The sequence below is a fragment of the Saccopteryx bilineata genome, chromosome X (genome assembly GCF_036850765.1).
Source record: "Saccopteryx bilineata isolate mSacBil1 chromosome X, mSacBil1_pri_phased_curated, whole genome shotgun sequence".
Lineage (NCBI taxonomy): Eukaryota > Metazoa > Chordata > Mammalia > Chiroptera > Emballonuridae > Saccopteryx > Saccopteryx bilineata.
The window spans coordinates 29,231,836-29,353,731 of NC_089502.1; the positions used below are offsets into that span (position 1 = coordinate 29,231,836).

Sequence of the window (121,896 nt, forward strand, 5' to 3'; positions counted from 1 at the left end):
TTTATCAAAATCACAGTCCTCCTCTCTGTGAAATGGGGAAACAATAGTTCCCCAACATAGAAATATTATGAGTAAGGGGGCACAATAATGCCAGATATTGTTATCGTCATGGCAGCATATAATTTTTCCCAAAGCCTCAAAAACTGTGTGTATCTCATTCAAAATTTGTTTTTGTTTGTTATATAGGTTTAAAGTGGTTTTGTTGTACTTGCAATTTCTTGTTCCATAATGAGTTTTACATTTTTTCCAGTGTTTTCTTCTGTGCACTTCTTTTTGTGTGTGTGACAGAGGCAGAGAGAGACAGAGAGAGGGACAGACAGACAGCAAGGGAGAGAGATGATAAATATCAATTCTTTGTTGCAGGTCTGTAGTTGTTCATTGATTGCTCTCTCATATGCGCCTTGACCAAGGGGCTACGGGGCTACAGCAGAGTGAGTGACCCCGTGTTCAAGCCAGTGACCTTGAGCTCAAGCTGTTGGCCTTGTTCCAACCAGATGAGCCTAAGCTGAAGCTGGTGAGCATGAGGTTTCAAACCTGGTTCGCCACATCTCTGTCTGATACTCTATCCACTGCGCCATCACCTGGTCAGACATCTGTGTGCTTCTTGTCCTGTGATGTATATTCTCTTCCCCTTTGGACACTGGCACCTTTGGTGATATTCCTGAGTTCAATAATTTCTAAAATATTTTTAAGTAACTAGTGCTTAGCTATCAATCACTGCAAATATCTCCCCCATTCTGTTGATTCCTTTTTCTTAGGGTTCTGGTCCATATTTTGCTTCCTGATTTGGTCACAGCTTCAGAAACTCAAAAGTGTCCCTCTCCACAAGCAGCATTACACTTTATTGAATGTTTGTGTTGTAAAGATCTGTTGATTATGTAACTGGATTTGATTTTTCCCTGATTTTGCTCCTTAGCCAGGGGAAACACAGCTCAGTAGTCACGAAGGAACATTCTGTGGGACAGGGCCACCATAGCTGAGATATTCTCCAGCTGTTGGCTAGTAGTAAAATGTCAACATCTGTCTAAGTTATGTAGGTTATCTATCTCTCTATGTATCTATATATCTATGTATCTATGTATCTATCTATCCATCCATTTATCTATCATCTATCTATCAATCTATCTATATTTCCCTCTTCCCATAATTGATTTTTTCTTTTTTAAATTTATTAAGGTAATATTGGTTAGTAACATATATCTGTATACTGTATTACATGTTCTACCAAATTCTAGTTTCTTTCCTTTACCATATACTTGACAAGCTTACCTTTCCTGTTTCTATTTCTTACTTCTTTAGATCTGAGTCGTATTGTGGTGTCATTTCCCTTTAGCCTGAGAGATTGTTGAAAATGAATTATCTCACCTCTCCTACGTGGAGTGTGTGTGTGTGTGTGTGTGTGTGTGTGTGTGTGTGTCTTACAGAGAGAGAGAGAGACAGAGAGAATGAATGAATATCTTTAGTTTCCCATGTTTGTGATGAATTCTTTCAGCAGATATAAGACTCTGAGTTGATAACTGTTTTCTTTAAGCTTTTAAAGATGCAGATATGTTGTCTTCTGCATTCACTTGTTTCTCATGAGGAGTCACTCATCATTCTGAATATTGTTTTCCTCATTGTCATGCATGCTCTCCATTCTGATTTTGTTTATTATTTATTTATTTACTTAATAACTTACTTATTTGTTTACTTTATTGTCCTCTGGCTTCTTATTAATTTTTTAATTGATTTTAGTGAAAGAGGAACAGAGAGAGAGAAAAAGAGAGAGAGAGAGAGACAAGAACATACATCTGTTCCAGCGTGTGCACTAACCTGGGATCGAACTGGCAACCCTTGTGCTTCGAGATGATGCACTAACCAACTGAACTATCCAGTCAGTACCTCTGGCTTCTTTTAAGATTAAGTTTCAAACAGTTTAACTATGACAGGCCTAAGTACATTTCTTTCATTTAATTTCAGTTTTATATTTATCATGTTGGTTCTCTGAACTTTTGGGGGGTTCTTTTTGTAGTTTTTTTATTAATTTTACTAGGGTGACATCAATAAATCAGGGTACATATGTTCAAAGAAAACATGTCCAAGTTATCTTGTCAATCAATTATGTTACATACCCATCACCCAATATCAGTTTGTACTCCGTCTCCTTCTATTCAGTTTTCTTTGTGCCCCTCCACCTCCCCCTCTACCCCTGCCTCCCCCCCCCCCGTAACCACCACACTCTTGTCAATATCTCTTAGTCTCATTTTTATGTCCCACCTACGTATGGAATAATGTAGTTCTTAGTTTTCTCTGATTTACTTATTTCACTCCGTATAATGTTATCAAGATCCCACCATTTTGTTTGTTGTAAATGATCCAATGTCATCATTTCTTATGGCTGAGTAGTATTCCATAGTGTATATGTGCCACATCTTCTTTATCCAGTCTTCTATTGACGGGATTTTTGGTTGTTTCCATGTCCTGGCCACTGTGAACAATGCTGCAATGAACATGAGGCTGCATGTGTCTTTACGTATCAATGTTTCTGAGTTTTTGGGGTATATACCCAGTAGAGGGATTGCTGGGTTATAAGGTAGTTTTATTTTCAGTTTTTTGAGGAACCACCGTACTTTCTTCCATAATGGTTGTACTACTTTACATTCCCACCAACAGTGGATGAGGGTTCCTTTTTCTCCACAACCTCTCCAACATTTGCTATTACCTGTCTTGCTCATAATAGCTAATCTAACAGGTGTGAGGTGGTATCTCATTGCAGTTTTGATTTGCATTTCTCTAATAACTAAAGAAGATGAGCATCTTTTCATATATCTGTTGGCCATTTGTATTTCTTCCTGGGAGAAGTGTCTGTTCATATTCTCTTCCCATTTTTTTATTGGATTGTTTGTTTGTTTGTTGTTGAGTTTTATGAGTTCTTTGTATATTTTGGATATTAGGCCCTTATCTTAGCAAGTGTTTAAAAATATCATTTCCCAATTAGTTGGCTGTCTGTTTATCTTGTTATCAGTTTCTCTTGCTGAGCAAAAACTTCTTAGTCTGATGTAGTCCCATTCATTAATTTTTGCTTTCACTTCTCTTGCCTGTGGAGTCAAATTCATACAATGCTCTTTAAAGCCCAGGTCCATGAGTTTGGTACCTATGTCTTCTTCTATGTACTTTATTGTTTCAGATCTTATGTTTAGATCTTTGATCCATTTTGAGTTAATTTTAGTACAGAGGGACAAACTGTAGTCCAGTTTCATTCTTTTGCATGTGGCTTTCCAGTTTTCCCAGCACCATTTGTTGAAGAGGCTTTCTTTTCTCTATTGTGTGTTGTTGGTCCCTTTATCAAAAATTATTTGACTATATATATGTGGTTTTATTTCTGGGCTTTCTATTCTGTTCCATTGGTCTGAGTGTCTATTTTTCTGCCAATACCATGCTGTTTTGATTGTCGTGGCCCTATAATAGAGTTTGAAGTCAGGTATTGTAATGCCCCCAGCTTCATTCCTTTTCTTTCAGATTGCTTTGGCTATTCGGGGCTTTTTATAATTCCATATAAATCTGATTATTTTTTGCTCCATTTCTTTAAAAAATGTCATTGGAATTTTGATGGGAATTGCATTAAATTTGTATATTGCTTTGGATTATATGGCCATCTTGAATATATTTATTCTACCTAACCAAGAACAAGGAATATTCTTCCATCTCATAATATCTTTTTCGATTTCCCTTAACAATGGTTTATAGTTTTCATTGTATAAGTCCTTTACGTCCTTTGTTATGTTTATTCCTAGGTATTTTATTTTTTTTGTTGCAATCATGAAGGAGATTATTCTTTTGAGTTCATTCTCAAATGTTTCATTGTTGGTATATAGAAAGGCTATTGACTTCTGTATGTTAATTTTGTATCCTGCGACTTACTGTATTGGCTTATTGTTTCTAGTAGTCTTTTTGTAGATTCTTTGGGGTTTTCGATGTATAGGATCATATCATCTGCAAAAAGTGATACCTTTACTTCTTCTTTTCCAATATGGATGCCTTTTATTTCTTTGTCTTTTCTGATTGCTGTGGCTAGAACCTCTAGTACCACATTAAATAAGAGTGGAGAGAGTGGACAACCCTGTCTTGTTCCTTATTTAAGGGGAAAAGCCTTCAGTTTTGTGCCATTTAGTATGATGTTAGCTGATGGTTTATCATATATGGCCTTTATCATGTTGAGATATTTTCCTTCTATAACCATTTTGTTGAGAGTCTTAAACATAAAATTGTGTTGTATTTTATCAAAACCTTTTCTGCATCTATTGATAATATCATGTGGTTTTTGTTCTTTTTTTTTTAATTGTATTTATTTTTAATGGGGTGACATCAGTAAATCAAGATACATATATTCAAAGATAATATGTCCAGGTTATCTTAAAGTTCAATTATGTTGCATACCCATCACCCAAAGTCAGATTGTCCTGTCACCCTCTATCTAGTTCTCTTTGTGCCCCTCCCCCCCCTTCCCTCTCCCTCTCCCCCCTCCCCCCGTAACCACCACACTCTTATCAATGTCTCTTGGTCTCACTTTTATGTCCCATCTACGTATGGAAAAATGCAGTTCCTGGTTTTTTCTGATTTACTTATTTCACTCCGTATAATGTTGTCAAGATTCCACCATTTTGCTATAAATGATCCGATGTCATCATTTCTTATGGCTGAGTAGTATTCCATAGTGTATATTTGCCACATCTTCTTTATCCAGTCATCTATTGATGGGCTTTTTGGTTGTTTCCATGTCCTGGCCACTGTGAACAATGCTGCAATGAACATGGGGCTGCATGTGTCTTTACAAGTCAATGTTTCTGAGTTTTGGGGATATATACCCAGTAGAGGGATTGCTGGGTCATAAGGTAGTTCTATTTTCAGTTTTTTGAGGAACCACCATACTTTCTTCCATAATGGTTGTACTACTTTACATTCCCACCAACAGTGGATGAGGGTTCCTTTTTCTCCACAGCCTCTCCAACATTTGCTATTACCTGTCTTGTTAATAATAGCTAGTCTAACAGGTGTGAGGTGGTATCTCATTGCAGTTTTGATTTGCATTTCTCTAATAACTAAAGAAGATGAGCATCTTTTCATATATCTGTTGGCCATTTGTATTTCTTCCTGGGAGAAGTGTCTGTTCATATCCTCTTCCCATTTTTTTATTGGATTGTTTGTTTGTTTGTTGTTGAGTTTTATGAGTTCTTTGTATATTTTGGATATTAGGCACTTATCTGAGCAGGTGTTTAAAAATATCATTTCCCAATTAGTTGGCTGTCTGTTTATCTTGTTATCAGTTTCTCTTGCTGAGCAAAAACTTCTTAGTCTGATGTAGTCCCATTCATTAATTTTTGCTTTCACTTCTCTTGCCTGTGGAGTCAAATTCATAAAATGCTCTTTAAAGCCCAGGTCCATGAGTTTGGTACCTATGTCTTCTTCTATGTACTTTATTGTTTCAGATCTTATGTTTAGATCTTTGATCCATTTTGAGTTAATTTTAGTACAGGGGGACAAACTGTAGTCCAGCTTCATTCTTTTGCATGTGGCTTTCCAGTTTTCCCAGCACCATTTGTTGAAGAGGCTTTCTTTTCTCCATTGAGTGTTGTTGGCCCCTTTATCAAAAATTATTTGACTATATATATGTGGTTTTATTTCTGGGCTTTCTATTCTGTTCCATTGGTCTGAGTGTCTATTTTTCTGCCAATACCATGTTGTTTTGATTGTCGTGGCCCTATAATAGAGTTTGAAGTCAGGTTTTGTAATGCCCCCAGCTTCATTCCTTTTCTTTAGGATTGCTTTGGCTATTCGGGGCTTTTTATAGTTCCATATAAATCTGATTATTTTTTGCTCCATTTCTTTAAAAAATGTCATTGGAATTTTGATGGGAATTGCATTAAATTTGTATATAGCTTTGGGTAATATGGTCATCTTGATTATATTTATTCTACCTAACCAAGAACAAAATATATTCTTCCATCTCATAATGTCTTTTTCGATTTCCCTTAACAATGGTTTATAGTTTTCATTGTATAAGTCCTTTACATTCTTTGTTATGTTTATTCCTAGGTATTTTATTTTTTTTGTTGCAATCGTGAAGGGGATTATTCTTTTGAGTTCATTCTCAAATGTTTCATTGTTGTCATATAGAAAGACTATTGACTTCTGTATGTTAATTTTGTATCCTGCGACCTTACTGTATTGGCTTATTTTTTCTAGAAGTCTTTTTGTGGATTCTTTGGGGTTTTCGATGTATAGGATCATATCATCTGCAAAAAGTGATACCTTTACTTCTTCTTTTCCGATATGGATGCCTTTTATTTCTTTGTCTTTTCTGATTGCTGTGGCTAGAACCTCTAGTACCACATTAAATAAGAGTGGAGAGAGTGGACAACCCTGTCTTGTTCCTTATTTAAGGGGGAAAGCCTTCACTTTAGTGCCATTTAGTATGATGTTAGCTTATGGTTTATCATATATGGCCTTTATCATGTTGAGATATTTTCCTTCTATACCCATTTTGTTGAGAGTCTTAAACATAAAATTGTGTTGTATTTTATCAAAAGCCTTTTCTGCATCTATTGATAATATCATGTGGTTCTTGTTCTTTGTTTTGTTGATATGGTGTATTACGTTAACCGTTTTACGTATGTTGAACCATCCTTGAGATTCTGGGATGAATCCGACTTGATCATGATGTATTATTTTTTTAATATGTTGTTGTATTCGATTTGCTAGTATTTTGTTTAGTATTTTTGCATCTGTATTCATTAGAGATATTGGTGTGTTGTTTTCTTTTTTTGTGCCATCCTTGCCTGGTTTTGGTATGAGGGTTATGTTGGCCTCATAAAATGTGTTTGGAAGTATTGCTTCTTCTTCAATGTTTTGGAAAATTTTGAGTAGAATAGGAACCAAGTGTTCTTTGAATGTTTGATAGAATTCACGAGTATTACCGTCTAGACCTAGACTTTTATTTTGGGGGAGGTTTTTAATAGTTTTTTCTATTTCTTCCCTACTAATTGGTCTGTTAAGGCTTTCTGCTTCTTCTTGACTCAGTCTAAGAAGGTTGTATTGTTCCAGGAATTTATCCATTTCTTCTAGATTGTTGAATTTAGTGGCATAAAGTTTTTCATAGTATTCTACAATAATTTTTGTATATCTATGATATCCGTGGTGATTTCTCCTCTTTCATTTTGGATTTTGTTTATATGAGTCTTTTCTCTTTTTTCCTTGGAAAGTCTTGCCAAGGGTTTGTCAATTTTGTTGATCTTTTCAAAGAACCAGCTCCTTGTTCTATTAATTTTTTCTATACTTTTTCTGTTCTCTATTTCATTTATTTTTGCTCTGATTTTTATTATCTCCTTTCTTTGGCTGGTTTTGGGTTGTCTTTGTTCTTCTTTCTCCAGTTCCTTAAGGTGTGAAGTTAAGTGGTTCACTTGGGCTCTCTCCTGTTTGTTCATATAGGCCTGAAGCAATATGAACTTCCCTCTTATCACTGCTTTTGCTGAATCCAGTAGATTCTGATATGTCATATTGTCATTTTCATTAGTCTGTATATATCTTTTGATCTCTGCACTTATTTCTTCTTTGACCCATTCATTTTTTAAAAGTATGTTGTTTAGTTTCCACATTTTTGTGGGTTTTTTTCCTCTTTTTTGCGGTTGAATTCTAGTTTCAAGGCTTTATGATCAGAAAATTTGTTTGGTACAACTTCGATTTTTCTGAATTTGCTGATGTTATCTTTGTGGCCCAACATATGGTCAATTCTTGAGAATGATCCGTGTACACTGGAGAAAAATGTATACTCTATCACTTTGGGATGAAATGTCCTGTAGATGTCTATCATATCCAGTTGCTCTAGTGTTTTGTTTAAGGCCAATATATCTTTATTGATTCTCTGTTTTGATGACCTATCTAGAGCCGTCAGCGGTGTATTGAGGTCTCCAAGAATGATTGTATTTTTGTCAGTTTTTGTTTTAAGGTCAATAAGTAGCTCTTATATATTTTGGTGCTCCTTGGTTTGATGCATATATATTAAGAATTGTTATGTCTTCTTGATTCAGTGTCCCCCTAGCCATTATGAAATGACCATTTTTGTCTCTGAGTACTTTTGCTGTCTTGTATTCAGCGTTATCAGATATGAGTATTGCTATGTCTGTTTTTTTTTGGGGGGGGGTGATGTTATTTGCTTGGAGTATTGTTTTCCAGCCTTTCACTTTGAATTTTTTTTATCCTTGTTGCTTAGATGAGTTTCTTGTAGGCAGTATACAGTTGGATTTTCTTTTTTAATCCATTCTGCTACTCTGTGCCTTTTAATTGGTGAGTTTAATCCGTTTACATTTAGTGAAATTATTGACACTTGTGGGTTCCCTATTGCCCTTTTATACATTGCTTTCTGTTAGTTTTGTGTCTTGTTTGATTCTTTCATTTTTCTATCCTTTTTTTTGTTTGTTTGGTTGTATTCCATACATCTTTCCTCTGTTGCTATCTTTTTTAAATTATGAGCTTCTGTGGTGGTTTTTTCAAGGGTGGTTACCATTAAGTAATGAAAACGGTTCCTACCCTGTTCATTGTAGTGCACTATCTTGTGAGTACTTTTGCACTCCATCGTCATTTGCTGCTGTTAATCTCCATCCTCTCCCCCTTTTTTTGTTGTTGCTGTCACAGTTTAAATTTGGTTTTATTGTGTTCTTGGTCGAGCTTTTATTTGTGGTTTGGTTTTGTTTTGTTCTTTGTATCCGGTTGGAAATCCCCCTTTAGTAATTCCTGGAGTGGAGGTTTTCTGATGATAAATTTCCTCATCTTTTCTGTATCTGTGAATGTTTTTATTTCTCCTTCGTATTTGAAAGATAGCTTTTATGGATATAGTATTCTTGGCTGCAAGTTCTTCTCTTTCAGGACTTTAAATATTGGGGTCCACTCTCTTCTAGCTTGTAGAGTTTCTGCTGAGAAATCTGATGATAATCTAATGGGCCTTCCTTTATATGTTGTATTCTTTTTTTCCCTGGCTGCCTTGAGAATTTTTTCTTTGTTGTTGGTTTGTGCCAATTTCATTATGGTGTGCCTTGGAGTAGGTTTGTTGGGGTTAAGAAAACTCAGAGTTCTGTTTGCTTCTTGAATTTGAGGCTTTAGTTCTTTCCACAGGCTTGGAAAGTTGTCATCTATTATTTGTTTGAATATGTTCTCCATTCCATTTTCTCTCTTTTCTCCCTCTGATATACCTATTATTCTTATGGTATTCTTTTTGATGGAATCAGATAATTCCTGTAGGGCTATCTCATTTTTCTTAATTTTTGAGTCTCTTTCTTCTTCTCTCTGTTGTGCTTCAAGTTGCCTGTCTTCTATTTCACTAATCCTACCTTCTATCTGGCCTGTTCTGTTAGCTAAGCTTGTTACCTCGTTTTTCAGCTCGTGAATTGAGTTTTTCATCTCTGTTTGATTTGTTTTTATAGTTTCAGCTTCCTTGGTAATATATTCTTTGTGTTCATTGAGTTGTTTTCTGAGCTCCCTAAATTGCCCTTCTGTGCTTTCTTGTATATCTCTGAGTATTTTTAGGATTTTTATTTTAAATTCTCTGTCATTTAGCTCCAAGGTTTCCAATATATTAAATTTTTTTCTCCATAGATTTTTCCTCATCTATCTATGCTCCCTCTCTATCTTTTGTATCCATGATATTCTATTTCCTTTTCATTAATGGCATCTGAAGGTGGTTTTGTTGATAGTACTAATGAGAATTAATAAAGAATAAAAAGTTAAAAAAATAAAAAGTAAATAAATAAGTTTTTATCCTCCCCTTTTTTCCCTCACCTCTCCTCTCCCCTCCTTCTTGAGAAAATCTTGTGGTGAACTGTGAATTATATTGGCTAAGTAGAACAATAACTACCTATAATGTAGGGCCTGAGTTGGGGATAAATGATAAAGGGGCAAAAAAGGGGGGTATGGACCCACAAAATGCAAAAAAGAAAAAAATTTGGGTCAAGTGTAAAGTGATTTGCTTTTAGGTGATGGTTGACTAAGAGATATAATAAGAGGAATAAGAGGGAAACAGGAAAAATGGAAAAAAAATAAAACTTACTATTGTATTTAGTGGAGCTAGAACTAGATAAAATGGAGAGCCAGGGTTGGGAGCACTGCTAGTGAGTTAAAAAGCAAAGTAAAAAAAAAACCCAAAGCGCCTCAAAGAAAAATTTGAGTTCCAAATAAAATAATTTGTTCGTGATTGAGGATTGAATGAGAGGAAAAGTAAAGGAGAAAAGAAGAAACTAATATAGAGGGAGAAAAAAAGAAAGAGGAAAACACAAAAAGAAGAAAAAAAAACAAAAGGAGAGAGATAAAGAGTTAAGGGTTTTGGAGTGCAACCCTCATAGAGAGAAAGGAAGAAGAAAGGAAAGATAATGGGAGATGTAACACTTATGGGTAGTGTAGTTCAAGGAGTGGAGAGAGTAAGACCGGCAGAGAATTAAACAACCAAATTGGAAGAGGAAGAAAATAATCAAGACAAGAAGATAAGAGAAACCAACGAACAAATATAATAAAATGGGATAGGTTATAAAGTCTGTGGATTATTCTTGATTTTGAGAGATTATCTTCTTACTTTTTCTTTTCTCTCCCTCTTTCTGGTCAGTGACTCTCTACCCCAGGTTTTGCCCCCGTGGCATTCTTAGGTAGAGGTTTGCAGTTGATAAGTCTCTATGGTGATGTCATATATTGAGCTTCAGTCTCGTTGGCAGTCGAGGCTCATTAACATTTGAAGGCTCTGACAATGAGAGAGTCCGTATTCCCAGAGCCTCTCTCCTAGTCTTTCCTTCCTGAATTAGCAGCCTGATGATCCAGCTATGGGGTTGCTGCTGCCTCTGCCTGGAGAGTAAGTGGCTCAAAGAGCTGGCAAATCCCCACTCTATTCCCACTCAGTGCAGGGCTCTGAGTAAGGCTCAATCAGTCAGAGATGCTAGCATAATCAGGCGGGGCTGGGAGCCAATTGTTTTCAAGGTGCCTTTCTATATGCCTCTAGGCATGTCCCTAATGCCTCAGCACTCTGTGGGACCCCTTCCCCAGGCTTTTGGCACTTTGTAACCTGTTTTGGCTGGGTAGAAGATGCCCTAGTCGCTGTGCACAAAGCAGGAAGACTTACAAGCTGCCAAATTCCTCTTTTTAACATATAGCCCTGAGTATGCAAGCTCTGTCAATCATAGGTTGCCCCCACCCCTATGTGCATAGCATAACAAGAGGTACCAAAAAATATCTCCCCTCTTGTCTTAGATCGCTGACCTGAGAGAGATCTTGTCACTTAGGGTCGCATAGGTCAGTTGGGAGGCAAGCAGACTGTGGGCTAAGCTAATCCTTCACGGGTCTGTTAGCTTGTATGGCTGGGTGAGGCGCCCCATCCGCCTGGAGAAGTCTGAGCATAGGGAATCTCACTTTTGTGTGCCACTCTTCAGGGCACAGGGGTGACCCCAAGACTCCGGTCACAGCCCACGCAAAGGCCTCTGACTCTGCCCCTCTGTCCGGGAACATGGGCACCCACTGCCGGGGGAATCTCTTGCCTACTATCTGCGCTTGCGGACTAGGATATCAGGCCAGCTGCCTCTCACTCCAGGTGAGGTGCCCTGCCCACACGGAAAAGTAAGAGCGTAGGGAATTTCACTCCCACTCACTCACCACGTGCCGCTTTTCAGGGCACAGGGGCGACCCTGAGACTCTGGTTTTGGCCCACACAAAGGCCTCTGACTCTGCCCTTCCATCCAGTAACACGGGCGCCCACTCCCGGGACTCTAGGAGGAATCTCTCGCCCACTATCTGCATGTGCCGACCAAGAGATCGGGGCGGATGTCTGTCCCAAGTGCCTTTCTTTGTCTGGATTTGGCACAAACATTAGCTTGTGTTGACTGGGTTGCCACAAGCACAGTTTTTCCTCGGCTTGGATGTCTATGCCACAGCCTGGTTCGGATGTTTGTGCCACAGCCTGGTTCTATTCACACCCTATGCCTGCCTTAGTTCCTATACTCTCAGTTCCCAGTGAAAGCAGCCCTTATTTAGGTTAGTGAGGTAGGCAGAGTGTTTCTTCCTCCATCTTATTTCCTTTGGGGTTGATAATATATTTAGTCAATTTTTCGCTCGATCATAACTTCGAGTTTAGTGTGGAACTTCTGGAGGCTCCAAGGATAGATTTTTCTGTCTCTGGTTGAAGATCTTGTTGAATTTTTAGGGAGATTTATCAGTATTGCTATTATGGCACCATTTCTCGGACGTCACTCCTATCTGAACTTTTTGCATCTTTGGCTTGATGCCTTCTCAGTTTCCAAAATCACAGCCATTATTTATTTCCTATTAATGAATTAATACGCTTAATTTTTAGAACAGCTTAGAGTTACAGAGAAATGCAGTAGACAGCCTAACCAGGCGGTGGCGCAGTGGATAGAGCGTCAGACTGGGATGCAGAGGACCCAGGTTTGAGACCCTGAGGTCACTAGCTTGAGTGTGGGCTCCTCTGGTTTGAGCAAAATCCCACCAGCTTGAACCTAAGGTCACTGGCTCCAGCAAGGGGTTATTCAGTCTGCTGAAGACCCACAGTCAAGGCACATATGAGAAAGCAATCAATGAAAAAATAAGGTGTTGCAATGTGCAGTGAAAAACTAATGATTGATGCTTTTCATCTGTCTCTGTTCCTGTCTGTCTGTACCTGTCTATCCCTCCCTGACTCACTCTCTGTCTCTGTAAAAAAAATAAATAAATAAATAATTTTAAAAATGCAGCGGACAATACAGAGAATTCTCATATGCCCTCTTCCCATACAGGAAGGCCATTAGCCCTGTTATTAATAGCTAACAATCATGAGTGTATTTGTTACAGTTAATGAAGCTGTATCAATACAGTAGTAACTGAAGCCCACAATGTGCTGTAAATGTCAGTCTTTGCATTGTACATTTCTATGAGCTTTGGCAATTGCACAATATCGGGAATCTACGGTTAGATCTCATATAAAACAGTTCCATTCCCTTAATAACTCCAGTGCTTTACATTTGATCCTTCCTTTCCTCATTACCAGCCCCTGGAACCACTGGTCTTTTAACTTTTTAGTGACTATGAATAGTGCTGCTATAAACATTCACATACAAGTGTTAGTGTAGACTTTATAACTTTTTTGGGTAAATATAGAAGAGCATGGTTATCTTTGTAAGAAACTTCCAAACTGTCTTTCAAAGGGTCAATACAGTTTAGCATCCCACCAACAATGCATGAGACTGGCCGCTGCTCCACGGCATTGGAAGAAGCAGCCCCTCTAGAAGGATTCTATGCACTTGTCCCCTCCACAAAAGGGAGTGAAAGGAACGTGCAGAGTACCACATGGGTGCCCAGCCCCACTTCTCCATAAAGGTCCCCGAGTAGCCTCTTTGGAAGTTGCCCGTAGAGTCCTCGGCTGTCGGCTTGAGTGGGATCGAGGTGCATTGAACTCACTGTTCTCTCCTTAGGACTCGCCCCGCCGTGTTCAATGTATCCCTGTGGTCCCAGTGGGCGGGGGGGGGGGGCAGCAAGGGGCAGGGGAGGGCTGAAGTGTTGGGGACAGGCTGGGTCTCCTCCCTTTGAATGGCACTGTCCTAGCAATGTCGACCACATTCACCATCCCCATGTGATACAGGAAACAAATTCACGGAGAATTCTCAACTTTATTGAAACTAAAAAGAACAGGTCCTGAAACAGTGGGTTACTGACTTAACACTTCTATCTAATACAGAAAGCAGATCTCTGGTAAACTGTCACTGATGGTGAGGCATTCTCCATTTAATCTGGCTCAAACATATCACAGAAAAACATTCCTCAGAAAATGGGAAGTATAAACATGCCATACGGGGAAGCAAACAGGGTCCATCCACGTGGAGGCGGGCCACCGGGGCGGATCTGTGGAATGAAGAAGGGCAGAGGAGGAGGCCAGAATGGAGGGGGAAAGGGCACCAATGGTGGACAAGGCAGGGGTAGACAACAAAAGGAGCACAGAGAAAGGGCGGGTGGTATTGGTGGTGGCGGCAGCCCAGGCATCCGCACCCCGGGCAGTGGGAGCCCGGGCCATGCTTGCTGCACACTCCATGTCCAAGCATGCTGTGGACTAGGGGTGGCATTGTGGGGTACACCCATATGAACACGGAAAATGTGGTCCAGGGCCCTCTGATGTCTCCTCCTATTCGTAAACCAAACCTTCAATCAGAGAGAAAAAGGGATTTGTTAGTGCATTATCACTGAATATCATAACTGAAAAGATACAGTAAGCAATGCTCTATGCCCTCACAATTTTAAACTGTATCACAGAAAGCTACTTTCTTCTTGCTAAAACATGTTGGGAAAGTCCTCCTAACTACGTGTCCAGCTAAAGCGTGACTTAGTGCTTTCTCTCTCTTTCCACCTTTCATTTCATTGTCACCACTCTAAGATGCAGGTGGCACTGAGGAAGCGCCCTCTCTCTGCCTGCTGTCACTGCTATGCCTTGTGTGCCTGTGTCCTGTGGGAGGCATGGAGTAGTAAAACGTGAGTGCTGTTAAAAATCCTGCTGAGGGAAACAGCTCCCATGTCCAAAAGGCACCATCCTAAGGGCACAGCCCTGAGTCAATAGGGAGCATTGCATGCTGGGACAAAAGCCTTCCTTCAAGGATGCCCCAAGGGTCATTCATCATTTGAAACCTGTTAATAGTGAAAAGATGGTTTTGTGGGGGAGGCTTGGTCCTGGGGGCTCACGGAGTTGGTGTCTTGCCTTGCTGGGACTGGAGCAAAGCTGAAGCCCTAGATACTGCCTTAATATTTCAGAATTTTGAGGTAGCAAGTGTTTAGACAGACTCTACCCAAATGTCTTAAAATTCTGAAAATCTTTGTCAGCCAAGAGTTTAGGGAGAATGAGCCAAAACATCGTCACTGCTGTCGATTCTGTGCGCTCCACCTGCCCCACCTCCATTCCTTTCCGGGTCAGGACCAGGTCAGCTCACTCTGCTCTAGCTACAGTGCCAGGACCTGGACCAGAGCTACTGCCGCCCATCACACGGGGCCCCAAGCCCTGTCACTCCACCTGGAGGTCCCCATGCCATCCCTTATACTTCGGGAAAGAGGTTGCAACAGGCCTTTTAAAAAGATCAACAAAACATGTAGGCGACAGGTCACAAAATGACTCTTCCGTAAGATTCGTCCTATTTTTTTATGTCGCTAACAAGCAAAACTGTCTGAGTCCACTATATTCTTTGTGCCCTTGTTATTCAGGTTTGCATTTTATTTAAAACTTTTCAGGTGTTACCAAACTGCGAATATTAAGAATCACAAAGTGCCTTTTCTCCCTGTCTGAGGCCACATTATCCCTCTGAAATTTCAGATTTTGGGTCTTTGCACTGCAAGAATGTGTTGTCTAAGAAAGACACTGTAATCAAGGTCATTTAGGGGGGTCCACGTATGCCCAGACTCAAGTCAGCAGAGACAACCGAAACACAAATCAGTAACTAAAGGGTAGGCTCATACTACTTCCTTATGGGCAGCGCTGGTTAAAGCAAACAAGTCTTGCTCCATTTGCAACACAGATGGGGGAACCTCCATTAAAACTGTTCTGAACAAATACTGTGTGATTTCACCTATAGGTGAAATCTAAAACATCCTCATAAAACCAAGCTCATAGAAGAAGGTCTGATTCATCTTTATTAGAGTGGAGGGTCGTATGAGGGATTTTAGAGGAAAGTGGTCGAAAGTGCCTGACCAGTCGGTGGCACAGTGGATAGAGCGTCGGACTAGGACGTGGAGGAACCAAGTTCCAAATCCCGAGGTTGCCGCCTTGAGTGCAGGCTCACCCGGGTTGAGCATGGGGTGACAGGCTTGAGCCCAGAGGTCATTGGCTTGAAGCCCAAGGTTGCTGGCTTGAGCAGCGGATCACTCGGTCTGCTGTAGCCTCCCAATCAAGGAACATATGAGAAAGCAATCAGTGAACAACTAAGGTGCCGCAAAGAAGATTTGTGCTTGTCATCTCTCCCCATCCTGTCTGTCTGTCCCTATCTGTCCCTCTCTCTCACTCTCTCTGTGTCTCTGTCAAGAAAAAAAAGGTGAAATGGTAGAAAGTTCCCATTACAGGATAAATAAGTCATTGAGATTATGTACAACATGATGACTATAGCTGACACTGCTCCGTTGTTTAATGTGAAAGCTGTTAAGAGTGTAAACCCTAAGGGTTCTCATGACACTCAGAGAACAAAAATATTTTCTTCTTTTTTATTTTTAATCTATGTGACATGATGGATGTAAACCAAACCTATTGTGTCAGTCATTTCACAATATATGCAAGTCAAATTACCATGCTGTGTATATTAAATGTCTACAATGCTCTATGTCAACTATATTTCAACAATGCTGAAAATAAATTCTCGGTGGAATTCATGCGGTAGAGTTTGAAAATCGAGGACATTTTATTTGTTTCTATGGCTCCTTTTCCCTTTAGAACCCCATTGAGACAGTGCTATGCAAAACCATGGAGGGGGTAAGCAATTCACCAGAACTGAAGTGTTTCTTCTCCTCTGTGCTGGCTTGTCCAGCAGGCAGAAAGCAGAGACCTGGTCCTCACAAGCCCTGGCCGGCCCTGACTGTGCTCCCTGCCCTGAGCACTCAGTGGGCTGCCTGGTCGGGCTCGTTTTCGGTCGGCCCACACCACACCTGCAGCCAGATCCCATCACTGCACTCACACGCACGCTCTGTTGCAAAGCTAATGAGTCTATCTTGGGTTTCCTTTCTTTATTTTATTCTACATTTCTCCCCAATTATTCTTTGATACAATTTAGAAATATCTATGGTCTCAGAAAATCACCTCTTCAGCCATTCAACCCGTAAGATAGTCATCACTGACAGAGCAAATGGAAAAGTTCTTTAAATTACGACTCATGAGAATCAGGCCTGCACTGAGAGCCACCTCCCACTAGCAACAAGTTCCACACAACTCATCTCTTCACTAGAAACAAAAAGAATAGATCTTTTAGGTATTAGAAATCCTGCAAGGGAATGTTCACTAATGCAGTCGGCAGTTTCTAAAATTTGACTGAGTGCGGTACCCGCAATGCACATGTTCGACTCCATGCCAATCTTCCTAGCACTTCCACCTTTCTTAGGTTGGTAGAACTCTGCTTGAAATGGTTTTAGTTTATTTTGTTTTTTAGACGTATTTCAAATGTCGCAACTCTTTGTTTCATCTCCACCTTAATGCACAACCTAGTAACTTAACCAAGTTTGCAGGCTGATATATCAGAATTTTCAGAAAATTAAAATATTAGGGCTGCCACTACCTCCATTATTTTTACGAAACCCTTAAAATAACACAGGTGGCACAATAGCCAGGCTCTGGAAACAACCCAAGTATCCTTCAATGGACATATATGGAGTTATACAAGCACATAAAAAAGCGAAGGTCCATTTACAAAGTGGAATACTATGCAGCCATCAAAAAGAGAGAAATCTCATCTTTTTGACAGCATAGATAAATCTGGAGATTATTATTTTAAGTGAAATAAACCATCCGCACAGAGAAAAATACCATATACTCTCACTTATATGTGGAACATAATGAACACTGAGGAAGAAAGGAAAACAGACACTGGTTCACAGAAAACAGATGAACGGCTGGCAGAGGGAAGGGGAACAGTGTACAGGATCCAAGCCAGTGAAAGGATTAGACTAAAACATATACCCTAACACATATATACAGACAACAGGGTAGACGTAGCCAGAGGGAAAGAGGGATGGAGGGGAGGGGAGGGGGCAAGATGAGTAAATGAAGGAGGAAAGAGACTTAACATGGGGCATGGGTGGGCACTATGCAAACAAGAAAAAGGAACACAGTAAGAGAAAGAGGCACTCAGACTAGGGGACTAACCCTACAATTAGTCTCACTTTAACAAAACAGACATTAGTTGCTCACCTGCTTTGTTCTAATGTGTGAATTTTTCCATCCCCTAATCCCTAAATATATATAAATTTATCCATTATGCAATGAGCTTATAGTGGTTTTTAAATAATTTAGTATAATTAAACTCCTTGGTTCATTCATATGAGAAACTTTCACTTCACTGTTAGCCCCAATGTGACCTGACACAGAAACAGCAGTGTTATCTCAGTGATACCAGTCTTAGGAGTTAAACTGTGCGTGTGCGTGTATACAAGTATATATATATATACAGGTAAAGCTTATATAGAGTTATACACAGGGAGGGGACTAAGAATAAGTATGGTGTTTATTCTTGTATTATTATTTATTAATTATTGTATCCTTTTCTATACAAACCTACATCTGCCCCATCCCATATATATCTTTGTGTATGAAGAATAATATATTATAGCAATACTTTTTCGGTGGATATCATCGTGCCTCTGATAATGGGAAGTTTTCAAAGTTAGATCTGGTTTATCTTCCTAACCAGGATCCCAGACTTGTTTTCCCATGATGGGAAAGAAAATGAAAACACACGAAGTTGAGAATGCCCGGGACAGAGGTGTATAAAGGTGTCCTAAAGCAGGTTTGAGAGTGGCCACCCCGCCAGTGGCTTTAATCCAGTTACTGACCTCCACTCTGGCTTCAGGCACATTCATGTGTCTCGCAATGTTCTGTCTGAGAGGAGAAAAGCACAAATGTTCACAATGCAGAGATGTGGATGGAAATTAAACATAAGAGGTTATCTCATTCTTACTTAAAATACTTTTAGAGAAATGTTTTCCATGGACCAATTTCTGTAGTAGAAGAACTCACACCATTTCAGGATATACACTGAAATTCAATTGACAAAGCATTTAGAAAAAGCCGAGTCTCCTGGAAACACAGTCACCAAGAACACATGAAATTCTGACTCCCTGTTTCTTTCATTGCTACCAACTACGAAACGACTAAAAATATCTAACAGGAAATGTCTCTGCCAACTTTCAACTATTACTGTTACCCTTGCTATGGATTAAATTAGAGCCATAGCCCTGGCCGGTTGGCTCAGCGGTAGAGCGTCGGCCTAGCATGCGGAGGACCGGGGTTCGATTCCCGGCCAGGGCACATAGGAGAAGCGTCCATTTGCTTCTCCACCCCTCCGCTGCGCCTTCCTCTCTGTCTCTCTCTTCCCCTCCCGCAGCCAAGGCTCCATTGGAGCAAAGATGGCCCCGGCGCTGGGAATGGCTCTGTGGCCTCTGCCCCAGGTGCTAGAGTGGCTCTGGTCGCAACATGGCGACGCCCAGGATGGGCAGAGCATCGCCCCCTGGTGGGCAGAGTGTCGCCCCTGGTGGGCGTGCCAGGTGGATCCCGGTCAGGCGCATGCGAGAGTCTGTCTGACTGTCTCTCCCTATTTCCAGCTTCAGAAAAATGCAAAAAAAAAAAAAATTAGAGCCATAAATGGCTTGCCATATCCATCTATCTATCTAGCTAGCTAGCTAGCTAGCTAGCTAACCATCTATCTATCTATATATATATATCATTTAGCTAACTTGCTAGCTATCCATTGATGCACAGGTATAAGTATAGTGACTGCTAAAAGGTTGACACGAACTCCAGTGGGCATTTTTGATCTTCCTTATTGAAAATGTTTTAATCACCAAGCCCCCTCCCATTCTGTAACATCTAGCTTAAAGTTTGCTTTAGATACAGATCATCTCAAGAGCAAAGTTGAAGAGGATGAAGAAAAATCACTACTAAAGGTAAAGAATTTTCAAATGCAGCATTTAAAAATTTTAAATCATAGCCAAAATAATCTATGATGAAAAGACTTATCAACATTTTCATTAAGGTCCGATTCTAACAACGATATTTAAAATAATAGGCGCATGCCCTGACCCTGAAGCTCAGTTGGTTAGAGCGCCATCTGGAGGCCACACTTGCGGCTTTGATCTCTGGCCGGGGCACATGTGAGGATCAAACCAATGAATGCTTAAACATGTGGAACACCAAATCGATGTTTCTCTCTCTTGCCTTTCCCCTCATCTATCTCTAAAATTCACAAATAAAGTTTTAAAATGAAATAAATACCAGGCCCCAGCCCGTTTCTCAGTTTGGATCATTTCAAAACTACACAACACTACTTACCTTAAGTCCCGAAAGCCACAGCCCTCCCCCAACCCAAGGGCAGGACAGCGCCCCCTCCCCGACCAGTCCCCCAGGTGGCCTGTAGTTCAGGAGGGAACTGGAGGGCCCTGTGAGAGCGCTCCAAAGCCGCCCTGGTGCACCGCCACGTGCTCGCTGGAAAGGGCGACAGAGTCCGGCCATCAGCTTACCTCAACAAGGGGCAGGGACAGCCGGTGAGTTGGAAAATGTGCTCCAGCTCCTGCACCTGCTCCTCGGTGAAGCTGGCCTCGCGGGCCACCTGCATGCTGTCCGCCGCCGGTGGAGACTGGACGTCGGCCCAGCGGGGCTGTTCCTCCTGCTCCAGCTCTGCTGTTTCTCGGCCACTGTCGCCGCTGGTCTCGTAGCTTTCGTCGTCCATGAAGTCCCAGTCGTCTGGCTCACTTTCGCCGCTGGCTTCATACCCTCCTTCTTCAGCTCCACTCTCTGTTCCTTCTGCTGCTGCTGCTCGCTGCTCAGTTTCAGCCCTTTCTTCTCCTTCCTCTGCGGTTACCACGACCCCCGGAGGCACGTAATCTGTAAGAGAAACCCAAAGACAGATCAGGTCATCCTGTGGCCCAGCCCGTGGGAAGGAGGAGGTGAGCTGCTGCTTTCGAGGGGCGTGCGGTCTGCTCGCCTCTCCCAGAAAACCTTGGATTCTTGGAGGCGGCTGAAGCTCGCATCACGAAAAACACGAACCCTGCAGGTCTTTCCCATCCTCTTCCACTTCCAGCCTGAGGTTGGCGGCGCCATCCTGGTTGCACTGGTCCTGAGGCTCCATGTCCTGAGTGCTGTCCGTGAGACTGTGGCCTGGGTCCTTCAAGGCTCTTCGGGAGTCTAGCGCGGGAAGAGTATTTGAGCGGGTGTTGGGGGTGGGGTGGGTGTGCTGAGGTGCGCATGCGGCAGGGCTTGGACGGCAAAAAGGAGGGGGTACTTGCAAGAAGGGCTGTGGTAGGGCGCATGCGTGAGAACGCACGTTGGGCCTTCAAGTTGCAACTTCGTTGACTGCTCCTCTCTGGGAGAGCCTTCTGAGGGGAAGCGACCTTGCTGCATTGTGCAAACCTATTGGTGGGGGTAAGAGCAACACTCAGACTAGCTGTGGAGACCTCGGAGAAAAGTTTACAAAATATCCTTTGGCCCAACCCCCACTCACAGTAGTAAGTACTGAGCATGGAGTGCACCCTCATGTGCCTTTCCTTCTTGCCCCCGCCATCAACTCAGCTTCCTATTCCAGGACAGCCCTTTCCTCGGGGCAGACTCTCGCTAACATGGGGAGCAGCACGTGAGGCTGTAAATGAGACTCGATTCCACGCACCACGCTTACTACCAGCACCTTCCTTGGGGCCTATACTGCCCCTATTTTTGGCCACACCCAGCTGCTTTCCTGCCCAAGCTCCCACTCACCGCGATTGGCTGGAAAATGAAATACAGTAGCAATGGTCTAAGTGGAGCACGCTGGCAGTTCACTTACCCAGACCAATTATAACCCGTTTCTGGCGCCAAAAAGGGAACCAGCAGGGTTACCAACCACCACAGCTCCCGAGGCGCCCAGCGTGCGCTGCGGCAGAGCCATGGAGCCCCCGCCTGGGTTCCATGACTATGAGCCCGGCTTTTACAACCTAATGGACATTGGCGCTGAAGTGGAAATAAGGTCTGAATGTGTGCACGAAGCAGCAACAGAAGCTGAAGAAGAAGGTCACCGTGAGGAAGGAGATTGGAGCGTCACGGATGACATCAACCGCAAAGGTGACTTCAACCTCGACGGCAAGCAAGAAGCTGACAACGACCAGGGAGGCAACATCGGCCACGAGGGTGACATCCATCACGAAGCACACGGTTTCCAGGAGGCCGGCGGCGGCGACGACCAGCAGCCCAGGCAGCAGCTGGCTGAGCTGGCCCATGTGGCGGCTGTGGCGGCTGCCGTGGCCCCGCAGCACCAGAACCAGCAGCCAGGAGCCCGGCGCTGGAAGTTCACGCCAGAGCAAGTGCAGGAGCTGCAGAGCGCTTTCCAACGCACTCAGTACCCGGACTTGCCCACCAGGTAAGTGGCACCTCCAAGACCGGCCCAGTTCTCCAGGGGCTTTCAGTTTATTTCCAGTACTTTGGTCTGTCCCCTGAGACTTCCCTGTCCTTCCCTTCCCCTTCTGAGCCTGAAAAGCCTCCTCTCTCCAGGGAGGGGTAAGAGAATGCCTTCTGCGCATCAAGGGAAATATTTTCACACACTCCTCATGTGAATCAAGTCTGGGTACCGCTCAGGGGTCCTTTATTTTTAATTGTGGAAAATATCCCTTAAAGATAAAATTTGCAACCTTAACCATGCCTCGGCATACTGCTCAGTAGTGTTTCGAGCATTCAGATTGTACAGTCAGTGTCTCGACCCCTTTTCACCTTGGAACTCTCAAACTGTGCACAGTAAACGGCTCGCTCTTCCTCCGGCCCAGCAAGCACCTTCCTCTTTTCTGTGATGTGAGCTGCTCCTGTAAGTGGAGTCACACAGTGGTATTCCTTTCGTGACTGCATTATTTCACTCAGTATAATGCCCACAAGTCTTTTCCATGTTGTTGTACGTGCTAGGACTTCATCCTTTTTAAGGCTGACTAAGATTCCATTGTGTGTAACACCATATTTTGTGTATCCTTTCATTTATTAATGAGCACTTGGGTTGCTTCTATCTGTTGGCTATTGTGAATAATGCTCTATGGACAGGGATGTGCTAAATCACATGGGAGGCACTGATTTCACTTCTTTTGTGTGTGTGCATACCCAGAAGCGGAAGTTCCTGATCACGGCCATTCTGTTTTTACTCTTTGAGCAACTGCTCTACTGTTCTCCATAGTAGTTGCACCATTTTATGCTTCCTTCTGCTGGCACAAGGATTCCAGTTTCTGCACATTCTTCCCGACACTGGTTACTTTCTGCTTTCTGATGTTAGCATCTCAATGGATGTAAAGTAGTATCTCATGCTTTTGATTTGCATTTCCCTATTGGTACGTGATGTTGAACATCTTCTCGGTGCTTTTTCATGTCTTCTGCACATTTTTTTTTGTAAATCTTTTATATTTTCTAAGATTTTTATTGTAGTAAAACACAAAGTAAAATGTCCTATCTGAACCTCTTTAGAGTGTACAACTCAGATGTATTAAGAACATTTTTCTCACTGTGCAACCGTCCCCGCCATCAGCTCCAGAACTCTTCACCCTGCGACCCTGAACCTCTGCTGTGTGACCCCAGAGGGAGCCGCGCGTGTCGGGTCAGGCAGTACCGTTATCCGTTCCCGGGACCAATGCACACAGTTCCCATTTCTCAATGTCTTTGCCAACACTTGTTATTTTCTCACATTTTAAGGAAGTCTTTCTGATGGGATGAGCTGCTATCAGTGTGGTTTCCATGTGCATCTCTATAGTAATTCATTTGTACTGTTCAGCATACTTCCATGTGTTTCATTGTCATTTGTGTATCATCTGTGGAGTAATGGCTATTCAGTTTAAATTTCTTTCATCTGCTGTTTCCTTAGCGTTGAGTTAGACAGTTCTTAATATATTCTAGGTATAATTTTTTTATCAGATAGATAATTTGCAAATATTTTCTCCCATATCGTGGTTGCCTTTTCATTCTATTTGTTTTGTTCTTTGGACTCACTGAAGCTCTTCATTTCTTTTCTTTTTTTTTTTTTTTTGTATTTTTTCTGAAGCTGGAAACGGGGAGAGACAGTCAGACAGACTCCCGCATGCGCCCGACCGGGATCCACCCGGCACGCCCACCAGGGGCTATGCTCTGCCCCTCTGGGGCGTCGCTCTGCCAAGACCAGAGCCACTCTAGCGCCTGGGGCAGAGGCCAAGGAGCCATCCCCAGCACCTGGGCCATCTTTACTCCAATGGAGCCTTGGCTGCGGGAGGGGAAGAAAGAGACAGAGAAGAAGGGGGGGTGGAGAAGCAAATGGGCGCTTCTCCTATGTGCCCTGGCCGGGAATCGAACCCGGGTCCCCCGCACGCCAGGCCGACGCTCTACCGCTGAGCCAACCGGCCAGGGCCCCATAAGCTCTTCATTTCAATGTGGTCCAGTTAACCTCTTTTTTCTTTCATTGCCTGTGCTGGTGTCCTGTTTATGTAAATACAATTTTCGGAATCAGGACAAGGGGAATGAGACACTTCAAGCTTCTGCAATACTGGATCTTTTTATTCCTTATTTTCTTTGTAGTTGTACATTATGGATTTCTGTGTGAGTTTTTATATGTTAAATTAGTTCATTAACATTGTTTATTTGAGGTCCTGGCCAGTTGGCTCAGTGGTAGAGCGTTGGCTTGGCATGCGGAAATCCCGGATTCGATTCCCGGCCAGGGCACACAAGAGAGGCGTTCATCTGCTTCTCCACCCCTCCCCCTCTCCTTCCTCTCTGTCTCTCTCTTCCCCTCCCACAGCGAGGCTCCATTGGAGCAAAGATGTCCCGGGCGCTGGGGATGGCTCCTTGGCCTCTGCCCCAGGCGCTAGAGTGGCTCTGGTCGCGGCAGAGCATCGCCCCCTGGTGGGCAGAGCATCGCCCCTGGTGGGCGTGCCGGGTGGATCCCGGTCAGGCGCATGCGGGAGTCTGTCTGTCTCTCCCCGTTTCCAGCTTCAGAAAAATACAAAAAAAAACCAAAAACCCCACATTGTTTATTTGAGTACTTAGTGGTTCATGCCACTTTACAGTTTAAAGGAAAAAAATCCATATAGCAAGCTGGTGCTGGAAAAGAGGAAAATTTACATGGGGCGGATCTTGAGGGGAAAATCCAATTATAAAACCAAGCATAAACTGTGTATTTATGCATTAATTTTATTCATAACTCCAAATACTGAACACGTATGGGTTTTTTCCCTCAGGAAGGACATTGCGAGACGCATAGGTGTGACTGAAGCCAGAGTGCAGGTGAGTAAACCTGAGAAATGCCATGTGACAGGAGAGCCATCCTAAAGCCTCCCTCAGGATGTGGTCACCTCAGTCTTAGACACTCTCTAGTGGGTCTGTTTCCTTGTCTTTCCCATGTTGACAAACAAGCTTCTGCCCTAGCATCCTGTGGAAGGCAATGAGATGTGTAAACTGCAGCTTATGCTTATTCCTCATTGCCAGAGCGAACATCTTTTCTCAAAGAAAAGAAAAGAAAAGAAAAGAAAAGAAAAGAATGAACTCTTTCTTCTAAGCTGTGCATAAAACTAAAGATATATCGCTTACAAACGTACAGGCAATTATGTCTCTAACTACATACATATATACGTGTGTATGTGTATCATTGGAGAGAGGGACCTTTCCCTCCTTCGCTTCTGTTTTTCTGGTTGGTCTAACAAGTGAAGAGACACAAGACAGGGTAACAGACGGAAAACAAAATTTTCATTTGTACATATGGTGGTCTCTCAAATCGGGATATAAAGAAATGTAGAAAGCAGGCAGCTCTTCTACTTTTTAGAGAAAGAGGTAATCAACTTGTGAGGAAGTGACATACAAGGAAACTTAAGCTTGAGTGCTTAATTATTAAAAGTCTAAGCAGAGTTGGCACTTAGGGAATAATTAGTAAGAATTAGCAACTTTGCTTTATATAGGCCTCTCTGTCCTGAATTGCCTATCTCTGGCAATAAGGATGTCTGTCAAACTCCCGGTGTAGGGAGGGTATCCTTCATAGGAGAGTTTTATTACCTGCTGTTATGGGGACAGAGGGGAGAGTCAGAGTGTTCTTGCACCAGCTGTTTCTCAAGCAACTTCCATTAAAAATAATCAATATATCGTGTTGGCCTAGTATTAGGAGCCTGCCTAGAGCCCCATCAGTATATTCAGGAAACTTCTAGTCCTTCTAGCACTGCTGTCCTTTACAGAGGACTTGTACATGCAGTCATAGGGGGGCTTAGCCTGACTTTGGAAGTATGTAAACCAATGCACGGGAAGCAACTAAAAAGAGGTCCAATTCTATTAAATTATTTAAAGCAAATTATAAGTTCTTCGATAAATCAGTGAACACACACACACACACACACACACACACATATATATATATATATATTGGGTAATGGAGCAAGATACCTTCAGAACACTCTATATGAAACTTGTGAGTAAGTAATCTGAGACTAAAAGGGGAATATAGCTTAAATATTCCATCATCTGAGTCTTTTTCTTTATTTTAAGTATTCGGTAAGGTACTTTAAGAGGGAAAGCCCAGCATCACCGAGCAGTTGCACGGTGGATAGAGCATCAGACAGGGATACTGAGGACCCAGGTTGGATACCCCAAGGTCACCAGCTTGAGCACAGGTCAACAGCTTGAAGGCAGACTCACCAGCTTGAGGACAGTGTCACTGGCTTGAGCATGGGATCTTAAACATGACCTATGGTCACTGACGGTAGTCCACAGACTCCTGGCTTGAAGCCCAAGGTCATTGGCTTGAGCAAGTGGTCACTCTGTCTGCTGTAGCCCCCCAGTCAAGGCACATATGAGAAAGCAATCAATCAACAACTAAGGAATTGCAACAGAGAATTGATGTTTCTCATCTCTCTCCCTTCCTGTCTGTCTGTCTCTCTTTCCCTTTCTCTCTCTCTTTCTGTCTCTGTCACACACACAAAAGAAAAGTGGCAGCCTAAAATTTTACTTTCTAGAACTGCTTTTTTATTTTTTATTTTTTTTTATTTCTCTGATGTAGCAACCTTAAAACATGACTACTTTGTTGGTCATGGGAAGAGAAGGTGACCAAAGAAAACCATAAGTTGTATCAAAGTGATATTTGCCCAAAGGAAAGAAAAGAACATCGGGGTGGGTGTATTGGCTCTGCTACAGATGCATGTGTGAGGCAGTGATGGAAACAGGCTGCAGATCTGCGGGTGGACTGCGGAAAAGCAGCCCAGCAAAGTAGACCATTGAGTGCTGCATGCTAACACCACAGACTGGGCTCACAGGCCTGGCTCAGGTTGGAAGGGTTGGGAGGAGGATGAGAACACTTTCTCAGCCTGCAAGGCATATGCAGAAGAAATTCAGAACCTTAAGCTCTCGTGACCTCCCCTTCTCTGGGTTTCCATACTGCTGTCTCAGTGACATTGAGAAGAAACTCAGAACCAAACGAAATAAATCAGGGGAAAATCTTAGCATTCATATCTATTTCCAGGCTCTGGTACAGGGTCCCGGAAATGTCTCCAGAGCAGGGTGAGGGGATTTCATCCTTAGCCCAGGAAGGCTCGCAGGGTGGGGAAGGTGGAGTATGAAGAACAGCATGAATTCCTAGAAGAAGCTTAATACATGGTTTCCTCCTTTTTATTGCAAATGAACCTGTTTTGTGAAACAGGTACTGGGAATATAGACCCAACATCAGCCCGTGGCACAGCTAGCTCTGGGCTTTGGTTATGTTTGTGAGATTTGACCGCTGGTGTAGGTGGATGCTTCCAAAGCTTGTATAGACTATATATTCATGCATCACAGTGACTACAAATCATAAGAGAAGTGGGCAATAATGATGTCTCAGGCAGGAAGAGAAGCACCTTTATGTCATTTAAAATGTGCAGTGTGGAAAGGTAACGGATTTAAATGCAATGCTAACCCCATTAATTAGGACCCAGAGAAGATAATGAAGTCTGACAGTTTTGTTTGTTTGCAGAAATAGTTGGCAGATATTCAGGAAGGAAAATTTTACTTTATCTTTTATTTAGCGAGAGAGAGAGACAGTGATGGAGGTGGAACAGATGGGGACAGACAGACAGAAAGGGAGAGAGATGAGAAGCATTAATTCTTTGAAGCAGCTTCTCCGTTGTTCATTGATTGCTTTTTCATATGTGCCTTGTCCGGGGGGGAAGTGTCCCTTTTTTCAAGCCAGAGACCTTGGGCTCAAGACAGTGACCTTGCACATCAAGCCAATGACTTTTGGGCTCAAGCCATCAACCATGGGGCCATATCTATGATCCTACACTCAAAACGGCTACCACAAGTTCATGCTGGAGAGCCTGTGCTCAACCTTGCAACCTCAGGCTTTTGAACCTGGGTCCTCAGCATCCCTGGCAGATGCACTACCCATTGTTCCAATGCTTGGTCAGGCAGGGAGGAATAACTTTATGATGCTTTACCTCTGTAATTGATTATCTTCATCAAATGCATGCTCCACAGTTTAGCTTATTAATAATTAAACGAGTTGAGGGTTCTGGTTTAGTAGCGGTGTCAGCGGTTCTCAACCAGTGGGTAGCGACCACGGCGGGGTCGAACGACCAAAACACAGGGGTCACCTAAAGCCATCGGAAAATACGTCTCCAGAGCAGGGTGAGCAGACTTGGTCTTTAGCCCAGGAAGGCTTGCAGGGTGGCATAGGTAAAGCATGAAGATTAGACAATGTTTACAATGGTGTACCTCTTTTTTCTAATCATTTCTGTGGCTAAACAATTGGTGGTTGAGTTGGACTCAACATTACTTATCAACAGAAGCTAAAATATCAAGGCACAGTGTGGGGATTTCAGCAACTCTCATGCCCCAACAGACAAGCCACAAATTCCATGCGTCCCCATGACTAGGCCTTTGTTGCAAGAGCTCTTTTTACCTCTCAACAATTTTCAGAGGACTAATGAAATCTTAAGACTCCCTTGAAGGAAACTATTTCTCTAAAAAGCCAACACGTTTCTTCCTATTAATAATTTACTTCACATGGAGGATAAGATTTTCAAATAAGGAGCCTTCACCACCAGTATGAATTTAAATAAGGTCCCATTTTTACCAGGACCAAATTCCTCCACAAACAAGGTGAGACTGTCTCGAATGAGGACGGTCAGAAGCCAGCTGAACAGCTCATAGTCCGCTGTCAGGATACAGATCATTCTTCATCCTGATACCAAGCAATGGTGCAACAATAGCAAGACCTGCACCCTGCACACGGCAAAAACCAGAAGTATGTTAAATTGGGAGGGTTAAACCTATTCCAGAACTTGGCACATAAGTGGCGCTCCCTAAGGGTGAGATGTAGGAAGGGGTTGGTGATAACTTTCCTGACGTATTTCAGCAGAAACGAACAGCTTCTTCTGAGGCAGTTTTACCTCTCAATGGCATGTATGTTGCATCTGTTGATTTCTTTGTATGATGACACTAACTGTGCAAAATACTAAACCAATTTCAATTTCACTCTCTAGGTTTGGTTTAAAAATTATAGGGCCAAGTTTTGGAAACAGGACAGGTTACTGATGCTGAGAAGGGCACCACCTGCCGTCCGGGGACGCATGGGCTGTCCGTCCTTGAAAAAGCCCTAGACACCATCCTTGTTCAGGGCGCGGATTGCAGATCACTTATCCTGCTGCCGCTGACCCCATAGGCCACCCAGGCCACACCTACCTTCTCCGTCCGCACTTGTGTTATCAATAAAGAGGTAATTTCTCAACATCGTTGTCATTGTGTGCTAAATGGGAAGAATAGTGTATGTATGGAAAATGTCAAGGAAAGGCCATTGAAACAGAATGAGAAGGAGGCCTCTTTCCATGAGATGACCTCTCTGAATCACCATCAGTAATCACCGCACATCACAGAAATGTCCCAAGTGCCCATGTTGAGTTTGCACTGACTCATATGTTCTCCATCTCCCTCCCTGATCACCCCAACCTCGTCCCACCCTGCCCCTTTGGATCACAGAAGTGTTCAGGATTGGTGGGGTCAGTGCGTACTGAGGGAACAGTGTGTTCCTGCACAGGGGTGAGCTCCGTTCATTCTGAAAAGTTCCGGATCAACAGTGGACTCTCAGGGTATCTTCCTACAGGGTTACTCACAGGGCTTTATGGGCGGTGACCAAAAATATTCATCCAGTGCCCCCAAATTCTGTTCATCACCCTCCCTTTTGTGGAGGAGATCGGGAAATAGTCTGGCCCACAGGTTCTGCTGCTTTGCAATAAAAATGAGGACATATTTTTTCAAGGCCGAATTTTTCCATTTTCTCCTTCTTCCACCAACCCAGATAAAAATATTGTCACTCCTTCCACTGGTTAGAAGTTGCACATCACGTCTTCAAATGTATCTTGTCAACCTCACTTTCCTTGGGGGAGCTGTTAGGGGAATGTGAGGTTTACTGAAGCCCAGCTGCCTCCTGAGCAGTGTTCCCTTGGATTCACTCAAAGAAAAACATTGCCTGTATCTTTGCTTTGCCTTGTGGTCATCCTTTGTGAAACTGTCAAAGGAGGTAAACAAACCAAGGAAGCCAAAAATCAGGTGAGGAGAGTGAAGAGGCCAAGCTTATTTCTTAAAAAGCATTCAGTTCTCCTCGGTGGAACAAAATCTGTCGTTGCCTAATCGTTAACAACCGGAGGCTCCTTCAATGGAGATTTGGGTTGAAAGTGTTTAATGGTACACACGGCACTCATACTGTAAAACGATTGCAATGATCAAAGAGAAGGTGCCCTGGTGACGTCAGAATTTCCTCTCTGATGAGAGTTCATCAAGGATCCGTTTCCCAGGGCTTCTAGTTCCTAGTGTGAAGGGAGGCTCCGTTTTCTTGGGAAAACATACACTCTTTCCCATGGTGTCCGCCTAGTTCTGTTCCTTTCTCCTTCTGACCTCTCTCATGTGTGGGTGTCTGATGTCCCCAAAGTGGTGTGTGAGTGAATGTAGGTTTCTGAAGAGAGGAAGATGTTCTTAGTACCCAGAGACACCCACGTCTTCTGGGAGTAGACGACATTCAAGGAAGTTCCCACCTGTGCTCATTGCCATTTTCACCAGATGATTTTCAAACCAAACTTTATTTTTTAGTGTTGACCACTGTCCTTCTCTTTGAAACATTAGGATTCTCAATGCTTTTGTTACCCCCAGAACTACAGGGCCTGTCCAAATAAACCTGTCTGACCCAGGCCTGATCCTTTCTCTGACCTGGCCACGGCGGAAACGGCCACATTCAGCCTTCCCTACCTGCGGCCGAAAGGGAGGGAATACTCAGCACAGATACCCAGTTAACCCTCACAGCCAGTCTGACACACACTAACAGGGAACATCCTCTCTTCGTGCTCAGGCTGCCTGAGAGGAAGAAAAGGTGGTCATACTTCCGGTATGTGGATGGTTTCTTCCTCACGCACACCACTTTTTACAACATGACTCTACCCCTTCAGGTGCCAGATGTATTAAGGCCAGGGGTGGCATGGGACATAAGAAATACCCAAATCATCACTGTATATAATAACTTACTCTTAACCTATGGTTTGCAAGGAAAGACATTCTCTGACATTAATCCTCCAAATTGACTAATGCCCCAAAGAGCATTTCTCCCAATATATGCCTCAAATATTGTCAGAACATATATCAGAAATTAATTAAGCTACTATGAGGAAATAAATTTTATTTATAAAATAGCTTAAGAAATTGGTCACTGACAAATACATTGACTTTAGCTAGGTTGTCTTTGTAAATGTTTATATTGGCCGAGAATGTGTAAGGACAGTCTTGTGAGTAGTCAGGAGACTCAGTGCAGTATAAGAGTCTACTAGTTCTGGGCCCTGGCCGGTTGGCTCAGTGGTAGAGTGTCAGCCTGGCATGCGGGAGTCCTGGGTTCGATTCCTGGCCAGGGCACACAGGAGAAGCGCCCATCAGCTTCTCCACCCCTCCCTCTCTCCTTCCTCTCTGTCTCTCTCTTCCCCTCCCGCAGCGAGGCTCCATTGGAGCAAGGATGGCCCGGGCGCTGGGGATGGCTCCTTGGCCTCTGCCCCAGGTGCTAGAGTAGCTCTGGTCAGGACAGAGTGACGCCCCAAAGGGGCAGAGCATCGCCCCCTGGTGGGCAGAGCGTCGCCCCCTGGTGGGCGTGCCAGGTGGATCCCGGTCGGGCACATGCGGAAGTCTGTCTGACTGTCTCTCCCCGTTTCCAGCTTCAGAATAATACAAAAAGAAAATAAAAGAATCTAATAGTTCTGGATGCGCTCTTATTTTTCATTTAAGACTTGCCTTATGCTCCTTCCTCTGATCAGGCTCAGGCAGGAGGGAGTTCCAATGGGAAGGAAAGCTTGCCTCAGCCACCTCTTTGTAGCAGACACATACTTATTTTGGGGGGGAACTCCCGCATTATTTCCCCTTCATTGGGAAGGGAGACAAATGAGGAGGGCCCAGGTAGTAAAAGGGTGACAGTGACAGAGAACGAGTGTCATCATAAAATGCTGCATTCCCAAGAAAACTACCATGTTTTCTCCTGGGGGACACCTGAGGTAAAGAAGGCAACCACGAGGCAACACATGCCCAGGGAAGAGGGTTGTCCTGCAGGAGGGAGCACGCAGACTTTGTTCCAGAGAAGGCCAGCCTCCGGGTGGCCACACCCTCCACGGGCCCAGGATGCCTGGGCAAGGGCAGTGCACACCCAGGTTCACCTGTTCAACACCTGCCACCTCCCAGCTGTGCATAACTCTGTCTTCCCAAGGTCTGTTAACTCAGGTGTTGTCACTCAGACTCAGCACTAAACCAGGGCACCCCCGCCCCAGGCACTCAGTATCCCGGTGGTCCCCCTGGCACAGCAAACATCAGAGCGATGCAGCTTGTGTTCACCTCACCAAGGGCTGAGTGCGATTCCACCACAACAGGCATGCTTTCCTCCGTCTACTTGCAAAGCCAAGCCTGCCCCCTGGCCGCACAGCTCAGGAACTGCAGCCTGCTCTGCACCTGCGATGAGTTAACTTTTTAGGAAAGGGTGGTGATGGCTTGGACACCTTCCTATCCCAGGAAGAATACAAAAGACTTTCTGGAAGCACCTTCTTTTGTTTTTCACAGACAAGGGATTCACATGATTTAAAATGCGGTGTTCAGGCACCGGAGCATATTGGTACACCTGACTCCCTCCAAAGCTCTGCTCCCAGACTGAACTGGGTCCCTATGAGAACTGTGGACAAGGACCATGACGTTCTTGGTTTGGGAACGGGAGACAAGGTAGAGAACAAGGAAAAGTGTCAGGTCCTTTGAACATTGTAGAAAAAGAATTAAATCAAAGGATATTCTGACATCTGGGGTGGAAAGGAAGCTGTGCATACCCCCAGGAGAAAGGCGTGTCAGTGCTGTGCACACAGCATCTGTGGGGGAGTGATGTGAGGATCTGGGTGTAAAGCTGGATGGGGAGGTAGCCAGTGGGAGGTGGGCTTTATAGAACAAGATACAGGGAAAGGAAAGACAGAACGAGATTCATATAGAAATGCGTCCTTAACACCTACAGGTACCATCAAAGGTCAAGCAGCAGAGCTGTCTGTTTCTCTCTCCTGCCCTCCTTTTAACTCAGGTGTTCCCCTTAAGTGTTTTCGCTAGGATTGAAATACAAGAAAGAACATGGGGTTATATGTTCATAGTGGCCAAGACATGGAAACAACCAAAAAGCCCTTCAATTGAAGACTGGATAAAGAAGATGTGGCACATATACACTATGGAATACTACTCAGCCATAAAAAATGATGACATCAGATCATTTACAACAAAATGGATGGATGTTGATAACATTATACAGAGTGAAATAAGTAAATCAGAAAAAAATTAAGAACTGCATAATTCCATACATAGGTGGGACATAGAAACGAGACTAGGAGACATGGGCAAGAGTTTGGTGGTTACCGGGGGTGGAAGGCAGAAGGGGAGGTGAAGGGGGAGGGGCACTAGGAAAACCAAATAGAAGGTGACAGAGGACAATCTGACTTTAGGTGATGGGTATACAAAATAATTGAATGACAAGGTGACCTGGAGATGTTTTCTTTGAACATATGTACCCTGATTTATAGATGTCACCCCATTAAAATTTATCAAAATTTATAAAAAAAAAAAAAGAAATACAAGAAAGAAGGGAAAGTTAAGACAGGGAGTGCATTTCAAAATGTGAGTTTTTCTCGCCTGGTTCCCTATCCCTTTTTTTTTTCACTTTCTTAAAAATTTTTATTCATTTTAATTTATTGTGTTTACATGGATTCAAGTGTCTCACTGAATATAATTCCATCACCCCCACCCCTGTGTCCCTTTCTATACCCCCTTTCTAACCCTGACCTAACTCCCTCCCTTTTTTTTCTGTAGGATGTGCTGTCCTGTTATCTGTATTTCTGTGTTATGTATATATAATTTCACCAATCCCTTTACCTTCTCTGATCCCATCCCCTCATCCCCCTTTCCTCTGTTCCAACACCTCAAGAAATATCCAAGTTCTATTTCCTCATTATAACCAGCAGAAAATGTCTATCATGTTACACAAGTTGCATAGGCCCACTCAGTCACAACAAAACCTCAACTTCAACTGGAATCAGAGAGAAATATTACAGGGTGTTAAATTTGTTCCTGCATATTCTGTTTGATTAAGGATTCACTTTAGCCCCAAGCAAATTTTTTGGATAAAATTAAACAGATTATGTTATTGTATTCTGATGAGGAATTTTTTTTTAGTAATCTTCTAAGTACAGCATTAAATGGATTTTCTTCTCCTGCTTTGTGTCCTTTTGTATTAGATTCATTCATACATTAGTTTATTCTTAGAATTTATGGACATATATAACATGTAAGGTGTATACAGTGCTTTAAAAAAGAAATGTTACGTCTGGGTTAAGCTGTACTTTTTCAAAGAGAAGGTAATCTCTCTCCTAGGTGAATATGTAAGCCATCTGTAAACACAATATTATCAGAATCCAGACGTCCTGCACTTTAAAATGCATGAGAAAAGCACCGCCTAAATGTGTTGAGAATTTCTGCCGGTTTGAATGCGAAGTTTTTACTGCCCATCTTTGAGTTTCCGGTGTATTGGCACGGTTGCTTTGACTGTTGTGTTACATATATTGTATATGAAGGCACTGTGTGGGTGCTTCATGCACTTTCACAGACCTGCCTTCAGAGTCCAGTTGTTTCATATTGAAGGAAAAACTAAAAATAGAAATGGACCTGAGTGACTCAAGTGCCAGAGTTCCCCATGAAAACTGTCTACTTACCGCAAAGGCAGAGTAAATGTCTGACTCATTTGTCTGCATATCAGTTATACCCTAAAGATGCAAATAAAGAATGCCAGTCACTTGGAGTTGAGCAGTGCAAGGGCAGAGGGCTGTATCTTATTTAGTTCTACATCTACTACTCCTTTCCTGTTCAGGACCAAATAAATAAATAGGGTACTTTTGCAATTTGGACAGAGGTGCTGGGCCCAACCCCCACCTCACCTGCCTTGTTAACAAAGAGCTACATCTGATTTCCATTTGTCTCACCCATGTTCTACGGAAGAGACTGGAAGCTAGTTTCTTATTAGTGTAAAGTTATATTTCAATGGTATGGTGTGAGTTGTTTGAGTTGCCTTGGAAACTTAATTGAATTGCAAATGGACCACGTTTTTTCCATGATTAAAGGTGGATGCACTTTTGGGAGCAGTTACGTTATGGCTCAGGAACTGTAAAGACAGTTCGCCATGGTGTACTCCTGAACCCATCTGTATGTATATGTCTTTAGTCTCTGTCTGTCATTTATTCAATTCCATACCTTTTCCCGGACAAGACTGCTTAATAGACTCATCCCGGCTGGACCATGTCAATTGACATGGTGGGGCCATCAAAAAAGGGAAAGAGGAGAGGTAATGGAACTCCTCAGAAGTGTGCACACAAAGTAAGTATAAAGCTTTTAGAAAGTGAATCTTTTAAGTAGAGTTTGGGAGGAGAGTATAATAATAAAGTAATTTAGGAGTAAATAACCATGGGACAGATAGGTTCAAAAGTGAGGGACCTTTTTCTTTTTGTACAAATGTTTTTTTTTTTTATTTGAGAATAAGTTGTTTGATCAGAATGAGGTAGAAACAGAGGAATTTAAATATGAGAAGAACTCGGAATCAGAGAATAACTTGGGAGATATCACAGCTGTGGGCATTTTAAACTTTGCGCCTCCACTGCCCTCTGCTCCCAAAGTCTTTGTCTCAGACACTTGGAGATCCCCACTCCAACAAGCTTTGTATCAAGCTCAAGATGCAAGGGGGCGGGAAATGGAGGACTTCAGCAATATTAGCCAAGATCCTAATGAGCAGTATCAAGAATTCGTTTCAAGGCTGATTCCAGATGTTGAAAGAATAGTGGTAAAAAAAGTTTATATCAGAATATGCGCCAATGTTGGTACTTCATACATGCAAGGTCTTGCTTTTTCCACAGGCGTTAAAGCAAGAATTCCAGGGTGCTTTGATAAAAGGCAAAACAAACGAAAGAAGGAAATTCAGGGAAATATTTATGCCAGTGGATTTTGTTTCCAATGTGGTAATTTGGGGCATTTTGCCAGGAACTTCCTTGCTCCCCCTGAATATCATCCTTGGCCTCTTTTTCAAGCCTGGCTGGCTCCTAAGGATCCAGACCTTTGCCCATGATGTAAAAAAGGGAAACACTGGGTGAATGAGTATAAGTCTAAATATAATAGTGAGGGGCAAAGGATTTAGAGAAGCCACGGTGGCAGTAGGAGCAGCTGCAGACGCAGTGCGGTGCCTGAGTGCAGGCAAGTGGACAGATCAGCAGACGGTGCCCAGGCTGCCAGACTCATCAGGGCCTGCAGCCACCCGTGCCTTTCAATAGGCAGCTCGTACTTGCTCAACAAATGCATGCCACTCCGTGTCCGAATTCTGAGCATAGACTGGCCCCCACAGGTGGCAGCTGTAACTGAAGGGCAGGTAATTCAGGGAGGTGAATGGTGGAGCCTTCCCTGACCCCATAAACTAAGTCTGCCCCTCAGCTGGGGTTAAGATGGAAGAATTTAGGCTGCCAGGTGCAGCAGCTATTAGAAGTTAAGACTGTTCAGAAGACTGGGTTGCTTTTTAAAGTTGTATTATTATCTGGTTTTCTTTAGTAAATAAAAAGACTTAAGAATCTAGGAAAAATCACAGCTTTTTCCCATTATTCTTTAACTTTCTCTAAACTATCATTTTATTTCTTTTCTATTCTATGCCTGGAAAGAGGGTGAAGGGGGAGCCTGTTTGGATGTGCCTAAACAAAAATCTCATATGGCCAACTTGAGATTTTTCAAGAGAGATTTCTGTTTAGTATTTATCCTTATCACATTTTTATTAAAATAGCCCTACATAAGATCAGCAGGCCATATTCTAATATCTAAAATCCCGGATTTCACTCTTGATTCATGTAATTGTATGTGAAGTCTTTTTTTAATGTCTAAATGTGTCTGTTTTTAAGGCCTGAATTTAGTTCTTGCATGCAAAAATTAGAAATGCCAGCTGTAATATTGAAAACATAAAATGATTTCATCCCTACAAATATATAATTTTAATTAAAATAAGTAAAGCATGCTCATTTAAATTTAAATAGAATGGAATATGGATCCTAGAGACTTGCTAACTTGGCCAAGCTGCTGCAAGCTGCAAGCTGCAAAGCTTGAAGCAGGGTGGACTTACCTACTATAGGAAAATAATGAAAGCCACACTGGAATTTTCCAGTTTTAATATACTCTTTAAATTGCTGTTAATTATTGGAGTAGAAATGTATTAATAAGTATGGAAATATTACTTGAAAATGCATTTACTATATTTCGTTAGAAGTTAACATAAAGACAAGTATTCCTTACAATCTTTGAAATCAAAATATTATAAAGCGTGCTCAACAAATACTTAAAGGTCAATTGTAAATGATATTGAAAAAGGGGGAGTCATATCCTGGAACTCCTGCAAATTTACCTTATCATGCTTTTTACTTTAAAATTTTTCTTTTGAATACTTATATACAGGAGACACCAAACCTCTTTCTCCTGCAAACTTCTACCCTCTTTTATTTGATCCAGCTAATAACACTGTTTTGTCTTTTTCTAAATAGTTCCAGATATACAGAAAAAGTTTATATAGGCAAATGAAGACCCTCAAACCCCTCAGCGAGATTTTCTGAGCATGGCTTTTAAGGTCTATAATGACCAAGAGGAACAGAAAAGGCAGACAAAGCCCAAAAGAGATCAGGCAAAATACCAGCTCTTGACATATGCCTTTAAAGGCTCCAATGCCCTAAAGGGGCTTCATAGGACTTCATCAGGACCCTGCTTCAATAATGGAAAGAAAGGTCATTAAGCTAAAGCCTGCCAGGCTTCTCGGCCCCTACCAGGGCCATACCTTTGCTGTGGGAAGAAGGGACACTGGAAGGTAAGCTGCCCCCTTACTTCTCTAAGGGAGGGTTCAGTCTCTCCCAGCCCTGCTCCAGCTACCTGTGACCTAACCTTGCCCAGCCTGCTGGGATTTGCCACTGAAGGCTAAAGGTGCCCAGGGCCATTGGTCCCATCTCATGTCAGTGTGGACGAGCCTAGGGTATTTCTTCCAAGTAGCAGGTAAACTGATCTCGTTTCTTGTGGATATAAGGGCCACTTATTATGCCTTGCCTGAATATTCAGGGTTTTATTCATCCCTCGAAGATCTCTGTTGTGGGTGTTGACAGTCTTATTTTCTGCTGCTTTATTAACATAAACATGCTTATGTTAACTTTGTAAACATGCTTTGTTTTCTTTATTTCTCCTGCCTTAATGCCCCATGTCTATTTTAGGCTGGGAGCTGCTTCTAGTTTAGACAAATTTACCTCTGCTACCCATCCTAGTATACCCCAACATTTTCTCCACTATGCCATGGATTCAGAGCTCCAGGGAAAGGCCCTCTGGGTTCCTCTCTCCAGTTTAAAGAAAACAGAAGCTCCGTCTCCATATGTGCTGCAGATGGCTTTTACAGTCTACCTGAATCATTACCAGCTAGAAGCAGTGGTCATTGGGACTTGGACTCTAGCTTCAAAGTGTGGAAATGTGACCACAACTCCAGTGCCTTGTGGACTTTTCCTTGGGACAGTTCTCAGACTGAAGTGGGGTTGGGTTACATTTACAAATAATATGAAGTGGTGATGGTGTCAACATGGACTTGGTGAAATTACATTAACATGTTAAGGACATTTAAGACTATAAATTTTATTATAGATCCTGTTGTATTAGTTAAGACTTTGCTTGATAATCTAATAGGCTTTAATCACTTCATTGTATTAGGACACTTGTTATAGTATCTGTAAGCATTGGCTATTTCAATTTTGTTGTTTATTTTATATTTTTCCAGTCTGCCTCCAAATCAGAACATAAAAATTCAGATGAGTATGAATCACAGCACACGAACTGAAGTTTTAAAAAATACAAAAGGAGTTCTGTTGGGGACTGAATAAAGAAACAGGGTATTTTTGCAATCTGGACAGAGGTGCTGGGCCCAACCCCCACCTCATCTGCCTAGTTAACAAAGATCTACACCTGATGCTCGCTAGTCCCATCCATGTTCTCCGGAGGAGGCTGGAAGCTAGTTTCTTATTGGTATAAAGTTAGATTTGAATGGTATGGTGTGGTTTGTCCTTAAGTTGCCTTGGAAACTTAGTTGAATTGCTAATGGACCATGTTTTTTCCATGAATAAAGGTGGATGCACTTTTGGGAGCAGTTACATTATGGCTCAGGAACAATAGAGACTGTTCACCATGCCATCTTCCCAAACCCATCTGTATGTATATGTCTTTAAGTCTCTGTCTATCACTTATTCAATTTCATACATTTTCCTGTTTGAGACCCCATAATAGACTTGTCACAGCTGAACCGTGACACTTTCCCTTTTTACAGTTTTTGCACATAGATGTGAATTGAGAATTGTTTGATTTTATCTGAAATTTGTGACACCAGGAGCCGCAGGGTGTGCTTTGGGGTGTGGGTTGATGGCCACAGTCACCATTAGTCCCTAGCATAGTTGGCCAGCATCATAAGGGCCTGGTGGGCAACAGAGCATTCCAGTTCTTCATCCACGTCATGAGCTGGGCTCTGCTTTATTGCCTGTTCCCTGTCTCTTTCTTACACACACACACACTTTTTAGCTAAAATATATCCTAGAATGATCACATCTATTCATTTCATCTTGAGCATTTTTCTTTTTCCCTCACTTTTTTTTTCAGTGACAGAGTAAGTCTGACCCACAAGAACTAATAGAAACAGCAACTTGTACTGGCAGCACTTTAGTTGTTTATTGATTGCTTCTCATATGTGCCTTGACTGAGGTGCTCCAACCAAGCTACTTAGCCCTTGCTCAATCTAGCGACCTTGGGTTCAAGACAGTGATTATGAGGTCATGTCCACGATCCCATGCTCAAGCCAGCAACGCTGTGGTCAGGCTGGTGAGCCCACACTCAATTCAGATGAACCCACACTCAAGCTGGCAACTATGTGGTTTCAAACCTGGGTCCTCGGCATCCCAGGGGACACTCTATCCACTGCGCCACCACCTACTCATTTCTCATTTTCAAAATTCCCCAAGTTCTAGACACATTTCTACCTGTAGGCAGACACAGCTGTGGAATTACTTCTGATGAGGTAATCCAAGAAACAGTTGTCTATTTATGAGAGGATTTTTCCAATCTGAAATTCCAATTTGAGAAAACCTATATAGTTTTCCATACATTTACTGGCCTAATTTCAAACTCTATTTTTTTAATAAAATGGGGAGCAATATGTCATCAGGGAATAAAATCTGCCCAGCTTAAGTGGAACCAAGAAACACAAAGCCAGTGCTGAGCAGGGTAACAAGACTCACAAGTCTGTATGAACTAAAAGTATAAGGAGGTCAATCGTAACAAATATAAATAATAATTGATTTTTACAGTGCATACTCAGGCAGTTCTTTGAAAACAGGTCAATGATAACAAGCTTTTGTTCTTCTGTCTTTCTATCTCTGAACAATTATGGATATAATAGGAGAAAGGTTGCAAGTTTAAATGAACACAGGCTAGAGACATTGCCCTGCACCTGTTCTTCTCACAGAGTGTCAAGAACAGTGGCAAAGGGAGCCAAATGTTCTGGAATCCACTAACCCACAGAGGATTTCATTGCTGCAGAGAAAGGATCAATCTAGTGACTTGTGGAAGTGATCCCTCCGTCTGGGCTGCCCTGGAGTTCCACAGGCGCTGCCCAGGTTCCACTGGCCCCCGACACTGCTGGTGTGCTCTGCACTCTACTCACTTCCCCTTCAAGATACACAGGCTGCTCATTCATGATGCGTCCTGCGTTTATCATAAACACAAAGACAGAATACAAACATGAAAGAAACAGACTGCTCCTGGAACATGGCCCGAATAGAACACAGGGAGATGGACTCTGAGTCGGGTTGCTGTGGAAGCAGTGTGACGTGCTGGGGCTGTTCTCTCGGGAACTAAAGAGCATGCCCAAAGGATAAGGGCCAGCAATGAGCCAGGCCTGCAAAGTTGGCTTGTACAGGCAATTGATACAAAAGTGCACAGTCCGCACAGCCAGTACAACAGTTAGCTAGAATACTTTCCACTGGAAACATTCTCATTAGAATTCCGCCCCCACCTCCTGCCCCAGCCTTGTAGCTCTGTTGATTAGAGCATCATCCCAATAAACCAAAATCACAGTTCAATGCCAGGTCAGGGCACATACAAGACTCAACCAATGAATGTCTGAGTAAGTGAAACAACAAACTGATGTTTCTCTCTCTTATATTTCTCTCCTTTTCCTTGTTTAAATATTAATTAATCAATAAAAATGAAAATAAAACAAAAATGATATAATCACATAAGCTTTCTGACACAATCCAACTTTTGGACCTCATTCAGGGAATAAATGCTTTCAGTATCCGACAGTGTTCATTTCATCCAGTTCGTCCATTTAACATTATTTCACAAACGCTTTCAAATATTGGATCATATATTTTTCTCCTGCCACAAAATGAGGGTTCAACAGATACCATTTGAATAAATGAACTTTTTTCTACATACGTTTTTCCTGTAAATTATTTTTGTAGGATAACATCCCAGGCCTAGAATATATAAGTAAAAGCGTAAAACCTTTTTATTGTTCTTCTTGCATGTTGCCATGGGGGGCAGGGCCCAGTTCTGGTGAAGAACACAGAGTTTCTATCTTCAGCAAAGCCTTATTCAGCTGGTTCTTCCATATTAGCTATGTGCTACTGGACTACTTACCTCTCTTTATCAAAATCACAGTCCTTAGTTATATGAAATGGGGAAACAATAGTTCCCTAACATAGAAATGTTATGAGGGAATACTACTGAGTCATAAGAAATGATGACATAGTATCATTTACGACAACATAGATAGACCTTGATAACATTATACTGAGTGAAATAAGTAAATCAGAAAAAGCTAGGAAGTGTATGATTCCATACACAAGTGGGACACAAAATTAAGACTCATGGACATAGACAAAAGTGCAGTGGTTATGAAGGGGAGGAGAAGAGAGGAGAGGGACTGGGTGGGGCAGAGGGGACATAAAGAGAAACAAATATGGGGTAAAGAAGGATGATTTGACTTTGGGTAATGGGTATACAGCATAATTTTTTTAAGTTTTTTTTAATTTTTATTTATTTATTCATTTTAGAAAGGAGAGAGAGAGGGGAAGAGAGAGAGAGAGAAGAGAGAGAAAGGGAGAGGAGCAGGAAGCATCAACTCCCATATGTGCCTTGACCAGGCAAGCCCAGGGTTTCGAAACGGCAACCTCAGCATTTCCAGGTCAACGCTTTATCCACTGCGCCACCACAGGTCAGGCTATACAGCATAATTGACTGTACAGATGATGTGGAGATGTTTTCTCTAAATCTCTGTACTATGATTGACCAAGTCACCATGTTAAATTTGTCTAAATAAAAAAAGAAGAAATGTTATGAAGAAAGTGGGCACAATAAATGCCGGCTATTGTTATTTCCATGGGCAACATATGAATTTCCCCTAAGTTTCAAAAACATTATGCATCCTCATTCAAATTTTGTTTTTTGTTTCTTTCATTGGTTTTAAGTCGTATTTGTTGTACTTGTAATTTCTTGTAACATAATGAGTTTTACACTTTTTTCAGTATTTTGTTCTGTGTGCTTCTTGTCATGTGATGTATATTCTCTTCCTCTTTGAACAATGGAACATTTGGTGGTATTCTTCTGAGTGTAATAATTTCTAAAATATTTTTAAATAACTAGCACTTAACTATAATTCACTATAAATATTTCTCCCATTCTGATGTTTCCTATTTTTCTTGAAGTTGTGCTTCTGGGTGGGAAGAGGTAGAAAGGTGAGGCTGGGAACAACATGTACCGGATATGATTGCTGAGAGGAGTGAAGGCGGGGATGCAGGTAGTGTCTACCACCAGGCCTGGAGGTACAGAGCAGAGCACAGTACTGTGAGCAGAGCACAGCGCTCTGCAGTTGCTGCCTAGGAATTTTAACAGTAAGACAACCCTGCTCACACACAATCTTGTCATTTAATAAGAACCTGAGCTTAGGATTCCCACCACAAGTTCGTACCTTACTTTTCTCAGGGAGTCTTTAAAACTGAAGGCTTAGAGAGTTGAACCTGAGAAAAATGAATGACTTTCACCAAGCACTTTATGAGTAGTAGATGCTTGCTTCTTTGATCTCTATCTCCTGAGTTGGTGACATGGGACAGAGAACTGGCCTTGCTATGGCTTATTACAGCCCCCTTTCTGAGATCAAAGTAATAAGGTGCCAATAAATTGCAAATATTGTTCCTTTGTTTTTTTTATTATTCATTTCAATTTATTGTGTTTACAAAGATACTAGTGTTGCCCCGAATGCATTCCCCTCTGTATTCCCCTCAACATCTCCCTTGTCCCCCTCCCAAAAGTGCCCTCCCTCCTTCCCTTCAGGTTTATCCATCCTATCATCCCCTTTCCCTCTGTCCTCTTTTTCTCTGGTTCCTTTGATCCCTCCTCTGTCTCAATTCCGTTCCTCAGTTCACATTGTTCATTGGAGTCCTCAAATGAGTGAGGTCATATGGTATTTTTCTTTCTCTGCCTGGCTTATTTCACTTAACATAATAGTTTCCAGGTCCATCCATGTTGTCGCAAAAGGTAAGATTTTCTTCTTTTTCATGGCCCCACAGTATTCCATTGTAAATATGTACCACTGCTTTTTAATCCACTCGTCCTCTGACGGACACTTGGGCTGTTCCAGATCTTTGCTATTGTGAACAATGCTGCAATAAACATGGGGGTGCATTTCTCTTTTTGAATCAGTGATATGGTGTTCTTGGGATATATTCCTAAAAGTGGAATGGCTGTGTCAAAAAGCAGTTTGATTTTTAATTTTTTGAGGAATCTTCGTACTGTTTTTCCACAGTGGCTGCACTAGTCTGCATTCTCACCAGCAGTGCAGGAGGGTTCCCTTTTCTCCACATCCTCGCCAGCACTTATTCTGTGATGTTTTGTTGATGAGCGCCATTCTGACTGGTGTGAGGTGATATCTCATTGTAGTTTTAATTTGCATTTCTCTAATGATTAGTGATGTTGAGCAGTGGTCCCCAACCTTTTTGGGGCCACGCACCGGTTTAATGTCTGAAAATATTTTCATGGACCTGCCTTTAGGGTGAGATGGATAAATGCACAAAATAAAATTATGTGACTGGCATAAAAACTGTGGTATTTTTAAATATAATTGTCGAACTTACGGTATTTATTGGGCTAAGTTAAAGGAGGAACGAGCATGTCCTCATTATTCAGGCTGTATTTAAATTTGTTATTCTGACAACGTTTCATGTCTGACATCAATATGTAATATGATAGGTTCAGGCTCGCTACCAATCATGAACCTACGACAATAAAAATAACCATGAATCCACTGTGTACTCATATGCAACTTTATTAGAAGCATCCTCTTAACATCGCACCAACAACAAAACATGAGTAACATCCTCTCTGCCTCCAAACACTTCTAGTCGCTATGATAATGTTTAAACATGCCTTAAAAATAAGATACAACACAAAAACAAGTATGTAGTGCATGAAAAATACAACTTACCATTGTTATGAATATTGTAAGTTAAGGGTTATTTATTATAATGTTTATATAGAATGAGAGATAGTAGCCTATCTCTCAACACCATAACGCTAAATCAGTGGGAACCCTGAACTTGTTTCTCTGCAATGAGATGATCCCATCCAGGGGTAATAGGAGACGATGACACCTGAAGTGTGTTGCTTATGTCCAGTCTATTCTGTAATTTTGTTTTGGTTGCTGTCACTGCAGAAAATCCCGCTTCACACAAATAGGATGTCAGAAATGGCAACAGGGTTTTTAGTGCTTTTGTGGTGATCTCGGGGTATTCTGCTATGACTTTAATCCAGAACACCGGCAGAGTTGTGGTCTCGAATATATTTTTAAGGCCGCCGTCATTTGCGATCTCCAGTAGTTGATCCTCTTCTTGCACAGACACACTGGATTCACCTGGTTTGTTGACAAATGGATCGCGGATCCATTCCTTGGCAATTCATGGGTCTTTTGTGGTTGGGAAGTAGCGTTCAAACTCTTTTAAAAGCAAATACAGGTGATCGTGCACCAGCTGGGACATTGAAGGCTTGGGCTTAGTCTCTTCCAAAATTCCCACGAATGTTTGAAACATGTCAAATATACCCCTGTTCACGCGTCGTCCCCACAAATCCAGTTTGGCTTTAAATGTAGCTACTTTATCTGCTAACTTGAGGACAGTTGTCATTTTCCCCTCAAGTGACCGATTGAGTTCATTGAAGAGGTTAAATATGTTGCACAAGTAAGCGAGTTTTGTGATCCATTCCTCGTCACTGAAATGTGCTGCAATGTATCCCAATTATGCAAGGCTGATTCATACTCATAAGTCAATTTTTAAAAATATTTATTTATTTATTTATTTATTTATTTATTTATTTTGGAGAAGAGAGAGAGAGAGATTGAAGGGGGGAGGATCAGGAAGCATCAATTCCCATATGTGCCTTGACCAGGCAAGCTCAGGATTTCAAACTGGTGACCTCAGTGTTCCAGGTCGATGCTTTATCCACTGCGCCACCACTGGTCTGGCTCAGAAGTCAATTAATGTATCCCATCACATCACAGGCTATAGAAGTAAAATCACACAAGCATATCAACAGATGTGGGGAAGGAGTAGGAGACAGGGGAAGAGAGGGAGTATATGAAAACTCTCTGTACTTTCTGCTCAATTTTTCTGTAAATCTAAAATTGCTTTAAAAATAAAGTTTATTAATTTTTTTTAACACAAGACCAAAAAAAAAGTGCAACACAAGATAAAAGCATAAACATTGCTATCATCTTTACTCATTTGAATCTGATGTTTTCAAGATGTGCCTATTTTGGCCCTAGCTTGGTAGCTCAGTTGGTTGGAGCATCAACTTGCTACACCAAGGTTGTAAGTTTCATCTCCAGTCAGGAGACATATAAGAATCAATTAATGAATGCATAAATAAGTGGAGCAACAAATTGATATTTCTCTTTCCCTTTTTCTCTCTCTCTCTAAAAATCAATCAATAAATAAAATTTAAAGAAAAATAAGAAGAGCCTGACCAGTGGTGGTGCTCTGGATAGAGAATAGACATGGAAACTGAGATCCCAGGTTTGAAACCCCAAGGTTGCTAACTTGAGCACGAGCTCATCCATCTTGAGTGCAGACTGCCGGCTTGAGCGTGGGATCACCGAAATGATCCCATGGTCACTGGCTTGAGATCAAAGGTCACTGGTTTGAAGCACAAGGTCGCTGGCTTGTACCCAAGGTCACTAGCTTGAGCAAGAGGTCATTGGCTTGGCTGCAGCCTCCCAATCAAGGCACATATAAGAAGCAGTCAGTGAACAACTAAAGTGCCGCAACTACAAGTTGATGCTTCTTGTCTCTGTCCCTACATATCTTCCTGTCTGTCTCTCTTGCTTAAGAAAATAAAAAGAATTATCCATTTAAGTGAAAATGATTTTTTTTTGGTCTTGCCTGGTTGGGCTTCCACAGGACTTGCCCTCTGCCCTACCCCACTGACTGCCTGTCTTTGCCTGTGTGCTCTGACTTTCCCCTCACTTCCTATTCAAGAAAATAATTGATTCAGCTTGAGCGCAGGATCGCTGGCTTGAGTGAGGGATCATCGATATGATCCCAAGACTGCTGGCTTAGCCCAAAGGTCACTGGCTTGAGCAAAAATCACTGGCTGAGCCTGAGCCCCCAGTCAAGCACATGCAAGAGGCATTTACTGAACAACTAAAGTGAAGCAACTACAAGTTGATGCTTCTCACTCTCCTCTCAAAGAAGGAGGAGGAGAAGGGGAAGGGGAAGGGGGAGGGGAAAAAGGAGGAGGGGGAGGAGAAGGAGGAGGAGGAAGAGGAGAAAGAAAACACAAGCCACTACAAAGACACTGAGGAAGAAAAGTTATCATGCCAATCAGAGGTGCAGGGGCAGGGGTTTTCTCATTGAAACTAAAGTGCATGATAATGGAAAGGTAAACCAAGCACTGTTGAAAAGTTGATTTTTAGAGGCAATTGATATGAAAGTGTAGCCCTGGATGGTTGGCTCAGCATTAGGGCATCAGCCTGGCGTATGGATGTCCTGGGTTCGATTCCCAGTCAGGGCACACAGAAGAAGTGCCCATCCGCTTCTCCACCCTTCCCCCCCCCTCACTTCTCTCACTTCTCCCCCCCACACACACACACACACACAACTATGGCTCCACTGGAGCAAGTTGGCCCCAGGTGCTGAGGATGGCTCCATGGCTTCTGCCTCAGGTGCTAAGAAGAATTCAGTTGCTGAGAAACGAAGCAATGCCCCAGATGGACAGAGCATCGCCCCCTAGTGGGCTTGCGGGGTGGATACCAGGCTGGGTACATGTGGAGTCTACATTTGCCTTCCCTCCTCTCACTGAATTAAAAAAAAAAGTGTATAGCCTGTTTTCACAAAAGTTAGGTGTAAGTTTTCCATTCAAAATTTTCTTATTAGAAACTTCCCCAAATCTCCATCCCAAATTATTTAACTTCTTTTACTTCACTACTTGGTCCTCACCCATGACTAATTGTTTTTACATCGAAGATATGCAACATAATTATAAAACAAAAATAAATAAGTTAGTCTCTAAATATTGAAAGTAAAATTAAACAAATGATTGTGTGTATTAAATTAGTGGCATAACCACACAGAGAGAAACAATTTCATTTCATTTTAAGAAACAGTAATTTCATCATGCATCCTTAGTAGGTAGATGCCCTAAGGGTAAAAATAATTAAAGAATACAAGTCTTCGCGCCTGACCAGGCGATAGCGCAGTGGATAGAGCGTCAGACTGGGATGTGGAGGACCCAGGTTCAAGATCCCGAGGTCGCCAGCTTGAGTGCGGGCTCATCTGGTTTGAGCAAAGCTCACCAGCTTGGATCCAAGGTCGCTGGCTCGAGCAAGGGGTTACTCGGTCTGCTGAAGGCCCAGAAGGCCCACGGTCAAGGCACATATGAGAAAGCAATCAATGAACAACTAAGGTGTCACAACAAAAAACTGATGATTGATGCTTCTCATTTCTCTCCATTCCTGTCTGTCTTTCTCTATCTATCCCTCTCTCTGACTCTCTATCTGTCTCTGTAAAAAAAAAAAAAATACAAGTCTTCAACTCTTCTCAGTAATTATTTCATTGGTGGTATTGGTATTTTTACAATGACATTGCTATATGTGTATTGTAGGATAACATAAATGTGTAATTATACTGGGGGACATTGAGAGCTGGAATTTTTGTGTGGAAAAGAAAAGGAAATGCACATATAAGATTATTGAAGTTAAATAAAATCTCTGTAGTCTTGGTGGAAGTCAATGTGAATAATTCATGGTGTATTTTATCTTCAAATAAGATCATACCTCTATTCACCAATCAGGAAAAAAAAAGATATCCAATAGTGTGGTCCACTTTTTCATTTAATATTATGTCATACATCTTTCCTTTAAATTCCAAAAAATGGGAGGTTTCGAATAATTAATGGCATTCATTTTCAAGGTCTGATAAGTTACTTCTTAGGAGGAAAGGCCCAGGGGCTATCTAGCTACTAGTAGATAGAATGGATTCAGAATTTCCACAGCAACTTCTCTGTGACTTCAAAAATTAAAGTCCCTAATTAGTGTTCCAATGCTCGTACATTTACAAACAGTGTAAAATAAATAGAAATAATGGCCATTAACCATGTATTGCTGAGGTACAATATGACGGGACTACGTTAAGGGGCGAGACAAGGAGCGGGGACTACCAATTCCTTTTGCTGGAGTACATTGGTGGAGAGTGGAGAAAAATATGCAAATTTTCTCTAGGCAGCAAACGTAACTGGAGTGTATCAGACTCAAGTCATTAAAATAGAATTTGTGCCCTCTAAGCTAATTGGGCAATAATGGGGCTTAGATAGTATAGCTAACCACCAATTAAGATAAATCTTACTTATTTTGCTTGGGATTGGAAAGAAAAAGTTGAGCGCGCGCGCACGTGTATGTGCGTGTGCATGCGTACGCCTACACACATACATACACATATACACAAACATATATGTAAAATTACACTGGGTTTGTTGTTCATAAGGTCGCTCAGTGAAAAGTGTCCTGTGGCCTGTCGTCCCGTCCTTTCATCTAGGTATTTATTTCAACTCGAGAATAAAGAAAGGACATCTCCAGCCCAATTTACACTTGAGCAACTCCGCTCGGAACTAGAAGGATGCAGGGACCAGGTTTCCCCACCGGCTTCTTTATACCGATACACACATCACGTCGCGTCGGCAGGACAAGCTAGATCCTGGGAAGGTATTTGCGACATACCCGGAACTGTTTCCAAGGTTTCCTCGAGTTCGGGTTGTGGCCCGGTGACAGGTTCTGGGAGCCAAGGCAACCGATATCTTCCCAGGCTAGCGAGAACACCCCATTGTCCCCTAGCTAAGGGGGCCCCGCGGCAGTGATGGCTCCGGTGTCTGGTTCGCGCAGCCCGGAGAGGGAGGCCTCGGGCCCCAGAGTGAAGCGTCGCAGTTCTTCGAGGAGCCCTAAATCCAGCAAATCCGCTCGCTCCCCGCGACGCTGCCGCTCTCGTTCGCACTCTTGCTCTCGGTCTGTGGATCGGAATGGCCTCAATCACCAGCCGAGTGGCCTTAGCCAAGGCTCCCGAAACCAGCCCTACCGTTCCCGCTCGCGGTCACGCTCTCGGGAACGGCTGTCTGCGACGCGGGGCACCCCCTTCGCTTCTGCCTCGTCCGCTTATTATGGCGGCTACTCACGGCCCTATGGGAGCGACAAGCCTTGGCCTAGCCTCCTGGACAAGGAAAGGGAGGAAAGCCTGCGACAGAAGTGAGTGAAATGGACGCTTCCTCTCTTGCGCCCACCTGCCTTCCGAGACGGATTTATAGTTCATCCCTACTGCTTCCGCATGTTGCTCTCTGTTGTAGTGCACCCATTTTCATCCCTTCCTTCAGTCCACCCACGACAACACCTGTTCGCTCGTTTTTGTGATTTTGTTTTTGTTTTTCTTTTCCCATTCGCTCTTTCCTTCCCTTAGGTTTTTCATTCATCCTCGGGCCCCTTTATACAGTGCCTTCGTCAGCCGCTACCCTCTTCTGCCTCCTGGCTTGTAGCGGACGTGGCCAAGAGCCTCAGACCTACTGGATTTGTATAGCTTGTACTTGGTTGCGTGGTTATCATTCGTGAGCGTGTTTTTATTCCTCATTAAGCTGATTTCATGGGAAAGAGGAGCTCTGTTTTATTGATTACAAAATTCTCAGAACTTAGCACTCTGTAAGAATGTAAGCATTACTTGTTCAATGCTCAGACAGGTTTGAGATGATAACAGGATCTGTAAATGGAAATGTTTGGTGGCAAGTTGGGAATGGTTGAGATTCAAGTTTTAAATTGGAGAGGAGAAAAATCTGTAAGACAAGATAATTGAATGAATGTAGGCAAAGTGATCTGCTAAACTATAGATTAGGTTATGTTGCAAAAGGTCTTATTAAGTGTTCTCAATCTTGACCAGGAAAAGTAAGGTCAGGGTGAGAGCAGGTCTCTAATGAAAGTGAGTATTGGAGTGGAAAAATGAATAGTTTAAGTCTACAGGGGTCGGGAACCTATGGCTCGCAAGCCAGATGTGGCTTTTTTGATGGCTGCATTTGGCTTGCAGACAAATCTTTAATAAAAAAAATAATAACATTAAAAATATAAAACATTCTCATGTATTACAGTCCATTCATTTCCTACCACTCATGTTCATGGTTGCGGGTGGCTGGAGCCAATCACAGCTGTCCTCCAGGACAACACCAAATTTTTATTGGATAATACCTGACATACACGGGTCATTGTATGGCTCTCATGGAATTATATTTTAAAATATGTGGCATTCATGGCTCTCTCAGCAAAAAGGTTCCTGACCCCTTGGTTTAAGAAGTAGAAAGGAAAGGAGTTATCATTATTGCTTATTTAGTGTTAAATTATGTGTCAAGCACAGTACTAAGTGTTTCACATGCACAATGTCTTAAAAAAAAAACAAGAAATTTTAAAGTATCACAGACATTGAGGTTAAGGTTCCAACAGCTGGGAGGTGTCCCCATGAGTTGTTTTCTTCCAGGAGTGGGAAATCCATAAAGCACCCTGATGAAGAGGATGAGCTCTAGAATCAGACTGCCTGAATTTGAAGCCCTGCTTGCTACTTAATAATTGTGTTACCTTGGACAAGTTACTTAACCTCTCTGAGCTTCTTTTCTTCACTATTTAGTATATGTGCTGCCGAAGCAAGCACTCTTCACTATTTAAAAGGGGGATAAAATTAGCATGATTGCTTTTAGAGTTATAATGATTTAATGCAGTAGTCCCCAACTCCTGGGCCGCGGACCGGTACCAGTCCGTGGGCCATTTGGTACCGGTCCACAGAGAAAGAATAACTTACATTATTTTCGTTTTATTTATATTTAAGTCTGAATGATGTTTTATTTTTTAAAAATGACCAGATTCCCTCTGTTACATCCATCTAAGACTCATTCTTGACGCTTGTCTCGTAAGTTTGACAATTATATTTAAAAATACCACAATTTTTACACCAGTTGCATAATTTTATTTTGTGCATTTATCCATCCCATCCTAAAGGCCAGTCCATGAAAATATTTTCTGACATTAAACTGGTCCATGGCCCAAAAAAGGTTGGGGACCACTGGTTTAATGCTCAGAATATAATTAGTGGTCCTTAAGTGTTAGCTATTAGGTTTTCCTGCATGAGTACAGAAACAGTAAAAATGGTCCTGAGTTAAGTTGGACCTACCTCTCCAAATTAAGTTTTTCAGAAAGTTATCCACAGGCTGTGTAATCACAGAGCAACCAGATTCTTACTAGACAATCCTCACCAAAAGATGTTGGAACTTCTTGGATGAAATTTACTTTTGCACATTTAGAAGATAATTTGTCATAAGAGGACAGATGGCAGCAGGGGTGTGAATTTGACTGCTCACTGTTCACAGCCTATCAGGCATAATATTCCAAGTGCAGTTTTAGATCATCTGTTTCTCCAAATGGGAAACCTGACTGCATGATTATAATACCTCTTCCTCTGAATAAAGAAGTAAAAAATCAGTTGACTCAGTTGAACCAATTATATTTCTTTTGTAAAGTTTTTTTTAAACCAGGGGAGTCACAAGCAGCTAAACTTTGCAGAATTGAGCCTGCGTGTTTTGTGTGTGTGTGTGTGTTTTGTTTGTTTATGAGTCATAGCAAGAATTAAAAGAAGAAATCACAAACATAAAACAAGAAAAAAATTTTGTGTCCTCCAAGGGTAAATACATGTACTCCTTTTTGAAAAAGGAATTAGAAAAAAAGAACAAACCCTCTCACTGAGTACAATTTTTGTCAGATAAAACTTGTTTTCAGAGCTTTTTTCATTTTCTACTTTGAATGCTTTGTTTTTATTTTCTTCATGAATGCTTGAGTTTCCGCAAACGGAAGGTTTAACCCAGGGGTCCCCAAACTTTTTATACAGGGGACCAGTTCACTATCCCTCAGACCGTTGGAGGGCCGGACTATAAAAAATACCATGAACAAATCCCTATGCACACTGCACATATCTTATTTTAAAGTAAAAAAAGAAAACGGGAACAAATACAATATTTAAAATAAAGAACAAGTAAATTTAAATCAACAAACTGACCAGTATTTCAATGGGAACTATGCTCCTCTCACTGACCACCAATGAAAGAGGTGCCCCTTCCGGAAGCACGGTGGGGGGCCGGATAAATGGCCTCAGGGGGCCGCATGTAGTTTCGGGACCCCTGGTCTAACCAAACAAAAGTGATGACTTCTCTTTATTTTCATAAATGTATGTAAGCAAATGAAGTTTTTCCACATGTAAAACTGTTTCTGTCACATTGCAGAAGGTGACGAGAGCAGTTGGGAGCTACGGCATGTGTGCGGCAGAGGCGCACCTGACAGGCTTCCAGGCCGCCTTCCTGGCCCAGCCTCATCTGTAGTCTGTACCGCTTGATAATAATATCAAAATATCAGATCGTAAAAGTTGAATTTACAGTTAATACAAGCTTTTATTTACTTAAAATTTAAGAGGTAAAGGGAAAACGGGACTCGACTGGGCTCCATTGAATTCGATTATATATTTAGGAACCACAGTTGATCCATGGAGTTATAATTTACATGCCTGTATCTTCTAGGAGGTTAAGTGAGAGAGAGAGGATTGGAGAATTGGGAGCTCCTGAAGTATGGGGACTTTCTCCAAAGAATCCGGAACCAGAGTAAGTGATTAAAAAAATATTTATTTTTTTAAATAACATTTGTTTAAATTCAGAGTCTATTATTCAAAATTTTTGTTAAGGGAAGAACTTTAAGTGCAGGTCAGATTTTTCTCCTAGTGATTTATGCTATTCTGCCCCCTTAAGTTTTAAAAATCATTGAACATACTTAAAGATTAAAACATGTTGTTGCTAGTGGATTTTAACATGCTAATAGTTTTCCTAAGTTGTTATTCACAGGGTACTAATTTCCTAATCATAAAAGGGTTCAGTGTTAAAACAAATACATGTATATTATTTCTAATTATTTTTCTCAATCCAATAGCAGATTGTATGTCAGGTGTTAGCATTACAAAAGGATTTTTTGAGGTATAACTGAGATATAACATTATCTTAGTTTCAGGTGTACAATGTAATGATTTGATATTTGTGTACAGAGGTGAGCAAAAGTAGGTTTACAGTTGTTCATACAGAAAAATATAAAATAATTAATAAATAATAGTACCAAAATAACTGTGTTTTGCATACTCACAACTATAAACCTACTTATGCCTCATCCTGAATATTCTTGGCTCCCGTGTTGTAAATGAATTGACTATACATAAGGTCTACTGGAAAGTTCTGTCCGTTTTTGGAATAAAACAAAATACAAATTTTTCTTACCGTCAATAAACTTTATTAAATAATATATTTCCACACCAATCCTATCTTCCGAATATGGTCCAAAATGGTTTGCTGAGCTGAATTAAGCCTTTCTGTGATCTCCAATGTTGTCAGCAAAGGATCTTGCTCCAACATGGTCTTAACAACATCGTCATCGATCCAAGATGGTCGCCCAGAACGTGGCTTATCAGAAAGGTCGAAATCACCTGTTTCAAATTTTTCGAACCATCTTCTGCATGTCCTATCAGAAACTTTACCTTCACCAAACACTTTCAACAAATTTCTACATGCTTCTGTAGCATTTCTTCCTTGTTGAAATTCGTATACAATACAGTGGCGTAAATGAACTTTATCAGTAGCCATGGGTACACTATCGCTTTACACATAAGACTAACGTGAATCAACTTTGTTTTAGTTAATTTGCTACATCAGTATGTATACATTAAGTGATAAAAATAGAGAGGCACACATGCGCCAAATAAACATGTGCTTACGTGTCGAAACTTGTGATAGAAACAGACAGAACTTTCCGGTAGACCTTATATAAGTAGGCTTATTTCTGGGTTCCTATTCTGTTCCCAAAGGAATTATTTTTACAATAAATATGCTGACATGATTTTGTTTAGTTTTCCCATATCAAATAGTATCAGAAGGCTTAGTCCTGTTTTCTTTTCCGTATTTTTTTCTCTTTGGTTCTGTTTATAAGTTTCTTCTTCTCTCTCGTATGTTTCTCTGTCTACTTTAGGTTGAGTTGAAACAATGAGCTTTACAGGTAAACTTGTCATTTATGTCAGGGTGATAAAGCATTATTATCTGAAACTTGTTCTTAAGATACCTTTGGGAAAATGCTTAAAGAATCTGACCTCAAAGAATGAGAATTGGAAAGAACCCTAAAAATAATTTTCCAGCAATACCTAAATTATTTCAGATGTGATTTTCAGAGAAAAGATTATGTACTATAGAAATTCCTTTTCTAAACCATTATAGAATTTTTATGATTCTCATTTTCAGAATTCTCTACAACAGAACGAAATGTGTTTATACTGTAGTGTGGGAGGTTTTTCATGCTCTGGGGAGACAGAAGAGTTGCCGCCCTACCATGTGTCCTTTACACACATAGAAGGAAATTATGATGTCTTCCCTCAGCCTTCTTAGCTCCACTTTCTGTCATCTTTTCTTAGAGCTCCCCTTTCCTTACTTTTGCCCCGTGGTTTCTTCTGAAAATATAAATCTTACATGCTGCTTTTCATTTGTGTAACACTTTGTACACTCTAAAGCATTATGCAAGGTAAAGGATTAGTATACTATTATAAAGTTGGTGAACCCTTAAACTATACTCTTAGAAAAACAGTTCAGGGCTTACTTTTCATGTTTCTTGGAAATAATCTGTTACTGAAAATTTTTATACTTCATGGTCCATAATTTATCACTTTTCCAATTCTTTTAAACCTTTTTCTTTTTAAATTACAGTTGACGTACAATATTATATTAGTTTCAAGTATACAACCCTGTGATTAGAGGTTTATGTAAATCTAGTATCTATCTGGTCTGGCACCATGTAGAGTTATATTATATTATGCTATTATTGACTGTATACCCTTCGCTGTACTTTACATCCCTGTGACTACTCTGTAACAACCAGTTTGTACTTCTTAGTCCCTTCACCTTGTTCACCCAGTCCCCCAAACCCACCCCCATCTGGCAGCCATCAATATGTTCTCTGTATCTATGAGTCTGTTTGTGTTGTGCTTATTTGCTTTTTAGATTTCATGTATAAATGAAATCATCTGGCATTTGTTTTTCTCTGACTTATTTCACTTACCATAATATCCTCTAGGTCCATCCATATTGTTGCAGATGGCAAGATTTTGTTCTTTTTATTTATTTATTTTTGACAGAGACAGAGTCAGCGAGAGAGACAGAGGGACAGACAGACAGTAAGGGAGAGAGATGAGAACCATCAGTTCTTTGTTGCAGCTCCTCAGTTGTTCGCTGATTTCTTTCTCATATGTGCCTTGACTGGGGGGCTACAGCAGAGCTAGTGACCCCTTGCTGAAGCCAGTGACCTTGAGCTTTAAGCGAATGACTTTGGCTTCAAGCCAGCAACCTTTGGGCTCAAGCCAGCGACCATGAGGTCATGTCTATGATCCTACGCTCAAGCCAGCGACCCCGCACTCAAGCTGGTGATCCCATGCTCAAGCCAGATGAGCCCGCGCTCAAGCCAGTGACCTCAGGGTTTCGAACCTGGGTCCTCCGCATCCTAGTCTGATGCTCTATCTACTGCGCCACCACCTGGTCTGGCAAGATTTTGTCCTTTTCTATGGCTATTCCATTATATATATGCACCACTTCTTTTTTTTTCATTCACACCAGATTTATTGATTTGAGAGAGAGAGGAAGGGGACAGAGAGAGGACACAGAGAAGAGAGAGAGAGAAAGAGATAGAAAAAGGAACAGTGAGCTATTCCTGTATGTGCCCTGACCAGGAATTGAACCGGCAACTTGTATGCATGACCAACACTCTTCACAGAGTTAACCAGTCAGGGCGTATGCACCACTTCTTTATCCAGTCACTATTACTGGATGCTGAAGTTGCTTCCATATCTTGCCTAATGTAAGTAATACTGCAATAAACATATGGATGTGCACGTCTTTTTGATTTAGTATTTTAGGTTTCTTCAGATAAGTACTCAAAAGTAGAGTTGCTGTGTCCTTCTTCATCTCTTGTTATAACCTTTGTTGTAAAATCTGTATTGTTGCCCTTGTGGGGTGGCTCATTTGGTTAGAGCATTGTCCTAATACACTAAGGTGTGTGGTCTTGCTCCCCGGTCAGGGCACATGCAAGAATCAACCAATGAGTGCATAAATAAGTGGACCAACAGATTGATGCTTCTGTCTCTAAAATACAACAATATATTAAAGTCGATTTTGTTTCATATAAATATTGCTACCCCAGCTTTTTTTGTTTGTTTTGTTTCCATTTTCATAAAATATCTTTTTCCATTCCATTGTTTTCACTCTGTGTGTACCTTTGGATCTGAAAGGGATCTCTTGTAGACAGCATATGTAACAGTCTTGTTTTATTATCCATTTAGTCACTGTATATGTTTTGTTTTTTATATTTTAATTTTTATTTCTTGATTTTAGAGAAAGAGAAGAAAGGATGGAGATAAAAAACATCAATTTGTTGTTCCACTTATTTATGAACTCATTGGTTGATTCTTGTATGTGCCCTGACCAGGGATCAAACCCACAGCCTTGGCGTGTCAGTACGGTGCTCTAACTAACCGAGTACCCAGCCAGGGCTGTCACCATACAGCTCTTGATTGGAGCATATAATCCATTTGCATTTAAAGTAATCATTGATAAATATGTATTTATTGCCATTTTATTCTTTTTTAATCTTTTCTTCTTAAAGAAGACCCTTTAGCCTGACCTGCGGTGGCACAGTGGGTAAAAGCATCGACCTGGAACACTGAGGTCGCCAGTTTGAAACCCCGGGCTTCCCTGGTCAAGGCACATATGGGCGTTGATGCTTTCTGCTCCTCCCTTCCTTCTCTCTCTCTCTCTCTCTCTCTTTCTCTCTCTCTCTCTCTCTTTCTCTCTGTCTCCTCTGTCTAAAATGAATAAATAAAATCTAAAAAAAAAAAGAAAAAAAAGAAGACCCTTTAATATTTATTATAATATTGCTTTCCTGGTGATGAACTCCTTTAGCTTTTACTTATCTGGGGAACTCTTTATACTTCAATTCTAAGTGATAGCTTTGTTGGGTAGAGTAACCTTTTCTTTTTCCTGAAGTGAGAAGTGGGGAGGCAGAGAGACAGACTCCCACATGTGCCCAACCAGGATGCACCCAGCAAGTGCACTAAGGGGCGATGCTCTGCCCATCTGGGGCATTGCTCTGCCCATCTGCAGCATTGCTCCATTGTAACAGGAGCCATTCTAGTATCTGAGGTAGAGGTCATGGAGCCATCCTCAGCACCCGGACCAACTTTGCTCCAAGGGAGCCTTGGCTGTGGGAAGGGAAGAGAGAGATAGGGAGAAAGGAGAGGGGGAAGGATGGAGAAGCAGATGAACGCTTCTCCTGTGTGCCCTGACCAGGAATCAAGCTGGGACTTTCACACACCAGGCTGACGCTCTACTGCTGAGCCAACTGGCCAGTTTTTTAATTCTTTTTTTTTTTTTTTTGTATTTTTCTGAAGCCAGAAACGGGGAGAGACAGTCAGACAGACTCCCGCATGTGCCCGACCGGGATCCACCCGGCACGCCCACCAGGGGGCGACGCTCTGCCCACCAGGGGGCGACGCTCTGCCCCTCCAGGGCGTCGCTCCACCGCAACCAGAGCCACTCCAGCGCTTGGGGCAGAGGCCAAGGAGCCATCCCCAGTGCCCGGGCCATCCTTGCTCCAATGGAGCCCCTGCTGCAGGAGGGGCAGAGAGAGACAGAGAGGAAGGAGAGGGGGAGGGGTGGAAAAGCAGATGGGCGCCTCTCCTGTGTGCCCCGGCCGGGAATCGAACCCGGGACCTCTGCACGCCAGGCCGACGCTCCACCACTGAGCCAACCAGCCAGGGCCCAGTTTTTTAATTCTTAATGAAACATTTTATTTTGAGATACTTATATTTTTTTATTTATTCAGTTTTAGAGAGGAGAGAGAGAGAGAAGGAGAGAGGAGCAGGAAATATCAACTCCCATATGTGCCTTGACCAGGCAAGCCTAAGGTTTCAAACTGATGACCTCAGCATTCCAGGTCAAAGCTTTATCCACTGCACCACCACAGGTTAAGCCGAGATACTTGTAGATTTACATATATCTAAAGAAATAATACACAGAGCCTGACCAGGCAGTGGCGCAGTGGATAGAACATTGGCCTGGAACGCAGAATACCCAGGTTAAAAACCCTAAGGTCGCCGACTTGAGCATGGGGTTGCTAGTTTGAGCCTAAAAGTCACTGTCCTATAGCCCAAGGTCGCTGGCTTGAGCAAGGGGTCACTCACTCAGCTGGAGCCCCCCACCCTGTAAAATTGCATATGAGAAAGCAATCAATAAACAACTAAGGGTGCTACAACAAGAGTTATTGCTTCTCATCTGTCTCTCCCTTTCTGTCTGTATATTCCTATCTGTCCCTCTCTGTCTTTCTCACAAGATAATAATAATAATAATAATAATAAATATACAAAGATCCCCTACCCTTCACTCAACTCACCCCAATGGCACCATCTTGCAAAACTCCAGTGCATTATCACAGCCAGAATATTGTCATTGGTTCAGTCAGAATGCAGAATGTTTTCATCACCACAAAGAACCTGTCATGTCTTTCTTTTTTTTAATTTTATTTTTTATTTTTCTGAGAGAGAGAGAGACAGGAACATGGAGCTGCTCCTGAATTTGCCCTGACTGGGTAATCCAACCAGCAACCTCCGGCTCGGGGCCGATGCCCCAACCAACTGAGCTATCCGGCCAGGCCTTAATTTCTTTTTTATTTTCAGAAAAATTGAAAGAGAAAGGGAGAGAGAGGGGAGGGGGAAGGGAATCATTCATTTGTTGACCCACTCAGTCGCTGTCACATATTTTTAAAAAGAAACAGAAACCCTGGACCTTTTATAAAATAATCCACTCTGTAAATGTTCACAATGAATTCACAGGTTTTTTAAAAACCCTATGATTACTCATTATATGATTTCATTTATATTGAGTTCAACAAATGGCAAAACTAATCTATGGTGGGACAAGGACATGACCAGAAGTGTGCGTGAGGTTGGTTTCTGGGGTTCTTGAACTGTTTCTTGATCTTGGTGCTTGTTACACAGGCATGTTCACTTCATGAAAATTCATTGAGCAGCACATTTCTGATTTGTACGTGTTTCTGTTGGTATGTAAATAAAGACCTTAGTTTAAAAAGAAAAGATGGTGCCCTGGCCGGTTGGCTCAGTGGTAGAGTGTCAGCCTGGTGTGCGGGAGTCCTGGGTTCAATTCCTGGCCAGGGCACACAGGGGAAGCGCCCATCTGCTTCTCCACCCCTCCTTCCTCTCTGTCTCTCCCTCCCCTCCCACAGCCAAGGCTCCATTGGAGCAAAGTTTGCCCTGGCACTGAGGATGGCTCTGTGGCCTCTGCCCCAGGCGCTAGAATGGCTCTGATTGCTACAGAGCGACACCCCAGATGGGCAGAGCATCGCCCCCTGGTGGGCATGCCGGGTGGATCCCGGTCGGGCGCATGCGGGAGTCTGTCTACCTCCCTGTTTCCAGCTTCAGAAAAATACAAAAAAATAAAAATAAAATAAAATAAATAAAAAGAAAAGATGGCATCAGACCTGACTAGGTAGCTCAGTTGGTTAGAACATCCTATCGATAAACCAAGGTTGCAGGTTCAATTCACGGTCGCGGTACAATACAAGAATCAACCAATAAATGCATAAATAAGTGGAACAAGAAATTGATCTTTCTATTCCTCTTCCTCTCTCCATCTTTAAAAAAATCAATAGAGCCTGACCAGGCGGTGGCGCAGTGGATGGAGCATTGGACTGGGATGCAGAAGGATCCAGGTTCGAGACCCCAAGGTCGCCAGCTTGAGCGCGGGCTCATCTGGTTTGAGCAAGGAGCTCACTGGCTTGGACCCTAGCTTGCTGGCTCCAGCAAGGGGTTACTCGGTCTGCTGAAGGCCCACGGTCAAGGCACATGTGAGAAAGCAATCAATGAACAACTAGGAAGTCGCAACACACAAGAAACTAATGATTGATGCTTCTCATCTCTCTCCGTTCCAGTCTGTCTGTCCCTGTCTATCTCTGCCTCTGTAAAAAAAAAAAAAAAAAAAAAAAATCAATAGAGAAAAATTTTAAAACACTGCCAGATAGCTCTGTTGGTTAGAGTATCATCCTGGTGCTCAAAGGTTGCAGGTTCAATCCCTGGTCAGGGCACATAAAGGAACAAATTGATGTTTCACTCTCTCTCTTTCTTCCTCTCTCTCTAAAATCAATAAATATTTTTTTAATTTGAAACCTATTTTTTAATTAAAATAAAAGATATGGCATCTCTACAACAATGACCATACATTTTAATGAAGTTACACTGAAACAGAGAATTCCAAACCACAAGGCAGATGTGACAGTTTTATAAAATATTTGGAAGTGTTTATTGAAACAGATATGGTCATTAAAAGTTTATCAGCTCCTTGAAAGGAGTGCCTTGTCTCACTGATCAAACATAATACTTAAAACAGTAGGTGTCAGTAAACATATTTGAGTGAATAAACTGATCTTCAGTTAACAGAAGTATTTTTTTATTAACTTTATTAGGGTGACACTGGGTAACAAAATTATACAGGTTTCAGATGCACAATTCTACAATATATCACTCAAGTCTCCGTCCTCACCATTTATTTCCTCTGTACCCTCCTTTCCTCCTCCATTCCCCCTCTCCCAGCAGTCCCCACACTGTTGTCCCTGTCCATGAGTTTTCTCATTTTTCTTTTTTTTTCAATCCCTCCACTCTCTCACCCAGCCCTGACCCCTAACAGCTGTTAGCCTGCTGTCTACCTATGAGTCTGTCTCTTTTGCTTGTTAATTCCTTTTGTTCATTAGATTCCACATATGAGTGAAATATGGTACTTATCTTTCTCTCACTGGCTTTTTTCACTTAGCATAATGCTCTCCAGGTCCATCCGTGCTGTAGCAAAGGGTAAGATTTCCTTTTTATGGCCAAGTAGTATTCCATTGTGTAAATATACCACAGCTTTTTTATCTACTGGGTAAATTAATATTGGTCGTCAGTCCTTGCTTTTCATCATTTTGAATATTTCTTGCCACTCTCTTTGGCCTGAAAAGTTTTTCAAAAATCAGCTGACAGTCTTATGAGAACTTCCTTGTAGGTTACTACCTGCTTTTCTCTTGCTGCTTTTAAGATTCTCTCTTTGTCTTTAACTTTTGGCATTTTAATGATGATGTGTCTTGCTTGACCAGATGGTGGCTCAGCGGATAGAGCGTCAGACTGGGACACGGAGGACCCAGGTTCGAAACCCTGAGGTCGCCAGCTTGAGCATGGGCTCATCTGGTCTGAGCAAAGCTCACCAGCTTGAGCCCAAGGTCGCTGGCTTGAACAAGGGGGTCACTGGGTCTGCTGTAGTCCACCAGTCAAGGCACATAGGAGAAAACAATCAATGAACAACTAAGGTGCCACAGTGAAGAATTGATGCTTCTCATCTCTCCCTCTTTCTATCTGTCACTATCTGTCCCTCTCTCTGTCTCTGTGTCACAAAAATAAAAATGATGTGTCTTGGTGTGGGCCTCTTTGGTTCCATCTTGTTTGGGACTCTGCCACTCCTGAACTTGTATGACTATTTCCCTCACCAGGTTAGGGGAGTTTTCTATCACTATTTTTTCAAATAGGTTTTCAGTTTCCTGCTCTCTGTTCTCCTTCCAGCACTCCCATGAGGCGAATGTTGGTACACTTGAAGTTGTCCCAGAGACTCCTTACACTATCCTCATTTCTCTTTTTGCTGTTCTGATTGGGGACTTTCTGCTTCCTTATATTCCAAATCGCTAGATTCTCTGCTTAATCTACTCTGTTGTTGATTCTCTGCTTCATCTAGTCTACTGTTGATTCCCTGTGATTTGTTCTTCATTTTAGTTAGTGTATCCTTAATTTTTCAACTGGTTCTTTTTTATTGTTTCCATGCCCTTTTTCATGCTATTGAAGTTCTCATTAAGTTCCTTGATTATCCTTATAACCATCGGTTTAAACTCTGTGTCTGGTAGTTTGCTTACCTCCATTTCATTTAGTTCTTTTTCTGGAGATATCGCCTGTCCTTTCATTTGGGACCTATTTTTTTGTCTCCTCATTTTGGCCACCTGCCTGTGTTTGTTTCTTTGTATTAGGTAGAGCTGTGATGTCTCTTGGACTTGGTAGAGTGGCCTAGTGTAGTAGGTGTCCTTAGGGCCCAGTGGGACAGTTTCCCTGGTCACCTGAGCTGGGCACTCCAGGTGCGCCCCAGTGTGGGCTGTGTGCACTCTCCTGTTGCAGTCGAGCCTTGATTGCTGTTGGCGTGGCACTGAGAGGGCTTTACCCCCAGGCCCATTGGCTGCAGGCACCAGATATGACTACAGCAGAGGAGCTGTACAGAGTAGGACTCGCTTCAGTGGGGCTTTGGTGCCTGCTGAGTTTGCCCCTTAGGTGTATCACTCGTAGAGGTGGTTGAAGTATACTCCAGTGTGGCCTGAAGCTGTCCACTGGGTGTGCAGGCTCTGGGGCCTCCCAGGAGCTGCAAGGTCAGCTACCACCCATGCCCTGTCTAGGGCCACATGGCATGAGCTACTGCAGCTGGCTGCTACTTGTGCTGGGTTTGGAGGTGCCTGGTGAGGCCAGGCTGTGAACCAAGGTCAGCTGCAGCTACTGCCAGACCTGGGATACTTAGCAAGAGGTAGAGTACGCAGAGGCCAGCTGCTGCTTGTTTGAGAGATTGTACAAAAGTCTAAAGCAGGTGTCCCCAAACTATGGCCCAAGGGCCACATGCAGCCCCCTAAGGCCATTTATCCAGCCTCTGCCGCACTTCCGGAAGGGGCACCTCTTTCATTGGTGGTCAGTGAGAGGAGCACTGTATGTGGTGACCCTCCAATGGTCTGAGGGACAGTGAACTGACCCCCTGTGTAAAAAGTTTGGGGACCCCTGGAAGCATGGGGAAGAGAGGCCCTTTGTATTGGAAACGCCACTGGAAAAGGCTTTGGTGGTAGAAAAGCCCACAACTTGGGTGGGGTGCGGTGGGGTCTCAGGGAATCACCAGGGCAAGGCGAACAGTGTTAACCAACTTCATTGAGACTCAGCTGTGGGGCCCGCCTGCCGGCTGTGTAGAAATTGCTCAGCAATGGAACAGTGGCCTCTGCCAGCACTTCTGTTTGGAAGAAAGCTGTACCTTCAGCCTTTGCCATGATGCCAGACTTTTCAGTTTCTTTCTGTTTGTCCCTGATGCCTTTCAAGCTGCTGCTCCAGTGCTGGAGCTCAGAGGGACTGAGTCTGAGTAAGTCCATGTGCAGGCTGGGACTGCCTGGGACTCCAGAAGCCCCCATCCAATAATCCCCATTGGTTTTTACAACCAGAAGTTATGGTGTCTTCTTTTCCTGTCACTGGAACCCTGGGCTGAGGGTTCTGATGTGGGTCAGGGACCCCTCATTTCTCAAAGGGAACCTCTGCAGCCAAGACATCCGTCTCGGTTTCTGACCTCCACACGTGGGTGTGTGACCATTCCACATCTCTGCCCCTCCTACCGGTCTCAATGTGGCTTCTTCTGTAAAGTTTTAGTTACAGGACTTCTGTTCAGCGAGACTTCAGGCAGTTTTTAATGATGGCTGTAGGATGTTATAATTTTGGCGTGCTTGTGGGAGGTTCTGAGTACCACGTTTACCTCCTCCATTATCTTGACCGCCCCCCGCTTTTCTGATTCTTACAACCATGTTCTTTAAATTCAGCTCTGATGAACATACACCAGTAGAGGATGAAGAGCCAAAGAAAAGCACCACTTCAGCTTCTACCTCAGAAGGTATATTTTAAATATAGAGCTTTTTTTTTCAAATTTTCGATCACATATTCCTTTTCAGTATTTCAAATACAATAAAAGTGATACTAAGAAATACTTGTTTAGCCCTGGCCGGTTGGCTCAGCGGTAGAGCGTCGGCCTAGCGTGCGGAGGACCCGGGTTCGATTCCCGGCCAGGGGACACAGGAGAAGCCCATTTGCTTCTCCACCCCTCCGCCGTGCCTTCCTCTCTGTCTCTCTCTTCCCCTCCCGCAGCCAAGGCTCCATTGGAGCAAAGATGGCCCAGGCGCTGGGGATGGCTCTGTGGCCTCTGCCTCAGGCGCTAGAGTGGCTCTGGTCGCAACATGGTGACGCCCAGGATGGGCAGAGCATCGCCCCATGGTGGGTGTGCCGGGTGGATCCCGGTCGGGCGCATGTGGGAGTCTGTCTGACTGTCTCTCCCTGTTTCCAGCTTCAGAAAAATGCAAAAAAAAAAAAAAAAAAAAAAAAAGAAATACTTGTTTAGACCTTAGTTTTTATTTTATTTTATTTTATTTTATTTTATTTTATTTTATTTTATTTTATGTAGAGGAAAAAAAGAAGAAGAAGAAGTCCAGTCATTCAAAAGAAAGGTCCAAGAAAAGGAGAAAGAAGAAATCATCTAAAAGAAAACACAAGAAGTATTCTGACGACAGTGACAGTGACTCTGATTCCGAAACAGACTCCAGTGGTAAGAAAGTCAACGTCATTCCGCAAGCCTCTCTTTAAAACTACTTTTACTTCTGAAAGTGTGTTTCAGAAGTAGGTTCTTGGGCCCTGGCCAGTTGGCTCAGTGGTAGAGCGTCGGCCTAGCGTGCGGAGGACCCGGTTTCGATTCCCGGCCAGGGCACACAGGAGAAGCGCCCATTTGCTTCTCCACCCCTCCGCCACGCCTTCCTCTCTGTCTCTCTCTTCCCCTCCCGCAGCCAAGGCTCCATTGGAGCAAAGATGGCCCGGGCGCTGGGGATGGCTCTGTGGCCTCTGCCTCAGGCGCTAGAGTGGCTCTGGTCTTAACATGGCGACACCCAGGATGGGCAGAGCGTCGCCCCATGGTGGGCGTGCCGGGTGGATCCCGGTCGGGCGCATGCGGGAGTCTGTCTGACTGTCTCTCCCTGTTTCCAGCTTCAGAAAAATGGAAGAAAAAAAAAAAAGAAGAAGAAGAAGAAGTAGGTTCTTAGAAGCAGTAATAGTTGAGAGACTTTGTGCCGGGCACCCTTCAGAGTGCTTGCTATTTACTGCACTGCGTCCCTGCAGGACACTTCTTAGCGGTGGGGAAAGGGAGGCGCAGAGCAGCATACAGTGCCGGCCTCACGGTCGCACACTGGGGACTCACCCGAAGCAGTGTGACTCTGGATTGGTTGTGTGTAGTTAGCTGTACGGGGCGTGTGGGCCGAGTCCGGCTCGGGCTGTGAGGAGTGTGTTGCAGCGAAGCCTTACAGGGCCGCCTGGGCTCTTCGGTGCAGTTCTCACACCCACTGAGCACCTTTGTGCAGTTTTCAAAAAGGCCCAGCCAAGGACCCCCTCCGGCGGGCAGCTGATTGAAGGGACACACCCCGTGGGGGGCGCATCACAAGAAGCCACCTTGTGTGTGCCTGGTCCTGCCTGATGACTGGCAGAGGCTGCCTCCTCTGTCACGTCCACAAGGGTGCCCTTCCTCTCGTGTCACCTGGGTTTCCTGGCCCGTTGTCACTTTCCTTCCTCATTGCTGGAAGACGGAACTTTTTAAACACAAATCTGGGCATGTGAGTCCCCTACTACAAGCTCCTTCAACAGTTCCACAGCCTTCAGGGTCGAGTTGAGACCCTGACTGATCCGGTCTGATCACATCACCCTGTCACGCGCTCTCACTTTCTCTCGTAGCATCCTCTGTAGCCTGAGAGCTACTTTCTGTCTCCTCAACAGTCCCTGTTCATTCTCTCGATTTTGTTTCTCGATACAGAGTGTCCGTCTGTCTGTCTGCCTGCAATGCCAGTCTCTCCCTGCATCTGCCTGGCTTACTCATTTCAACAATGGGCATGCATAACTTCTGTCGTAAAACTGTTCTGAATGAGAACTAGCCTGAGTCACCCTGCCCGCTCGGCCAGGCCTCAGCAGCCTCTCCCGCTCAGCCTGGTTCTGAGACTGTAGGCCCAGCACGCCCGGCTTCTCCCTGTCACTCGGGTTCTGTTTCTCTCTGTACCTCTGTCTCCTCCGTTAGACGGGGCTCCTGGGCAGCACCCCTCAGACACGCACAGGGGTTCCCTCTTTTCTCCTGCAAATACCCAAACGTTCAGAAGAATAAGGAGAATAGTACCATGCCGTATACATATCGCCGAGATTTTAATGATTGCTAGTATTTTGACATATTTCCTTCAAATAGGATTTTTTTTTGCAGAGATAATTAATGTAAATTACAAGTATCACACTTCTACCCTAAAGATTTCTGTATACATCTCTTGTATGACTTTTTCCTACTTAATCACAATACTATTATTTCATGTAATAAAATTAATAATACCCTATAACACCAAATATTTAGTGTGGAATTAATTTCTATGTAACAACAAATAGAACAGCAGTGGGATATTTAGCTACTCAAAAGTATTGGGGTTTAGAGCTAATTGTTTAAGGTTTCTTCTGTGCTTTTTTTTTTAAATTTTATTTTTTTAATGGGGTGACATCAATAAATCAGGATACATGTATTCAAAGATAACAAGTCCAGGTTATCTTGTCGTTCAATTATGTTGCATACCCACCACCCAAAGTCAGATTGTCCTCTGTCACCTTCTATCTTGTTTTCTTTGTGCCCCTCCCCACCCCCCTTTCCCTCTCCCATTCCCCCCTCCCCCCCACAACCACCACACTCTTATCAATGTCTCTTAGTTTCACTATTATGTCCCACCTACGTATGGAATAATACAGTTCCTGTTTTTTTTTCTGATTTACTTATTTTGCTCTTCTGTGCTTTAATTTGCAGATGAAGATACAAAAAGGAGATCAAAGAAAGTCAAGAAAAAGGAAAAGAAGAAAAAACGCAGATCGTCAGTTTTTTTCCTTCAATTTTTATTATAGAAAATTTCAAATAGATATAAAATTACATAAAACAGTAATCCCCTGTGTGACCGTCACCCAGCTGGCACAGTGACCAGCTCCTGGACAGCCTCTCCTCCGTTATTTTGAAACCAATCCCAGATATCATTTCATCCAAAACCAATATGTTTCTCGCCCTGGCCGTTTGGCTCAGCGGTAGAGCGTCGGCCTAGCATGCGGAGGACTGGGGTTCAATTCCCGGCCAGGGCACACGGGAGGGGCGCCCATTTGCTTCTCCACCCCTCCGCCACGCTTTCCCTCTCTGTCTCTCTCTTCCCCTCCCGCAGCCAGGGCTCCATTGGAGCAAGGATGGCCTGGGCGCTGGGGATGGCTCTGTGGCCTCTGCCCCAGGCGCTGGAGTGGCTCTGGTCGCAACATGGCGACGCCCAGGATGGGCAGAGCATGGGCCCCTGGTGGGCAGAGCGTCGCCCTTAGTGGGCGTGCCGGGTGGATCCCGGTCGGGCGCATGCGGGAGTCTGTCTGACTGTCTCTCCCTGTTTCTAGCTTCAGAAAAATGGGGAAAAAAAATTAAAAAAAAAAAAAACAATATGTTTCTCTAAATGATAGGCATTCTTTTTTTAAAAAGAAATCATAATTAGAGCACTGTTATCACACCTAAAATACTTAATACTTTCTCAATTTTTGGCAGTTTTTTGTGCAGTCTACTCAAAAAAATCCAAGTAATGCCATTAGTTGCCATTGCTTGATATATCTCTTACATCTTTAAAGCCTCTTCTCTTTTTGTTCTTGCAATTTATGGAAGCAACCAAATAATTTGTCCTGTAGAGTTTCCAGCTGTATGAGTGTTGCTGATTGTATTCTTATGGTGTCCTTTTACCATGTTCTGTCCTCTGTATCTATAAGAGAAAACTATTCTCATCAGCTATATGGTTACCCTGAAGTACAGTTTATATAGGAAAGACAGGATAATTGCTTACTTTTTTGTTTTATGAGTTTTCAAAATAATGAGCTGGGTTATTTTAGTAACATTATGAACCCAAGTCTTCATATATGTGTGATGTTTTTTTAATTAGTTACTCTTAAAATTATTGATGCTCAAATTGGTAAGAGCTACTTTTAAAACTGGTTTATTTCTATTATCTTTCTACAACATGAGAACTGTATTTCATTGTTTTCTTTAGGGATATGTTTTTTACAGTGAAATATGATTTAGTTAAATAGTTTAGAAGATTTTTAAATTAAAATTCTGAAGAATTTGAATAAGCTAAGAATTCACATCATTTTAATCACTCTTCTTATTGCCTTGAAAAAAATAATACACCCATTTTAAAGGACAATTAAGTCAATTTGTATCAAATTATAATAATTACAGGAAGAAATACAAGAAAAAGAAGTCTAAGAAGAACAGAAAAGATTCCAGTGATTCAAGCTCTAAAGAGTCTCAAGAAGAGTTTCTGGAGAATCCCTGGAAGGATCGATCAAGTAGGTGCTTCTGATGGATTTTGACACAGAACACAGAAAACATTGAATTAACCAGTCAGTCAAAATGTGCATATGGCCTGACCAGGCAGTGGCGCAGTGGATAGAGTGTCGGACTGGGACACAGTGGACCCAGGATCGAGACCCCGAGGTCACCAGCTTGAGCGTGGTGTTGCTGGCTTGAGCGTGGGATTACAGACATGAGCCTATGGTCACAGGCTTGAGCCCAAGGTCACTGGCTTGAGCAAGGGGTCACTCGGTCTGCTGTAGCCCCCCAGTCAAGGCACATATGAGAAAACAATCAATGAACAACTAAGGTGTCGCAACGAAGAATTGATGCTTCTCATCTCTCTCCCTTTCTCTCTCTATCTGTCCCTCTCTCTGTCTCTGTCTCTGTCTCACTAAAAAAAATTCTTTTTAATATATTTCTGAATATCTTTCATGCAGAGCCTGAAGAACCCTCAGATTTAATTGGCCCGGAGGCTCCAAAAACACTTGCCTCTCAAGATGATAAACCCCTGAAGTGAGTAACAGTGCATTTATAATATCTAAAGGACCTTCCCAAAAGTGTGGCCCTGACTTAGCTTGTCCAAGCTTGTCCGCCTCTGCCCCCATTCCTGCCCCCGGTTCCGAGTGAGCTGAGCTGAATTTCCCTGTTCGCTGTGCACTTGCCCACACCGTGCCTTAGTTCCCTATTTCTCCCCCACATGCTTTCCCTGCTTCCCCCAGCCCTGCTTTCTGCAGAACCTCCAGTGTCTTCCTGTTAAAGTCCTTCCCATCCTTCAAAGCCCTTTTCGAAAGAAGGGGCACGTGCTGATTTCCAATTCCTTCCCTCCACGAGGAGGTGTGATTCCTCCCCTTTGATCCTTTAGTCCTCAGAGCACTTTATATTTCTTCTGTGCAATGTATTCTACATTCTACATTGTATTGTAGTTATAGCCTTATCAATGTGTCAGTTCCACAAGAACAGAGATGGGTTTTGTTAACTAGGTATTTAAGAAGCATTCAATGAATTGAATGAAGGGATGATAGTTTTAAAGTCCCCTTGAATGAAAGGTAATAAATAATTGTTAGTGTATGTGTTATTATTGGTTATTAGGCTAAACAGTATATTAAATTTGAGATATATATTATTGCTTTCTTTTTTAATGGAAAAGGAGAAAAATAACTTGCTGAAAGAAGCAGGAAAGGCAGTGCCTGTAGGGACAAATTAATCCATAATTGCAAAACATGAACGTGTATGTGCTGACAGCAGTTCTTTTATTCTTCTAGAGTATCTCTGCACTTCTGGCTTAGTGACAGAGGTCACAGTGCATTGTTTACTCTTCAATTAAAGTCATTCATATTGGGCTTCCCAGCATGCTGCCGCTCATCAGTGATATTCCTACTGTGCGCTGAGAGTAAATGAATTATTGTGCTCTCTTTAGATGATGAAGTTTTTCTAATGAACCTTTTCTGAATTTTGAATTACTTTGTAGCTATGGCCATGCTCTGTTACCTGGTGAAGGTGCAGCTATGGCTGAATATGTAAAAGCTGGAAAACGAATCCCACGAAGAGGTGAAATTGGTTTGACAAGTGAAGAAATTGCATCATTTGAATGCTCGGGTTACGTGATGAGTGGTAGCAGGTATGTTCTTGGCATTGATGTCCATTTCTGTGATTAGATCATTGCCTTCTTTCTCACTACCAGAATTATATTTGGTGATTGATTTTTATTGCATGACCATTCCTAATGAAGAGTAAAATATAACTATTGATTTTTTTTTTTGGTTATTTTTTATTTTTCCGAAGTTAGAAGTGGGAAAGCAGTCAGATTCCCGCATGCATCTGACCGGGATCCACCCAGCATGCCCACCAGGGGGCAATGCTCTGTCCATCTGGGGCGTCGCTCTGTTGCAACCAGAGCCATTCTAGCGCCTGAGGCAGAGGCCACAGAGCCATCCTCAATGCCCGGGCCAACTTTGCTCCAATGGAGCCTTGGCTGCGGGAGGGTAAGAGAGAGACAGAGAGAAAGGAGAGAGGGAAGAGTGGAGAAGCAGATGGGCACTTCTCCTATGTGCTCAGACCGAGAATCAAACCCGGGACTCCCACACACCGGGCCAACACTCTACCGCTGAGCCAACCGGCCAGGGCAGTATTGTTTTCATATTGGTTTTGTTGGTATAAATGTGGCTGTCTAAAATTTTAAGTATATATGTAACTCAGCCTCACACCCAGTTCCGTCAGAAAATCAGTCTTTCCAGTGTCCATTCTTATTTCATATTTTGGTACAGATAGTTTATCCTCTGGAGGATATAGTTAAATTCAGCTAGTTATTGCTGTCTCATGAGGAATGCAGCATTGTGGTAGTTAGGAAAGCATTTCAATAACACAATATTACCGGTTTCTAAGTTTGCTTCTAATTCTCTATGGACTCTGAGACTGAGGAGCAGAAAAGGGTCATGACAGACAGCAGGCTCAGCATGGGGAAGTGACTGTAAAATCAGGGAAGAGAAAGCAAAGCACCAGGCAGAACAGGGAGGGTGGACAGGGCATCTTTACCAGGATCACACTGTAGTTAGGAATTTAAAAACTTTCTCAACTTTTAAAAGTAGATAAATATTTTAAAATAAAATTGGAGGCAAATATTTGAAGTATCCCTGAAGCACTTCCAGAATCTTCGAACTCTGATGACCAGCATTTGAAAACACCATGCCTGGCCATGGCCTGATAGCTCAGTTGGTTAGAGCATAGGTTGGATGTATAGGTTGTGGGTTTGATTCCCAGTCAGGGCACATCCAGGCACAGATCAATGTTTCGGTCTCTCTCTCTTCTCTCTCTAAAGTCAATAATTTTTTTTAAATAAAGATTTAGCCTGACCAGGTGGTGGCACAGTGGATAGAGCATCAGCCTGGGATGCTGAGGACCCATATTCAAAACCCCAAGGTCACCAGCTTGAGTGCGGGCTTACCAGTTTGAGTGTGGGATCATAGACATGACCCCATGGTTGCTGGCTTGAGCCCAAAGTCACCGGCTTGAGCAAGGGGTCACTCGCTCTGCTCAAGGCAAATGTGAGAAAGCAGTCAATGAACAACTAAGGTGCCACAACGAAAAATTGATGCTTCTCATCTCTCTCCCTTCCTGTCTGTCTATCCCTGTCTGTTCTCTCTCTCTCTCTTACTAAATAAAATTTAAAAATAAAGATTTCAAGAAACCAAATAAACAAACAAACAAAAAAAAGAAAACACTATCTAAGGGTCAGCATAGTTGATTAAAAAAAGTTAGAGGCTTAAGGACTGGAAAGGAGGCTATAACACTGTAATTTTTATGAATGCTATGGATTGTTTATATAGAAAATCCTAAAGAATCGAGAGATAAATTATAAATAATAAGATGATTTAACAAATGATTGGATATAAAGTTAATACATAAAATCAATTGCATTTCTATGCACCAGCAACAACTAGAAAATGTAAATAAATAAAAAGAAAACAATATTCATAGTAGTATCAGAGAATATGAAGGATTTAGAAATAAATCTTAATAAAAGATATCCAGGATCTCTATAGGAAAATAAATGAGATACCGTGTTCATGGACAGAAAGACAATATTATACAGTTGTCATTTCTTCTCAACTTAATTTGTAGTTTCAGTTCAGTCCAAATCGAAACCACAACAGAGTTTCTCATGAAACTTGATAAGTTGGTTTTAAATTTTATATGTTAGACTGGACGGTCAAGAATAGCCAAATCGCCTGACCAGGAGGTGGCGCAGTGGATAGAGCGTCGGACTGGGATGTAGAGGACCCAGGTTCGAGACCCCGAGGTCGCCAGCTTGAGCACAGGCTCATCTGGTTTAAGCAAAAAGCTCACCAGCCTGACCTGTGGTGGTGCAGTGGGTAAAAGCGGCGACCTGGAACGCTGAGGTCGCCGGTTCGAAACTCCAGGCTTGCCTAGTCAAGGCACATAGGGGAGTTGATGCTTCCTGCTCCTCCCTCTGTTCTTTCTATCTCTTTCCTCTTTCTGTCTCTTTCTCTCTCTGTATTTCCTCTCTCTAAAAAAATGAATAAGGCCTGACCTATGGTGGCTCAGTGGATAAAGCATCGACCTGGAAACACTGACGTCGCCAGTTCAAATCCCTGGGCTTGCCTGGTCAAGGCACATATGGGATTTGATGCTTCCTGCTCCTCCCCCCTCCTCTTTCTCTCTCTCTCTCTCTCTCTCTCTCTCACTCCTCTCTAAAATGAATAAATAAAAAAATATTTTAAAAAAATGAATAAATAAAATGTAAAAAAAAAAAAAAGAATAGCCAAATCTCTTCTGAACAAGAAGAGAAAGAAAATGAAATTGCCTTACCAGATTTGAGGACTTATTACGAAGCTCAAAGCATTTAGAAAGTGTTGTATTCAACCTGGAAATGCTGAGGTTGCCAGTTCAAAACCCTGGGCTTACCTGGTCAAGGCACATATGGGAGTTGATGCTTCCTGCTCCTCACCCCTTCTCTCTCTCTCTCTCTTCCCTCTCTATAATGAATAAGTAAAATCTTAAAAAAAAAAACAAAAGAAAGAAAGTGTTGGGGAGACCTTGGCCAGTTTCTCAGTGGATAGAGTGTCAGCCTGGTGTGTAGACATCCCAGGTTCCATCCCCTGTCAGCCCCAGTCAGGACACACAGGAGAAGCGACCATCTGCTTCTCTTCCCCTCCCTCTCCCCCTTCTCTCCCTCTTCCTCTTCCACAGCCAATGGCTTGATTGGTTTGAGCATCAGCCCATGGCACTGAGGATAGGTCTGTTGATTTAAGCGTCAGCCCCAGACGGGTTGCTGGGTGGATCCGTTCAAGGCACATGCGGGAATCTGTCTATCGCCCCTCCTCTCACTTGAAAAAAAAAGAAAATGTTGGGGAACAAATGACTTGTTCAATGGAATAAAATACAGAGCCCAGGGACAGAGGCATACATGTATGGGGAAAGAAGAAACTATTCAATAAATGGTGGTTCAGGGGGAAAATGGTTATTTGTGTGGAGAAAGATGAGAGTAGAACCCTATATTACCATATTTAAAAATTGGTACAGCCAGACTAAGAACTTCATTGTCAAAAACAACTTTAGCATTCTTAGTATAATGAGCAGATATCTATTAGATCTTGGGGTGGAGGAAGTGGTTTTAAAAGAAGACCCAAAAAATGCAATAACCATAAAATAAAATACTGATAAATTTGCCTAGGTTAAAAGTAAGAACTTTTGTTTATCTAAAGACATCTTAAAGTAAGTAAAAACAGGTTCCAAGCTGGGATAAGATCCTACAATACACGCAACCATGAATGAGTTAGCGTTGAGAATATTTAAAGACTACCTATAAACAACTAGAAAGAAAAGCAGGAAAATGACACAAACAGGCACTTGTCAGAAGAAACATGCGTGGCCTATACATACATAAAGAGGAATTCGTTACCATTGGAAATGGAAATCAAGGACATACTGAAATATTTTATACGCATTTGATACTCAAAAGTTTGTAGTTCTAACAATAGCAAGCATCTGCGAGGGTGTGGAGCTGCAGGATCTCTTATATTAGTAGTGGTGGTGTGAATTGTTACAAGCACTTTGTAAAACAGTCTGACATTATCTTGGAAAGTTGAGAAGTAGTATAGTTTTATGGCCCAGCAACCCCATACCTAGATACTAAAGAGAAAATCTTGCCCGTGTACTAGGAGACAGTTTCATGGAGGCTTATTACAGCATTGTTCGATTCCTTTTCCGAATAAACGACTCACTGTACCCTGAACAACCTAAATACGTTGTCATCTCCTTGACCCTCCATCCTGCCACCCCCCACCTTCACACTAACCTGAAGTGATTCTCCCCTCTTCTCACCAGTTTTCTCCATTTTTCTAGACAGCTCAAGCTTCATCTTGAACTGATTGTATAGGATTGGGTACATATACATAAAAGAGGCAGGTTTTCATGAAGTCTCCCTTCTAAAATATGTGACCTTTTGAAGATGATGTAATAGTTTCCCTCTGCTCCTGACCCGATGCTTTCCTGATTTGGTTCTTGTGCTAAATCCTGTCTTGATTTTCTTTGAGCCACTATTAGATTCTAAAGAATTAAATTCAACTGTATATTTAGAGTTGATTGTATGATAAATTTGAACCATGAAGAAGTTCCATCTAATTGATGACAGTGTAAACCTTTCATGTATCCTGTTATCAATTCCACAAAGGCAAATTCCACATATCACCTAAGAAGTCTAGTATGTTGCCTGTTGTGGGTGGTTTTACTGGAAACAGCTGAACTCAACTTATGCCCTTAGTATTTGAAATGAGTAACATTCACAATATTGACAGAGCATCATAGATCATCATTTGAATACTAGCAATGAGTCAAAGGACATATTGACAGATAAAAATGAATGATCTTTTGAAAATATAACCCATTACAAAAACGGGGTTGTTTTATTTTTTGTCAGAGTTTGAGTAAACCACTCTGTGTTAAGAAAGGATTAGTGAGAAAGTACCATGAGAATAATTGCTGAGATATTAAGCCTAAAATAAAATTATCTCCAGGCATCGCCGAATGGAGGCCGTGCGACTACGAAAAGAGAACCAGATCTATAGTGCTGATGAGAAGAGAGCTCTCGCATCCTTTAACCAAGAAGAGAGAAGAAAGAGAGAAAACAAGATTCTGGCCAGTTTTCGAGAGATGGTATACAGGAAAACTAAAGGGAAAGATGACAAATAAGGATTTTCAGATTGTCTAAGTCAAAGTCTGGGTTTCCTATATGCATACAGAAAGATTGTTATGATCTGAAAAGCTTTACAGTGTTACTGTGCCTTCTATTTAATTCTTTTAGTCCTTCAATAAAAAGCCGTTTATTGATGTACTTTAGCAAGTTCTTTGGGTCATTTTGGATTGACCAGAAAACTTTCTGGTTTAAAAATCCAAATTCTGGATGAAATCTGACTGTATCAGGGGAGGTGCATTGAGAGAAAATGTCAGTGAGATGAGAAACTTCACTCACACTGGGGGGCAGCACTGGGCTGAGCTATGCGCGGCACCTGCCCCCCCCCCCAGCTAGACCTGTGTGAGTTCTCATTCCTCTGTGCTGAGTGTGTTATATAGAAATGGACATGATAGAAACATACAGGAGGCCAGTTTTGTTAACCAAATGAAGGCATTACTGAAAAGCAAATCTGGAATTTGAAGATTGACTTTTATCACACAATATATAATCTACCCTGGAAATAGTGCGTTTTGGTTTTAGTCCATACCCTAACCCCAAAACCAGCACAAAAAAGAAAAGAAAAGAATAGTAACCACAGACTTACTGAATTGCAAATGTGGACATTAGTTTTGAAAATTTTTAATACGTTACTTAACAATGGTTTTTTTTCAAATATAAAACATTGTGATGTCTACTATTGTGCCAATGTAAGTACATTATTTCCATCTAAGCTGTTCTGGGATCATAATTTGAGTACCAGAAATAAATGAGGTCAACTGTGGTCAGGAGTTTAATAGGGAAAATATAATGAATCATTGTTTTACCTTAGTTATTTTATAAGGATGAAGCTAAAATGGTATTAAACGTTTTTTTATGTCCTTTATATAATATACAGATTTCATTTTAAATGTTGTGAAGCATTTCAGTTTATTTTTTACATCAATCACTCAGTTTAATTTTTAATTTTGTATAGAACCCCCTTACTTTATCACTTTTTTTTCTGGCCACTATTGACTTTAAGGTTTGGGAGAAATGGAAAATTCTGGGACCATGGGATTACAATCTTTTTCCTTCCCTATTTTGTTTAGTCATCAGGTCATAAGAGTGAATGAGGAAGGGACAGTGGAAGTTTGAGTTTTTTTTAAGATTGTTTTGAGCTGCATTATTATTAAAATAAGGCAATCCAATTTCAAACCATGGATCAGAAACTTTACTCTTTAGCATATGTTCTGGAAATATGTCTACCTTCAACCCACAGCTAATGAACTAAACAGCCACTTGGCATGCAGCAACATTGATGACCCCTGAATATCAATCAAGTGATTTCTATTTATCATCATTGCTGCCTAGCTTAAGAAATCCATTTTTTCCAAAAGTCAAAAGGAAACGAACTAGGTCCCAAATTTGTGACTTGTAATCCATCTACTTCCCTGTGTAATAAAATGTAAATGTATAATCCTTATTTAAAATTTTTGTTCTCTAAGAACATTATTTTTTTGTTACAGGCTCCTACAGACAGTTTATTCTCTTATTTTCATTAGACAAGCTAGTTCAAATGCAACAATTCTGTGCTATAGGAATACTGTGGATTTTCATTGGATTCTCCTGTCTCCTCAACAGACTGGATCAGTGGTTCTCAAACTTTTTGATGTCGGGAGACATTTAAAATCCTACAAATAATTGTAGGCACACTATATACAAATTTCTGAGAAATATGTTATAATAATTAAGTCAAATATTAAAGAAAAAATATAAAGTCCAAGTGTGCTTTTATGATAAAATAAATATGACAAAATTAAATTCATTCTGATGTTAAAAAACATTTTTATGTTACTTTTTTTAGTTATGCTTTATAGAATTCATAAAAAAGAGGGGTTAAAAAATTTTAAAAACGACAAAATAGTTATCTTTTTATATATATAGATACATTCTTAGTAAGATTTAGTAAATTTGGCAGGTCCCGGTGCAAATGTGTTAAGTTTTTTCATTTTGTGTTTATGAGAAACATGAGCCTGATGTGTCCTAGCGATTTCTTCAGCGTTTGGGCATCTATTTGAAAGGCAAAGTCTCATTTCCTCATCAATACATTGAAGAATTCCTCTCTTTTTACTCTTAATTGTGTTGAGTACAGAAAGCCCCCACCATACACATCATCTCAACTTGACCCCAAAGGATAGAAGAAACTTGCCTCCAGTGTTTCCGGGGAACATGGGGGATAGTATAAACAATCCAGCACCACAGCTTAACAGCCTTTTGCAACCTAATCAGGCAAGTGAGGTGGGGGGTTGGGCAGACTGTCAGCTTACAGCCAATTCCCCACCCCTCTGTCCCCCCAAAATCTAAACTCCAAAATCCCTGTTGGTTTTTGGTCCCCAACAGGCACATATTTCTCTGGAATACCATAGGGCGCACCCGGAAATCTTCTAGGGCGCACCAGTGCGCCTGGTGCACACTTTTAGAACCACTGGTCTAGATACTGAACAAATGCTTGTTGAGTGAATTGATTAACATATTTCAGAACCTTACCATTTCTTTCATCAGGGTTTGTTCAGGAAAGATGTGCCAAGAACAGCGTCAGTAACATATTTTGGGGAAAAGGAGAGGGAAGTATAAAAGGCTAAAAGTATTTTATTTTCATCTCGTGAGAGTTACTGCTTTAAAGTGTGTTTAGTCACCGGAGCCATAAGTCTAATAGGAGGGCTATTGTATTTGGAATACTATATTTTTGCTCTCCAAGGGGACTTATTTAGCTTCTCATCTCCTGCCTGTTGGTATTTTTCCCTCCTTTTTTATTTATTGCACAAATGTAACAGTTAAAAAAAAACGAAGAAAGAAAAACTACCCATGGTCTTACCACATCAGTTGTCTTTGGAGTTGTGTGTTCACTTCCAGTGCTTGTCTATGTAAATATGTATTCTTATGTACCTGTAATCATTCCTAATGTAATTTGTCTTCGGTGTTTTAAAATGTTGCTGCCAGGGCAGCCTCACAGGGATGGTAGGAACAAGTGCTAATCTGGTGTGAGGATGGGAAGGAGACAAGAATAAGTAAGGGTGGAGACCAAGCCTCCTGTTTTCACTGCCCCCAGTCCTGAAGCCACTGTGCCACCATCCCACTCGTGATGCCATGTTGTGAGGCAGTACGCCTGGTCTCAGAGTTCAGAATGTGCTTAACAATGAGGCTTACCTCACAGTAAATGAAGGGGTCTGTGAGTAGCGAAACCCTTCAGATTGGTTATATTATGAGCCATGCAACTGTTGCCATTTTTCTGTTCCCAGTTGTGCCCATAGAGAAGTGTGTCTGAGCTGGACACTTCAGCTCAGATGGGGGAACGGGCAGTCAAATATCAGTCTCAGTTGGTCTGAAAGCTGAGTTTTAGTCACTCTTTAAACTCAGCTTCTGTACCTATAAGACTGAGTGATGCAGATAATGACGGGAAAAACCTGTTAGAAAATAGGAAACAACTGGTTATTCTGTTAGCATGATGGAAGTTGCCAAATGGAAAATGAATGAATGCAAAAAAATACAGCTGGAGCCTGACCAGGCGGTGGCGCAGTGGATAGAGTGTCAGACTGGGATGCAGAAGACCCAGGTTCGAGACCCTGAGGTTGCTAGCTTGAGCGCGGGCTCATCTGGTTTGAGCAAAAAGCCCACCAGCTTGAACCCAAGGTCACTGGCTCCAGCAAGGGGTTACTCGGTCTGCTGAAGGCCCATGGTCAAGGCACATATGAGAAAGCAATCAATGAACAACTAAAGTGTTGCAATGCACAACGAAAAACTAATGATTGATGCTTCTCATCTCTCCATTCTTGTTTGTCTGTCCCTGTCTATCCCTTTCTGACTCACTCTCTGTCTCTGTAAAAAAAAAAAAAATACAGCTGGATTGTGAGCCACGAGTTTATTGTTCAATAAATATTCTGTGGTTTGATGTGCAGTATCGTGTTTTTAATACGTTCTGGTTTGGAATCCAATCATAAAACATTCTGTAAGAATCAGCCACCATTGAATCAGAAGGGAAGTGACTCCATCAGCTCATCTTTGCCCTCAACCATGACCTTCGCCCATATTTCTCGAAAGCGACTCCTTCCTGGCCTGCAGAGGAAGGAAAACAAATACAACAAAAGCTTTTTAAAAAATAAAATAAGCCTGACCTGTGATGGCGCAGTGGATAAAGCGTCGACCTGGAAATGCTGAAGTTGCCGGTTCAAAACCCTGGGCTTGCCTGGTCAAGGCACATATGGGAGTTGATGCTTCCTGCTCCCCCCTTCTCTCTCTCTCTCTCCCCTCTCTATAATGAATAAATAAAATCTTTTAAAAAATAAATAAAAGAAAAGAAGACATTGAGCCAAAGATCAATTTCCTCTTTATTCTGTTACATTCCTAGTGAGCAAAAAGTCTTTCAGGGCTGCGGGGACAAAGACTGTCTCTATCCCTTAGGCCCAATCAATAAAACAATTAATGAGCTTATATGTAAAGATTCTTTAAGAGAGCTGCTATACAAATAAAAGATTGTCGTATATGAGTTAAGTCGATGTAATTGTGAAGTTTCCCATAGAAACAATAGACATAACTTTACCCCACCCTACTCCAGCAACTAATGCTCAAATTTCTAATCACTGACAAAGGAGACTCTGAAAAGCAAACAAACAAAACATTTTCTTGAGCAATGGCAGTATCCTACTTCCTGGCCCTCCTAATGAAATAGGTCATCCAAACATGAAAGGTGACCATTACGTGAATTTTCTGTGGCTATGGGCCTGCTGGATTCCTGGGCTGTGATGACCTTTATCTACCACCCATTTAAAATAAGTTCCCAAATGTTCATTACCTGTGAATTAGTAACTGGCGCTCAAAACAATAAGAGACGTCAACTGGTGCATCCTAAGAGAGAAAAGGACAATTGTCAGCCTAGTCCAATCATACCAACACATGATTCCTTCCATCTCTACAGTTGTCCATATATATGAATATAAGATTATATATATTCTTAAATTTCTATAATCATCTTCCATGTGAATTGGGAGTCTGTAGGTGTTGGTTCTTTGTCACTTCAAATCTCTGTTTTCCAAAAGATCTTTTTGGTGACAAATACCCTAAGCATCACCATAACATTGGAAACAAGTCAGGAAAGGTTTATGCTCATTAATAGGAGCTTGAGTAAGTCATTTACCTTCTTTACATGTTCTAGTATACTCAACTGACAGTACCTACTTTACCTCTTAGGAATGGCATAAGAGGGGTGCTGGCCAGTTGGCTCAGTGAATAGAGCTTTGGCCAGGCATGCAGATGTCCCGAGTTTGATCCCTAGTCAAGGCACACAGGAGAAGTGACCATCTGCTTCTCTTCCCCTCCCTCTCCCCCTTCTCTCTTCCCCTCTCGCAGCCAGAGGCTCAGTTGGTCCGAGCGTTGGCCCCAGACAGGGGTTGCTGGGTGGATCTCAGTCAGGGTCCATGCAGGAGTCTGTCTCTCTGTCTCCCCTCTCCTCTCACTTAAAAAAATAAAAAAGAATGACAAAAGAATAAAATAATAACAGATGAACAACGTTTGGAAACTTTTAAAGCAACATAAAAATGTAGGTTGTAATACTATCTCAGTGGTCCCCACCCATTCTCCCCTCCAAAACTACACTTGGGATTCTTCTTCCAAGCCCTGTCTCTGTGTGGTCACTGGTTTATAGTCTTGCTTACCTCCATCAGCCTTACTTTCTGATCTTTAAACTGGCCAGTTATCAAGAGAGCTAATGGTGAGATATGTATGTCCAGGAGAAGCAAGAGCTCCACATAGCCTGACCTGTGGTGGTGCAGTGGATAAAGCATCGACCTGGAAATGCTGAGGTGGCCGGTTCGAAACCCTGGGCTTGCCTGGTCAAGGCACATATGGGAGTTGATGCTTCCTGCTCCTCCCCTTTCTCTCTCTCTGTCTCTCTTCTCTGTCTCTCCCTCTCCTCTCTAAAAATGAATAATAATAAAAAAAAGAGCTCCACATATTTTACCTCTTTAGATTACTTCAGGTTACAAACTCTGAATAGGTAAGTTTGTACTAGGATAGGATGAACACAGAACATAATTTGCTCAGTGTGTGCTCACATATAAAGCCTCAGAGTCAGTCAAAGCTTCAGAACTTTTGTGAAAGGATGGGAAGCAAAGGGGATGTAACATGTTTATGTCTGCTATGTTCCAGGCATTTTGCTTGGTATCAACCCTGCTCCTCTGAGAACCCTGTGCCTGGATTTGTGTTATTTGGAATCTTTTCACACCAGCTATCAACATATATATTTCAGAATCATGGTCTACCTAACGGCTCGAAGCAGTCATTTCTTCAAGTATTTATTGAGTGCCTACTATTTGCCAGAACTTGTTTTTAAAGCAAGACAAAAATCCCTGGCATCACAGAACTTACATTCTGGTAGGGTGAGCAGACATCAACAGGAAAATTATATAGAATATCGGAAGGTGATAAAATGTTATGGAGAAAAGCAAAAGCATTGGAATGTGGGGGTGTGGGATTAGAAAATGCAATGCAGGAGGTGAAAGAGCAGGCCATGCACAGACCCCGGGGAGAATGCTCTAGTCAGAGGGAACAGCGAGTGCAAAAATCCTGAGGCAGGACTATATTATTAAAGAGTTGCAAGATCAGCCCTGGCCGGGTAGTTCAGCTGGCTAGAGCATTACCCCAGTACACCAAAGGTGCGGGTTCGATCCCCAGTCAGGGCACATACAAGAGTCAACCAATGAATGCATAAATAAGTGGAAAAACAAACCTGTCTCTCTCTATCTATCTATCTCTATCTCTCTCTCCCCTTCTTCTATGCAAAATCAATTTTTAAAATATTTTAGTCACTGGCCAGGTGGGCATGCACAAGAAGCAATCAATGAGTGCACAACTAAATGGAACAACTAGGTGGAATGATGAATTGTTTTCTCTCTCTCTCTCTCTCTCCCTCTCTCTCTCTCTCTCTCTCTTCCCCCGCTCTTTCTCCCTCCCTCCCTCTCTAAAAAGCAAACCAAAAAATATGTGTAGCTAGATCAGAGTGGCTGGAGAGAGTGAGGGAAAAGGAATAGGTGGAAAGCGGAAATAACAAGGGACCAGATCACGCAAGGCCTTGTAGGCCCTTACTACTTAAAGTATAGCATGTGGACGTACAGTATCAGCCTTGACAGGGAGCTTCTTAGTAACGCAGAATATCAAGCCCCACCTCAGACTTATTGAATTAGAATCTTCCTTTTAACAAGATCCTCAAATAATTTGCATACACTGTAAAGTTTGAGAAACACATTGCAACGTGTTTAAACAGAGAAGTGACATGGATTCATTTTATGAGTCACTTGGCTGACTGCTATGTTGAAAAGGGACATGATGCAGACAAGATTGGAAGCAGAGGGACTAGTTAGAAAGCTATTGAGATCATCTTGATGAAAGACGATGATGTCTTGGATCAGGGTGGTAGACATGAAGAAGTAAGAAATTGTTGGATTTAGGATCAATTTTTGAAGGTAAGGCTAACAGGGTTTCCTAGAGCAATGGTCTGCAAACTCATTAGTCAACAGAGCCAAATATCAACAGTACAACGATTGAAATTTCTTTTGAGAGCCAAATTTTTTAAACTTAAACTATATAGGGAGGTACATTCCTTATCGAGGAAGCGCTCGCACATGGTATTTTGTGGAAGAGCCACACTCAAGGGACCATAGAGCCGCATGTAGCTTGTGAGCCACAGTTTGCCAACCACTGTCCTAGAGGATTGGATGAGAGGTGTGAAAGTGTCAAGGATGATGCCAAGGGTTTTGCCCATCAACTGAAATGAGGAAAACTGCAGATCAGGTTTGGAAGGGAAAATCGGAAGTGAAATTCTGTTTATAATAAGTGAAACATTTCTGAGACATCCCAGTGGCAGAAGTCTGGGGAATCATACGCAATAGGTTAAAGCCAGGAGACTGGGCCCTGGCCGGTTGGCTCAGTGGTAGAGCATCGGCCTGGCGTGTGGAAGTCCCGGGTTCAATTTCCGGCCAGGGCACACAGGAGAAGCGCCTATCTGCTTCTCCACCCCTCCCCCTCTCCTTCCTCTCTGTCTCTCTCTTCCCCTCCCACAGCCAAGGCTCCATTGGAGCAAAGTTTGCCCGGGCGCTGAGGATGGCTCCATGGCCTCTGCCTCAGGCGCTAGAATGGCTCTGGTTGCAACAGAGCGATGCCCTGGATGGGCAGAGCATTGCCCCCTGGTGGGCGTGCCGGGTGGATCCCGGTCGGGCGCATGCGGGAGTCTGTCTGACTGCCTCCCCGTTTCCAGCTTCAGAAAAATACAAAAAAAAAAAAAAAAGCTAGGAGACTGGATATGCTCATCAAGGCAGTGAGGATAGAGAAAAGGTCCACAGCCTAAGTTTTGGGACATTCCAATATGAAAGGTTGGTGGGAAGAGGAGAAACCCATAGAGACTGAAAAGGAATGGTCAGTGAGGCAGGAGGAAAACTGGGAGAGTGTGTTGGTCTAGTTGCCTGATGGAATGTTTCCTGAAGGAAGGCATGGTCAGCAATGGCAAGTGCTGTAGATGGGCCAAGCAGGATGAGGACAGAAACACAGCTATGAAGTTTTACCAAGAAGCAGTCACCAATGACCATGGAAAGAGAAGTCTTTGTTCTCATTGAAGTCTCATCAAAGGGCACAGGGCAGAAAAGGAAGAGCTTACCGGAGGTTTGTTTTTGTTGAACTTGACGGTGAAGAAGGTATAGGTTGAAGCTAGTGCCAGGGGTGACTGAGCAGTTGGGGCACTCCAGCGTACAGCGTAGATGTAGTGGAAGCTGTGACCCAGATCTCTCGTCTCGTTCAACTTTGTGTAGTGCACCCAGCGGTCTTCATACTCCCAACTCTGTTTCATAGAAAAAAGAGTACACACAGAAAGACAAGCAACTTCTCCTCAAGGCCTCTAGATAAAGGCAGCATGCAATAGTAGGAGCCCTGTTCCTGGAGTCCATTTCTAACATTTTTGATTGGGATTCAAACTAGAGCCAACTCCCCATTATCCACAAAAATGGACAATGGGAAAGGTAGGGCTGAAGTGAAATGAGTGACTAGTGCAAAGGTCACTTGAAATTGGGCTTCAGAATGTAAATTCACATGCTAAGATGTGGGTGTGTATATACATACACACATGCATACACTCACTTCCTTCCAGACCCTTACTTGGGAGGCGTTTGGTCAATTGTAAAAGATTAGAAAGTGATTAGAACATGCAGTCTGTTCACTCTACTCAGAGAGACCCGAAGGTGTGACTAGAAAACAATAAGGCTGATTTCACAAACTGTTTTTGAAAATCAGACTCACTTGATTGCAGCCATAGGTAGTATATAAAATAAGGCCTGAAAAGGAATGGGTCAGGCAATAAAGATTTTCCAGATCCCTCAGATCCCTGTCTGCACCCTTAAAGAAGTTTCCCCTCCAAAGCACAAATCTTAAAATCTAAAGTGAAGCAACTACAAGTTGATGCTTCTTATCTCTCTCCTCCCCCTCTCTCCCTTTCTCTCTCTCTCTCTCTCTCACTCTCTCTCTCTCTCAAAAAAAAATCCTGAATTAAAATGAAGGTCCACAGAAGGAAGAAAGCAGAATGGTCTAACAATCCCAGTGATGTGATGTGTGGAGACAGTGTGGGAGTAAATGATAAATTCATTTCAGGCTCTCCTTTAAAAAAAAAAAAAGCAGTAGGCTGGCCTTCCATTTCAGCTTACTTTATTTCAAGTTTCTACCCACTTGGCGGTTACAGTCAGCCAGAGAGGAGCACCAGATTCTAGATAGATCCTTTGAGATTAGGGACTGTGTCTTCTTCCTACAGAGATCATCATTCCTTTTCATGAAAACTGACAGTCAACCCCTTGAAGCTGTAGAAGCATGCTTTTTTCCCCCAAATCATTCTATGGTGTTTGATATATTTTTTTCAGCCCTAATATTTTATCTGCCACATAATCAGAACTTTGCAGCATTGAAATGGTCCATAGAGATCATCTGATGAAGCTCCTTACTTTACAGATGAGGCTACTAGGGCCTAGAAATGGATAAGGATGGTCAGACACAATAGCTGAGATAGGGACCCAGGGCTCCCCACAAGCCAGCTCAGTTCTCTCTTGACCCCACCAGCTGCCTCGGTTCTAAGATTGTCTTCCTCTCAGCTTGGTGTCTTAGTGGGTTGGGGTTTTTTTGTTTGTTTGTTTCGTTTTGTGAACTAAGGCAGCCTTGGATACATTAAATTCAACTGTCTCCAAGGTAACCTCTTCTCATTTTTATCCCTAAGCAGGCAGCTGACCTTTATGTAGCTCCAATGAATGTGTGTTATCCTTGTGTTTTGTCATTTTTATATAACCTTGTTTCATATACTCGCTTCCAGGAAACAGTATCTCATTGTGCTACTCTACCATGGATGGCTTATCCCATTACATATTAATGGACACTCAAAATCCGCAGGTACTGGAAATATATGCACAAAATTGTTATCAGTGGTAAGTGACCTTTAAGCGAGTAGAACTGGGTATTCTGGGAGTAAAGGGGTAATTTTCATTCTCTACTTTATGCGTTTTTGCTCACTAGGGATTTTTATAATGATGCTTTATTTTTACCATAAAATTAATTTTAACTGTGTATTGAGGATTTTCAGTTTTTCTCCTAGAAAGAATTTACGTGTCTATTCTTGTTGCCAGATTACATTCCCAAAGAGAATAAGCCAGTTCATTGTGCCTACCGTCAATGTATAAGGGTACACGTTCCCGCCCCACAAACACACAAGCCTTCTGACACCAGGTTTAATCATTCTTATTCACATTGTAATACTTGAAAATCTTTTAAATTCATGCTTTTCATCAATAGTAAAACTCTGCATGTGGGGGTTGGTTTTCTTTTTGGTCATCAAAATGTGCTTTTCTTACTATGGTGGAAAAAAGTTTAGCAGACATACCTATGATCAAAACTTCATTTTGCTGCTTAAACAGAAAGACTTTGGACATATTTCCCAACTTCTCTGAGCCTCAAGTTTCCTCATCTGTAAAATGGGTCCACTGATGTACCTGCATTCAGGTTTGTTGTGAGGATTAAATGAGATAATGCACATGAAGCTTTCAACAATGCTTGGCGCACAGCTATGCTCAGTAAATGGTAACTCCTTATTTGCCACCCTGGTGTAAGGTGGACTCTGGGAAATCTGCACTAAGCTTGAGAAAGCTCTCCATCAGGAATGCCTGGCGCTTAGATAGTAGACTTCACTTCTAGGGCTCACTGCATTGAGTGGGCTGGAACAGGGTGATTTAATATCATGAATTATAGAGAGCGTTTAGTTTTTCAGTCACCTTCTACTTTCTAATTGTCTCTATCTTCACAGCAGCCCAACAGAGTAGGTCAGCTCTTCATCTGGGAAGAAATGACGGAATAGAGAGAGTAAAGCTGTTCATGTATTTACAGAGCACCTACAAGTACCCAACATTTCTAGGAGCTGCGGACAGAGACATGAACAAAAGTCCCTGCCCTTGAGGACCATATGGTCTGGTGGAGGAAGAAGAGCAATAGGGTAAAAAGTAAAATCTAATATTTTAGTAGAGCTAAGTTCTAAAGAAAAAATTAAATCAGAGAGGAAGAGAGTGGCAGTTTTAGATGAGGTGGCTAAGAAAGGCTTCAGTAAGCAAGTGAGGTAAGGCATGAACCATGAGAATAGATATCAGGGGAGAGTGTACCAGGCAGAGGGAACAGCAAATGCAAAGGCCCTGAGGTGAGGACAAAGGGAGAAAGTAATGGGTGATGGAGTCTGAGCAGTAAGTTGGGAGGGAGGAGGGGCTCAGGTCACATTGGGCCCTGTAGGCCATTGTCAGGACTTAGTTTTGCCTGTTATTCAGAATAACCAGTGAGATTTGCAGGGGAAATTGTTCTTGCTTATTTTGTGCCCCATTCCAGTCTGATTCACAAACCTTGGCTACAGCAGGCAGGGATTTTTGCCCAACCCCAAATGGAGACATGCTTCAGAGCAAGAAAGTCTAAGAGTAACTAGCATTTTGCACCATTCATCTTCACTATGCTCTAGATACCTCTTCTAATGGGAATGGTCAGTTGTGCCCACTGGAGTATAAACAAAAGGTGTGGAGCCAGAATTCCCCACTATTTCCTCATTCTCACCTGACCAGGGCTGCCTAGGGCTTAGAGCCCTTAAGACTGTGGGCTTTGATGGGCTGACCAGAGGAACAGAGGCAGCAGGAAACTTCTCCCAGGGCTAGGAGTTTGCCTTCACCAATTTCAACTGCTCTCTCTTCAGAGGAAATACAGAGTGGGGATTTCAAGTTATTCTTCTTCATCCACCCGCTGGTTATGCAAAGCGACCCAGGGCCTTTTCACCAGAGCTGCCAGGTTACACCACATGAACTGGCCAGAGCCAGGCACAGGAGAAAAAGAAAAAGAAATTCATGGGCCTGTGTATGTGAGTGTGTGGGTAACATGCTCCAAAGGGACTGCCAAAAGGCTTTTGATCCGTGTGCATCCCCTCTGTTCATATGTGCATTCTAAGGTTGGTGTTAGAGGCTTCCGTCAAGATGGTGATGTAGGTAAATATGGTACTTGAATCCTCTCAAAGCCACATCAAAATTACAACTAAATGACAGAACAGCCACCGTTCAGAACCACCTGAAATCTGGCTGAATGTAAATCCTACAATTAAGGATACAGTGGTCCCTCATCTACCACGGGGGTTAGTCAGGTTTCAGAACCCACTGCAATAGGCAAAAATCCACAAAGTAGCAACCTTATATTTATTTTATTATTTATATATATTTTAAGGCTTTATAAACCCTTCCCACACTCTTATAAACACTTCCTATGTTCTTAAACACTTTCTACACTCAAACCTACATAATTTCACAACATATAAAATTCTATTGATATATGGGTACTCACCAGTGAATGTACTACAACTTGAATGATAAAGATGATGATGAATTAGCTGTTCAATACTGATGACAATGAACGTGATAACAATGAGATGAGTACCACACAGCCAAGAAGAGCATTACAGCTCATCTGCTGTACACTACATATTTTATTTTGATTTAATGTTCCTTTAATATGTTTTAAAGGAATATGTTTAATATTTTTATATTGTTTTCAGTTTCTTAGGCTAGAAAATGCTTATTTTACTGAAAAAATAATTAAAATAATAAATATATAAAAATATCTATATACCGCAAAATCCTGCAATATAGCAAAAAATCCGCAATACAAAATTACATATATACAATTTTAAAATCCATGATACAGTGAGACTGTGAAAAGTGAACCATGATATGGCAAGGAACGACTGTATATAGAAGCCACATAGAAACTGGTAGGAGGGCCAGAGACGCAGAACAGGCTGGTCCCACACCCATGTGTGGCTGATAAATATTGAGACGTTTATCCTCAACTGCAAAGATCTTCCCTGAGGAGCCAGGGGTCCCAGCCCCATGCCAGGGCCCCCAGCCCAGGGTTCTAGTGCCAGGAAGAAGAGTCCCCATAACTTCTGGCTATAAAACCCAGCAGAGATTGTGACTGAGTGAGACAGAGGACTTCTGAAGTCCCAGGCCTTCTTTTTAAAAGGCTTGTGCATGGATTTATTCAGAATTAAGGAGGGAGCAAGCCTCCCTTCTGTTTTGAGAGGGGGGAAACCAGAAGAATACAAGGGAAAGAAGCCAGCAGGGATAACTGAGTCAGCCAGTTATAAATCAACTACATCCCATAGTTCTCTAAATGGTTGTTTAGAGCTGCTAGCAACACCAAGCAAGAAAAGCAGGATCTGTATGTAGCTATGACCAGTGATCCGGAATCCCCTTCCTCCTTACTGACCCCACTGAAACTCCCCGCCCCTCTCCTTGAGTCCTGGGAAACCATAAACAAAGTAGTCACGCGCCCATTGCTTAGATACTATAAAGGTATATAACTTGTAAGAAAATCTAATTCAGGAGCTCGTGCTTTGGTGCTACTAGGTTCACGTGTTCTGCCGGCTACTAATAAATTCTCCTTTCTCTATTACTTAAGTGGACTGAGTGTCTCCTCCATCGGGGTCATTTTCCTGCAACAGAATCACTGGCTCTGAGCTCCAGCACTGGGGCATTAGTTTGAAAGTCATCAGGGACATACAAGGAGGAACTGAATTGCTGGTGTCAAGAAGGGAGCTGGGGAGGCAGCTTTTTCCCAGATAGAAGTGCTGGCAGAGGCCATTGTTCCTTTTCTGAGCCCCCTCCCCACAGAGCCAGCAGGCAGGCCACATCTGACTCTCCATCAACCTGGCTAATAGTGTTGGCCCCGCCCTGGTGATCCCCTGCCCCACCCAACTTGCAGGCCCACTCAAGCTCTTTCTAGTGGCTTTTTCATAAAAATTACCTGTTTGGCCTCAGGTTTCAGATTTTCCTAAAATCTCTCAAACAAGCAACATCTCCACATGGTTAGAACATCATCCCTATACACCAAGGTTATGGGTTTGATTCCCAGTCATGGTGCATACAAGAATCAACCAATGAGTGCATAAATAAGTGGAACAACAAATTATGTTTCTCCTTTCTTCTCTCTCTCTCTCTCTAAAATCAATAAAAGATTTTTAAATAAATAAATAAAGTTGGTGTTGCAGAAGTCTTTTTTGGAGGGGAGAAGTAACACCCTCCTTCGGCCCCCATTTAGAGCACCATATGGGAAAATTGCTTAACTGGGAATATCAGATTTATTTAGGAAAATGTAAGGTTAGGATGATGCAAACACAAGGAAATATGATCGAGCTTTTCACCTTTAAAGACTATTGCATCTTGATTTTGGAATCCATATGAAGACATCTAATCGCCTTTGATATCTCCTAGGGATTATGGACTTAAAGCTTTTCATTAAAGAAGAGCCTTTGGTTTGTTCTTCGCCCTTCCACACCAAGTTGGAGTGGTCAACTAACTTACCGAAACGAACTGATCAATTTGTCTACGGCATTTTTCTGTTGTAAATGCACCATGTGTGATCCATTTGACATTTTTTATAATGTAGTTATCTTCTGCGAAAAAAAAAAAAATGTGTGAATTTGTTATTTGCCTGTTACTGTGACATTATATAACCAAACAGTTCTTTGGATACTCAAACACGATTCTACCTTCTAAAGACTTAACTGCAGCGGCGATGGCATATTTAACTAACTGTCGAGCCAGTACAGTCTCTTCGCTATGCATTTCCACTACTGGTTCGGTCACTTTGCTGTCTTCTCTACTTGTTGCTGGTATAGTCACTTTACTGTCTTCCGTGCTCTTCACTGGTTGAGTTGCAATGATGTCTTCTGCATCCTTTATCCGAATTGGAGAACTTTGATACACATCCGCTGTCTCATTAAATCTGACAGTTTTAGTCTTCTTCATTTTCTTTTTGCTGGGTAAAGAAACTCAAGAAGTTACTGTGTGTGTGTGTGTGTGTGTGTGTGTGTGTGTGTGTGTGTGTGTGTGTGTGTTGCCTCTTGAAGAATCACAAGAGACAGAAAATGGTTGTTTCCTCTATGGAGGGGATTAGGGGTTGAGGTAGGAGTGAGGCCTCACTATTTATCCTTTGTGCCTGGCCACTGAGATCTATTTTTCCTGAAAACCAAGGATTTTTAGATCTGTGTATCATGAAGACTTAAGATGTAGTAGAAGGATTCCTAACTTCTTTGGAGTTCTAACAATATTGAAATTCCTGCTTTAGATTACTGAGAGCCCATAACTCTTTAAAGTGAATTAAAATAATTAGAGGCAATATACCATAGGAGGGGTTGATTTTTCAGGTTTTTCTCTTGTATTTTCCAAGTATACAGTTATGTCATCTACCAAAAACTATCAATTTTTACCATATCTTTTCCTGAAATATATAATATTACCTTAGGTTAATACTTACAGAAAAAAACATTACGTGAAAGTGGAGATAAGAAGTCTCCTTCCTTGTGTCTGATGTCAGTGGGCATGCTTTCTGGCAAGTATGATGCTGATTTATGGCTTGAGATTTATCACATCAAGAAAATATTTGTATGCCTGACTGGTGGTGCTGCAGTGGATAGAGCATAGACCAGGGACACTGAGGTCCCAGGTTCAAAACCTCGAGGTCACTGGCTTGAGCGCAGGCTCACCAGCTTGAACACGGGATCACTGGCTTTAGCCCAAAATTTGCTGGCTTGAGCCCAAGGTTGCTGGCTTGAACAAGAGGTCACTGGCTTAGCCTGAGATCCCCAGTCAAGGCACATATGAGAAGCAATCAATGAACAACTAAAGTGACGCAACTACAAATTGATGCTTCTCATCTCTCTCCATTCCTGTCTGTCTCTCTCCCTCTCGCTCTCACTAAAAAAAGTCTGCCCTTGTTTTAGTAAGATGTTAATCATAAATGATAACATTTTTAATATTTTTCAAGTGCCTTTTACATTGACTGAGATTGTGAACATTAGAGTTATCAAGACTGTAAAAGTTTCATAACAAACCTAGGAATCCTTGAACATTTTCTATCTTTTCTCTTGAGTAATGGATTCTCTTTTCCTGCTATACTTAATTAAGTCTCTTCACTTAGGAGAAGTCACTCACTTCTAGCATAGTTATAAATTCCTTGCAGAAAAGTGGGCATCTCTCTCCAAAGAGAGCTATTTCTTTTCTTATAAAGAGCAACTACTAATTTTGAGCTGTTTCATGTGCCTCAACTCTCACCACAGCCCTGTGCGAGCATGCACTGGCTGCCTTTCACTGGCCCATCCAGACCCACTCCCCGTGTCTCCCCTGCTCTCTGTCCTGGAAGGCAGACCTGGCTGGGTGCCATCAGTGAACTCTCCCATGCCCTCTGCCTTCCCGGAGCTTCCACACAATGAAGAGACCAGGCCGAACAGAAGAGAGTAAAGTTGAGGTATATATTCCCCACGGAGCAGTCCCAATGGTGGGGTTCAAATACTTTAACAACCGCTTCTCTGCCCTAATGGCCATCTTAAGTATAAAAAAATTATATAATGAAAGGTCATTTATTATTTCATGCATTTAATACTTAAATAAGAACAATAAAAGAGGTACACAAAACTAGGTTATACGAGTTTTAAAATATTAATGAAAAAATATTAAATAATACCTGACGAAAAACAGTAAAGCTGTTACTTAAGATATTTCCATATTGCTTCTTGATTGGTGTCCTTACTTGTGATTTTTTCACCTATAGACGGAATGAACATTACTACGGACGCTTAGAATATGCTGTTGCGCAGATGAATGTTAAAATAAAGAGTAAGGAATGTAAATTTGTGATTTCCACATTGGGTGGCTGCCCAGGCGCCCACCTTAGAGAGAACTCTGATTGCAGGTGCCATTTTAACAACCAGTTCACAGAACTCAACAACAACAAAAAAATAGCTATTGGTTCTGCCCAACCAGTGCGAACCAGCTGAATTCCACTACTGGGCAGTCCTGCTACAGGGCCACTGCAGCTCACTGTATGGAGAGGGCAGGCCCCCGCTTCTCTCAGCACAGCGCTCACGGCTTCTCAGTCTGTGCTGGGTAACCACACTCTCCCCCTCAGCCCCGTAGCCCCCCAGTTACTAGCCCTGGGGAGCTGTGCTTGCCCTTGCTTCCCCCACTGCCTACCCACACCTTTGTAAATATTGCCTGAACCCTTCCCTATATATCCTACTTTTATGCCAACAGTTTCCTGCTGGGACCCTGGGTCATGAAGAGAGGGATTCCTGTCACCAGGTGAAACAAGACAGCCAAACTCACACCCAGACTGTCTGGCTCCACAGCCCTGCTCTTAACTACACTGCTCTCCTCCTTCAAAATTCCACAAAGAGCCAAGGGGACCTCTTCTCACTCTTCCCTCTGGAGTCCAAAATATTCTCATTCTCTTTGTGTGAGCCTCTTTCAAAAAGGGTGACCTTGTGTTGCCTTTCTCTATCGGCATCATCATTGGTCCCAGAGTATGGTGGGTACAACACAGGTTCCTGTGGCCATCAGTCTAGAAATGGTTAACAACCTTTAAACACTCTGCTAATAATGCTGACTCGTGCTCATTTGGGTCTTCCTATGAGCATTTTAAGTTCAGTTTGCCTATGCCTCAGTTCCCTATTGATGCAGCTGGGGGCTGGACAGGGTCATCTGCTGGGAGAGAATGGAATCTTCCCAGGCTGCCCAATTCCAGAGTGAGGAGAGACTGAAGGCCCTTAACCTTGGACAACTGGCTCTCCCCAGCCTTATTTAGCCAAAGCAACTTGCTGTAAGCTCCTTAGTTAAAGACATTAGGGTGTTTTCTGGTAAACTGGTAAATCCAGTAGGCTTCGGTGGGTCCATAGAGTAACTCAATCCTTCAGAAAAAATGGCCCATTTGGTGACTTGGTCATACAATGACTTGGCTTTCAGCAAATTGACTAGGAGCCAAAAGTATGACTTCCAACACCAAGCAAATGAGGTGGGAGCTTTATCCATACAAGAACCCCCTTAAGACCTTCCCCCAAGGAGCCCTGTGCTACAATAGGAGAGGGAAACAGGAGACCAGGGTTCAGGAAGTAGTTGAGATCTTATCCTTACACACTGTGGGCACACATCAGTCTTAAGCGTCCCTCTGACTGGCCTCTCCTAGTTCTTTTTCTCCCCGTTCCCTTTCTAAGGGGTGGGCAGAAGGGGTCTGAAGGGTGAGGGCTGTGATCAAGTTTGGGTTGGGTGATGAAGCGGGAAAACCACTTGCAGGTCCTTTCTGTGGAGCCCTCCCACCCTCAGCAACCCCCCATACCTGCGTGACGTGGTCTTTGTTTGGAATAGTGGTAGCCAGGGAAACCTCAGTAAGATTCTCTCAGCAGCTTTCTCCCCAGGATTCCCAGAGGGAATGTTTACAAGTGCTGCCAGGGCAACACCCGTTTCAACCAATGGGAAACAAAGCCCAAATTTGAGCTCTGACTACTTCTTTTAGTAAAGGAGAGTGCTAGTCAGTCACAGGCACAATCTGACTTCCAAAGCAAGACGCAGCTGTAATGGCCATAGCCAGCTTCTGCCCAGCGGGAGATGAGCTCGCAGGGCTGTGCCAGGGAGCCTCGTAGCTGGTATGTATGGGGTCCTCATTGTGTGCCAGTCACTGTGGGAAGGGCTCAGTACTGTGAAGTCATTGACTCCTCACAGCAGCCCTGTGAGGTAGGTATTAGTGTTTTCATCACAACTGAACAAACTGAGGCTTAGAGTGTTAAAGAAATTTCCAAAAACTCAAATCCAGAGCTGTCCAACTACTTCACTGAGCTTTTTACTTGTTTTTTTCCCAAATTCTCAGTTTAGGACCTCCCTTGTGTGCTTAGTTACTTTTAAAGATGTCTTTTTTTTCTTTTCATTGGTCCACTTTTATTTTTGTTTTTATTTTATTTTATTGTTGTGAGAGCAGGGGAGATAGACTCCCACATGTACCCAAACCAGAATCCACCCAGCAATCCCCTTCTGTGGCTGAGGCTTAAACCAGTCAAGCCACTGGCTGAGAGAAGAGGAGAAAGAAGAGAGAAAGGGAGGGAAGAGAAGCAGATGGTCACTTCTCATGTATGCCCTAACCGGGGAGTGAACCCTGGACATCCGCACACAGGGCCAATGCTCTATCCACTGAGTCAACAAGCCAAGGCTGATTCATATTTTTAAAAAATAATTTATTGAGCCTGAACAGGCAGTGGTGCAGTGCATAGAGAATCAACCTGGGATGCTAAGGACCCAGGTTCGAAATCCTGAGGTTGCCAGCTTGAGCGTGGACTCACCAGCTTGAGCGCGAGGTCACTGGATCATGGGATCATGGACATGACAACCCCATGGTCACTGGCTTGAGCCCAAGGTGTCTGGCTTGAGCAAGGGATCACTGACTCAACTGGAGCCCCCCAGTCAAGGCACGTATAAGAAGTAATCAATGAACAACTAAAGTGTCACGACTATGAGTTGATGCTTCTCTCTCTCCCTTCCTGTCTGTCTCTCTCTTGCTTGCTCACAAAAATTATAATAATAATAATAATAATAAATTTATTGAGGTAAAAGTCACATTACATAAAAGTGAACAATTTTAAAGTGAACAATTCAGCAGCACTTAGTATATTCACAGTGTTTCCCACCCCCCACATTTCACCATCTCTGAAATGGGGATTCATCATATAATCAGTAATACATTATGGTTTACTTGAGAATTTTTTTTATTTTTTATTTAGTTTTTACAGAGACAGAGAGTGAGTCAGAGAGAGGGATAGACAGGGACAGACAGACAGGAACGGAGAGAGATGAGAAGCATCAATCATTAGTTTTTCATTGCGCGTTGCAACACCTTAGTTGTCCATTGACTGCTTTCTCATATGTGCCTTGACTGCGGGCCTTCAGTAGACTGAGTAACCCCTTGCTGGAGCCAGCGACCTTGGGTTCAAGCTGGTGGGCTTTTGCTCAAACCAGATGAGCCCGCGCTCAAGCTGGTGACCTCGGGGTCTCGAACCTGGGTCTTCCGCATCCCAGTCCGACACTCTATCCACTGCGCCACTGCCTGGTCAGGCTACTTGAGAATATTTTAAAAAATTCTTCATAGTGAAAAATAAATGAAGGTACACCTTTCAGTTGATGGTGTCTTAGATTAGTTGAAATATGGTACTTGGTGGCCTTGGATTTTTGAGGAAATATACATATTTGGTGCACCTCACTCATTTAACGAGTGTTTTCAGAAATGTCATTTATGAATCCAGAATGAGCTTATATTACATACATCAAGGTCCCACATACAGGGAGCCCACTGATGAGACAGCACAGTGAGGCTGGGGAGTGGGATTGGGAGGGAAAAAGATGGGAGACAGTGTGGCTTAGTTGGAGGAACTCAATCTCTGATCTCAGAGGGCTTTGTTGGGATCCAGAACAAGTCTCCCCAGAGTGCATCACCCTGGCATGCAGATTCTTTTGAGCTGAAATAAAGCCCAACAGATCCCCAGAAGAGGGTTTTGTGCAAGTGCGTGTTTATCTCCTGCTTACCCACCTGATGGAATTCCTGAACAAAACCTGCTTTGGGAAGGGAACCTTAGCATGTCCATCTTAGCACATATGAACCAAGTGTGGCAGACACGGCTGATGTCTGCAATGTCTGTCAGACTCCCCTCCGTATCCTGTTGTTTCTGGGTGGCCCAGCAAGAATTTGTTCACCACGTCTTTGCTCTTTTTCATCTACCTGTGAGTTGCCTACTTTCCCTTTGAAGTCCCAGAGCCCTGCCTCCCTCTCCTTAGTCCAGAATGGCATACATACCTCATTTTGTCTCACTGTGTGATAAGGTGTCAAGGAACTGCAAAACTGTTGATACTTGTATTTGAAAAAGAAGAACCAGGCCCCCTTACCCCTCTTTTCTGAGGGAAAAAAACCCCGAAAACCTGTATTCTGTAACATTTTATATGCTTCCTAATAATCATCCTTCTGAGATTCTTTATATGTACAGAACTTGTAAACTAAGCAAGTGGGCACTAGCTTATTAGGTTTCCTAAATGTAAAACGACATTTATTGCTACTGTGATGGTATGTAAAACATTTATCACTACTGTGTTATCCTGTGGTCTTGATATGTAGAAATGTTTTTCCTTTTAATAGGTCCTATAGATAAATGTTGCAAGCTTATCAGTAAATAACCTTTGTACCTACCACGTCTCCTTTTCCTCCCAACCAATATTTGATCATGTCTATATAACCAGCCTCAGAGCTATATTCTAGGCTGCACAATTTGGGTGAGCTGTACCCCATGTATACCTTGTTGGGTTAATATTAATATTAATAAAGCTCCTCCTAATATTTCTATTTCTATCTTGGTGTCTCTATGTAACCCACGGATTAAGCTACTTTTTAACAACTGTCTTTAGAATTTTTATGTAAATTCCACATGTGCACATATTACAGTTGATTTTTCTCTTGTTAATCTGTTGTATGTCATTTGAATTATTTGACCACCCAGAAGGACTGAAGGGAGGGGAAAGTTTCCACATCCTCAACAGTTTCATTTCCAGCCCTGGCAGTAGGTAGTGTCATGACCAGAGGTTGCTTCACCTCTCTGAGCATCTTCATGGGTACAATGGGGAATCTTTTTTTTTGTAACAGAGACAGAGAGCAAGAGAGAGAGAGAGAGACAGATAGGGAAAGACAGACAGGAAGGGAGAGAGATGAAAAGCATCAATTCTTTGTTGCAGCTCCTTAGTTGTTCATTGATTGATTTCTCATATGTGCCTTGACTGGGGGGGGGGGTGCATGGGGTATAGCAGACCGAGTGACCCCTTGCTCAAGCCAGCAACCTTGGGTTCAAGCTGGTGAGCCTTGCTCAAACCAGATGAGCCTGCGCTCAAACTGGCGACTTGGGGTTTCAAACCTGGGTCCTCTGTGTCGCAGTCTGACGCTTTATCTACTGTGCCACTGCCTGGTCAAGCCAATGGGGATCTTAATAGGAGTCACTTTAAAAGGTCAGTAAGGCTGACCTGTGGTGGCGCAGTGGATAAAGCGTCGACCTGGAAATGCTGAGGTCGCCAGCCCGAAACCCTGGGCTTGCCTGGTCAAGGCACATATGGGAGTTGATACTTCCAGCTCCTCCCCCCTTCTCTCTCTCTGTCTCTCTCTCCTCTCTCTTCCTCTCTGTCTCTCTCTCCTCTCTAAAAAATGAATAAAATTAAAAAAAATTAAAAACAGCTAATGGAACTGAAAATTAAAAAAAAAAGGTCAGTAAGATGAAATGAGGCTATTCCTATAGAGCACTCAAAACAGGCCCACTCTGAGTGTTCAGTAAGCATTAGTTATTGTTATAAAGTACTGTACCTTAATTCTGTGGGTTGCTTAGAGACACCAAGGCAGGATAAAGAAGAAGTTTTAGGAGGAGATTTATTAATAAGCTGGCTACATATGACTTACATGGGGTACAGCTAACCCAAATCATGCAGCCTCAAATATAGCCCTGAGGCTAGTTATATAGACTTGATCACATACAGGTGGGGGGAAAAGGAGGGGGAACATGACACAACAGTCAATCATTAACAAGCTTACAACATTAGTTTATAGGATCTATTAAAAGGAAGAAAACATTCCTACATGTTAAAACTTACAAGGTAACACAATAGCAATAAATGTCATTTTACATATTAAAGACATTCCCAAATCTTCTAGTGTCTACCCGCCCCCCATCCCTGTCACCACAGCAAAATAGTTAGTTTAGGATAAGGAGAGAGGCCAAATGAAAATACCCTAAAAGTGTATTAGGAAACCTAATAAGCTAGTCCCCGCTTGTTTCGTTTACAAGTTTTTATACATATAAAGGATTCCAAGAGGGGTGATTATTAGAAAGAATATAAAATGTTACAGGATGCAGGTTTTTCAAGCAAGGGGAGTGGGCTCGTGATCCCTTTGTCTAGAGGTATCCGTCACTCTCAAGACTCCAGGAGGGGAGGAAGGGTTAGGATCAGTGTAGGATATGTAAACATTGTCTCCTAAAGGATCTTATTGAAGGGGAAGAGGAAGTTCTTTGTGGTGTAGCAAGAGTGGCCTCAGTCCTTCCAGAGAACTATAGTTAAACTATGATTAGGTACTAACTTTTTCCCCTTTAATCTCTTACTCTGAGTTTTTTTTTCTTTTCAGAAAGGAGGGGTAAGGGGGCCTGACTCTTCCTTCTAAAATACTGTTACTTTTTGCAATTCTTTGGCACCTTATCACATTATCACAATCCCAATGATAAAGACACTCACCACAACAGACAGAACCTGTAACCAATACAAAACGATATTGAAAGTAAACTGTAATTGAAATTTTTTAAAAAAGTAGAGAAGTCAGAAAGAGCCCAACCACTTCCCTGAAGCTGGGAGGATGTGCCTGGGACAACAGGGACAGGTGTGCCTTGGCCGGTCACTGTGTAGGCTCAATGCCAGGCAGCCAAGCCGGGAGGAGTACCTGTCATTGGTAATCATGCACACTCCAGATCTACAAATGCTACTGATGGTGGTCTGGCTTCTGTTGGCTGGTCTGACTCCCACACAGCTCATCAGACCAACTGCTAGGAACGTTCTGGTGCTGCAGCAGGCCCTGGTCCACAGCCCTGCCCTTCCCCTCAGTTCCCTGAAGGAGGGAGAGAAAGCTGGAAACACTAAGCCCCACAGTACCTGCATTCCAGAAAAGGCCGAGCTCCAGCTTCCTTTGTGTGAAATTTTTGTGGGCAAGGGCAGTAAGACTCTCCTAAGAATCTCTGAGGCCACCAGTAAGAAAGCCAGGGTGGGATGTGAGGGTGATCTGGCTGCGACATCTGTCACCCCATTGATCGCCAGGGTTGATTCGGCTGATCTGGCTGGCTAGGCGGGTGTCCCCTTCCTCCCTCACTGCTCCATGTGCGTCCTTCCTGAAGCTGTGCGCTCGGTGGAAGAGGACGACCTTCCCCGCTAGAGGAGAGGACCGCTCTTCGGTCAAGGGTATACAAGTAGCTGCGCTCCCCTGCTAGAACCTCCAAACAAGTCTCAAGAAAGCCAGGGTGAGGACCTGGCCTTGGAGGGCTGGCAGTGGGATTCTTAAAGCCAGGGGACAAAGAGAGGAAGGCAAAAGATGAGAAACTCCCTGTATGCAAAATGCTCTCATGGGGGAGAGATTCCCCAGCCAATTATAAAGGCTCTTCTCTGAAGTAGTAGCTCAAACTTCCCCAGGCCAGAACTCCATCTCCCAGCCAAGCCCCTCACTGAAGCGCAGATTCTGGCCTCCAGGGCACTCCAGACTAGAGGTCTTTTGAATTTTCAGGCAGCACTGAGGACAGTTTCTTTCAAACCTCGCCCTGCTCTCTGCAGTGCAGGTAAGTGTGGAATAGTGGCCCAAGAGGGAGGGGAAAATGCAAGGAGCAGGCAGAGCCAGGTAGGAGGACCTGGCCAGAGGCTCACCCAGCCCAGCCTCTTACTCTTTAGGAAGGAAACAGACACTGCAGACTTTCAAGCCCCAAACCCCAGAACCACCCTGATGTCCCCGCGCCACCCTGAGCCTCCTCTGTCTCCCTGGGGGTCAGTCCCGAGCCCTTGTTCCTGACCAGCGATGCACCCACTGTCCAGTGGCCAGAACCGAAGGATGTGGAGCCTGTGTGCAAAAATGAGTCACTGCCGGACGCCGTGGGCCTTCCAGACAGAGATCAGGGAGCCTCGTCCAGCCAGCAGGTCGTCCCCAGGTGAGTGTGCATCCTGTCTGGTCCTGGAAGACAGAGGGTCGGCTGCCTGGGTCCTGAGGCTGCCTGGGTGGACAGACCCTGGAGTGGGGGTGAAGGGCAGATCCTCACTTGCCCCACCTGTGGATTGGGGGGCAGGGGGAATTCTGTAAAATGGATGTGGTGCTCACAAAAGAGAATTGTTTTTGAAGACTTTTGCAGGTCTCCACACTGTTGGCTGGAGTGGTTGACATCAGAGCACAGGAAGATGGACCCTTTCTTTAGGACTCCACACCACACCCTGGGCCTTGAATTATATTTTTTGCCACCTGGGTTCCTTCAGTCATGTTCACTTCCTCTGTGTCAGCCCTCTCCACTTTTATGCCCTCAAGCTTACCCTATCCCTCCCTTCCCTTATTTATCTTCTTATTCTTTTTCCATCTCCCTGCCTCCACCTAGCAAGTATGTCAGTTCTTGGGTATGAAGCTCTGGCTAAATGCTGACACTCTTGTCTAATGAACACAGTCAACCAGCACATTATCTTTTAAGTACCTGCAAAGTGCAGAGATGGCAGGCATGTGGGGAAGTGGAGCTGGATAAGACCAGATTCCTATCCTCAAACCACTTACAATCTAGTTGGGAGCATAAGGTGTGCTCACATGAAAAGGTAATTAGCTGCCTGACTGGTGGTTGTGCAGTGGATAGAGCATTGACCTAGGACACTGAGGTCCCTGAGTCTAAACCCGAGGTCATGGCTTGAGCGTGGGTTTGTGGACTTGAGCACAGAATCATCAACATGATTCCTAGGTCGCTGGATTGAGACCAAAGGTCACTGGCTTGAGAAGCCCAAAGTCACTAACTTGAGCCCAAGGTCACTGACTTGAGCAAGGGGTCACTAGCTTGCCTTGAGCCCCCCCCCCCGTCAAGGCACGTACAAGAAGCAATCAGTGCACAACTAAAGTGAAGCAACTATGAGTTGATACTTTTCTCTCCTCTCTCTATGTTTTCCTCTCTCTCTTAAAAAAGAAAAGTTAACTAGCAAATCAAATGTATCAAGACATCTTGGATTTGAGCAGCTTTGAAGTAAATGAGGCTGACTGACCTTGCTTCAAATCTAAAGTTCTACCAGACTGTAATGGGGAGAGGAAGGAATTGGTAGGAGCCTAGAACCTTTCCTAAGCTGAGGCTCATCCCCACCAGCAAAAGCCACAGACCCTGAATGCAGCACAGGTCACTCCCAGATGGGCAGACCTCTGAGAGTCATGATGTCACAAAGACCTCTCCGAACATTCCACCATCCTCGAGCGTGCAGGGCTGCCACAGGATGAGTGCCTCATTGAACAGTGCCTTGCTTAGAATGCAAGTGCTATGGCAGAGCTGTTCCTAGATGCCTGGACATTTGATGGGGTTGCCTTGTTCTGATCCACACTCATCCGACTATGCTGGGCTTCTCTTACAGGCACTAAATGAAAAGTCCAAGGTTGCCCTAGAAGCCTGACCTACCTGACCCCAAAGACTAGGCTCTTAGTGATAAGAGAGGACAGTGAGTTTCAAGGGGCTGTGCTGTTTTTTGGCCTGTAGAAGCAAACGGTATTAGACCTTGAAAGAAAACTCAACATGGATGGACCTTGATAACATTATATTAAGTGAAATAAGTAAATCAGAAAAGCTAAGAACTGTATGTTTCCATACGTAGGTGGGACACAAAATTGAGACTCATGGACATAAATTAGAGTGCAGTGGTTACCAGGGGGAGGGGAAGGGAGGAGAGGAAGGGGGGTGGGGAGGGGGGAGGGGCATAAAGAGAAACAAATAAAAGGTGACGGAGGATGATGTGACTTTGGGTGATGGGTACACAACATAATCGACTGTCCAGATGATGTGGAGATGTTTTCTCTAAATCTATGTACTCTAGTTGGCTAATGTCACCCTGTTAAATGTAATTGTTTACATAAAAATTAATAAATTAAAAAAAAAGAGAACTCTGATGTGCTAAATGAGACTGACACTCCCCAGCTGTGTGGTAGGTGGCACTCAGGGGGACAGGCAAGGTACACCAAGGAAACACCTGGGAAAGATTTTTGTTTTATTCGGGTGGAAATGCTCAGTGTTTCCATTGTCTTCCCTACCTTTTCTCTACTGCTTTTGGAGTTATAATCCTTTGGGGTAATAGTTGAAATTGCATACTTGTTTGTAAATTTTATTACGTGACCACTCTCTAGACCGTATATAATTATTGGTTTCTCTATATTTTCTGGGACTGAAGAAATTGCCTGCCAAGAAACAAAACAACAGATTTTTCTTTTTTTTCTTTTCTTTTTTTTTTTTCAACAGATTTTTCTTTAAGATTTTATTTAATAATTTTACAAACAGAGAGGTGGGGACGAAAGTATCAATTTAGAGTTGCTTCACTTTAGCTGTTCATTGATTGCTTGTCATATGTGCCTTGACTGGGCAAGGCCAGGGCTTTGAACCATGGAAATCAGCATTCCAAGTCAACACTCTATCCATTCAGCCACCACAGGCCAGGCAAAAAACAACAGATTTTTTTTTTTTTTTGGTAAACAGTCAGACAGACTTCCACATGCACCCCACCGGGATCCACCCAGCACGCCCACCAGGGGACGATGCTCTGCCCAGGGGGCGATGCTCTGCCCATCCGGTGCGTCGCTCTGTTGTGACCAGAGCCACTCAAGCGCCTGAGGCAGAGGCCATGGAGCCATCCCCAGCGCCCAGGCCATCTTTGCTCCAATGGAGCCTTGGCTGCGGGAGGGGAAGAGAGAGACAGAGAGGAAGGAGAGGGGGAGGGGTGGAGAAGCAGATGGGCGCTTCTCCTGTGTGCCCTGGCCGGGAATCGAACCCAGGACTCCTGCACGCCAGGCCAACGCTCTACCACTGAGCTAACCGGCCAGGCCCAGATTTTTTAAAACATGTGCTCAGCCTGACCAGGTGATGGTGCAGTGAATAAAGCATCGGCCTAGAATGCTGAGGACCCAGGTTCAAGACCCCAAGGTCTCTGGCTTGAGTGCATGCTCATCTGGCTTAAGCACGGGCTCACTAACTTGAGTGCAGGGTCACCGCCTTCAGTGTGGGATCACAAACATGACCTCATGGTCACTGGGTTGAGCCCAAAAGTCACTGGCTTGGAGCTCAAGGTCACTAGCTTGAACAAGGGGTCACTCAGGCGGTTCGACTAGAGCCTCCTCCCCCCCATCAAGGCACATATGAGAAAGCAATCAATGAACAACTAAGGTGTCGCAACGAAGAATTGATGCTTCTCATCTTTCTCCCTTCTTGTCTGTCTGTTCCTGTCTGTCCCTCTTTCTCTCTCTCTTGCACTAAAAAAAAAGTGTGTGTTCAAACTAATAAAGCAGCACTTACATGGTTTTACACAAGTCAGATCTGGCTAGGCCATTTTCTCAGCGATGCCTTGAAAAGAACTATTAGGTCTCTAATCCCGAATCAAGTTCTGTGGTGATCCCAAAGGCCACAATGATTTGGCTCTTCATTGCAAAAGAGCCTCTGAGTGGTGAGGGAGATATATTACAGCCATCAGCATCAGACACAGTGCATGCACAGATATGCCAAAGAAACCCTTAACAATTAGAGATTATGCAAACATAGCTCTGGATTTATTCTTTACAGACATTTCCTTCTTTTGCCTTTTATCAACCATGCACCAAAATGTGAAGGTTATAAGAACATTTTCAACCATAGTTTAGTGTGCTGTAGGATCTACTCCAGCTTTCTTTGGAAAGCAAAGAAGAGCACATTGCAAAAGAACAGTCTGGAATATACAGAACTCAGAGAAGAAATACTTGGTTAAGAGGTGTAGGAGGTGGGGGGAAGAAGGGAGCATTATACAAGCAGACACAAACCAGAAGACTCAAACCAAGCAGCTGAGTGCGTCTCTTTAGTTGTCTAAAAATAGGGGTGGTGAACATGCAGTGCAGTGTACAGATGATATGTTATGGAATGGTCTACCTGAAACCTATAGCATTACTAATGTCACCCCAATAAAGTCAATTTTAAAAATCAATTGGGCCTGACTTGTGGTGGCACAGGAAATAGAGCATCGAGCTTCCTGCTCCTCCCCACTTCCTCTCTCTTTCTCTCTTCTAAATTAAATAATATCTTATAAAAAATCAATTGTATATATGAAATTTTTTTTGTTTTTTGGGGTTTTTTTTAGTATTTTTCTGAAGCTGGATATGGGGAGAGACAGTCAGACAGACTCCTGCATGCGCCTGACTGGGATCCACCCAGCACACCCACCAGGGGCGATGCTCTGCCCACCAGGGGGTGATGCTCTGCCCCTCTGGGGCATCGCTCTGCCGCGACCAGAGCCACTCTAGCGCCTGGGGCAGAGGCCAAGAAGCCATCCCCAGCACCCAGGCCATCTTTGCTCCAATGGAGCCTTGGCTGCGGGAGGGGAAGAGAGAGACAGAGAGGAAGGAGAGGAGGAGGGGTGGAGAAGCAGATGGGCGCTTCTCCTATGTGCCCTGGCCAGGAATCGAACCTGGGTCCCCCGCACGCCAGGCTGACGCTCTACCGCTGAGCCAACCGGCCAGGGCCTATATGAATTTTGTTTTTATGAAGATAGAGGGACAGACAGAAACAGACAGGAAGGGAGAGAGATGAGAAGCATCAATTCTTTGTTGCGGCACCTTAGTTGTTCATTGATTGCTTTCTCCTATGTGCCTTGACCAGAGGGCTCCAGCAGAGTGAGTGACCCCTTGCTCAAGCCAGTGACCTTGGGGTCATGTCCATGATCCCACACTCAAGCCAGCGACCCTGCACTCAAGCCGGTGACCTCAGGGTTTTGAACTTGGGTACTCAGCATCCCAAGCTGACACTCTATCCACTGTACCACCACTTGGTTAGGCAAATTTAATTTTCTAAATGAAATTTTAAAAAGAAAAGACAGAATCTTAGCCCTGGCCGGATGGCTTGCTAGGTTAGAGCATCGTCCCGAAGCGCAGAGGTTGCCGGTTTGATCCCCGGTCAGGGCACACACAGGAGCAGATCGGTGTTCCTGTCTCGCGCTCTCTCCCTTCCTCTGTGTCTAAAATCAATTAATCAATAAATAAAACCCCACAGAATCATCAGACATTATTGAAAATATTAGATAAAAAAAGAAAATATTAGATAAAGACATTTATTTTTCAAAAAAGACTAGAATCTTAATTTTAAAAGTAAAATATATATATAAAAGTACAGAAATTTCATTTCTTTAATATATCCTTTTTTCCTTTCTTTCCTTTGATTGTAACTGGACTCACCCAGCACCTTCCCTCACCTGCCTCCCTCTCCCTTGCACGGCCACTCCCTTAATCATTAAGCCTCCAGGATGACGTGGTTCTGATCAGCATCAATTTTTTAAAAAAGATTTTAGGCCCTGGCCGTTTGGCTCTGTGGTAGAGCGTCGGCCTGGCGTGCAGAAGTCCTGGGTTCAATTCCCGGCCAGGGCACACAGGAGAGGCGCCCATCTGCTTCTTCACCCCTCCCCCTCTCCTTCCTCTCTGTCTCTCTCTTCCCCTTCCGCAGCGAGGCTTCATTGGAACAAAGATGGCCCGGGTGCTGGGGATGGCTCCTTGGCCTCTGCCTCAGGCGCTAGAGTGGCTCTGGTCTCGGCAGAGCGACGCCCCAGAGGGGCAGAGCATCACCCCCTGGTGGGCGTGCCGGGTGGATCCCGGTCGGGCGCATGCGGGAGTCTGTCTGACTATCTATCCCCATTTCCAGCTTCAGAAAAATACAAAAAAAAAAAAAAAGATTTTAAAAGTCTGCATTAACATACAAAAATCTCTATTATTTTCAATATTGTTTTGCATTTTCCAGCCACAGAACTATCAGAGTGATATGAAATCTTAAAAACCAAGTGATGTGTAACTCTCACCTCACTCCCCACCCTTAGCCAGAAGCTTACTGTTGAGGATGGTGGAGGCTTCGATCTCATCTGCTCATCACTTTCCCTTAAAACAAGTGGCAACCACTGAGAGGGGTAAGCAGGCACTCAGTCCTTGAGCTGAGTTTTCCTCTCTGTTTCCATCAAATACCTTCAGAGCAAGTGTTGAGGTTAGTGTTGTCTGTTTTGTTTACAGTGCTCTGGGAATACGTTAGTTGTCATCATTTGTTCTAAGAGGGAACCCAAGACTGCTGCCACCACCTACACTTAGTTACAGACTGGGTCCAAGGGTCCTCCTGACACCACATTTGGATAAGTGCCTTTGGGGAGCCTGGGGGTGGATGGGACAGCTGTTCAGGGGGTGCTTACAAACCAGCCATGACCCCTTCCACATGCATGGGGAGGTACAGCTACAAACTAGTCCATATACGTGACTAAATGACAGTATCGGATACCCAGGGATATATGCAGATGACATACTCTCTTCACTTGAGAGACGGGAAACCTGAGGCTCAGAGAAATGAGGTGACTTGTCTAAGGTCACAGCTGACAGGTACCGGAGCCGTCTGATGTGACGGTCCTCCCAGTCCTCCTAATTACTGCACATCAACTCAGAAAGGGTTTAGTCTTTGCTTTCTCATCCAGAGGCACATCACTGCTGTGGATTGGAATAGACAAATTCCTCCAGGGAAGGTACAAAGTTCAGGTTTACAAAGGAGCCCAGGAAGTATCTGGGATCTGAACTATAATGAGAAAAGAACTAGGAGTGGGAGAAAGCAAGGGGATTGCTCCTATATACTCCTGAATAAATAGGAATTAAAAAACAAACTTCTGAATGTGCATAGCTTTCTCTAACCTTTTTCAGTCTTTTCCTATTCACTATTTCACTTGACCCCAGAAATAATTATGGAAGCCTGGTAAATGTAATTTCAAACAAGACCATTCTTCTAAAGGGACAGAAACTGTCAGATGTTCCCATTATGCAATACTGAAGGCTGTATTAATCCATGCATGAAGAGGCCTTTCCAGGTGGTATGTCAATCAGGCTAGTGCTGGGCAGGAAATCAGGACAATGATCACCAAAGACCTTATATTGTTAGTTTTGAATTATGTGAACATGTGGATATACTGTCTATTTAAAATGAAAGATAGTGAATACAATCAAATGAATGGCATTGTTTCCCATCCCAACTGGCCTTATGAGGTGACTTATGTACCCAAGGTCAGTAGATAAATCACATGTCAGAACTGCTGTATGAAAACCCTTCTGGCTAATTGCACATGCAAAAAATCAAGAGAAATGCAGGCTACAAAGCACCACTAGAATTGAGATTCAGTGCTTTACTCTGGTTCACTCCCTGGAGATAAAAAATCCGGCTAATTTCATAGCATGTCACAAAAAAGAGGGTGAAGAATTCAGACCCTAATGTTGAACCTGACCAACTGATTTCTACCTGTCATTTTTTTTTAGCACGTGCACACACACGCAAGAGAGAGGAGAAAGAGGGAGACAAACAGGCAGAGATGAGAAGCATCAACTCGTAGTTGTGACATCTTAGTTTTTTATTGATTGCTTCTCATATGTGCCTTGACCCGGGGGCTACAGCCAAGCCCGTGACCCCTTGCTCAAACCAGTGACCTTGGGCTTCAAGCCAGCAACCATGGGGTCATGTTTATGATCCCATGCTCAAGCCAGCGACCTCAGGGTTTTAAACCTGGGTCCTCAGCGTCCCAGGCTGAAGCTCTATCCACTGCACCGCCGCCTGGTCAGGCCTAACTGGAATTTTTTTTTATTCATTTTAGAGAGGAGAGAGAGGGAGAGAGAGAGAGAGAGAGAGAGAGAGAGAGAGAGAGAGGAGGGGAGGAGCTGGAAGCATCAACTCCCCATATGTGCCTTGACCAGGCAAGCCTAGGGTTTCAAACCGGTGACCTCAGCATTTCCAGGTCGACGCTTTATCCACTGCGCCACCACAGGTCAGGCCTATTTTTTTTTTTTTTTTTTTGGTATTTTTCTGAAGTTGGAAACGGGGAGACAGTCAGACAGACTCCTGCATGTGCCCAACTGGGATCCACCCGGCATGCCCACCAGGGGGCGATGCTCTGCCCATCTTGGGGTGTCGCTCTGCCGCAATCAGAGCCATTCTAGCACCTGAGGCAGAGGCCACAGAGCCATCCTCAGTGCCTGGGGAAACTTTGCTCCAATGGAGCCTTGGCTCCTGGAGGGGAAGAGAGAGACAGAGAGGAAGGAAAGAGGGAGGGGTGGAGAAGCAGATGGGCGCTTCTCCTGTGTGCCCTGGCCTGGAATTGAACCCGGGACTCCTGCACGCCAGGCCGACGCTCTACCACTGAGCCAACTGGCCAGGGCCCTAACTGGAATTTTAAACACTAGATTCACCCAGAAAAGGAACTAGAAAACTTGTATTTACATATGTGATACTAGTAGCAACTGCCATTTACGAAACATTAGGCACTGAGCACAGTGAAGGTGCTTGGTACACACTTTGTCTATAGTTTGTAAGCCTCGGTACCTTCTAGTTTTGGTGCGGTTTTTTTTAAGTGTTAAAGCTACCTTTGATAAATTGGTTGATCTTGTGTAGTCATTTTTTTTTTAAGTGAGAAGAGAGGAGATAGTTAGACAGGCAGCTGCAAGTGGGGAAGAGAGAGAGAAGGGAAAGAGGGAGGGGAAGAGAAGCAGATGGTCGCTTCTCATGTGTGCCCTGACTGGGGATTGAACCTGGGACATCCACACGTGGGGCTGATGGTCTAGCCGCTTAGCCAACCAGCCAGGGCCATCATATTTTGAAAAGGAAAGAAAACCTTTGACTTTACTTTTCATTTTTATTTCAGAGTACATAACATACTGTATGCTACATAATACACTGCATAACCTTCCAGTAGGAGTAGATGGACATCGCTCAGTTATTTTTCATCAATCAGGAAAATGCTTCCTTAATTAATATTCTCCAAACCCTGAAAAACAGTTTCAAAAGGGAAATGTGAGAATTTTGTTCCCATCAAAGACGTGCATGTACTCATATTTCCAGCGCCACCAAGTGGCGCTCTCCATTATTAAAGAATGTTCACGTACCACATTTCTTGCAACAAATTGAATTTTATAATCACTAAATTAAGAAAAAATAACTTACAATTACGTCTAGTTTCCCTTTTCTGACAGCAGCAAACATATCACTTTAACTTTCCACCCACAATGAGAACTAGTCAGGAAGTATTTACCATCCGGATTCTTCTATAAAGCACCCTCAGGGAGTCAGAGAACAGTAAGGTAAAGCCGTTTTTATAAAATACCAGCTAACATGAGGAAGATACTAGTAGCCTCATTCCAATCTTTTTTACAGATGAGAAAAGAAGGCTTGGAGAGGTTACAAGTCGTTTAAGTCAGTAAGGAAGTAGCAGAGCTAGAATTCAAGTTCAGGGCCCCCAACTCCAGAACTCTTGCCCCGTGTAAGCATGACACTATTTATTCAGAAGACCCACTCTATCTTACTCTGTTCACAACCAAATACTTATAATCAGTGAAGACATTTCTTCCAGGTGTTCAAATAACAGTCCAGGTATTTTGTTTACTATTGCAGAAAGAATCACCTTGAGAGAAATTAAAATTGTAGAGTCCTAGAAGTCACCCTGTAGAAATCCTAAGTTGTTTGGTCTGGCCAGGGGCCTAGGAGTCTGCATTGTATCTCATATGCCAGACTATGATAGTTATTCTTAGACCACACTTTGAGAAATACTGTTCTAGGTGACTAGATAGCTATCACCATGGTCTTTAGACTTGATTCTCAGATAACACTATACTGAGAGACAGACTACCTTGGTTGACTCCTCAGTGTTATTTAACCAGTGAAACTCTGTTCTCTCATCTATAAAATGATGGAATTAATATTCACCTAGTTTCACTATGTGAAATAAATGAGCAAAAAGAAAATATAGAAAGGTAACTAAAAATTTAAAAAGAGTAATAAAGAGGAACTCCCAGAAGATATTAAAACATTCTATTCTATTAGGTCGATCCATATGAAGATGCTATTACTTGGTCATTTTTAATCCACAAAAACAGCAATTTCATAAGATTAAATCAAATATAAAATTATATTGATTCTTAACATATGTATGATATTGGTGCAGGAACTGGGAAACCAATGAAGTACAGAAGAGCACATTCGTGAAACAGGAGCATGTGTATATGGAAACTTAGTTTACTGGAGTAGTATTTCAAATAAAAAAAAGAACTGTTCTATAAATGGATAATTGTGACAACTGTCTATTTCTTGGAAAAAAAGGAAAGTTAAATCCTGGCTACACCTTATACCCCAAAATACCCTGTAGATTGGTCAGAGCACTAAGTGTAAATGAAGAACTGTAGCAGTATTTGGAGAAATGGGAAGGCTACATTTTTATAATCTTGAATAGGAAGCTCATTTGTAAGCAAGACTAATTAAACCATAAAGCCAAAAATGATAAAATACAAACTGAACACCAAAATTAAAAACTACTATCATACCTGACCTGTGGTGGCGCAGTAAATAAAGTGTCGACTTGGAAAGCTGGTTCAAAACCCTGGGCTTACCCGGTCAAGGCACATATGAGAGTTGGGAGTTGATGCTTCCTGCTCACCCCCCCCTTGTGTCTCCCTTTGCTTTCTCTCTCTCTCCTCTCTCAAATGAATAAATAAAAATCTTAAAAAAAAAAAAACTACTATCATAGCCCTGGCTGGATCAGTTGGTTAGCATGTCATCCTGATACACAAAAGGTTCTGGGTTCATTCCATAGTGAGGGCACATACAAGAATTAACTAATGAATGCATAAATAAGTGGAACAACAAATTGATCTCTCCCTTGCTCTCTAAAAATCATTTAAAAAATTGTTAAGCATTGGCTGGATAGCTCGGTTGTTAGAGCATCGTCCTGAAGTGCAGAGGTTGCTGGCTCAATCCCCAGTCAGGGTACATACAGGAACAGAGCTATGTTGCCCCCCTCGCTAAAATCAATAAAAATTTTTTAAAAAATTAAATCTACTGTCATAAAGTGATAAAGACAAGAGAAGACTAGGAAAAATATTTGTACATATAAAAGAAACAAAATTAGTATTCATAATACATAAAGAAACCTAGTAAATAAAAAGAAAGAGAACAGAGCAAGTCAAGTATATAGGCAAACAATCCACAGAACTAGAAATACAAACAGCATTAACTATGTGAAAGGCTGCTCAACCTCACTAGTAGATGCGAAAATGCAAATTCAATTAGTACATCAGGAGCACCCACCTCCACCCTGACAGATGGCTAGCACTGGAGTCATCTTACCTTTGACACATAGTAACGATTAACTCCAGACACCCGCTTATCTCTTTCCATCAAAGTCCACTGATAGGAATAGTAGGCAACCCTTTTTTCCTACAATTAAAATAAATTATTGCAGTTTTAAGATGAGTGACTCAATAGAGGAATATTAAAACTGTAGTAAGTGACATTCTAGAATGGAATTAGCACTGAAATAAAAATCAAATTAATAATATAAGACCAGAATCATAACAGACCTCTAAACTTTAGAATTAAGATGGTAACTTACACTTTCTACTTTAACCTGCATCATTTATTTTTTTTCCTCCCTGCTCCCATGCTCTTCTAAAGACAGCCTGTTTTTTTGTTTGTTTGTTTTTTGTTTCTGGTATCTACTGGGAAAATCACACATGAAGGATGATCACAAAACCAAAAAGCAAATAACAAATACATTTATTTACCCTTTGTACTCTAGAGACGATGTCAAGGGCTAGGAAGAGGGGGGAAAACAGGATCTTGTGGTACATTTCTAAGGGCTTACAAAAGAAAATGGGGGATAAACAAATGTCAGAATAGAAACCTAATTAAGAGCCCTGGCCGGATCCCATACGCCAAGGTTGCGAGTTCAATCTCCAGTCAGAGCACATTATCAAGACTCAACCAATGAATGCATAAATAAAGTAGAACAAAAAATCAATGTTTCTCTCTCTCCCCCTCTCTCCCTCCCTCCTTTCCTCTCTTTGAAATCAGTCAATATATTAAAAATTTTAAAAGATGAAGTCTTAAAAACTAGTTAAGCTTGACGAAGAAATAATGAGAAGCGATCAAGATGAGAATGCTAGGAGTTAAAAACAGAATCGAGCAAGAAAGGAGACCAGAAGTCGGAAGCAGTGGGAGCAAGGCTGACGCCTCCGTCTTCTGCTAGGAGCCTGGACCTAACTTCTCCTACTCTCCTTTTCCAGGCCCCGAATCTCTGCTCGGCCCTCCGGCGCCCTCTTCTCCCAGCAACTGGCTGCTTCTTGCTAGAGTAGATTGTTGTTTCTTCCTGGCTTCATTCCCTAAACCTCCACTTTCAGGCAAATACGGAAAAGGGGGAGAGGACGCGCCCTTGGTATTCTCCATCTCAGCCAGAGGGTGCTGGTGCTACTCTGCTCCCCACCTCACCGCCCTTGACGTAACGCCGGGCCGCAGAGCCGCTGGCCGCCTAGGGACGCCACCTTACCTTGCCCCCGTTAGTGAAGCGGTGGATGCGCGCGGTGGCAATCCCGGGGATGAGCAGGCACACGCCCATGACGGCGAGCCCGGGGAGAATCTCGAACCACATCGCGGCAAAGTTACCGAAGCCAAAAGAAATACAGTCCAAAGCCTTAAAAGTGACCGGCTCTACTCATTCCCACCAAGCCCCGCGGCAGGCAGCGGCTGGGCGGGGTCACGTACACTTCCGGAGGAAACGACGGAGGCCGTCAGGGCTGTAGGCTGGCGCATTCTCTCACCCGACTTCCGGCGGGCCTCTCTCTCCAGTGCGCTTAGCTCCCGGTTCTGTGCCGAAACCCCGACGTGCAGTAACGTGAAGCATCCCCACGCGACCCACCATCCGCAGCCGTTTCAGGGTCGGGACTGGAAAATGGCAGAGCAACTTTCTCCAGGAAAGGCGACAGACCAGGTGTGCACCTTCCTGTTCAAAAAGCCTGGGCGAAAAGGGGCTGCAGGCCGCAGGAAGCGCCCGGTCTGCGACCCAGAGCCCGGAGACGACAGCAGCAGCAGCAGTGACGAAGGCAGCACTGTAGTTCGCCGGGAAAAGAAGCGGGCGACCCACAATCCGATGATCCAGAAGACCCGTGGCAGTGGGAAACAGAAGGTGGTTTACTGCGACTCGAGTAGCGAGGAGGAGGAGGCGAACGGGAATGAGCCTGAGACTCTCCGTGTGGTCTACAAGTCCACCCGCTCGGCGAAACCCGTGGGGCCAGAGGACATGGGGGCGACTGCTGTCTATGAGGTGGACACGGAAAAGGAGCGTGATGCCCAAGCCATCTTTGAGCGCAGTCAGAAGATCCAGGAGGAGCTGAGGGGCAAGGAAGATGACAAGATCTATCGCGGCATCAATAACTATCAGAAGTATATGAAGCCCAAGGATACGTCTATGGGCAATGCTTCCTCCGGCATGGTGCGGAAGGGCCCCATCAGAGCGCCCGAGCATCTCCGTGCTACCGTGCGCTGGGATTACCAGCCTGACATTTGTAAGGACTACAAAGAGACAGGCTTTTGCGGCTTCGGAGACAGCTGCAAATTTCTCCATGACCGATCAGATTACAAGCATGGGTGGCAGATCGAACGGGAGCTGGATGAGGGTCGCTACGATGTTTATGAGGACGAAAACTACGAGGTGGCAAGCGATAGTGAAGATATTCCATTCAAGTGTTTCATCTGTCGCCAGAGCTTCCAAAACCCAGTTGTCACCAAGTGCAGGCATTATTTCTGTGAAAGCTGTGCACTGCAGCATTTCCGCACCACCCCACGCTGCTATGTCTGTGACCAGCAGACCAATGGCGTCTTCAACCCAGCGAAAGAATTGATTGCTAAACTGGAAAGACATCAAGCTGCAGAAGAGGATGGTACTTATGATTTCCCAGAAGACCCTGATGAGGGTCCAGTTCCCACTACTTAGTTTTCCCATTATTCTCCAATCTCAAAATAAATACTGTATTTTGGAAATCTTAATTTGTGTCCTTCCTTTCTAGGGAAAGTGACAAAGGAAAAGGCAGGTGGTGAAGTAGGTTCCTGGCTAGATGGCTTGTGAAAGCATCAAGGTAGGTACAATCTGTATTTTTACCTGATATAAATGTTGCCTTGTGTATCTTTTCAGAACTCTTTGGCATAAATTAAAAAGATGGGAGATGTTCAAGAAAAGAGCTAGAATTCACTTGAAATAACCAAGGCTGTGATGAAAAGAACTGAAACTATTTACTATATCACATTTCTGTATCATTGAATGGTTTACAAAAGTACTTTCATGCATATTGGGAGCATGTGCTACTTCAAAATACACCCCAGCCAAGCTGTGTGTATGCAGGAATAGGTGAGAGGGAGAATTGGGCTGGGGGACTGGTGGCTTGCACCACAGAATGCATGTATGGAAAATGGCCCTTGCTCTCTTTGAAGCACCTACAGTAACCACCCTTCCATGGATGATTGAAATGATCTCTGTTGCGCTGTCCAATATGATAGCTGCTGGTTTGTGTGGCTGTTTTAAGCACGTGAAATGTATCTGGTGGCCACCAGAATGGACGTTGCAGTCATAGACTGGGCTTGCAAACCTGCAGAGGGCAAACCTAATATTTTATACTGCATTGTCTGAAACTGTCTTCACCGACCCTGTAATATAGCTGATCATGCCCTATTAAAGTTAATCTAGGTACCTGTCTTCCCAAATAATTTGTGAACTCCTGTAACTAGCTGAGTGCTTGGCATATAATAAGTTCTTAATAAGTAAACCCAGAGAGATTTCAAAAGGGATATTGGGGCCAAAGCCTTTCATCCAAGCTGAGGAGCTTGACTGTGTCTCTAGGTAATTGGGAGATCAGAGTTTTGGGGAGGGAAACACAATCAGACTTCTTTTTAAATGTCGTGTTTGCAAGCTGTCAGATTGCAGAGAGATGGATGACAAGAGGTAGGAGGCCAGTTAGGCCAAGTGATTAGTAAATTTTTATTGCTCTGGCTAGAATTTGGACTGATCCCAGGAAAGAGATGCAAGAATAAATTGTGGGCCCTGGTGGGATGGTGGGGTTGGTTAGAGTATCTTCCTGATGCACAAAGTTTGCTGGTTCAGTCCCCAGTCAGGGCACATACAAAAATGGATTGATATTTCTCTCTCTTTAAAATCAATAAATAAAAACATTTTTTAAAAAGTGAATTAAGTGCCCTGGCCAGATAGCTTGGTTGCTTAGGGAATTGTCCCCAAGTGCAGTTCAATCTCCATTCATGGCACATACAGGAACAGATCAGTGTTCCTGTCTCTTGTCTCCCTTCCTTTTTTGCTAAAATCAACTTTAAAAAAATTTTAATGAATAAATTGTGGATTAGTTTTTTTTTAATTTATATCATGAATCCATTAATTTTTAGAGAGAGGGTGAGACACACAGAGAAGGAAACATTGATTTCTGTCACTCATTCATCTGTCATTGGTTGGTTCTTGCATGTGCCCTGACCGGGGATCAAAGCTAAGCTACCCCAGCAGGGATCACATCATGAATCTGTTTAAAGATATTCTTCGAGCAGCTATTCTGTGTCAGGCACTGTGCTTGGCATAGGGGATATTAGCAAACAAAATGGACACAGCTCCTGTACTCACGGAGCTAGACATAAAACAGTGACAGGTGCAATAAGTACAAGAAAAAAAAGCGCACTGGATCTCAGGATACACCCAATCCAAGCTTTGGAGGACGTCAGAATCATTAACTTAATACAAGGTGAAACATTATATAGCACAGTGTATAAAGTATAGTGGAGTTAGAGACTAAGAATCCATGGGAGTCCGAAAGACCAGAGTAACAGGCTTTATTGAAAGGAAGAAAGAAACCCTGCTGGTTACTCCTCCGGGGGAGAAGAGCACTGGTACAAGCTAGGGGGACAAATTATATGGGGTCAAGAAAAATTTCGAGCATGTGGGTGTTGAATCAAAAGTCCTGGTGTCTCCGGAGCCCCTCCTGGTGGCGGCTTCTTAGCTTCTTGGAATTCCTCTGTCTCAGGGGCGATAGTCCAGTAAGGGTGAGGTCTGACAGATAAACAGAACATCAAGAGGGCAGTTTGGAATACACATATCTCTCAGAGACGTGAGATACTGGAGAAGCCTGCTGGGAAAAGGGCTTAAGAAAGCATCACACAGGCAAGAGCATTTAAGGGATGAGACTTCAGAAGAGGAAACAGGAAAGAAGACGCTGCAGAAGCAGATGGAGCAGCAGGAGCGTACAGGGCCATGGAAGGCAAAGGAAGGATGTTCTTAAAAAGTATCACGGAAAGCAATATGGCGATGAGTAGCAAAATAATCATTAAAATGGTCCATTTTTAAAAGGTATTCCTGAGAATTTATACTTACAAAGGTATACAGAAGTAGAATAAAGCTTAATGAAAAAAGATATATGTTGAATAGAAACATGTCTAAAGTAATAGTCATAAAATGGGAGCATTGTTTATTTTTGATGGCGTGAGTCTACTTTTCTCTTTGGACTTTTCTGTCTTGCTTGAATTTTTCTTTTTTTTCTTCTTTTTTTTTTTAGAGTTTTACACTATGTTTAAATAGGAAAGTTATATTTCTGGCGAAAAAAGAAAAAGCTATACATTGAATTGTTATCTTACCATCTGATCTGTGGTGGGTGACACAGTGGACAAAGTGTTGACCTGGAATGCTGAGGTCGCCTGTTCAAAACCCCGGACTTGTCTGGTCAAGGCATTTGTGGGAGTTGATGCTTCCTGCTCCTCCTCCCACTTTCTCTCTCTCTCTCTCTTTCTTTCTCTCTCTCTCTCCTCTCTAAAGTGAATAAATAAAATATTTTTTAAAAAAATGAATCATCATCTTTATATAAACTGACAAAAAGGGTCTGGAAGAAAACAAGATAAAAGGGAAAGAATGCCTTGATGACTTAAGTCCTAGGGGTCTCCAAACTTTTTACACAGGGAGCCAGTTCACTGTCCCTCAGACCATTGGAGGGCTGCCAAATACAGTGGTCCTCTCACTGACCACCAATGAAAGAGGTGCCCCTTCCAGAAGTGCAGTGGGGGCTGGATAAATGGCCTCAGGGGGCCACATTGCGGCCCGCGGGCTGTAGTTTGGGGATGCCTGTTAGAAGGTCGCTACAACAGAGGGGAAGTGATTAAAACATAAATCAAGAAATTAGTCTTGCCTGACCAGGCGGTGGCGCAGTGGATAGAGCGTTGGACTGGGATGCGGAAGACTCAGGTTTGAGACCCCGAGGTCACCAGTTTGAGCGCGGGCTCATCTGGTTTGAGCAAAAGCTCACCAGCTTAGACCCAAGGTCGCTGGCTTGAGCAAGGGGTTACTCGGTCTGCTGTAGCCTCACGGTCAAGGCACATATGAGAAAGCAATCAATGAACTAGGATGCCACAATGAAAAACTAATGATTGATGCTTCTCACATCTCTCTCCATTCCTGTCTGTCCCTATCTATCCCTCTCTCTGACTCTGTCTCAGTAAAAAAAAAAAAAAAAAAAAAAAAGTCTTAAAGAGCTGAGAGAAGAGGAGAACGTAACATTTGTCTACTATTCCACGTTTTTTAATACCTGTCTGAATCTTAAGGGAATATACAAAACATGCAAATGAGCATTATTTTTAGGATCTGCAGTGTTCAACAGATTTTTTTTTTTTCCTGAACAGAATTTATTATATGCAGAGATGGGGCTGAGTCCTTCTTGGCTGCCGCCTTCCTCATGGCTACAAGGATGTTGCTCAGCTCCTCTTGCTTCCTCTTGGCACGGCTGTGTGTCCCTACCCTTTTCTTGATTAATTTCAGGGCTCTCTTGTCCTTGGAGACCTTGAGCAGCTCCATGGCACGTGGCTCATAGGGAGCAAAGCCACACACTTCTCGGATCATGTCCCGCACAAACTTGGTGTGCTTGGTGAGGTGCCCTCGGCAGCAGCTGTGCCTTGGCTTGCTCACATTCTTGGTCACCTTGTGGCCCTTATTGAGGCCCACGGCCATGGGGTAGCGCAAAGCCATGGCTGCCCGTTCTCAATGACTGCCATGGCGGAAGGCTCAACAGATATTTTTTTTTTTCTGAAGCTGGAAACGGGGAGGCAGTCAGACTCCCGCATGCACCCGACCGGGGTCCACCCGGCATGCCCACCAGGGGGCGATGCTCTGCCCATCTGGGGCATCACTCTGTTGTGACCAGAGCCACTCTAGTGCCTGAGGCGAGGCCAAGGAGCCATCCCCAGCGCCCGGGCCATCTTTGCTCCAATGGAGCCTTGGCTTTGGGAGGGGAAGAGAGAGACAGAGAGAAAGGAGGGGGGGAGGGGGGGAGAAGCAGATGGGCGCTTCTCCTGTGTGCCCTGGCCGGAATCGAACCCGGGACTTCCACACGCCAGGCTGACGCTCTACCACTGAGCCAACCTGCCAGGGCTAGGCTCAACAGATTCTTAAAAGAGATCAACACCCTGTACACCAGTGGTGTACTCAAAGAAGTTTTCATGTTTGGAAGTTTACAATTACATTTTTAAAGTCAGAATTGTTTGTTATCTCCTTCAGCTGGTGCAACCTCTTGGCTCTGGCTGGGTCGCTCAGTTGGGTAGAGCATCATCCTGACACTCCAATGTTGCAGGTTCGATCTCCAGTCAGGGCACATGCAAGAATCAGTCAATGACCGCGTGAATGAGTGGAGCAGAAAAACAATGTTCCTATCTCTCTCTCCATCCCCCTCACCCATTCTCTCTAAAATCAATACATTTTCAAAAACAGTACAACTTCTTCATAGGTGCAAATGATAGTTCTAACACTTTTTTTTATTTTTTTTTCAGAGACAGACAGAAAGAGAGAGGGGTAGACAGGGACAGACAGACAGGAACGGAGAGATGAGAAGCACCAATCATTAGTTTTTCGTTGTGCGTCGCAACAACTTAGTTGTTCATTGATTGCTTTTTCACATGTGCCTTGACCATGGGCCTTCAGCAGACCGGGTAACCCCTTGCTCGAGCCAGCGACCTTGGGCTCAAGCTGGTGAGCTTTTTGCTCAAACCAGATGAGCCAGCACCCAAGCTGGCAACCTCGGGGTCTTGAACCTGGGTCTTCCAGGTCCCAGTCCGATGTTCTATCCACTGCGCCACCACCTGGTCAGGCTAGCACTTTTTTTTTTTTTTTTTTGAGGTTAAAGCATGCCAGCAGAGATGAAACTGCAGCTGGACTCTGAAGGAGCTAACCTAGTCTGAAGACAAAGGGGGCTCCCCTAGGAAAATGGCCCAGTGGGAGAGAATGACCCAGGCAGAGAGTTAGCTTTATACCAAGGACCTGAAGTTGCAGACTGGTTTCAGCTCAGAACTCAAAGTGGCCCAGGGTGGCGGGAGGAAAAAGACAAGGCAGCCAGGCAGTCAGGGCCAAAGAACAAGCACCTTAAAAGTCATGTCAAGCACTCTGGCCTTTATCTGACCATGCAAAGGGTGCCTTCAAAGGGTGGTAAGAAACAGCGCTCCCTGGTCGGATAGCTTGATTAGTTAAGAGTGTCTTCCTGAGGCACAGAGGCTGCCGGTTCGTTCCGTGGTCAGGGCACATACAGGGACAGGTAGATGTTCCTGTCTCTCTCCTGCTCTCTTTAAAGTCAAACATTAAAAAAAAGAAGTTATCGGTTCGATTCCCGGCCAGGGCACATAGGAGAAGCGCCCATTTGCTTCTCCACCCCTCCGCCGCGCCTTCCTCTCTGTCTCTCTCTTCCCCTCCCGCAGCCGAGGCTCCATTGGAGCAAAGATGGCCCGGGCGCTGGGGATGGCTCTGTGGCCTCTGCCCCAGGCGCTAGAGTGGCTCTGGTCGCAACATGGCGACGCCCAGGATGGGCAGAGCATCGCCCCCTGGTGGGCAGAGCGTCGCCCCCTGGTGGGCGTGCCGGGTGGATCCCGGTTGGGCGCATGCGGGAGTCTGTCTGACTCTCTCCCTGTTTCCAGCTTCAGAAAAATGCAAAAAAAAAAAAAAAAAAAAAAAAAAAAAAAAAAAAGAAGTTATCATCTTTGAATCCCTGTGGATGATTTTTAAAAAAATGAAAAGAAAATGAAATGATCAGATTTGAATTTTTATAAAGAATTCTGCAGTATGGGAAATGGATCGAAGGAACCAGACATGAGTAGGGAGATCAGTCAGGCAGGTGCACTAGGCCAGGTGACATGATGGCAAACAAGACTGGAGACTGAGGGTAGTCATTTCCTAAATAGTACCGAGCATCCACTGTGTGGTCAGGTGTTGATTGGTTTAAGCACTGGAGCTAGAATCATAACAAAAGCACTCAAGTCCCTCCTCTCAAAGAACTCATGAAAGACAGTAACAGGTTTATACATAAATATATATTATACCAGCTTGTGGTAAGCATTCTGAAGAATAATAAGACTGTAAGGGGATAAGAGCACAGTGTGGGGAATGTTATTTTATATAGGGTGGTGAGGGAGAGCCTGTTGATAGGTGACATTTGAGCAGAGACCTGAACCAAGTAGGAATCTGGCATGCCTGTCCTGTGCTGGCGCAGTGGATAGAGCTCAGATCTGGAATGCAGAGGTTGCCGGTTGGAAACCCTGAGCTTGCCTGGTCAAGGCACATACGAGAAGCAACCAATGAACAGCTAGAGTGAAGCAAATACTTCTCATCCCCGCCCCACCCCCTGTCTCTGTAGAATCAATAAATAAAATGTTTTTGTTTTTTTTTTTTTTGTATTTTTCTGAAGCTGGAAACGGGGAGAGACAGTCAGACAGACTCCCGCATGCGCCCGACCGGGATTCACCCGGCACGCCCACCAGGGGCGACGCTCTGCCCACCAGGGGGCGATGCTCTGCCCATCCTGGGCATCGCCATATTGCGACCAGAGCCACTCTAGCGCCTGAGGCAGAGGCCACAGAGCCATCCCCAGCGCCCGGGCCATCTTTGCTCCA

General features: G+C 43.1%; 5 protein-coding genes and 1 long non-coding RNA gene across 6 annotated transcripts; 3 read left to right on the forward strand and 3 right to left on the reverse strand.

Moving 5' to 3' along the window:
- The first annotated feature begins 49,546 nt into the window (after positions 1–49,546).
- On the forward strand, positions 49,547–79,869 carry LOC136317556 (NF-kappa-B-activating protein). The gene is made up of 9 exons (XM_066250351.1): positions 49,547–50,108; positions 53,456–53,536; positions 64,647–64,717; positions 65,282–65,422; positions 67,688–67,751; positions 69,134–69,243; positions 69,688–69,763; positions 70,719–70,868; positions 75,784–79,869. Exons 1-9 carry the CDS (start codon positions 49,726–49,728, stop codon positions 75,956–75,958), a joined length of 1,251 nt encoding a protein of 416 aa, XP_066106448.1. The 5' UTR covers positions 49,547–49,725; the 3' UTR covers positions 75,959–79,869.
- A 55-nt stretch (positions 79,870–79,924) lies between these two features.
- Positions 79,925–94,725, reverse strand: AKAP14 (A-kinase anchoring protein 14). Its single transcript, XM_066250355.1, has 6 exons — positions 94,677–94,725; positions 91,057–91,325; positions 90,869–90,960; positions 84,622–84,801; positions 80,770–80,822; positions 79,925–80,033 (listed from the first exon to the last, which is right to left on the reverse strand). Exons 2-6 carry the CDS (start codon positions 91,313–91,315, stop codon positions 79,949–79,951), a joined length of 669 nt encoding a protein of 222 aa, XP_066106452.1. The 5' UTR covers positions 91,316–91,325; positions 94,677–94,725; the 3' UTR covers positions 79,925–79,948.
- A 192-nt stretch (positions 94,726–94,917) lies between these two features.
- LOC136316670 (uncharacterized) lies at positions 94,918–102,026 on the forward strand. The gene is made up of 4 exons (XR_010727788.1): positions 94,918–94,983; positions 100,671–100,722; positions 100,930–101,085; positions 101,274–102,026. It is a non-coding gene; the product is annotated as an uncharacterized lncRNA (long non-coding RNA).
- A 7,758-nt stretch (positions 102,027–109,784) lies between these two features.
- On the reverse strand, positions 109,785–113,698 carry NDUFA1 (NADH:ubiquinone oxidoreductase subunit A1). The gene is made up of 3 exons (XM_066248644.1): positions 113,486–113,698; positions 112,288–112,377; positions 109,785–109,936 (listed from the first exon to the last, which is right to left on the reverse strand). The coding sequence occupies exons 1-3, from the start codon at positions 113,585–113,587 to the stop codon at positions 109,916–109,918; spliced, it is 213 nt and encodes a 70-aa protein (XP_066104741.1). The 5' UTR covers positions 113,588–113,698; the 3' UTR covers positions 109,785–109,915.
- A 63-nt stretch (positions 113,699–113,761) lies between these two features.
- RNF113A (ring finger protein 113A) lies at positions 113,762–117,781 on the forward strand. The gene is made up of 3 exons (XM_066248643.1): positions 113,762–114,875; positions 115,002–115,070; positions 117,537–117,781. Exons 1-2 carry the CDS (start codon positions 113,888–113,890, stop codon positions 115,058–115,060), a joined length of 1,047 nt encoding a protein of 348 aa, XP_066104740.1. The 5' UTR covers positions 113,762–113,887; the 3' UTR covers positions 115,061–115,070; positions 117,537–117,781.
- Positions 117,782–118,621: 840 nt separating this feature from the next.
- Positions 118,622–119,022, reverse strand: LOC136317606 (large ribosomal subunit protein eL36-like). Its single transcript, XM_066250435.1, has one exon. It carries the CDS (start codon positions 118,991–118,993, stop codon positions 118,622–118,624), a length of 372 nt encoding a protein of 123 aa, XP_066106532.1. The 5' UTR covers positions 118,994–119,022.
- Positions 119,023–121,896: the final 2,874 nt, after the last annotated feature.

What these genes read in the sequence shown, in the direction of transcription:
- NDUFA1 (XM_066248644.1), bottom strand. Translation starts at nt 113,587, where the DNA reads ATGTGGTTCGAGATTCTCCCCGGGCTCGCCGTCATGGGCGTGTGCCTG. An exon ending in GCTTCACTAACGGGGGCAAG is followed by an intron (nt 112,378 to 113,485) that starts GTAAGGTGGCGT and finishes TTTTAATTGTAG; the next exon opens with GAAAAAAGGGTTGCCTACTA. An exon ending in ATCGTTACTATGTGTCAAAG is followed by an intron (nt 109,937 to 112,287) that starts GTAAGATGACTC and finishes ACTGTTTTTCAG; the next exon opens with GGTTTGGAGAATATTAATTA.
- LOC136317556 (XM_066250351.1), top strand. Translation starts at nt 49,726, where the DNA reads ATGGCTCCGGTGTCTGGTTCGCGCAGCCCGGAGAGGGAGGCCTCGGGC. An exon ending in GAGGAAAGCCTGCGACAGAA is followed by an intron (nt 50,109 to 53,455) that starts GTGAGTGAAATG and finishes TGTATCTTCTAG; the next exon opens with GAGGTTAAGTGAGAGAGAGA. An exon ending in TCCCTGGAAGGATCGATCAA is followed by an intron (nt 69,244 to 69,687) that starts GTAGGTGCTTCT and finishes TCTTTCATGCAG; the next exon opens with AGCCTGAAGAACCCTCAGAT.
- AKAP14 (XM_066250355.1), bottom strand. Translation starts at nt 91,315, where the DNA reads ATGAAGAAGACTAAAACTGTCAGATTTAATGAGACAGCGGATGTGTAT. An exon ending in TCAACAAAAACAAACCTCCG is followed by an intron (nt 80,823 to 84,621) that starts GTAAGCTCTTCC and finishes TTTCTCTCTTAG; the next exon opens with GATGCACCAGTTGACGTCTC. An exon ending in CGCCAGTTACTAATTCACAG is followed by an intron (nt 80,034 to 80,769) that starts GTAATGAACATT and finishes CTTCCTCTGCAG; the next exon opens with GCCAGGAAGGAGTCGCTTTC.
- RNF113A (XM_066248643.1), top strand. Translation starts at nt 113,888, where the DNA reads ATGGCAGAGCAACTTTCTCCAGGAAAGGCGACAGACCAGGTGTGCACC. An exon ending in TCAAGCTGCAGAAGAGGATG is followed by an intron (nt 114,876 to 115,001) that starts GTACTTATGATT and finishes CTTCCTTTCTAG; the next exon opens with GGAAAGTGACAAAGGAAAAG.
- LOC136317606 (XM_066250435.1), bottom strand. Translation starts at nt 118,993, where the DNA reads ATGGCTTTGCGCTACCCCATGGCCGTGGGCCTCAATAAGGGCCACAAG.